Consider the following 124688-nt stretch of genomic DNA (forward strand, 5'->3'; position numbering starts at 1 on the left):
CACGGTAGAAGACATGGTCGACTTGGGCCTGGACGCGGGAAAAATCTCAAGTCTTAACTCACAAGTTTAGATTGTCATCTTGCCTTTCTGCCTTTGGTTTTTATTATTGTTGTATTGTCAGACTTCAGAGCCTCCTGTTTTCATTATTATATCCTCTTCTCGCTGTGTTTTTATATCATCCCACTTCATCTCTTTTTATCACTTATTAAAGTGCATAAGAGCTCCATATTGTTCTAAACATATTGATTGTAGAAGTCTTTCCAACATAGTGTCTTAATAAGTTGTTTAAAGAGGAATCACAGTGTATTGAACTGTTGAACTGTTGGATCACAGTGACCTCTTGTGTTTGAAACCTAACATTGTGACGTGCAGTTGTCGGTAAATATGACTGTTCAGTATGATTCACATGTTGTCCTTTATTAGTATGCTCAGTTTATCGCATCAGTATATCACTGCAGACATGTACTGTAGTGATATTGAACAAATGACAAAATGTCCAAGACGCTGACAGATGACAGATTAACTTCCCGGACTGGCTGATGTTGAAGTGAATAAATAATGCCCTGACACTTCTCTCAACAGTTACCATTGTACTGCCTTTTTAAACAATATCTAACCCTCTGCTATTCCTCTGAGGCTGTTTCTTGCACAACAGTAGACGAAACACATCCAACTGGGGAGCTCCCAGGTGTGAAAGTGTAACTGTGTCAATGTCCAGCAGAGCATAACCAGAAAAGAACATGTGCACATGCTTAATTTCCCCTGGATTAAAAAGATATTACAAAATCTGTGTGTACAGAGCAGAAACAATCCTTCTGACTGCTGCTCTACCAATGTCCTGTCAAGATTTGCAGTATTTCTACCTCTTACATTGATTTGCTGTAGAGACTAGGGCAGCATTTCAGTTTAGCCAGAGACTCTTATATTGATAATTATGATATTGTCTGTGAGCACAAGGACTGTGGTGAAAATAAACTGAAGTACTGTGCAGATCAGCAGGAGTAATGTCATCCTGTGACATATTTTCTGTCAAGAGAATAAGAAAAACTGACCACTTCACTGCCGACCATGTCCTGCTGGGCTCTTTGTACTCTGTGGACTCAATGCTCAATGTGCACAACAGTGAAGAGATACGAACAACTCACTTGACACCACCGCCACCTGTGCCGGGTAGTCAGATGGCCATTGCAAAAGTATGTGATAGATTGATGTGAGTCTGAGCATCCACATAAAACGACTCTGACAAGACTGGCATATCCCTGCAAACCTGTTTCACTGAGGAATAAAACTTTTGGTTTGGCAAAGAAACTGTTTTGTAGCTCCAGAGAGATGTAGATGCACCTTTCGTCTGATTGATTTACTGCTACACTGGATTCTAACTCCTTCAAAAACAATAAACTGTTATCCAAACGGCATGATTTAGATATGTATTCTATGTGTTTGTTTGGTTTCACAGGCAAAGGTGGGATGATGTCAACAATCTAAATATATCCTATTTCGTTACATGATATCTTCAAGTGAGGTGACCTCATTTCATGAAAAAAGTAACACCATTTATAGATTTCAGGGAAAGCGTTATATGGTCCTGGTGTCCTTCCATACCTTTAAACATGCAATACAAAGGCCAGACAAATTGACCTGTCTCTTGACAGATACATTGAAATTTATAAATAAATAATTTAAAAAATGAATAAAACACGCATCACACATTGGATTTAATTGTATTGAACTAGATTGTATTTACTCTTTAAATTATTGTTACTAACATGTATAGAACAGACCACAGTAGGAATGACAATAAACAGAAAGTATGGTGAATATGACTTTTTGAAAATCAATGAAAGCGCATTCAAAACCTTGATATGTATATAGGCAACCTATTTACAGCACACACTCATATATATATGTATATATATATTTATATATATATACACACATATATATATATATACAGTAGTTCAAAGAGATGAGTCATTTTTATGTGCATTACTTTCTTTGTGACATGGGGGTGACCCACGTTAATGATTTGCGTGCAATTCTTCACATCAATCCCTGTCAAGTCCTCTTGCACACCAGCAGCATACCATTACTGAGATGGCTCACATTGTGACCGCATGAGGTAATGATAGCGACTCAGTTGAGTATACTACACGTGTACAAAAAATCTATTCAAGCTGAAACCACAGGTATTGCTGAGTGCATGATGCAGAGGGCTGATAAAGACACAGGTCAGCATCAACTATATGGCCTTACATGTACTCTATCCCGCTGTTTCTGCCAGAGGAGGTCCAGCCTGACCCAGGTAAACTGGCCTGTAAACAACCTTACAGCCTTATATGGATTTCTGTGCAGGATCAGTGATTCAGGGAAACGTTGTTGATCTTATTTACTAAGACAGTAAGTTTGGCACTGAATTACATCGGCTATTGATATATGGGATAATGGCTTCTTCTGATGATGGGGAACCACTTCAAGCAGTCTCACATGGGTATTTCTCAAACTAACTCATGACCTTTGAATATGAGATTAAATGATGAACTGCTACAATATAGTAAATAATTAATAATTTGGGAGTTAAATCATCACGTAAAATCCCCCAAATAAATTCAGCACTACAGAAAAGGACATCATATAACTTGAAAGGGTGCATAATTGTTAAAGGACACTGCAAATACACAGCATATTGTCTGGGAACCTTAATGACAGCAAGATATAGGTCTTTGTGTGGCACCCATTTCTTCAGTCATGGCATAGCCATTCCTTTTCCACATTTAGAAAATGTCTTTCATGGTTACCTAATGCACCTTGTGACACTGTGACAAGGTTATTCACGACCCATACATCATACGACTGCAGTGTTACACGTTCAAAAAGAGTAAGTTAGCTGTATAGTTTTTTTTCAAGCGTCCAGTCAACCCAGTCTTACTGATATCATACGTGAAACTACAGATGGGGCCACTGTAGAAATACACACTTAATTACAAGCCTGCACACAGTCCAACAAGAGTGAATCGTAGAGATGATTTCTTTAGAGGAGTAAATGTGTAGAAATTCAAATTTGGCTCCATTTTTTGCTACCAAACACAAAGTAAAAATGGTGGAATAGACATTAATTTCACATTCACATTTATTAAAATGTGAATAATCAGTTCTTTACATTTGATAAAGACCAGATACCTGTGACAGCTCCACAGCTGATGCAAGTTATAGCAGATGGCAGGTTCTACAGTGGGACTCTGAAAATTTGGAAAGAGTATGAGAAACTTCGAAGAGCAGGTGTAGTCTCTTGATCCTCTGAACATCTTGCACTGAAAAGTAAGGGCTTTCTATTGTGAGATCCTCTCTGGTTAAGAGTAACTACTAGTCAGCACAGGATTGGTCTCTTTGCTTCAGTCCCCTTTGGGCTGGTCCAGTTGCACCCCTTCACGACCTTTAGACGCATACAGTACATGGAATGACCCATAAAATAAATTGCATTTCTAATAAATTAAGCTGACAGTCATTGCCATTTCAAAGAGTATATGTTTTCACTGCAGTCCCAGTGTGTGAGACATATCCAATTAGAGATATCCTGACCAATAAAGATGAGTGTTATAGATATGATACACGTAACGTTAAGTGTTGGCTAAAGTCTCATTATTCAACATGAAGGAATAAGTTCAAAAACAGTGTGAGGAACAGGGCACTTTGCAGAGGTGTTGAAAGATGAGTTAGTAGTGAGTGGTGGTGGAGGTGGTGTCATGCAGATGCCTGTCCCCATCGATGCATTGGAAAAGTGACATCAACATCAACAGTGAAAATGGCTCATTGATGACCAGGGGAGGGCTACACTGTATATAAAGGAGAGAAGCCTTCTCGCACCAAAGACTGATCAACAAGTTTGACTTCAAGTTTGACTCCTCTGTTGCATTGTTACAGTCAATCTATCTCAACAAAACCCATCATTTCTGGATATAAGGACATCAAATCTGGTAAGGATGGCATAATAGTTTAAATTCTCATGTAGCCTATTAGTGGGAATTAGTGACTCAGTATTTGAAAATAACCTTCATACAATGTGTATTGACTGAACAATTAATGAAAAAACAGTTTTCTAACAATATTTTATGTAATTTGTTTCAGTTAATCAACATGCTTTCTCTGAGGTACTTGGAAACAGTGGCTCTGATACTCTTCCTCACCAGTCTTCATATAGAGGCTAAACCACTGAGGTAAATTCAGTTTTCAGTTTGTGTCTTTATGTTGTGAAATATCATGACCTGACAAAGCTACTCATGCCATGCTGTAATTTTCACTCTTTTGGAGATATAATTAATAATCAAGAAACAATAAATAATTCATTGATGATCGAATTCTTCTTTGACTGTTGTGTTTTTAATTTGCATGACAGAAAGAGAACAATCAGTGAGGTACAGCTCATGCACAACGTTCGAGAACACAAACAAGTGGGAGAAAGACAAGTCTGGCTTCAGGAAAAGTTAAAGGATATAATTGTTGCCAGCGCCAAACCAAAACATGGACAGTCAGTGGATATTAAAAACATCTTCCCAAATGAAATGAATGTATAGTACCAAGAAGATGCCCTTTGCAAAAATCTGAGGATCTGACAGTGAAACATTTTGTACTAGCTGTTATTATTTTGTATGTTTGTCTTTAATTTATTAATTTATTTATCATTTTTATTTATTTTGATTATTTATGTTAATGTTTTATTGTTATTTTCTTTTTTTTATTTGTTGCTTGTTTGTTTAATATTAATGATTAATTTTCTTGATTAATCAATGTGTTTACATTCTTTTAGAATGTCTAACAATAGGATTATGACTATCAAGGACAATGATTAATCTCAAGCCATCATATGGAAGCAAAGGTAGAGTAAAGTTTGTAAAACTGTTTAATTGTAAAATTTATATTCTCCTGTTCTTAATACAGGTGTCAAATTCCCTGTTTCTTGTTGATCTGAATTTTGTTAAAGTAAAAGTTGTTTACTGTATATTGTAATGTGGAAAAATGGACCAACTAAACAGCTAGTCTTACATTTATGTATTGTTTCACTTCTGCATTATAGGCATCATTTCATGATAATGGAATGGGAATATAGGAATGATAGTTTGTATTCTATAGTTTTGATTGTGGCAAGATCCATCTTGCTTTTTTTGCTTGTACTTTGCAAATTATGAGTCAAATTGTCATCTTCCCTTCTGCTCTTGATTTCCACCACAAATGTCACTAAATTCTTTCTACAAAACTTGTCTCTGTCAAATATATTCTACAGTACATCACATATAAAACATGCTGCACTATGTTTTACTCTTAGCATAAATCAAAACTGTCTGTGTGGTCCTTCCCTATTAGCTTCAAAGCACTGTAGAGTTTTATATGTCTAATTATAACTCTTGCTTCAATACTCAGTACTTGAATCTCAGCATATTACATCCCTTATCTGAATCCATCTCTCCTTTAGTGTAGTTATAACAAAGGCAAAGTCTTTTGACTGATCAGTAACATTTCTTCCACTTTACCAAATCTGCTGCCTTTTCACCTGGCTGTATTTACAAGAAAATGAATGTAGTAATGCTTGATAAACCAGACAGTGCCATACTGAAAGAAATTAATTGAATAAATACCTGCCTTCCTAGTTAAGTCATCAAAGACTACAAGCTCCCCAGTCAACTTCTAACATATGTGTCTTCAGTCAGAACTTTTTTTGTCTTACTGCAATACATAAAGCACCTTTTTAGCCTACTAGTTAGTTAAGGCCTTCTTGCCATGCTAAAAATAAAGACAAAATACTACGCAGGTGGTACAGCTTTCTCTTTCCGGCCCTCCCTCTCTCTGAATAACCTCTCAGGTGCTGTTAGGGAGGCTGGCTCTCTACACTTAATATCAATGTATTCTCACTGTCCTACAAGTGCCCATAAACTTATTTTGGTGGGATTAAACAAAGTTTATAGTGCAGGCAAATGTTAGTGCACCTTGCGTTTAGTAAATTCAGGCCAGCTGTTTTCTTTATCTTGACTTGAAGTTAATGTTTGTGTGATATGCCTAGATGATGGCACACAGTGTTTAGTTGTTGTAGTAGTTCTCCTGGGTCATTTATAATGGCTGAAACTCTTTCTTTGATATTAGAGCTAACCCTGTTAGACTAACTAACTAATTAACTGTCTTTTTCCTACTCTTAAGGAGTTTTCTTTTAAGATTTGAGCTAAGTTGGACAGTAGTCAAGCCCATTGTAATAGTGTACGTGATATTGGGATATAGACCTACAAATAAATTTGTATTTGTATCTTTTGTAATCAGGTAAGTGTGATTTTTTTCATGTTAATCTCTCATAATATCATCAAACCATATTCCAAAGTAGCTAGCTAGAATTATCAGCACTTTTTTCTCAAACAGTTTCAATTCGTCTTTGATATTTTTTGTGTAAAACATCTTCTCAAAACATGGATGATGATTTTTGGCTTTTTTTTTTTTTTTTGACAATACCTGCAATTATGTGACTCTGTTTTAGCCTACATAATGTATAATAATAATAATAATAATAATAATAATAATAATAATAATAATAATAATCACAATCATAATAATACATTTAATTTGTATGGCATTAATAACATAGAACACACAACATAAAGAAAATAATAAAAATAATAATAATAATATGGGTTAAGATGAAAATGCCTTCCTGAATAGAAACATTTTTAGGTTTTTCCCTATTTGGATTCCATATTTTTCACAGACGTTAAGAAAAGAAATGTAACTTATAATGTGGTTATTAAGTTTGTTTGCCGATTGTAATATAGCTGTTGTTTAAATCTTGTTTTTTTTCCTTTGTGCTTGTGTATGTTCTTACATTTTTGAATGAGTGAGCAAAAAAAAAAAAAAAAAAAAAAAAAAAAAAATCGTCGACGCAACATATCGCGAGACCTGCTGGAGTCAACTCTCGATTCCCTTTTTTGGGAAAAAGTCAAAACCGTTCAACCAGCTGCTGAAAACAGATCGACCACCTTTAAACTAATTTTCACTTTGAATTCACTTTTCAGACAAAGTTTATGTAGTTTAGCAGCGGCTGTAATTTGTAGCTTTGTGTGCGTCAGTGCGTCAAGCCAGTAACGGTCGTCACGTCGGACGTCAGCTGGGTGAGTGTTTTGAACCGACGAGCTGTTGGGATTACACTACAGCGGAAACCGTAGCCAACTTGGTAGCTATTTTTTATATTTTAGCCACACCTGCATAGCATGTGAAAGTCTTTATGTCAGTTCTATTTCGGGACAGCTCCACTAGCCACACCACAGTCTCGAAATATTATGTTAGTGGTGTTGTAACCTACCTAACGCTAGCAACGGTAGCTAATGTTAGCTAGGTCGGTATGCTAACACAGCAAATCGTAGGTTGGTTCAGTCTGACAGAAGCGTTGACGAGATTGTGTACTGAAATGTTTAATATTCATTCAGCTGTTTAACGACATCAGCGATCATCCGCCTTCGTTTATGTTCAAGTCGACGGCACACTAAGCTAGTTTGTGAACTGAGAACAGCTAGCCCGTGGTGTGCTAGGGAGCTGATCAGTGGACCGAGCTGACTTGTTGATTTCGCCATTAACCAGATTATGAACGGTGAAAGATCCAGACCGGACTCCCCCCTGTACGGGTGATGGCAGCGCGTCTGCAGTCATATGACAGTAACTCCAGTGACACCGAAAACTGGGAACGAAACGCAACAAGCCGACCTCGCAAACTCTGCAAGCATTCGAGGTGAGCCAGCTGAGGATCTGTCAGACCTCCTGGGAAAATTTCAGAGCAGTAATTTAGTGTGTCACCTGTGAGAAGGACAGGACTTAGCCGGATTTAAGATTAGTTACTCATGTGTTACTAGAAATGTGAACTGTTAGTGTGGAATTAAAAGTACAATTAATTAGGTTTCAAACGTATCAGAATATAGACATATCTGATAAAACCGTAGTATGAAGTCAGCAAGGCTTGTGCAGGGGTAGGTATCAGAAAGTAACTTCAGAAAGTACCATCATGATTGATTGTCCAAAGGAAAGGCTGGGCAACATGACAATACATACAGTGAGATGATATATATTTGTCGATGGTCAAAGATTTTGCTAAACAGTTTGTACCAAGATAACTATCTAAATGGTTGTATTAAGCCTTTGGTGGTAATGTTTTGAGCTGCAACAATTAATCAATTAGTTGCCAACTATTAAATTAATTGCTAACTATGTTGATAATTCATTCAGAGCAATTTTTTAAAGAAAAAATGTCCAAATTATCTGGTTTAAGCTTCTCAAATGTGAATAGTTTCTGGTTTCTTTGGTCTTCTATGACAGTAAACTGAGTATTTTGAGTTGTGGACTGTTGATGGGGACAAATGAAGACATTTGAAGACCTTGGGCTTTGGGAAAGAGGGATCGACATAATCGATTAATTGAGGAAATAGTCAACAGATTAATGGATGATAATTGTTAGTTGCAGTCCTGTATCTCAGTGGTTGTATTAACCCTCTGTGGTTAATGTTGCAAATCAATTAACAGAAATATCTATGATAATATTTAATGATCAGGATTGTTGCTATCAATGTTTGTGATAAAGTTCCTTAAATGATCCGGTATATTTGATACACTGTATTAGCCAAAATCAAGCATCTATTTCATTTTTTTTTAATCCATAAATTATTTGTCAACTGTGTCTCTGAAAAATGTGTTATATCATATTATGTCTAGTCATATACCAGTGTTATAATATCTGTATAACTGAAAATTGAAACATTTTCCAAACTGGCCGCAACACAAACTGAGTATTTATTTACTGCATTAGGAAGGTTTGTTACGTAAAACACAGTAATCTAGTCTACAAATAAGAACCAACGTGTATCAAAATGTATCAAGACTTTTTTATACACATATACACGTGACATCTTGTGTCAGTCATAACCAGCTATGATCATAACAAAATATCTCAGGCTAGTTGCTGAGTGCCAAGTTTAATTTTGGTTGTGGGGGGTATTTCTCTCCCCTCCCTTTAACTAATGTGATAATCCCGTACTAATTTACCCTGCAAGGTCCTTTTCCTGTAGTGTTTTGCTGCTGAAGGAACAATATAAAGGCGGGGAGGATCACAGCATAGAGTTAACATAAAGAACTGAGACTGGTGTATTTGGTCACAGGCCAAGGGGAGTTTACCTGTGATGTTTACCTGTAGTCAGTGGGTGGGTTTGTATTGAATACACGTTATTCTCCTGCGTCTGTGCCCATCAATTCTTCAATTTCTCCCTTTTGTGAAATGAATAACTGAAACCAATTTGATCAGTCAGAAATTAATCTTAATAGATTTATGTTTCTAACCTATGTCTTCTGGTGGTTTGGCGATATTTTTGCATTTGTCTACTGATACTTCCTTCTGCAGTTGTACTCACAAGCAGTGTGTTGAAGCTCAGGCGTCTCTCATTTTGTTTTATGTGTCTGATTAGACGTCAAACATGACGTCAAAGATGTGATGGCAACATGACTTGACTACATTTTTAGTGCATGTGGCCTACTCTTATTACAACCTTACAGCATGTGTTAGGTCTGGCTGTTGCATACTTGCTAAAGGCCTTTCACGTAACCTTGTTTGAGTGAATGTATATCATGTAATGTTTGGCATGATTTACCTTTACCTGGGAATAGTTGTGTAAACAAGATGATAAAAATAAGTGTGACAGCCCTGTTAAAGTATAAGGGAAGTCCCATGATCTAGTTGTTTTTTATATTTTGTTAACAGGTGCACAGTAGTAGTGTGCCTGCCAGTCATAGGCCCTGTTTACACCTGGCATTAATATGCGTCTCAGGTGATCAGGTGTGAACGCACCCAAGATACATTGAGGATGTATTGAGATCCAGTCACTCAGACCACATTTGGAGGTGGTCTGGGCCGCATGTGGCCACATTCATTTAGTAGTGTAAACACAATATGTCCTGGGCCACATTGAAGGACTGCCAACTCAACTGACATCCTCTATTTTCCGGCAGACTAGGCGCAGGAACTGCATCGCTGCCTCCCGATCTGAGAGCCCTCCGTCCAAAGCTGTGTTCAACTGGTTTGATAACAAGATAAACAAATGCATTGTTTTGTTTTTCTGCTTCCCATTTTTTTCTGTTTATCCCATTCTCCTAACCCGTTTTCCTCTTCAAATCGGCAATTGGATTAGAAATGAAACCAAAACCAGAAAATAGCTTGATTTTTGTTTTTGCTTGTCTGTCTAGGAGGATGGCTGCTTGACAATTTCATAGTATGATCCTGGACTTTGTGTATGTAACAGCTGACCTTTTGGATGTGTAGAAGAACACAGAAAATTAATTAACATAAGATCCTGACCAATCCTATTGGCGTGTCAGGAGATTTATATAATCAATGAAGTTAGGCTGCTGTACCTCATGCGTAAATGCGCACAGCGTCTCTCAAGGGGAAGACACAGCTGTGGGGAGATTACTGCATACAACTCTGTATTTGTTATATATATATTTATTCAGACGCGGCACTAGACCAAATCAATAGGATGGGCACACAATGCATTGTATATTTGTTTACCCTGTTACCAAACAAGTTCAACACAGCTTTGGACTGAGGGTACACGGACCCCCAGTCCTCCCACCGGTTAAAAACAACAACAAATTTGGTCTTTGCAAACAGAAATGATGTAGGCTACGTGTTTATTTGCATATATTGCGGGGAAGTGAGATCTGATCACAAGTGGTCATTCAAGACGTGTGTGGAGGTGCATGTTAATGCCAGATGTGAACAGACATACTTAGAACTGTCCACTTGTGATTGGATCACCCTAGACTCATGTTAATAGCAGGTGTAAACAGGGCTGTAGTAACTCTACAACAATGAAATAAAAATATCCTGCAACCTTGAGAAAGAGAAAGGAATGCTGAGTATGCTTTTGTCTTGAAAAGCAGCAACCAGGCCCGCGCATCTCGAGTGGAGGCAGAACAGAGGAAGATGAGCCTGCATGGTGCCAGTGGGGGCTGTGACCGCTCACGTGACCGCCGCCGCTCCAGCGATCGCTCCAGGGACTCCTCACATGAGAGAGAAGGCCAACTCACGCCCTGCATTCGCAACGTCACCTCACCCACCCGCCAACACAACAGTGGTGAGCATGCATGGAAAGAATAGAGGGCTTATATGGATGTCATGTTAGAGGTCCACAGCTCTTGGCAGCTACTGCTGAGAACAGCTGACTGTATTTATCAACTTACAGCTCAGACGTGGTTTATATCTCTGCTGGTTTTGGCTGTGAATGGATCAAGTCAGCATTAATCCACCTGTTTTTTTGTTTGGACTAAGTCATCTTATAATTAAATTTTCTGGATACATATTTGGACTCAAACTCTGACTAGGGCTCTTTCCAGTATAATTTTTTTAGATTGGATATTACTAGTAATTGGCCTTTACTTGATGGTCAAAGATGGTACCCAGTCTGGTTCCTGGAGGAAGTTTTGCATAAATACAAAAACCTCCAAATCATGCAACCAAATGAGAAATTCAATAATTAGGTAATTGCTTGTTTTTAATAAGATGTTTTTTGAACACTGCCCTTTGCGAGTCATTGTTCTGCCTGTCTGTGTGTAGACCGTGAACGAGATGGTGGCCCATCATCGAGACCCAGCAGTCCTCGGCCTCAGAGAGTCTCTCCCAGCGGCTCCAGCAGTAGCGGGGTGGTGAGCAGTCGCAACAGCAGTCTGTCCAGTACCGAAGGCACCTTCAAAAGCTTGGGAGTTGGAGAAATGGTTTTTGTCTACGAGAATCCCAAGGAGGGAGGAGCGAGCGCCACTGTTGGCAACCGAAACATTAGAACTTCAGAGAGAGTCACTCTGATCGTTGACAACACACGCTTCGTAGTAGACCCTTCCATCTTCACTGCACAACCCAATACAATGTTGGGCAGGTACAGTACACACTGAACATCAGTCTCTGTCCTTACTCAGTATGGCTACAATAATTTAAAGTGTTTTACTAATTAGTAATGTATAAATTACATATATATACTATATGTGTGTGTTTATGTATGTATGTTTATTTATTTATGTAATGTGTGTGTTTATGTATGTAATGTATGTTAAAATTTTCTTTTTTTATTTTCTGTGATTCAAAGAATAAACCAAAACTGCCTTATTTCAGAATGTTTGGATCAGGAAGAGAGCATAATTTCACACGACCCAATGAGAAGGGGGAGTACGAGGTGGCGGAGGGAATCAGCTCAACGGTTTTCCGAGCAATTCTGGTCAGTGTCACTCGAACTTTCTCTCTTTTAATTAATGCTCGGTATTTTTGTTAAATAAGTTTCTTGGTATTAACTGGCTTATGAAATCAACACATGGGCTACAAAAGTGTTGGTCGTTTTTCCTCCAGACTCACGATGTGCAAATGGTGGCAGGAATTTGTTACATTACAAATGGTTAAATGATAATTCCGGTTTATGACAACCTGGGTCTATTTTTGTAGTTTTGGCCATCTTTTCTGTTAGTTATGATAACCGAGTACTCGCCAAACTTATTTCTGAGACCTAGGAACACGGCAACATTGCTGTAAGAAATTGATTGATTCATCCTGGTCCAATACCACAGTATTTAAACTCTGGACTATTTTAACAGACGGGATGTGTTTTAAACCTGTATGATCATTCCAGCTATTCGTGTTTCCTCACCATGTTGCTAATCTAAAACAAGCAACTACTGTACAATATTACCAATACACAAATGCAGTACATTTCATTTCATTGTATTGCTTGATATTTAGTGCCTGACATAGACATGCACATACAGCTGATCTTATGACGGTTTTAACCTTACATTTAAGATCTGCAACCTAACCGACGCTTCAAATCTTGCATTATGGATGCACTTGTATTTTGAATGTATGTTTTATGTTATGAGATAATAGATTGACACAGTGTTTGAAATGACTGTCTTCTTTATGATTTCTGTCTAATTGACAGGATTACTACAAATCTGGGATAATCCGTTGTCCTGATGGAATCTCCATCCCGGAGTTGCGGGAGGCGTGTGACTATCTATGCATCTCCTTTGACTACAGCACCATCAAATGCAGAGACCTTAGTGAGTATTTCCTCTGGGGTGTTTTAGCTGTTAGTGCGATTAAAGGTGGCGGGGTGAGTCAGAGTGAACAAGAGAGAAGCACCAGGCTGCCATGTCACATTCACCCTCTACAACCTTGCACAACACAAAACATGTCTGGCAGCTAATGAAGCATACAATCACAAATCCTCAAGCACTGCTTATTGTAGGTAGAAATGTTTTCCAAAGTGTTCATTTATGGCCTCTAAGGGGCAGCAGGACCCACTGAAGGTTTTACACAGCACAAAATTAAATCAACTAATAAGCCATTGACAAAATAAAAGAGCAAATGAGGGATACGAAACAGGGATGGGGGTTTTTCAGAAGATGGAGCCCACCAAGTATAACCATGGCTGTTCCTCATGTTTTTGCATCATGTTTTGTCTGTTTTTTGATGCTGTTGATGCTAAACAAATAACAGTGCTAGTATGAACTGGTTCACATCTTCTCAATAATATTGTCAATCTTTTTGTTATCAGGTGCCCTGATGCATGAGCTGTCCAATGATGGAGCTCGGCGACAGTTTGAGTTTTACCTGGAAGAAATGGTTCTGCCTTTGATGGTGGCCAGTGCCCAGAGTGGAGAGAGAGAATGTCACATTGTAGTCCTTACCGATGATGATGTGGTAGACTGGGATGAAGAATATCCGCCACAAATGGGAGAAGAGTACTCACAGAGTGAGTACACACTAATACAGAATATGGAGACAGTCTGGTTTGTGCTTATTCAAAAGATAAATATGTGATAGCGAATGTTGTTTTTGGCTTTTCTCTTTGCAGTCATTTACAGCACAAAACTGTACAGATTTTTCAAGTATATTGAGAACCGAGATGTTGCCAAATCAGTTTTAAAGGAGAGGGGATTAAAGAAAATACGACTGGGTATTGAAGGTAAGTTGAACTTTACAAAGATAAATAATGATGTCTTTAATCTCTTGTCAGCGGAGACGGCCTCTGTTGAAATTTACATTTTTTTCAGACAAAACAGAGTTTGAGATGCCAGCAGCAAAATTTTTGGAGACAGAAAAGAAACAAACACAACCATAATAACTCATAGCAGGTGCATTATGTATGAGCTGCACTGACAGTAGTGCTTATTCTGTCCAGCAAGGCTTTTCATCAGACAACCATCATCCAGAAAGTAAGGTTTGTTGAAAGTGCCCAACTCAAACAAATAAAAGGCATTCGGAAGGAATCATTCTAACTAATAGTATAGTGGATGACCGAGGACAATAATTTCAATAATGGATATAACACAGAAGGCTAAAGGTATGAGGCTTGTTATCAAGCAGAAGGGATTATTTTCATATGGTGCGATTGGTTGTAGCATGTTAGTAAACTGGAGTTAACTAGGGACAAAACATTTGTTTAATGTATCACAATAATTTAATATGGGCATTTTTTACCACCTCATTTGTCTGGTTGAGCCTCCTGTCTGTGTCTGTTACATATGGATAAATGGCAGGGAAAAGTTTTGCAACCATTAATATTTATTGGGTTTTCACCTACAGTGCAGTAAGTGATTTCTGCTCTTCACTCAATAAGAGTCGTCCCTTTATTGAGGTTTTGGTGTATTTTTGGTAAACAAAATGTTTTAACTGTTTAACTAATCATTTATCCTTCGGTAGGTTATCCTACATATAAAGAGAAAGTCAAGAAAAGACCAGGAGGTCGTCCAGAGGTCATTTACAACTACGTCCAGAGGCCCTTCATCCGCATGTCCTGGGAAAAGGAAGAGGGTAAAAGCCGCCATGTGGACTTCCAGTGTGTCAAGTCCAAGTCCATCACTAACCTGGCGGCAGCAGCAGCGGACATCCCCCAGGACCAGCTGGTGGTGATGCACCCTGGCCCCCAAGTGGATGAACTGGACATCCTACCTAACCACCCACCTAGTGGGAATCACTACAGCAACAACTACAGTAACGAGCCTGACGCTGATGCACCTTCACCTGCTGTCTGAGGACACACTGGTCCTCTCTCAATGCCTCTGCCCCTCTCCTATTCCTCCAGTCCCTCTCCCAGCATGCTGCAGCATGGAGCGCCAGGGGCACCATAACCATATTGCCTTGACACCTCCTTTGCAGCCTTAGAGCCTCAAGAAACTGGTTGACTGTAGAAAAAGAAACACGACGGACATACGACTGGTGGAAGGAAGTATTCAGTTATTTTCATTTGTTTTTTACTTGACCAAAGGAATTTATTTTTCTGTTTGGAATAAATTCAGCAAAACACTTATTATTATTATAATTATTATTATTATTATTAACATTATTATTTACAATGTTGTTGTACCTTAATTTGATGGTTTTGGCTGAGCACTCTTGTAGTGTCACTGTTTTCTCACTGGTTTTATTTCACTGATGATGATTTTGATTTTCTTGGGAAGCCTAACTACTAAATGTGCTTTGGAGGGAGAGTACAAGACATACCATGGAGAGAATATGACTTCCTGGTCATGCAAAAAAAAAAAAAAAAAATTCAGTTACCACCACTCAGTGTCATGATCTCCAGGTGAACTCCTCTCAGATGTCTTTGAATCTTGTAACGGGGTATGTAGTCATTGGCTGGATCTGATATGTGATGTTACGCTCCTCCCGCAACCAAGATATTAAGCAGAGCACAGGCTGTTGTGGTCAGAATCTTTTTGTGCAAAGCTTGAAATTGTTGTTTAAGAATAAAAGTTAAAATCATGAAATAAAGACATCAAAATAACGTTTGTATATTGAATTCTTGATTGTAAAGCCTGTTTCAGTCAGACAGACTCGATGAAAGTAATAAGTAAGACCAGAATTCTCCCAAATATGACCCCATGTCCAACACTTAGTGTCCTAAACATATAAAATCTTTAAATATACATTAATACCTGATTTATTATTATTTAAAATTGTAAAAAATTATGCCTCTGGATCCCTGTTTCAGTAAAAACTTGTTTACAGGATTGATCGCTGACAGTAGCAGCGGGAGCAGGTCACTGAAGTCCATATGTGTTAAAATTGACCCCTGAGGGACTGAAGAAGTGAGTCAACAGTGATGAGATTTAACTTTTTGTATTTGTAATGGGCTTGACAGTACAGCAACACAATACAATGCTCAAAATGTCTATTAATGTAGCTTGATATTATTATTATTACTACATAATTATTTAAATACAGAAATGATCATCACTGATTTAAACATTTACAATTTAATTTCCTTCTCTCTGGGGCGTCGTCCTTTGCTGCAGGTGTCCTCTGTCATATTATCTATGATGATAACACGCCGGCAGACATACAGGCTACATAATCTATAACATCAGCTTCTAGTAGATCTCGACCTCCCTCAGTCTGTCCTGTAGACTGAGCCTCTTCTGCAGCCCCCAGCGCTCCAAAAACATCCTCCTCTGATGTTTTAACATCCGGTGCAGTTGAATAGTCTCTTGCTGGCTCGTCTCTTTCCTTCTCCGTCCCTTTTGCCATCAGATTTTCCAGAGTTGCAGAGGCCTCAGATACTCTGTGGCTGTTTGAGATCACAGTGGAGATGTCCATCCTTTCATCAGGTGCAGGTAAACAAATAATAACAATAAATAAGGTTTTAGAGTCATCAATTAAACAAATCTACATCTTCAAATGTTTTATTTCTAACGTTTCGTTCATTATGCTGAATTATTAGGCAATGTAAGGCATGCATTTAGTCTCATGTGATACAAAGTGTATTATCAAGTGCCAAGAGGTGGTGAATGATGACATGTTAATATGATGAAGTGAAACTTACTGTAGTTACATAGAAGCTTCAACTCTGGGGGCGACCCAGTAAACCAGTATGAATTCAAAGTCATTTAACATTGAACGTAAAGAGACTAAAAGTTTCCATAATATGACCCCATGCCCAACATTTTAAAATCTTGAAAATTTACATCAATACTTGATTTATTTATCATTTAAAATCGTAAAAAATGTGTTGGCAGATGGTTGTACCTCTGGATCCTCAACAGTTCTTCTGCAATCATTTGCCCAGTCTTCCCAGTGCTTTTCCTCACACCATCAGCAATTCCAGGCACTGTGTGGAGGTCAGGCTCTCCTGCATCTGCAACAAGTAGAAGCAGTAAAATGTGTTACGTGTTGTTTTGCTTTGATGGTTGAGATTAAACACAGATAGCAAAGGATAGGACTTTGTCACTGTCACCTGGCGTTCGTACAGTGATGCTCTTCTGTGGGGAGGAAGCAGGCTGGTGGTAGCTGTTCTCAGCTCCGTAACCTGCAGGACTTATTTGTAAATAAAGAAGTGAAAGAATGAGAAAAGAGGCACGACCACTCATCATTTCACCGATCAAATATTTTACTCAACAGCTTAACCTACAGCAGTCAGACAGTATCTTTGCAGATATCCTGCATCTATTCAGCCGGCAGCCACTAAAAGCAAAACCTTGATTCCTATTCAGGCCTGTCGGGATGATTGGGACTGATCATGTTATTATTTATTTATTTCAAACAACAAAAACATCTGTAAAAATACATATAAAACATATAACATCATATGAAATAATATTACTCTAATTTAACCCTGTGCAGGAATGGTAATGGAAAAAGAAAACACATTAAACACACTTAAAAATATAACAAGAAAAAGCCAAGAAAGAAAAGATCTAGTAGATTAAGACAGCTGCACTTACGTGACTACAGTATTGGTAGAGACAATGTATTCCACCTCTTTCGTCCATGGATTCAAGAAACTGAACCAGTGGCTTCTAAGTGTGATAAATGAGCCGTCTTTTATTTTCAACTTGTAGCAGTTCGTATTGATCCTCTTTCTCATCTGCAGCACTTAGAGCAGACAGCGACAGAGGAGGACAAGGACATGTAATGGATGTACTGTTCAACAGATAAGATGAACTACATGACTATCTGTATTTCTTTTCACATAAACCAATGCAGTTTCTATTGTACTACAGAGATGACTGCTGCAAAGCACTGTAATTCCACCAGAGCACTTTAAAAATCACAGCGCGTGCACAGTAATCTTTGGTTGTGGAGAGCTGTAGATATTTGTAATACCATCATGTTAATATAACGTTGGGAGATGCTTACCTTGCCAGTGACATTCTGCTAAATGAGCAATATCATCTTCGTGAAAGTATTCATAAAATGAAGTTCCCAGCAGCTCTTGAGGGAGATAAGCCAAAATAGCAGTGGCCCTTAAAAAGAACAAAAAACGTTCCTTCTTTTAATATATTTTGGTGATATTGGAGAGTAAAATTTAAGCACAATAAGCACTATCTGAAACTTGAATGATAAGAAGTATTTCACGTTTCTAATGTGGTGTTCAATGTATATTAAATGTCTCACCTTTGATCTACAAAGACAAACTTCCCGTCAATAGCATGACGTGAAACAAACTCCATCGGCTTGACCTTGACCTCACTCTGCATTGGCTGAAAAACAGCGTGTGGATGCAGCCGACCAACAGCCACCAGACAGCTGGAGTTACATCCGTTACTGTCAAGCTCGTTATTTTCATCCAAATCCACCTCAGCAGGAGACCAGCTTTTTAAGTAGCCAGTGCTGTGAATGGTGCAGAAGCCCTTACGCTCTGCTGTGTAGGAAGGAAAAATGTGATGAGAAGCATCAGAATTTAATTAAACGGCACAACACACTATATTAGTTCAAGGGAAGCTGCAGATTCTGTGTAAGTGATGCTACCATTTGTTTTCACGCAGGTGGAGGAAAAGTCCTCATCATCTGTATTTAATAGGGGTCGGTTGCACTTCATCCTGCAGAAAAATGAGCGCCTCACCCCAGAACAAAGTCTCAAAGAACATGGGTTGATGTCAGTTTTCACAGAAAGACTGCCTGTAACAAAATCATTTAGATAAAGTTAACGACGTAGATAATAATTTGTGTAATTTTATTGAACTTACATGATACAAATAAAGTACATTCCAGTACCAAAATGTAGGCAAAAAGACAAAAGCTGAGGTGATATGGGGGTTGCAGTATTGTGTTTAAAATAGATATAGAAATAATTTACACTGAATATTGTTTTTAATTGTTCGGTAGCTATTAAATATTTTGAGGATAGGATCATTACTGTGTAACAAAACAGAAGTATTTAAGATTATGAAGTGGTGAAATTATATACAGTATTTATACTTAAGACTTCAAAAAGATACAATATTGCCATTTAAACTTTATTGATTGTCTTATTGTATTGGATTAGATTATTTGGAATCTATGTGAAACTTAAATATTCACCACCATTTCTATGTTAGACATGTCTTTGGATGAGCCTGCATGCACGCAGCCATACGAAGCAACCACTGAGGATTACTTTTTGCGTTGATGCATCTCTCTCTTGGTATGGTATCAGCTGAGGACAGTTGCTCCTTGACCTTCGCAATGTCTTTAGGATGCAGGTAATCAAACAGGCTCTGGCCAATCAGGTCATTCTGGAGAGAAAAGGCAGGAGTTGTTATTATACGAGACCACATTATACCAATCAGTTAGAAAATGTACTCTTGTAAAGTCATATGTGATTTACTGAAGTAAAGAACAGAACCAGGTCTTAACTTTGTAACATTACAAAACTTCCAAACAGCACTTACCTGGCTATAATTCAGGATATTGTCCACTGATTCAGAAACAAACAGTATTTTCCCTCGATCACAGTCAACGACAAACAGAAAGCCATCAGCTGCCTGTAAAGAGCAGATGAGGGTCAGACAGAGAACAGATCAAGGACAAGAGGGTTTTCACAGGGAATATTACAGGTTATAAGATCTAAAAAATTACTAAATCTGAAAACCACACAGTCAGAGCTGACCCTAGGTTTATAGTTGCACAAAACTAGACTGTATTCTTGTGTATACACTATAACCTCTAATCAATTTATTTTCAGGTTTCAGTTGCAGTGGCAACAGGGGCAACATAGTGCTGCAGAGGCCATTTTCCTTTGAAATTTCCTTCAGGTCCTTCTCAAAGAGATCACCCTGGATTTCCAAGCCAGCAGGGAAGTAATCCCTTCAGCATTTTCTCGAGTCTCCCACTGGTGTCCTCTCTGGCAGTGTGGCCTGGAGCACTTCCAAAGGAAAGTGTCCTCACAGGCAGCAAAAACACTTTAGCTGGCTCCCCGTGGTGTGAACGCATATTGGATCTATACTGCAGTCTTTCCAAATCTGTGAGGACCTCCTATCTGCAATCTTAAACTTTCAGTTTGTACACAAAGTTCATGGCTAAATATGAGTTGCATAAGAGGCTGAGTGGTAAATTGAGACCTTGCTTTACCTCCACAGTTAGATAAAATGAGCCTTTAACTAGCTGTAATCTCACAATCCTTGTCATTTTTACCCTCCAAAACTGCTAAAATACTATAAAGTTATGCTCTGTGATCCAACGTGAACAAAAAGGTCACCCCCTACACCATGACTTTTAATACAATGATGAAGATTTGACAACATAGTGAGAAGAATAAAATTAGGCCTTTAACTTCTCTATCTGGGACAACTGATCCTCCCTTAACTTAACCGACTAATCCTCCTTCTTCCTGGGAGAAAACCACAACCTCAGGTTCAGACACTCAGGCTTAAAGGTGCTGATTCTTATTCCCTACTGACCTTCAAACCGCTTCAATGCACATCTTGGCCACGGTCCAATGAGGGCTCTAAATTTAACCCTCAAATCACTCTGACCATGAAAGAATACATCACAAATAACAATAATAATGTGGCAGTTGTCGCCCCAACTGACAGCACAGTTCAGCACTGTATTAACTGACTGGAAAAGTTACAGCACAATATCAAACAGTATCTGTGAGGATGTCCCAGTCTCACACGCCCGTTCTAAATGTTCGGACATAGCAGTTATCTGCAGGCAAAAGCAGTACTGAGATAAAATCTAATGCACTTGCGCACCACAAAAGACTAAACAGAACATAATGTTTTGAAAGATCTTTTGTGCAAATAATATGTTTACACGAATCAGCTTGTACCAACGCAACAATAAGTGGGCATTATTTATCAAGAGAGGCAAATCATGGAGAGGTTTCGTGTCCTATAATCTCAACTCAAATAGAAGCGACTCAAATTACGAAGGAGATGTAGGCTGTTGGGGTTTTTTTCAAAACTTAAGAATGCAATCTGCTCTTGTAGTTGGCACTAAAGTGGATGTTTACTTCCATGCATAAATTGATGAATACAGTAAAAGTGTTAAAACTTTGCACTCTCAGCAATACCGTGCATACAGTTTTCATTTTGAAATCCACAATGGTAGACCTACCCTTTGTATTAAGTGTTTTAGCTCCTCATTGGAGAAGAACGCAGGTTTGTGGTTCATTTCTGTGTAAAATTTGGCAGTAGAACCTGTTTTTTAGAGAGAAAATATCAATCAGCTCTTTAAATATGAATCAACTTCGATCAGTGCCTGTAAAAAAAAATGATTTCTCTCACTTTGTAAAGTCTTTATGTGTTGGACCGCCATACGCAAGACTGATAGTTTGTCCAGTTTGCAGGTTTTAGTGTTGCATGTAGGCACTAATGACGCCAACTCATCTATGAAGCTGTTCATCTTATCCCTGCGTCTCTTCTCTGTCTGACTATGAGCCTCCCTGTAACACAAACAATAAAGAGATCATTTCCAATCTTGTTTCCAAACTATCATTGTACATGTGAAAAGAAAAGCAGCTGGGGATACCTGGCATTCTTATCATGGCCTTGCTGGTCACCACACTTCCTGTGCAAAAACATAGAGCATGTTATGGTTGATTTTAAAAGACACTTTTCTGACGCTCAGTTCAGATCCGCAAGAGGGATGGATCTGGGTTCCAATGTCTATGACCAAATGCTATCCTCTTTAATAAATTTGGGCTGATAGCGTCCAATAGTCCATCACTTTATCTTATTTTTCACAAAGAACAAAAACATAGTATGTATAGTACTCTGATATTTAACACATATTTTACCCCACAAAAATGTTTTTTTTTCCTTGCATATATCTACATTTTCCTTTAAGAAAGACTCAACATAGTTAGTACAAAGTTTAGTTTCTATTCAGTTATTCCTATTCAGCTTCAAGTGGAGCTGAAGCCTACATGCACAGGTTGAAAGGCAGAGAAACACACTGGTACTGCAGCCTGTTGCAGGACTAATAAATAGACAAACACATTCACATCTTTCATTCACCCACATTAATATCTCTGCATTGTGGGAGGAAAATGACTTTAACATGCAGGCTCCATAGAGAAGAGACCAGAGCAGAGATTTTAACCTAGAATCACATACTTGCATTTATTTCTCTATATTTTGTATTTATTTGTTTGTTTTACTTTGCTACAAGTAGCGTTTAGTTTTTAAGCACCTTCATTGTAACTCCCTTACATTGTGTTGCATTTTCTGTGTTTGTGAAGGATAGCAAATAACAAAATGTCACCTTACACTCACTTTTAAAGAAATAAATTACTGTGAGATCAAGATTTTTTTTATATAAGACACAATATTTTTCTTTCAAAGTATACAAACAATGTCATATCTTCTCAAGAAATGAATGATGATGATGTAAATGACTTACTGGTATACAGCAGAGCTGACTTTCCTTTTGCGAGACTGGCTCATGCTGGTTGTGCCAGTTTAGCCGCTGATCGGGTTGGTTGATCATGAGGATGTGAACCTGCCCACGATCCATAAGGAGATGGCTTTATGGAAGTACTGAGGGTATTACGTAAGCTCAACTTTAGTCTGAATGTGAAAACTGAGCACCATCAATGAAATTTAGATCTAATCATGGACAGTTTCAACAGCTGGTGCTTAAAGCGTATGAGACCCAGAGGATTTCATAGAGGCAGGGGCTCTCCGCACATCTCATTCATCTGCTTCCTGTTAATACACACACCTGAACAAGGTATCTGAGAATCAGATATACAAAGAAAACTGAACCTCAATCAAGATATGGCAAATCCCTTTAAGATAAGCCATCTTAACTTTATAAAATAAGATTAGATAATCAATTGAAAACATGTTTTGAGAGGACATGTACAATATGCATTTCTAAACTAAAGATCAAAATCAGCTTTGCATAAGACGTGAAACATCTAAGACATGTGATAATGAACAGGACCTGATGTAACTGTCCTATTTAAGGGTCCTTGTCAGATGTAATTATGTAAAAAGCTGCTGTTCTGCAGCAAGTTTTATACACTTACAAGAAAATTCTTCTCTTGAAGTAGAAAATGAATTTTAAAAAATTATAGTACGCTTTTGAAAATTGTCAGAAAATTTCAGATTTATCATTGAGGAGCCAGAAAATAGAAGGATGGAGCAAAATCAGTCTGAAAATAAAAGTCAACAGATGGTGGGAGTGATCACACACCTATTTACACATTATCAATGTCAGTTATGTGAGCTTTTTGTCGGCTGTGGGGATTAAAGCATCATTTTCTCCTTGCAGTTTCCAATGCAACATGCTCATATTACTAAACATGATAATCCCTGCTATAATCCCAGTCTTTTTAGTCCCATTACAATATTATTATGAGCCTGTTTTTCAACTTTTACTATTATGTAACAGCATCTCTGGTTTCATCTGATCAAACTGAATTTCTCTATTTTGTTAGTATAATTAGATTGTATGGTATTGCATCAGCATCAGAACGTTAACACTAATAACTAAAATCCATTCAATCAAACATTTATTACAGTGAGAAAGAGCTCGTCAGCTTAAGAGAACACAAGTAAATAAAGAAAGCATCTTCAACACTTTGACAACGCTTTCATCATAATTAAGGATTAAAGCTGCAAATAAATAAAACACAAGCAAATGGACACATACGTGAAATAAAGAAACACACAATTAGTTACTGAAATCTTGCAAGTTGTTACAACACAACATCATTTTGTAGAGGGAATTAAAAACTGAGAGCGTCTTTCTCATTATTGATATACTGTCAACGACTGGGCTGTAAAATGTCAAAATCTCTATGTGAAAACCCAATGAGTCACAGAAGCTAGTAAGGTATATAAAGTATATTGATCATGATCCCTTCTACACTCCAGTGTCCACCCACAGCTCCTGTCCAAAATGGAAAAAAACAGAAATCAACACTTGAAGTTGAAAACAGAATTTTTGGAGAGTTCTGCTAATGGAAGTTTAAATATATGTTTATACATTGTGATTATGACGCTAAAGCAAGGGGACTCAGGTCTGCTGGGTAAGTAGGTAAATGGAGTCAGTGATCCTTATGCACATGTATCAGAGGTCTGTAAAACTAGGACAATAACAGGGACAAACTCTGTATACAGAATAATTAAAGAGGTTACTGAGGTTGATATATCTTGTTCACTGTTTGGTGACTCATCTACTCTGCATTTTGATAAGAGAGACAAGACATGGTTTATTAAAATAGCCTTGATTGATTTTTTTTTTTAAAATGTCCCGGAAGAATGAAGAGTCCCTCTTTCATGTGGCTTGAGGAAATTGCTTCATAAATGCCCTATGATAAAATAAATAAATCTCTACAGAAAACAGTCCCTCTTTGATAAGAATAAGAGTGGGTTATGCTGCTACATGTAGACTCTGGTTAACTGGCCACCATTACAATCTGACTGACTATGTGATTATTATTATTATTGCTTGAAGCACTAACAGCAGTAGACCTTGTAGTAATTGTTGTTTTTGTTGTTGTCGCTGTGAGAAGAAAAAGGGAGAAGAGGTTGAACAAATATTTAGCACCTCGATGATCAAGGACAAAGAAGACAGAGAGCGAAGAAATTGAAAACCTTGTGGTGCCTTTTAAAACATGTATTGTGTCATATGACGTCACGACAAGTCACTTCAGCAGAGACTAGTGGGCCATCACCTCTTCTCACCACATGCTGGCAGCAGAGCGCAACAAACAGATGAAATAAATCTACAACAGGTTTAAAATGTGTCTCAAATCTCCAGTTTTTTTGCTGTTAAATAAATGCAGATTGCCAAATTCATTCATGTGAATTCTAGTATTTTAATGTAAAGTATTTGAAGAAGGATTAATTATAATCGATGTGCTTTCATTTTATAATGACATCAATAAGACTGATGTCTATTTTTTGGTATCTAAAATGTCTATGTATTCTTAAGAAGTGTGTAACAATATATTTAAGGTGTAAACTTCAGGCTTCACATTAACTGTTCTGCGCTGCATCATGTTGCATAAACATTGCTGATAAGATTTTGCCTCACCTCCGAGGTTAGTGACTGAAGTTTTTATGGAAATATTGAGTCCCACTCCAAAACAAACACTTGCCTGCTTCATTCATTTACACTGACAAAATCTTAAGTGTTAGCAGTGTGATATCAGAACATCACACTCTGTTATTTCTTAAAAACTGATACACACACACACACACACACACACAGGGATTTTGTTTGGCTAATCTGGCTTTAGCTGTAAAAAATGTCCACATCGACTGCACAGTTTTTAAATATCCTGTTAGAAACAGAATATTGAGTAGTAAGAATAATTATAATAGAATCCCATTTTAAGCATTAATTAAAGTTAATGAAAAGCTTGGCTAAAAAGATTTGTATTAAGATTAGATATAAAAACAGATATGGAGCTGCTGTCCCCCACAGAGTGTAGCCTGGTGTAAGGCGTGGCAGGGGAGTCCATTGTCTGAGGAGCACAGCGTGCGAGAGCAGGTGTAGATGTGGAGAAGATCACAGAGGTATTCAGGAGCAGGCTTATTAAGACATTTGTAGGTGAGGAGGAGAAAAAAATGAACACAGACCGGTTTGAACCAGTCCATGTTGTCAATGCTTATGTTGCAGTATGTCCATTAGAAGTCTCTGTGCATTATCATAACGGCTCTCACTTGGACCCAGTCCAGGGTCACTCTAGTTTTTACACAGAGGTCATTGAGTTCAGACTAGTATGATCAAATCCCAAATCCAGTAGAGAGTCCCATTTAACTGCTGTGTTTCCCTCAGACACCCGGGACTCCTGGCTTACCTTCTGCTGCCAGAGAGACTTTGTGTGGTCTAATCCAGAAACAAAGAAGCTGTAACAAGCTCCCAGACAGTGTTGTCATTCTTCAACATGTTCAGCAGATGAGAAAGTCTCAGCATTACATTACATTTCATTACATTCATCTGGCAGACACTTGTGCCGAAAGCACTTTACGATAAAGGCATACGATATCCACTCCACATTTGTTACCCCAACCCCACCCGTCTGTTTTACTTTGAAAGATAACGTCTTGTGTGGTACGAGTGTTAAACCACGAAACCACTTTTTAATTTAGCTGAGTCAGAACAACATAAACAGACAACACAGTGCAGACAGTCCAACCTGATATATAGCCGTAAATTTCAACTGCAGTGGTGATGAGACATCAATCAGGTCCAAACTTGAAATGAACACAGATCTGATGCCATTAATACACCAATACAAACAGCTGTACAAAATGTGAAACCATTTCCTATGACTACAGACAGTTGCTTTTTCTGTAATAGGAGAACATAGAGTTGTAGATACAACAGTTGTATCAACATTGACATGCAAAATGAAAAAGGCACAAAGATCTTGGGAAGAGTCAAGCGAACAATGATCTCATTATAGTCATGCAGTGGTCTAAAAGAGCCTAAAAGTCAAAAACATAAAGCTGACTTTAAATAAGAGCAATAGATTCAGAAATGTGTTGTGAAGGTAATCGTTTGGCTTTCTGGCTGCCTTTCATCCTTTCTCGACAGCTGGGGAAAGACGAGCTCTGGTGTCCTCTAATTTAATAAAAATTCGGCCAGATAGATGTGAACATGCAACATTACACCTTATTTAACTGCAGCCCGTTCCAACCATCTGCTCTGTTTACGGGATAACGTGTCAGTGCGCCACATATTGACATGTGTGAAATCAAATGAAAAATGTTCTCAATGCAGCACTTTCTAAAACCTAAAAAAAGTCTTCTCTGTAATTAAATCAAAAGAACTTGAAAAAAAAAACATTCATAGTGTCTTCCTACAACAAATTGCAAGGTAGCTGCACCATTGTTGCTTTTATTTTACAGTTTATATTTGAAGGTTAGGAAGAACGTGCTAAGGCTAGAGATCACTTAAGACTCAGCAGAACAAAAAAAACCCAAATCTACAAATGTGAAAATAACATGAGAGCGATTGACATACAAAAAAAACGAAAAGCCTTGAACAAACTGAAGGGACAAGAATAATAATAAATGTGCTTCAGCTTGAGTCACAGCCCGCAAAACATTACTAAAGTCACACAAAGAAAAGAAGAGTCACACATGATGGGCTGAGAACAACTTTTATCTGAGTTTTCGTTTAAAAGATGAAAACGCCGAGCAGCTTTATTCATGATAACCTTGTGTGTTTCATGCATAACAGTCGAAGCATTGAAGTGAAACTTCTTCACATAACAGTGAAATGCTCTGCACGTAGAAGCTGCCATATCCATCTAAATCAAACACAGAAAACACAATATATTACCATTTTGTAAACAATGTAGAAGTACTATGTCAAAGGCAACACAACTTATCATATTAGTCTTGAAGATTGGCAATAAATTTTGATCTTAAAGCAGTAAATCCATCTGTGTCACGATTCCCAAGTGTGGTCAAAATGCATTTAAAAGAGTCTTAAAAGGGTTTTGATATGAGAGGTTTTATTGAAGATGTGGTGGGTTTTACATTTTTGGAGAATTTTGACAGATAATTGTGACAGATAATTAACACAAGCAGCTTTCCTGCCAAACTACAATAACCAGATCATTGGAAAGAGCAATTTGTATTCTTGCTAGAAAAACAGCAACACAATGTGACACCAGAGAAGAGGCAACAATGTCAAAGGTCAAGTGTCCAAATCAGACCAAAGTAATCTGACGCATACTGTCCCGGTGGGCAGCTTGATTGTAGCACAGCAGAATAGCGATCAACATAAAGTCTCTTCTAGATATGAATATGTCAGAGTTTCAAAGAGTTTTATGACCATTTTCAGAGTGAAGATTCAATTATTGGTTTATAGGTACAAGCAAATTGATTGATCTGTTTCATAAGCTTATCATATCTAGTTTGGGTAGTAAAAATATAATCTTATTTCAAATAATCTTTTGATTTAAATTCCTTGTGCAACCCTGTCAGTCCTGCTTGATTCTTATCATACAATCAATCCATATGTCAGGAGTGAATCATAAGGCAAAGGATCATAAAGAGGATCGTTTTTGGCATATCCAAGGGCATGTTTGGGTTGCGTGCTGAAATTTGGCAAAGAGACTTTCTTTGGCATCTGGGACCAGATGATGACTAAACTGTGTTATTGTCTATCTTAGTTACGCTGGTGAAAGCTGTGGCTGTTGAATTGATTGAATCACATGGTTTATCTGATCCAAAACTAGTCAAAACAAAATCTTATGACTAAAGGATCTTGTCCACAGATGTGTTGAGTCCTCTCATTATTTACTTTCTTATTATCTTACTTGACACATCTTATTTATTCATTCTGTGGAGGCTGTAATTATGATTTGTTCTTTTAAATGTATGTATGTATATTTAATTTATCAGTAGACCTACATATATTTGAAACATGCTGAAACTGGACTGTGCTGGTATTACAAAGCATGATTTCTTCAGTACTTCTACACGAGTGTCTTATCTCTCAGAAGTCTGTCAAACCTACAGCCAACAAGACAGATCCAGCAGCTGATGGCGACTAACAGGTAACAGAAATCACAGCATGCGTGTGCCTGATTTAATCAATTTTAACATCCACTCATCATCTACTACTTTCATCAGGCTAAAGCTGTCAGACAAATTTCAAGCTCCTATTAACGTCTGTTATTGGCTGAAACCGATAATCATTTTTAACTCTTAGGAAAAGTAGAAAAGGCAGAGTCATGTGTAGCTGCAGATGAAGACAGGATTAATTGCATGTGTGTATACCCATAATTATTCTGTCAAAATGCAGGATAATTTTATGTATCATATGCAAGTCTTTCTCCTAGTATTAGGACATATGACTGCCTTAAATTGTACATTTATTACATGGAGTTTGGGTCCAAGAGGGGCCAGTGATAAGCTTGGTCTCCTTTGTGCAGTGGTGGAAGTACTCAGATCCTTTACATAAGTAAAAGTACCAACACAGCAAAGTAAAAATACTCCATTACAAGTAAAAGTCCTGCATGAAAATCCTACTTAAGTAGATGTACATAAGAATTAAAGTAAAAGTACTCATTCTGCAGTAACTGATATATTATTATATATGACATCATTAGATTATTAATACTGAAGCATCAGTGTGTAAGCAGCATGTTACGGTTGTAGCTGCTGGAGGTGGAGCTAGTTTCAACTACTTTATATACAGTTTGCCAGTTTAGTCCAGTGGTTCCCAACCTAGGGGTCGGGCCCTTCTAAAGGGTCACCAGATAAATCTGAGGGGTCATGAGATGATTAATGGGAGAGAAAAGAAGAAAAAACAAAGTTCTGATACACAAATCTGTTTTAAATTTTTGGAGTTTTTCTCTAATATTTGATTTTTGGTGAAATATTGGATCATTTGAACATTTATTAAAATGAAACCCTGTGAGAAGTTTAGAGGGAAACAATCACTATTTGGTGGAGCTGTTAACAACTCATTGACATCTCTTTTTTTCACCTTATCATATTAGGGAGGTTTGCACTTGAGTGTGAAGGATGCTCTCTTATCTGCACATATTAATCTGGCAGAAATTCCTTATTCCTTATTTGCACAATGAGTAGATATATTTCTGAATGAGGAGCTCTCTTCCAGCATATTGTTTCTTCAGGTTTTATCCTGGAAGTAACAATCTTGGACAAAAAAATGTAAGTTTAATGTTTCTGAAAGTGAACCTATGAGGACATAGATCTGTCCTTTTCCCTTATTCCAACTAAAAATGAGGAATGGTCTCAACAAAAAAAGGGGATCTCAGGGATTGGCCGCTGCTCTAGCTGTTGAGTGAGATTTTCTTTTAGAGAGAAAGTACAGTCCTTGAAAGCCTGGACATGTGATCTTTGAAGTGTCTTTGATCAACATCAACTCTGGTGTTATTTGCTGGGTGACCAAAAAGCCCAAAGCCAAACTACTGTATAAGCACGGCTCTGTGTGACTCCCAAGATGAAGTAAAATTATTATTGTGGGTCCTGTTTGCATCTCTATCTTTGGAACAGTGTCTAGTAGTACAAAGCTCTTTTTTACTTAAGGTTTTTACTTTCAGTACCTGCTGCCTGGAAAACATACCAGCACTATAAACCCTGAGATACTGTATACTGAAAATAGGGCCGCATTTAATGGTTATTTTCACCATTGACACTAAGACTAATTGTTGCAGCTCTATAACGCATTTCGCTATAGATGTATATTAATCACATAACAATGAAAAACATTTTCTTTCTTTTCCTTTCTTAAACTATCACATAGAGACACTTCTTAACTTGAATGGTAATCTTTGTTTTTGTGTGTGCTCTCATAATGGAAATGTTCCTGATGTTGGTCTGGCAATGCTCTAAGACTCTATTGTATTGTTTTTTCAAAATGTTTCTCTTGATTGCAAGAATTTAATCAACAAACAAAAGCAAATAATACCTACTCATAGAGCTACAGTACATTTGGTACACTACATACAGTGCACTCCACGATTAAATTCAAGTCAAGTTTAGTTATACCTCAAAAAATTCATTTGTCTCTGAGAGCTATACAATGTGTACAGCAGAACAGACTTTTTACTATCAAAGTTTAATTCTTCAGTAGATTTAACTTGATGCAAACCAGCCAAAAAATCATCAATCTGGGATTTAGAAAATAACACACATATTCAGACTTAGCCTTTTAGAGCGCTGATGAACTGTGCTGTCAGTATGTTGTTGTAAAAAAGACCTTTCAAGGTCAGAAATCTCCAGTCAGCGTCAGGCTGAGTCTGGTCTGTTTTATTCCACTGATAAGTTAAATGTAAATATTCTTCATCCAGCACCATCTCCCACTTCCTCTGTGCAGTTAAAATGACAAAGGAAATATATCATTTTTACTGTGTTATAATGTAAATTTGTCAGATGGGTCAAGAATTATCATTCCAACGTGACTATCTCATCTCATGACAACTTGTAGATGTTTAATTTTTTTTTTTTAAAGTTTTGTTAAGTAAACTCTCATATAAACATTAGTGGTCTTGTGTCTCCAGAGTATTTCTGTTCCATTTAAGAAGCTAATTAAAAATATATTTATTCCTGTAATTAATTTTCCTGTCTCACTACTTCTCGTAGTGCTGACATTTCCTTTCATGACAGCTAATTTCCACTTTAAATGATCTGGATCGAGCTGGTGCAGTTGCACTGAATGATTCATGAGAATATCAAACCCAAATAAATCAAGCTTGTGTAATTTTTTTACAGATGAAAGTGAGCTGTTAATGAGCAGAGAAAATTGCATTGATCCAACATATTCAGACAAATACTAAGATCATGTAACTATATTCTTAATTTGGATTATAAAACTGCCGATACCATAATACTAATAATAATAATGACACTGAGCACACTTGGTGTCAAATGACAGCAATTAATTCTGCTTAACAAGCCTTACATGTCTTTCCAATGAGCAACCCACAGCTCCATCCTCCTGGGCCACATGAATATGAAAAGAGAGAAAGTGCACATGTTCATTATGCCCAGTAATAAAGAACAAGAGGCCTCCCAGACATGCGATGTACAATTTTTGTCGTAACCCTGATGCTGTTAAAGAGCTTTCAGGCCTCTCTCAAAAGATGAAGAGTGTTCCCTGTATGACTGAACTCTTGTTGTGAGCTTGTGTCAGCTGTTTCTAAATGCTAATCAGTATGCCAGTTATTCAGGGCCAGACCATCTGTGGAGTACCACTAAGCTCACAACGTAACAATTGTTGCCTCCTCGGCTGCTTTGCTGAGACAGTGAGCACAATAAAAGATTTTAAAAAGGGAACAAGAATTTAGTCCATTTCCATCCAAGTCAGCAGAGAAATTACTCTGCTACCATCTGTGAGGTTTTACCTTCTCAGGATTGCTCAAATGTTGTATGGACACATGTAGATAAATTAATAGTTTTTGTAGAAAAACTGTGTTTATTAACGGAATTTTCAAACTTGGACTTGAACTTGTAAAATACTCAAATATATGTCAAACAGTTGGATCAAATATACAATTTTGTTGTATCTCCACCAAGTAAAGGACATTAACATCACTGAGAGATGTAAACTGATTATCTACGTCGTCTGGATGAACCATGTGCCCTGCCCTGAGTGACGCCAACCACAAAGATGAGATAAGTAATAAGCAGTGACAGTGACTGACCTGACTGACTTTAACTTTTTTTTCCAGATGATAACTGGTTTTCACTTTCCCAGCAATCTTTACTGACAGATGACTCTGGGTGTATATCAGCATGTGCTTGATAAACAATGTCTCCATACTAGCACATTAAACCCAAACAATGTACTGATAAAAAAAAAAAAAAGTTGTCTGTGTATGACATTATAGGACACAGTGCACAAATTATAGGATCAGTACAGAAAACAGTAAAAAGTCCATAAAACTGTAACAATTAAGAACAAGGATACGATGCAGGAGTGTGCAGGATAAGATAAAGTGGGAGGTTGTGAGGGGAACTAAGAGGCACTTCATGCTAATTGTATATTTATTGTATATTAAATGCATTTATTGTTCGTGGGGTAAGTGAAATTGAGAACACGTCGTAGCTAATTTCCTGTATTCGTATTGGACTAAGATTTTTTTTTTCTGTGTGATTTTTCGGCTTAAATGTTTGATAAAGGAAGGCTGCTGCTCACCAGTGATTTTACTGGCCACCCTGACAATGTTGCTCAATGATGCTTTTTTTGAACTGCTATCAGGATTTCTGTCTCTGTATCTGCTGTCAGATACGTATCTGCTGTCAAGAAGATGAGGACTTGCTGTTTGTGTCACGCAAGTTAACAAAATAGTTTAAACTGTTTCCAAACATGTGGAATGATGTGAGCTTTAATCGTGCACAGAGGTGTGGTTCAGTACACGTCTGACATCTGCAAAGTTCTATATATATTCATACACATCATGGCCTATAGAAAGTCATGTCCTGCACCAACTAATGAAGCAGCAACTCTCACTATATTAATGTAATGTTTAATTAATTTATTTTTGTATTCTGCTTCAGTTTGCTGGTGTGTATGAATAAAGAAAACTTACATATTTGGCTTTTTGGATGTTTTGGAGCCTGTAACATTTCAAAAGCTTGGATTTCCATAAAAGTCTTCTGTGTTTGCCCAATCTATAGTTCAAAAACCGCTGCTCTCTCCAGAGTTTGCAGACAATCAGTGTTCTTTACCTTCTTTTCTGAGACAGATGAGAATGATAAACAGTAAAATGCGTCCAGGTTCATGCGCACAGCAGTGGTTTTGGCCTGATGGTCACAGTCCTGTTTTTAGAAAGAGGAACTTGAGTCCACTGTGGCTCAAAAATCTTCCCAGTAATATATATTTAATATTCTCAAAAGGAACCAGTCATAAGCAGTTAATCTCGCCCCAAAATCTTTACTGACACAGGTGCAAATCATGAATAATTAGTGCTTCTTAAATGATCCGATAAGGTTACCAGTAAGTTGCTGTTAACTTGTTTCTGAGTAGGAAGCATGAAAATGTTGCCAGACATGGAAAGGAATTTGCTCTAAAAAGGTTGTATTTACGTCTTCATTCACTGAGAGAAGTTACTGTGACGTTTGTATATGTGATTCATACTGTAGATATCACCAGTGTAAGGCAGATAAAGTCAGGATTGACTGTTTTGCATTTAGCCTCTTTCCATTTGGTGACACTCACTGTCAGATTTATTTCACAGTATTTGATTTCTATACCTCTTTTTCACTGCAGACATGTTGACTTCTCATTGCAGGAAAAGCACAAGTGGAACTAAAATAATTGTGGTCATTTATTATTTCACTCAAGTGTCCCAGGAAGACATTAGTGAGCCCAGTCCCAGTGAGCCAACATGAGCAATACCAGGACCCTGCAACCGTATCATCAAAATGCAGTGCAACCATTATGTCTGCTGCAAAAAAGATCACTATATAGTAACTTCAAAATGTTCACAAAGGAGCAACAAAGTACTTTCTGCAATGCATTGCATTTTATAGATGCAAAAATTACAGTGGTGTGACAGTATAGCTGTCTGTTTCCAAAATCTCAGTTTACTGCTCACTGTAGAGTAAACTGGCTGGGATTTTGTGATGATTGCACGCACAGATTTGGGACTGCAGTGTTTCAGAAACTCCAGATAAAACTGTAATATTATACTTCAGATTGTTGCATCTTTATAGCTACAAACTCATTTTCTTCACATTTTGTCAAAACTTAGCCAAAGATTTGAAAGCCTTTTTTGATGGATAAAGTGAGTAGAAGTGTGTATAAATGTTCATACAATATAAGTTCAAATGTTAAATGTAATCAGATGAAATGTAAACTCATGAACACATTAACAACCTCTGCTTTCATAAAGTTTAAACACCCGCTGTAGGTAGCAGTTAATTAGAAACCTGCCACATTCACACAGCTTTCAGTCTCCACTGTACACAGTGTGTGTTTTGACCCACAAAGGTATTGCAACACAATCCGTTGCCATTGTATGTGAAACCAAACTTTCCCATTAGATGATAAAGAGGAGGGGGAGTTACAGCAATTGTTCTGCAGCAAGATCTTATGATTTTCGCCTAGAGCAGAATCCATTCGCTTTTATGGAGGGGAAGATAATTCAGTGAATTGCAGAAACACCCAGACATCTTCATGAGTTTTTCTGTAACTGATACACCAAGCACACCCATGAAATCCAGTTTTGAACGATAAGAGAATGTTTGTGTGTTGTTGGAGAAGATAACTGAGCCACCAAGCAGAGCTGTAAAACACTTATAGCTGTTCTTTATTCACTTTTGGGTGTGGTACCTTTTGCCACAAACAACTTGAAGCTGATGATTGAAAGATGTAATGTAGTGTTTCATTCCACTAAACCCTCAAACAGTTCAATTAAACAGTTCAAACAGTTCAATTAAAACTGAACACAGCAGCTCGTTTTCTTGAAGCTGCATTCAGTTTTTGGTGCAGATACAGTATTTTGCTTCCAATTTCAATTTCAAAACTTCCCTTCATATTTTACACAGACATCTCATAGAAAGCATGCTTTACGAAACAGGCATTGTTTAAACAGTAAAACACAAATTTACTTCTTTGTTGTGGCAAACAGCCAACAGGACAGGTGCTAGTATAATTATCCAGTGTCTTATTGACATTAAAAATCTATCATTATATCTTCGCAGTCACTGCAACCAAGCAGCATCCATCTTTCTCCCCATCCCACCCACTATTTTAAAGGCTAATTCCAGTTTATTTCGACTTGACATATTTCCCATAAATGTGACTATTGTGGCTCTATGGATGATGCTAACTTTACACTGGCCAACCCGTTATGCAGATTCAGGGAAACTAAGCTCTATAATAGCTGTTCCAGGTGGCTGGTTACTGTGTTTACTTTTGTTCAGAATCAAAGACAAACATTTGAAATGATTCATGTAAAAATCATGTTTATTTGAAAGCAGTAGGAGGCTCACGCAGCTTGCCCCACTATATGTTATTTCGTGCGAGTCCTCGTTTCCCAGAATCTCTATAACAGATCTGAACTCTACTTGGGTTCTATTTGTGACTGAAAGCAAATGTCTCACCCTGTTCCTCACTGTAATGACTGTAACACTCAGGCATGAGGTTCCTAGTACGGCAGGCGCCACTGCACATGTGTGGAAATGCGGTTCTGTTTACAGAGCTTTGCTAGCTTGTTGTGCTACATATCACAACCTCTTGACTTTGTACTACATTATGAATTTCTCCAAGAACTTCAGAACAAAGTCAAGAGGTTTTGATATGTAGAACAGTTACTATCTTACAGTTGTTTTTACTCTTTGGAGCCGTTTCTAAACAAGCTACAGTAACCACTGTCTTCAGGGACAAAGGAACGTCTCAACCAGCGCAGCGGTGTGACTCACTAATGTGTATTTAATCGTTTTTGGACAATAACGGAGGTCTGCGGCACAGAGGAATACAATAGATCAGCCTTTTTATACACACGCAATATTTATAAGAGACTCCATTGTTTGTTTGGCTCTGCACATGAGATTTATTGACAATAAAAAATATAGAAAATTTCCAGCCAAATCCTTTAAGAAAGAGTTTGTACGAAAGAGTGGTTGTGGCATAAGGCCCAGCATGACTGAGACATAGAGCAATGAGTGATGAGACAATGAGTCATGATAATGTTGACTGAAGGTAATTTATTCCAAAAACCGCTGATTTGTCTACGAGTCATTTTTGAATGGCTCATTCAGAATCCATGCCACCCATTATGATGAGGTTTTATAAGGTTTGGTAAACAAAGAGTTGCAAAAGATCGTCCCACACTCTCTTTCACTCCACCAGTTGTAATTTAGCCTCTCTGAAGAAGGTTATTGGAGGGTAATGAGTCTGTTGGTGACAGATCTGGGCTACGTCTGTCCCTACAGGATGTGACAGGCCTTGAGTGGCTCAGAGAGAGGCTGTACAGTATCCCACAGGCCGGGTCCTGGGGTCACCACCCGGCCTTACAGGATTAACACACCTGCCACCAGCACAATGAGGTCTAATGAGCACACACTGGCAGCCCCAGTCTGTTAGCAGCAGGCCAAGTGCTTTCTGAGTGGCTCACACCTCAGTGCTGGTATTGAAGTCTGGGCTCTCGAGTCAATACCTTCATTAGTGACTTCATGGCAGATCACTCTCTGAGGCCGAACAAAGGCTCCCAGCAACACAAAGTGACACATTCCTGGGATTAGGGAACACTGGCAGGTTGTACCATTAAAAGAAGTTAAACTTTGCCTGATGTGCGAGGAATTTGCTTTGACAACGGGAAAATTAATGTATTTCAATGTAATTAATTTGACAATGTATTTTTCTTCCACTCAGCGGTTTGATGTAGTTTGAAGTTTCATTTTGGCCTTATCAGAGGCTTTTTTGTGCTTGACATATTCGGGACGGTTTCTTTGAGTTGAAGGTTGGAAGTTGTTCACATAAAACTGTCAAAAAAGGCCTCCAACACTGTGATATGTATTTAATTTATTTGATTTGGTTAATGTTGAAATTAAACACATCACACAACTCTTCAGGATATTATGCTTTGTTAATCAAATTTTGTCGTCTGTTTTGCCTTCATCAGGGTGGGGCTGAGGTTGTTTCTGCTTATTTATATATACTGTATATAGTCCATCAATTAGTCATGTGACTAAAATCACCATAAATAATAGCTAAACAAAACAACTTTTCCATTATCTTTTGACAATAAGTTTTACATAAAATGTTATTTACTCTTAATTTAATAAATGGTCACAGATACGAACCATAAAACCTTTGAAAAGACACTTTACTCTTCACGCAACACAGTATTTCATCGTAACCCACTGGACTTGCATTGAAGCTCACAATGGTCTGCATCTCAACGTTTGTGTGTTTTGAACATCGTTGAATTTTAAAGTGTTTGTGACCATTTTCTCCCCATGCAAACAAGTAAATTCAAACAATATTTACATATTGATAACCTGTTAATATGTCTGAAAATGCAGTTAATATTGTGATGTATGCATATATTTATAATACATATACATTGAATTTCACATTGATGAATTTACAGCACATTAGTTAGTTGTAACCATTAGCTGTAACATGATTGCTCTTTAACTCTTGCCCCTAAACATGTTTTTTCAATAACACAAGCTATGCTACTGTTTTTACAAAGAAACAGCTTTAGATCTGATTGCAGTCAGAAATTCAGATATATTTTGCTTCAGATTCATCTATACTGAGTAACTGAGGTCTCTTGATACCACGATTTGATTTTAACATACTGAAGGTCTTTGCAAAAGGTTTTGCGGCAGGCTTGACATGCTCGCTATACATTTGTATTTAATTTGCAATAAATGAGAGAGTTGCCTCAATCAGGTTATAATTAAAATATTAGCATTTATGTAAACACACTATATGCTGACATGTAAAAGTCTCTTCTCATTCTTCAGGATGTCGTTTGCTCATTTAGACGGAGTTGATGCGTACAAAGTGTCTCACAGCTCTTTATGGAGTTAACTAAGGTGACACAATGATTTAGAGGCCACGCAGACACCTCTGATCCCCTTGCTGCCCATGTCCCACCACAGGAAACCCTCTGCTCTGCTCATGAAGAGCTGGAGTCGGGGAGTCCTGCTGCTTAAAGTGTGCTTCCTTTATCAGCTCCTACCTCCCTACTGTTCACCTTCATGACCCCCCAGCAGAGTGAGTCAGATGGCAGTGATGCTTCAGTAACTTTAACCTCTGATAACATGACCTGTGAACCCTGTGGTGACCTCAGAACAAAGACTGTGCCGTTTCCTTTGTCAAGGCCCGACATGTTTTTGTTAGTTTGCATACAGATGTGAGTTGTGTATGTTTATGTACATAGCAGGAAGTTATATTCCATGAGTGAGTGTTTGGTATGCTTGTGTGATAAGACTGTAAAGAAGACAAATAGGTTGTCAGACTGGCGGCAGAATGCTCTGATTACATACCAGAGAGAAAAATATTAAAACTTATGACTGGCATTCCTTAAAACCCTTTGTCTCCTTAATTGGGCCAGCTCAGCGAAAAGCTTTAGAGAAGGACACTCCAGATTCCTGAATTTCCTCTCAAGTGGCTCCAGAGTTCTGGGAACATTCCACATAATCAAAACTTGACATTTATGCAACCTCATTCAGTGATGTGGGAAACACTCAATGCAGACTGCACATCTGAAACAAAAGACAAGGAATGTGCTCATTTCTACCTCAGAGAATAATGTATGTAGTCTTACATGTCACCTGTCACATGTGAGATAAAGGTTTTTTTTTTCAGGTTAATTTATGTTCCTCTGTGTGACAAAGTGGCGAATGAAAAGAAAGTCACATGAGAGAGTCGAGCATAGAGGAAGACTGTATGTCAAGAGGCAGGAAGGCTGCCATTCAAAAGGCCTGTAATACAGTACTTCCCCTTGTCTGATAATGATGCTGGCCTAAATTCAAAGAATAGACACTTAATAAGGTGTGTGTGTGTGTGTGTGTGTGTGTGTGTGTGTGTGTATGTGTGTGTGTGTGTGTTTGTTCAGACCTTCTTCAGACATTTTAGAAAGTGAGTGTTTTTAAATTTAGTTAGTATTGTGGTGATACTGCAAGAAACTTTACTCGTGTGTTGACAGCAGACTGAATTATTTTAATGCTACTCCGTATTTTGGTTGTAACACAACAATGATAATGAAAGTACCATCTGTCAGTGTTGACATTAGTGTTTTATAGTCAAGTTGGAGTGAAGAAATCAAGAAAAGATGTGGTAAAACCACTGTTTTAGGATTAAATTACTAAAATGATAGACAGTATTTTCTCAGCTGGGTCGTTGTTTATCTTTTTTATGGGTCATTTCTCTTCTGAAAGTGATGATTTTAAAGCCATATGGGGAAAAGTTTGTTGCTAATCCAAATCAGTTGCACAGAAACAGAATCCAAAAGTTTTTCCTTTCTCCTTAAGCTGTCTTCCTCTTCAATATTCATTTGAAATACACAGTTAAACTTTTCCCTGTTGACAAAGGTGTTCGGACATCTTCGTCCAGTGGCCAGTAAAACAAGGGGTGCAGATACATTTTTTGAATTACTTGTCAAAAGTGATTAGATTTACCTTTGTGTTTGATATGTGTAGGGCATGAAGTCTCCATTTTGACAGTAGGTGGTTCAAGTCTGCTGACTGGATGAAGAGATGTACATTATGGTAGTTTGAAGGTACAATAGTCGTTGAGTTTCAGTAGGTCAGATTCGCAACTGTGAGGTAACACAGCAGGTTGTTTGGTCTGTGAGTTATAGATAATATCTGTCAGAGTAGGCAGATTTAAAAGCACCCTGCAGAGTTAACCTGTCATAAACAGCAATGGTTGTTAAGTAGTCTGTGATATTTTCAAAATTTATTCATATTAGTAATAGAATAATGTAATATGAGTCATATTCAAACACGAAGCAGAGAATTGGAGAAACGTAAAGTTTTAATATGAAGAGAAACATTGTGTGTTATTCACTATGTAAAATGGATCATGATGTCTATATTTTCCTTTTGTAAAGAATAATTCTCAACCATATTCATGTTTATTGGTTATTAATCCTGTCTGTGATCAACACTAGTGTTGCACTTTCATATGTTGTCTTCTTTTGCATCATGTTTGACTGTCTTAGCCATCAATCAGATGAATGCCACTTATGTTTTATTCTTACTGAGAGGAACTCAGAAGTAGAAAAGTACCACCCAGAAAAGGCCAATAATCCATGTCATGTTTATGTGTGTATCTGTGCACAACTCTTCCCTGCCACTGAGAGCTTGTCTGCACTCAGATTATTTCCTTTTTTGTGCTGCTAGAGAAAGCTCTCTGTAAGACCTCAGCTGCAAAGCAAGACATAACGACTTACTGCACACAGTCACTGAAAAGCAGCAGATGTAGACACATTAGTCAACATGAGCAGCCTTGAGCACTTTCACAAAGTAGATCTCCTCTGCACCTCACACTAAAGATTAACTGATGATTCCCCATAATTTCCCTCAATCAGAAAAAAAAACAGATTCTGCTTTTTCAGCCTTCAATCCTCCTCAGATGTTATTCTCCTACACTGTGTTTATGGCATTTCAATACTTTTTAGGTAGAATATCACAAAGAGATGTCACCTCACTATCATTTTTGCGCCATCACAAACTTTACATCTCACTCTGTCCCATCATTTAAGGAGATATTTGTTGTTGTTGAGCTCTCTTTTAGACCTTGTGGATACAGAATACTTCCTCTCAACCAACCTTTAACCATTTAAAACCTGACTGGTGCAAACTATTACTGCAGTTAATTTATTAGTGACTCTCATACATACTAATTTCCTATAATATGAAACCATGTTGGGACATCAGACATTGTTAAACAAGACAAAGACAAGACAAATGCAGGAGGACATGTTTTGGCACAATATTAAGTATGTTAATATATAATTAAATATTTTAATAAAAGTTAAATTATATGTATTTTAACATTTGCATTTATACATTTTCAGCAGCAATAGAAACAACTGCAATACCTTTGGTCTGCTCACTTTCGTAGCACGTTGCTTCAAAAACATTTTACAATTTCTTTTCATTTAAGAAAGAAATGGCCAGGAATAAATTAAAAACAGAGTTGCAGTTTGTTTTGGCTCCAGGCTGAATTTGTGTTGTCAGCTGTGCATCTGTGTCTTTTTTTAAACTTTGTAACTGTGCCACTTAATGTTTTGTTCTGGTTTTGCTGATAGTTTGCGTAGGAACTTTAAAAAATGTGTCGCTGCACATCATAGTGATTATTAGATGTCTAATTATAGTTAAAAGCGATACAGAGGAAATCTCTAAAGAACTAAACTCCTGAGAGAGTGAAGAATCCAAACCCGCTGAAATTGTTTCTGACAGTAAACAGACTCAGCAGTGAGCAGCAGTAGCATCGTATTTTTCCTCACTCCAGATGGAAGGTGTTTTTCAGTGGCTGCAGGGATGTCTTGTACTATTCTGCACTGTACTGTACATAAACAGAGCATTTTTGTTTATGTAACAGGATATGGAGTACGAGTCGGGGCCAGAAATCAAACTCAGAACTTTGTCATCCTGTGGCCACATGTGTATGTGTGTTTCAGCTCTACAACAGCTACATTGTAAAAGAAAAGTTAGTTCTAAAAGCTTATCAAATGTCAAAATACAAGCCTGAAATCACAATAAACACTTAAGGCGGGATAAAAAAAATAAAAAATATCATATAATATGAGTGTACTGAGAAACATCTTTGGTTACATGCATTTATTATCTGTAACGTATATGCAATACGTCCAGAAATATGGCCAGGATTCAAAGTCACTGATGTCCCTGGAGGCCAACTACTGAATATCCACTTGGCCATGATACGAGTTTCATGACTACTAAAGAATAACAACCATACACGATGCCTGGTTTATTTATATGGACAGCAGTGTGTTTTAGCTGTTAAACACAATCATTAATCTTGCATGAAAGAGGTTAACACAGGGTTGTTCTGAGGTACTGAGGTAGATGAATTATCCAGAGTTTAAGATACTGCAAATATAATATGACACATAATTTATTGGATGTGGTATGTCAGGAGTAAGAGGCAGTGAAGAGTAAAAGGAGAGAAAAACATGTAAGAGAGAGGAAAATCTTCTTCTTGACCTCAAAAAATTACAAAAGTATATCATAAATACACACTGTGTATCATGAATGTAAATATTCCCACAGTAAAATTATTGTGAAGTGATAAAGTGTTCTGATCAAAGCGTCCAAGCACCATTTATAATCTGACATAAAAATTGTCGTTACATAAGTGATGATCCAGACTGTTTGTGGATTTCTGAAGATTTTGTTTGGGGAAGGACAGACAGGCCGCACAGGGATTCATAAGACATCAAAGACCTTAACTGACCTTAATCGTGTTCTGTTTTCATTTATCTTTTTTTTTAGCAGCTGGCAGATAAAATGTGGAGGCTGGGTGTCGCTGTCTTGAAACTTTGAATGATTCATGGAAAATACCCCCAACCAGGTCCAGATTTGAGTTATCTCTTGATATTGTTCAACATGCAGCCACATTGAATTAAAACACATTAACTATCTGGGGAACAAGTCGCTCTGTGTGAGTCTGTCAGACAATTTGTGTGTAAAATGTCACTTCATATTATCTGTGAGAGAGAGGTCATCTGTGCTTACAGTAATGAGTCGACCAGGATGTGAAGCAGACTATTTGAGCTTTGTGTCTCTGTTTTGACTTCAGATATTATTATGACTTTTTGATTCACAGCTTGGAGGGGTTTCTTTTATCTCTTAGTGTCTGGGTCACAGTGAAAGATGACAATAATCCCAAAGACCCTTGACTTTATGTTTTGGCTGCATCACCCTGCTGTCTCTGAGCAGGTATGGCAGGGCGGAGGTTGTGTAAAATGTCTTGCTTTTACCAAATTCACACATTCATGTCATCTTTTAACTTGCAGAACTGCCTCTGACATTCATGACTTCTAGTTTTATTGTGAGTTCTTGGGCCAAAGCAAAGAGAAAAGAGGTTAAATGAATTCATAAGCAAGCTACAAAAACAGTTTCTTTTTATTTTAACATGACAGGTGAGATAACAAAACAAAAAAACTGTAGTAGTTGTTCAGGGAGTTAAAGGATGTTATAAAAATATAAGAATATCATGATTATATTATAGTGATGCAATAAAAGATGCTAAAAAACAAAGTTTACACTCATATCAATCACTAATCCTCTCTTTGGGAATATTGTCCTAAATGTTCGTTTTCTTCTGAGTGAATGTGATCCCTGAGACTGTAAAAGTTCATTTTTTGTTAGAAAAATAAGTCTCTAAGCGTGCCCCGCCGGTAAAATCCTAAACCAGAGACTCCCACACCGGTTGGCTGTCTGAGTCCTGACTGTGCAGAGAACTTAAACCAGTGTCTGAGTCGTCGTCGTTCACACTGTGAGATTTGGACAGACCCCTGGCCTGCTCCACCCACTCGCTTTTCCTCTCCAAAGTGCGCATCATCCCCGTTTTATCATCTGTCCCGTGACTACATCTCCCCTCACTTACTGTCCCTTCCTCTATACCCAAAGTGTTCACTTTCTCCAGCAAATCCCTCATCTCCTTCTCTCTCGCCTCGCAAATCTCCTGGGTGAGCTCTAAATCGCTCCTAATAGCTTCTAAATCCGTGTTGAGGCGCAGGCCGATGTATAAACTCGCATCTAGCTGCGTTTTGATTCTCTCTCTTTCCAAAAGCAGTTGGTTTTCTGATGTTGCGTCTGCGTCGGTGCTGGGGACATACGGTGCGTCCTCGCCGGGCTCTGTGTCTTTGCTCTGCAGCTCCTCTTGCCTCCGGTGCATCCAGCGGTGATTCAGCTCCTCCTGAATCTGCACCGTGATGATGTCCATCAGAGCTTCCTGATCCCACAGCTCCTCTTGTAGTCTCACCACCTCCTCACACTGCCGGACATACTCTTCAAACTTGGCCAGAGTCTCAGCTGAACACAGTTTGTCTCCATCTTGGCTGGAAGTCGCAGCATCATCCAATAAATACGTGTCTTGCACATAATTAATCCCGTGTCTTTTAATTCTGTCAAAATGCACCTTTGCCTCGCACCTTTCAATCTCAGTGTCCAGTTCTGTAATCCTCTGAATCTGCTGGCGGATTGTATGATCCTGAGAAATCACAAGATGCACCAGAGTTTCCATCTTTTCCGCAGAGGACGCGTCTCTGTGCGCCGCCTGCGCCCTCTTTTTATTGATCTTCTCCAACTTTCTGAAAGCTTTCCTGACAATCCGACGCTGCTTTTCAGATGAGATGCCACCCATTGGAGACCGCGCAGCCCCTTTGGAAACACGGGGACTCTGTTTGCTGAGCACCACACGCGCCTCTGCGCTCCGGGCTCCGTGGTTCGCCAAAGACGCTTCGCTTTTCACCAGCACAAACTTCACGTTCCTCTGCTCCTCTCCCCACGCCAGCCAAAGGCGTAAAATCTTGGTTTTGTTCGGCAAAATCCTCTCGAAGCCTCTCCATTTTTCCACGATGCAGTAAGGCTGTGAGCATCCAGAGAGGCCGGGCTGCGTGTTTCGGTCCTCCAGAAGAACTTTGACAACATCAGCGCAGGTTGTCCGCTTTGACAAGCCGAGGACGAGCTTTTCCTCCCGGCAGACCCACACTGATATCTTACTCTCCTCCTGCTCCATCGTCAATTTATGCCAAACTATATTTCTTATAAATACATATATGTTTTTCAAAAAAGAGTCATTCTTAAAATAGATTTAAATCCGCGTCTCCGGAGAAAAGCGCAGTCGTCTCCATCTCTTCTGTGTGCGTGCCTGCTGCGTCCCAGAAACGTCTGAGAAGTTGCTGATGGGGCCGGAGGTTGGGAGGTCCATGTGTCCTTTTGTGCACTTTCCTGAGGCCAAGCCAAGGAAACACTTTTGCGTTTGCCTTCTCGGGGCTGGCTTTGCTGTGATCACATGACTAGTAAGATTTCATATTGTGAAATGTGATTGTGGGCTCAGCTGGAGCCATGATGGTTTCAGTTGTAAATGCACAGTATTGATTACCAGTTACTATTTTCTGTGCCATGTTGTGGCTTTATTCATTGTGTCCATTATTCCAAGAAGAGATGTCATAATGTGGTAAATACTTTAACTAGTGTTTAAACCGATGTGCATCATAGAAATAATACATTTCACATAGTGGAGAATAAAACATAGACTTATAAATTATAATTTATAAAAATGTGAAAACAGCAATACTAACAAGTATCATTTCCTCAAGTGATAGGAGGAGGGACAGTAAATAAGGATGAAATATGAATAGTATATGATTTAAAAAAAAGAAAAATAAAAAGCTGTATACATTTTTCTTTCTACTTGAGTCTTTTTGGTGACTTTTTATGCAATTCAAAGGGAACCTATTGTGCTCATTTCCAGCTCTATATATTTTATTCTGAGGCTTCACTAGAGTAGCTTTGCATGATTCACAGTTAAAAAAAACTCCTTATTTATCTTATTCTGGCCCTTTATGCAGCCCCTCAGTTCAGCTTCTGTCTCTAACAGGCAGTCTTAGCTCCTGTCTCTTTAAGGCCCCCCTCCTGATGAGCTCAGTCTGTTCTGAGTGTTCTCACCGAATTAGCGGTGCTAAAAACCAGTCGACACAACAACATATGGATATATTTGGAGCTCTTTGTTCAAGAGATCAATTAGACATAATGCAGGGAGGAATAGTACAAGCAGAAACAGCTGCAGTGATGATGATGTTTGATGAAGAGCTGCAGACGACAAGCACACCTCCAACAGGTAAACAACTTATTTTACTTTTCCCTGCTGTGTGATGGAAAAACACTCACAGCATGCCAGCTCGACTTAAGTCATGGTTCAGCGTGACTACCCCCCAAAAAACAGACAAAACGCCATAATGTTAGCGGAGCAGAGCAGTGAACTCGTGTGCTGTGCGTGGAGCAGATGACTATATAAAGAAATCAGTCATAAGTTGACATCGGCTCAGCCTGAAACTAGAAAAAAATGTTGGAAACTGAGCATTCAGAGCAGTCTGAAGCCAGTGCTTTTTGCTCACAGGGATTACTTCTACATATGTTCACCTCATTATTTGACACTTTCCAAAACAACCCAACATTGTAACATTATATATATATGACTGAAAATAAGGAAAGCATAATAGGTCCCTTTTTAAAATTGACCTGGCATTAAATCAGAGCCATTTCATGTTTCATATAAGTATTGTATAATGCAGCTTTAAAGATTGAAGTACTTAATTAAGCAGCAGCAGTCTCTCACTCTGAAAGTTTAATTCCTGACTTTTTAAAAAAAAATTTGATTTGCCATTTTGTTGGTGCTGAGAGATTTCCTACCAGCGACAAGTTAGCCTGATAATCAGACTGATTTCCTTCCACATCTTTTGTCTGACATTGTGTTCATGTTAACGGATTCAGAGTCATCTGTCCTGTCAACATAAGTTTTTGTCAAGTTGGAAGCTGCTGCAGTGATTGTACATAAAAAACAAGCTTGTCATTTGCCATTTTTGTGACACATTTTGTGTGCTTTGTTTTCTGACTCTGACACAGGAGGATGTCTTCCTGATTATTAATTACAAAGCTCTGATTGGCCAGGTGTTTTTTACAACTGGAAAAACAAATGAGAGTGACACCAGACATATTTGAAATGCTGAAAAAAAAACTGTGGACAGCAATTCAGAGTCCATAACCAGACTTCCACACTCCACCCAGAAATTTTAGTAAGTAATTTTAGGTTACCCGTTATTGGGTAACCTAAAATAAGAACAGTGAAACACTTTCAAATAAGGAATAACCATCGTATAAATGAGAAAAAAATATTTGACGGCAAAGAGACGAGTGCGAGTATGTCACACTTCCTGCAACCATCAGGGTGAAGCAGCAGAGACACAGCAGAAAACAAAGATACTCATTGTGCAGCAGAGTCAGAAATCTGAGTGGAGTGGTGTTCGGTGATCTGAATATTCAGGGTCAATGTGGTTTTGTTGATATGAGTGAGAGGGCAAAGACTGGACAATGTAAACGACCCCAAGAGGTCAGTGATACTGAAGTTGATGGTGTGGATAGCTGGAGGCTAAAAGGCTTTAGAGGTGACCAACAAGAGGAGCAGCTAACTAGTAAATGTGCTCTGTGAGTCAGGCTGAGCAGCTTTGACTAGTCTGTCCCTGATACTTACTGACAATGTGTTTAAAGTGTTGCATGTTTAAACTTTTTTAAAAATTGAAGAAGACTCTCCCTGTTAGCTAATAGTTCATCTTTTTTTTTTTCTTCTTGTTAACTGTTGCCAGAATTACTTTCAGACTTCACCTTGACTTAAGAGCCTTGATATACAAAGAAAATTGTTGCTCATTTTTGTCAAGCAATTTCCTGTTAAACAGACTTTGCCTCGCTGTGCTGCTGTATGCCTCGCCCAGCAGTCTTAACCTAAGATATTTTAACAAACATCTGTTCCTTTTATCAGAACTTGTGGTTGAAGAAGGCTATTGAGTATTGGCCAGTTAAATGTATAATGTTTGTGTTGTGTCACCTAAAGGTTAAATGCTACACAGTTTTGCAGAATCACTCAGTTTATATGTGCATGTAAAATTGCCTTTCCTGAATCTAAAAAAATGTAAATTTGCTTGTGGGATTCACAGTTCAGGAGTTGATGAGTTATGTGGCCACATGGTGGTGCTATCCACTCCAAAAACTAATCACTTTTTCTTGGCCTGTGGACACAAGCTTTCATTGAAATCTGTTGTCAGATATCCTGCAGAAAGACAAGTTTTTAGCCCTTTCATATGCATAATTTGTACCAGCAGTTGGGTTTGTGTACCCCTCTAGTCCAGAAGTAATAATCAATTCTATCACAGTGTTCAGAGCAACAGTGTCCTGTGTGGACTCCCCTTCGGACAAAGCCTTTACTGCCTCCAGAGTCACTTGACCAAAAAACTCAAAACCAAAATAATCAAGCTGATATAATTTATTCATTTTCATCTTTAATGCTTTTAAAAACAGCAGGAAGACAAGCTACTATTTCCCATTTTAGTTTTATTTATCACCCATCACTCAAACTGTTCATTTATGCGTTACTATACCTACAATTTTAATGGACAAAATGATCACTAGTTGGGCCTTTAAAGTATTTAAATTATATCTGATCACCAAATATTTGCCTTCAAATGTTACTTTAAAGAAACAAATACATTATACTGGTGGTTTAACTCATGACAAACTCAAAGGGACAGAAATCAAAATATAATCACTTTTAAATGAACAATGTCTCCATCTGGTGTTGGATTTTGTTACTACATTGGTTTACATTAAAGTTTCCTGTCATGTGAAATAGTGACAGACTGCAGCTACTGTTGATCTGATGCTTTTGCAGCTCAAGAGTTAATTGGATGGTGAAGATTGATTCACACAGTTTGTCTGAGTGATTAGTCAAATGCACCGTAATTAAGTTAAATGTTTTATTGAAGTGACAACAAAAACGAGCCGATATTTTTCAGATTTATTTAACTTCAATATTGCATACATACAAAGTATCTAGAAAGCTACAAAATATCTACTATTATCAAGAAGGCATCATAATGTTACAGAGCAGAGACAAGACCATATGCAGAACACACAAACATAGCAGAGCTTCTTTTCTCTTTCTTGCTCCAACAACGTTACTGTCATGGATATGAAAAGATATCACACATCTGTACCAAGAAAAGCTAAGATATCATTTTGTACAAAGCACCTTTTTACAAAAAAGTCTGCACACAAAACCCAAATGTGTGTATGACAACTATGTGAGCTATGTGAAAAATCACTTTAAAGCCACCATCTGAAAATGGTCATAAAACAAAAAAAAAAGGTACCAGTACCTACTCTTCAACAAAATTACAAATAACAAGAGCCAAACTGCTGATATGTTTGTAGCATGATTCGTTGACTTAGTTGTTTTATTTTTTTTTGTGTGTCCATTTTATATTCAAATGGTCCACCAGACATTCATGCCATCAAAGGCATCAGTCCTGCTGTTTTAGTGTTGAAACCACATGTCACAATGTACCAGCAGTGCAGCAGTAACATCATTACCATCTTATTGGGCTTGCAATATACAATTCATCACGAAACCAAGTACAACTGTATACAAGTACAATAAGAAAACAGGAACATCTCACTATGTAATCAATAAATGTGAACAGATACACAGGGTAAACATAAGAAAAAGCCTATTAAAACTCCACAGTGTCCACAGGACTGTGGCAAAATACTGAATGATTGAACTTTATCTGCATCCACCAGAGACATTGTCTGCAATTATTTAGAGCTTCTTCGATTAAAATACTTCGATGATTATAATTCTTGTTAGAAACGGTAAATGTTTGAGTAGCTATGGTCCTTATGGTGAAAAGTATTAACCTCGACGGCCTCGTCCACACTAGTAGTTTTAAAATTAGTTCAGTTTATGAAACAGCATCTTTTAGCGCACTTAGGACCCAGTTTTGGAAACAATTTCAGAGTTTTTATGGATACGTTTTCCATTTAAACACATTAAAACATTTTAGAATTAATGTGAATTCATGTATTTATAGCTTACTATTAAATTAACTTTCTGTTCTGAAAGATAATAAATGATACAAGCTTGTTTGGTCCCTGCCTCGTCAACAGCTGCGCCTGCATCAAAGGTAACATTGTGAAAGTTGGATGTTTCTGTGGTTTTCACATCATGCGAGTGTGTTGTCGCAGGAAAGAGGAAACCATAATGTTCCCAAAAACCTTTTTTTAAAAAAAAAAAAAAAAGAAAAAAGAAAAAAACACTTGAACCTGCAAGTGTGCACGAAGCAGACAGCTGCAGTGTTTACGAGTTGACATCCTGCATGCAGTCAGCTGCTGTACATTATCAGCAGGTCTGTCAGTCTTTGACCGCAAGCAAAGAAATAGGTTTTTCTTCAAATACATTATTTCTGAAATCAATTTACAATGTAATAAAAATGAATATATCATTTACTAGTAACCAGCTTCCCCCTGCTATCATTACAATCCTTTAAAAAGGCAAATGTGGTGATTGGTTTCACTTATGTCTCATTTTTGGTCTAGCAACATTAAATTTTTTTTTTTTAATTTCTGTCATTTTGATGTTTTTGAAGCTGTAAATTTTTTTTTTAAACCAAAGGCACTTCCTTGCTACCATGCAGGACATGACAAGAGATCGACTGTATCTGTGTATTTTTGGTCTTTTACAACAGGAAAGGCAGTCAGTCTGTGTTTATAGTACACTCTTAGAAAAAGGCTGATACTTTAGGAACATATTACAGAGTTAGAGAAAAATAGAACCTGTATAATCTTGAAGCTTTGTAACGGTTTCTGAGCTTAAAATTGCAAACTTAATTTAACACAAGTGTACTGCCTCACAAAAAAAACAACAAAAACTGTATTTATAGGAGTGTACCAATTATAAGAAACAATTTCTTAAATGTGGAGATGTACTAGGTGTAACACTGGTGAGTGATTTTAGCCTCTCATCCACAAAACTGATTTTAGTCTTAAAACAAAGCAAAGGGCAATGTTGGGTAATGTTAAAATATACTCTAAGGCACTGTACACTTACACTTTGGCAGATTGTGTTGTGAATTTCTTACACAATGCAAACATATAAAGAGTTTTTTTCTCCCGCATAGAGATCACAGTTTTAGTGGCATCTTCTGGAGTTCACACAGCTATAACATGTTTAAGGCTCGGGATTGGTGTAGGCCACAGAAACATGTGAACGTAGTGTGAACGCAAAGGCAGCGACACTCTGGCTTGGAGTTATAATCACACCGTGATCCCAGAGGGGAATGATATTCTGAGTCTTTCAGGGGCAATGCCGTGGCATACTGAACAAGGCCTGCTCTCTACAAGTGATTTATAGTGTTATGATTTTTTAAACTGTTATCTTAAAAAACACAGATCTTTAAAAGGAACAAAAAAAATAAGAAAGGTAAGCATCACTAAGGCAAGTCCAGGAAGGGGAACAAAGTGCTTTTGGACAAGATGAGAGTCCGGTTAAAGTAATTTTAGCAGTGCTTTCACCTGTCTAAAACCTAAAAATTCTCCTATCAGTTATCACAGAGCAAAGACTCGTTTGCAGCACAGAAATGCTTAACAGGAAGTAGGACCTCCTACATTTTTGGAGCAGATGCAGGCAAAACGTTTGTAGTATTTTCACAGTGCATTCATTCTGTTGTTAGTGTCTAAGACTTGGAGTGCTTAAACAGGGATAAATATACGACTCAAGGCTGATTTTTTTTAAAAAAAAAAGAAATAGCAGTAATTTAGCAATATTCACAACCATGATCACTTGCTTTCAACTACTGTCTATTTAGTGTTGTTAGTTTTGTTTCTTTGGAAAATCTATTGGCTGTGGGTGCATGTCTGTATATCTACAGTATGTATGCTCACAAATTATGAACTACAGACATACGAAACATACTCAAATATATTACACAGACCACATCAGGACACTGGTAGAAAAGGCCAGCATCCTTTTTTCTTTTCTTAGTCCACATAACAAAGCAGAAGAAGACAACACACATATTTCCATTTACCAAATTAATCTAGTAAATTCTTTAGGAACGGCCACATTTATACCCAACAGAGACCAACTCAACATATTTTTAAATGAGAATTCCCGTATTTAAAACATAAAACAACTGTACCGCAATTCACAGCTGCAGTCAAATTACAAACACTTATATTAAAAACATATTCATAACAACGGACTTAACCCGATACCATGACCGAAAAGCATTGTAGGTGTGACTTTCAGGTAGAGGCACTGCCACTTGTTTTGAGGTTGGAAAGTCTATGAAAAGAGGGGATTAAGGGGGCGGGGGGGAGCTCAGAGCTTCTCATTCCTTTACCAGTCTGTAGATATGATGCTGAGCGCCGTGCTCACTGTTTGAAACTTCAAACACACACGCCATACATAACAGCGTCTCCTGGGTGTCCCTGTTCGTCACCACCTGCAAGAGAAGAGACAGAGTCAGTTTCTAGTAGAAAGGACCTTTACAAAACAGAGAGAAAGCTCTTGCTGGTGTAGAATCAAAAGTCCAGAGGCCCACAGGTGATCTGATTAGAGATTAGATTAGATTAGATGGAAAAAATAAATTAGCCAATTTCACTGATTGTGATTTTTTTTTTCTCTACAGAATGATCTATAATATATCCATCAAAGCCGCATTCATGAACTTTCCATTTTCATAGAATTAATAAAAAACTTTTGTGTGATCATTTTTATCCATTTTTTTATTCATACTGGAGGCATCATTTTATTTCCCTCCTGTTTATGACATTTTCATTTTATCCATTATTGGGAAGCATTTCGTAAAGTTTGTAAAACAAAGTGATTGCATTTAATGATGATAATTGAAATCATTACTAGTACATACCCATGTCACAAATTGTGTAACGGTCGTACATAACGACAACTGAACGACAAGTGTTCTGGCAGTCTAGTCTGTGAAACTTCACTACTTCTTTGCCCCTTATTTTTCCCCTGACAGGTCTAAACTCATGTAGCAGACAGAAGTTAAACGTGTTTAAGGGCATGTCTACTTAACTTACTTACTTTTAACTTACTCTATTTGACTACACCAGTGGAAATCAGGCTTGTGCACAGTGTTGTTTGCCAGTGATAAAAATGTATAAAACAATAAGTGCACTAACTTTATAATTTTGAATTTCTGTTTTTTTGCTAACAGATTTGTGGTGAGTTTTATTTTTTTCATGCATAAGACTCACGACTAAACTCTTTTATAAATCTCAAATCACTGAAACTGAGCGTACAAACACGATCCTGATTTCCACTCCCACAGTTAATCATAAGTGGATGTAGAGACGCCCTTAATCACCTCAATTACCATCAATAAATGTCAGAAGAGTGATGAAAGATTTAGCTTATTGGGCTCATATGTAAACAGACTTTACAGATTACTTCACATAATAACAAGATAACATGAGGCCTCCAATCTATCAAAATTTGTAGTTTGTATTGTTGCCTTTGATGGGGCATTTGACAGATTGCTGTGTAGACTACAAAAAAAGATTCACACAATCTGTGAAACTTGCTAAAACCTAAACAAAGCTTTACTGTCACTGTAGATTCCACCTCTCATCTTATTTTTCAATCTCCACTGTATCATATCACCCTCAAATTGCTCTCAAAACCATATGTGCGCATGATCTAAAGTGTGAATGAGGATGTTCTCACAGCCCACTCTGTCTTTGTAAATATCTGTTTATGTGGGAAATGGCATATGCGCGGTATTTTTTGCATATGCATCCTTTATTCATCTGGTCCCAGGTTACTATTTTGAGTGCACACGCCTACATATGGATCTACGCCTCTCACTCTTTATTTATTTTTTGCTTTCTCAGTGGTGGTGAATGACACTTTAAGACCCCGTGTGATGACTAATAACAGGGGTTCCTGCCCCCTCTTATCCTCCCTTTTTCCCTGCAGATAATGAGGCTCCTGACAATGTGTTTCATCCCCTGTGGAATGAAAGGAATGCAAGACCAGAGAGGAACTCATCTCAAGATCCAGTCAACCCCCCCCTCCCCATTTTTTTCAAGCCAGCTGGAGCCACCAACACACCCTGACAGCGAAAAAGAAGAAGAATGAGGGTCCTGGGGAGGGAACTCGCCCACTCAGGTCAGTGAGGTGATTACCAATAAGATAGTGAAGTTCTCCAGCACACTGTTCATCATGTATTTCTCTGGCAGATGTTTTAGCTTATGGATGAAGTTGATCATGTATTCACACATGGGAGACCTGCTTATTCGGTAGACAAAGCGTCCATTCTCAAACCGCGCATATTCAGTCTAAGGAAAAAGAGAAAAGCATATGGGAAATGTATTAATGGGATAAAAAAACAATACATACCAGTAACTTAAAACTTCCACAGTTCATTCATTTTTTAGCCATTGTTCTGATTCACAGGACTGAAAGATTTGAGTCCCTACCTCAACTTTCTCGACCACCTGCTTTCCAAAGGAGCACACCTTTGTTGAACACGTAATGGTCATGTTCTCCGAGCTCTCATACTGACTGGTGACTCCATAGAAAGATCCAGTATCATCTTGAATGTTGCAGTTTAAGTCGGCCTGAGAGGTAGAGAGCATTCAGTGGAAATTAATATTCAGGGTCCAATTTACAGGAATAAGCAATACACACAAAACACTTGGCAAAAAACAGAGAAACACGGTTATTAAAAAATGTCATTCTGTCCTCTAGTGAAATAAAATAATTGGGGTCACTTCAAGTATTCAGAGAAGCGCTAAAGGCACGACAACAAGCCCATAAACATTCCAATACCAAAAGGACAAAAAAGCAGATTGTCATTCTACATTTAGTGTGCATTTTTAATATTATTTCACCACCGTTAATTGAGGTGACTTTAAAATTAATTATGTTTTTATGTTCTTTTTTTTCAAAACAGAAGACGTAAAAAAATATTTAAATCACGTTATTAAAAATGTGTAACATGCAGGAACACCTCAACTAATGACTCATGGTCACCAGTTGTCATAGTAACACAAAACGCAGAGCTCGGCATAAAGGAGGGCGTCTATGACAAAAAATTTCTTATGAAAAGGTGCCTTGCTCTGAGAAAGTTCAGGAACCACTGATGGAGAATAAACCCCAGAAGAGGCGGCAAAGAGAAGAAATACTTTTGAGACCCAGTGAGTTGAAGGAATCAGTAACACCAAATAATAAAAATCATACAGATGAATTATTAAACAAGAATCTGTGTGAAAGGTCAATAAACCCAAAACAAAAAAACAACCATAATACTAAACATCCAGAAACAAGAGGACACTTAATAATTCCATGACATTATTTTGCAAATCTACCCAACAGTGCAAATAATCCCAATGTAAACGTTCACTGGTCAGTTAAAAAGAGCAGAAAAGTCGTGGTGGAGTTGCCTATAATATAGATAAGTCATGAGGACTAAATGATGTTACTCCACTTGACTCTTTCACTGTGTCCCAAATCCAGACTACATTAAGCAGTATGTAGTGTAAGAAGAGTGACAAAATAAAGCATACACAGTCAGTATGCATATTAAAAAACCTGTTGATGGACACTATTATCTGACATGCAATGCACAAAGGAAATGGATGAGCTGCTCACAGCTGGAAAAAATGAAAAAAAAAAAAAGTGGATGGTGGTGGAACAGCTCCAGGGACACCTCAGAAAACAAAAACCTTTTGGAAAAACATTTTGCTGTCTCTTTAAGTGTAACTGGCATTTTAAAAACAGTTTAATAGACATCTGATGGTACAAGTATTATATTATTTCCATTTGGTATAAAACAATTCTGTTGATTTTTTTGCATACCAACGGCAAATAGAGCATATTCTATAGATTAGATTACAGTACATACAGTATACAGTAAGTCTGGAAGTGGGACACAGCAGGTTACTGTACTCGGCCTTTTGGAGGAAATCAGAATGATGTTTTCATGTGGTATCTAAAAGATGTGTTAAATTAAACTCTGTATCAAGAATCCCTTTTTTCAATGTCTGATCACAGAGCTGTCTGGATCATCCATGTGCGTCGCATATAAAATTAGTACATCTTGGCCACATCTGAATAAGCATGATAATGTGTCCTTATTGGAAACAAGATTCTAAAGAGGATTAAACGAAGTTACGTTAAAAGACTGATTTACAAGGTTGAACGGGTCTGCTCCCAGAGGGCAGCCTTTCTATGCCCTGAACATCCTGTTCATTACGGATACAAAAAGAGGAGACATCCTCCTACAACATTCTCCTCCTTCATTAAGCAAAGCAGTTATACATTCATTATTGTGCAGATTCTGTCTTTCATTTGAAATTTAGATTGGTCGGTCACTTCAAAAGGAATTTGAGGGGACTTGGTCCAAGTGCATCATCCCTACTTTGTTGGCTGCCGCTAGTTAGCATTTTGCATCAGGGAGGAAATACATGCAATGTTTCAACAGCCATTAGGAGTGCAACCAGGTCACGCCATTGTTTGGAGATATTACACTGAATTAGCGAGTGCTTTGATCAAAAGCTCTCCTGCTATGCAAGTCCAAATATAGCAGTGCATTCTGCAAACATTACGAGAGCAATCTTCTCCATGTAGACCAATTACACCCAATCACTAAAGACGAACCTGAACACACTGAGTAGGATTCATACATTTAACATTGTGCCACTGCGAGAGGGATTACAATGATATTAAACACATGTATGTAAAACATAATCAAGCTGAAACACAGTCATTTTAGATAATACTTGTGAATCTTATCAATCACACTCACCCAGAATTTTATAAGGAAGAAGGAATTCTGTGGACCCTTCCCATACAGCTCCTTCAGTCCTCCCTTCTTTTCTGGGAATTTGTCATAAATCTGACGAATGTCCACCGACTCCAGCAGGGCGTCGCTGTAGGAATGATTTGTCTGCCCGATATGTACAAATAGGTGCTTGTTGTACTGAAAGAATAAATAAATAAAGTGTTCAGAATATCTTTAAAAAACTGAATGTTTAATGTTAAAAAAAAAGACTTTCAGGTAGAATCCCTTCAATTTAGATTAGTAGTCAGTCTATCCAGTTTGAATTTCACATGATAATCTATTACATAAATCCATCTATTACACATCAGTATTCAGAAACTCGACACAGAAAGGTTTACTGATGTAAAGGAGCCAATTCTGAGCACATGAAGTAGCTTTAGTCCAAACAAACAAGAGGTAGCCAGAATTAGATTGGCAAGAATTCACTGATGATAAATAGGCGTATGCAACATTGCTTTTTATTTGGCTGTCTGCAAGGTTGCAGGCGTCTATTTTATGATGTACAAATTAGGTAATATCACTCTGCTCCAGTAAAGCCAAAAACAAACTGATCCCCTTATTTGTATTAAACTAAGCCTGGAATGCCAGACTGCTTCATCCAAAGTCTATAAACTCAGGTTGTGACTCTGTTAAAGGCAAGAAAGCGGAGAAACCAAATTTCTGTTCAACATAGATTCATCTCTAGCTTGAAATTACGCAAAGCCATACAGTAACATTAGGGATGGGGTTCGACAGCATTTTATCAAATCTCAGGCCTTTCAAATCCTTCATCAAATCTTATGTTCACTAAAAGCTAAAAGAACTACAGCTACAACTTTTTAGTGGCAGCTTTATTAAAGTTCACAACCTGTACCTACAACCTGAAAATGAGATGAGCAGCAAAATTTATGAAATGTTAATTAAACGTATCTGACACTGTAGCCTTCTGTACTTCATCAGATACTTACTCCAAAAACTGAAAGTCCTGATTCAGAACTATAAAAATTGATGAGATCAAAATGCTGATATAAATGAAAGTTTTACTGGCAGAGTCTTCAATTGATGTGAGGTGATCAGCTGATCGTTTCTTTAGAGAAGAGTCGCCACTCTGTTGTTTTGTTTAACTACAAAAACACACAGCACACTCACAATTGTACAGTAGTGTTACAGAGTGATGCGTCTTCGCTCGAACAATCTTTGGCTGAATACAGACGCCGGCTGCAGAGATCACATTAACCACAGAACAGCCAAACTTTTCATTTTAGCCTCACAGAAGTAGCTACAACTGAATCTGCTGCATTTTAACCCACAACAGCAACATCTAAGAATTAGAAGCTTTCCACCTTCATTGCCAAACAAAAAAAAGAGTGAGAAGAGGTGAAAGGTTTGATAAAAGATACGTTAGTGTCTGAGCTTAACAAATCTGGGTTTGCCAGCCAGGAACCGGATCCAAAATGGAACCAGAACCCATCCCTAAGTACAATTATTTATTTTCTCAAAAACAGTAAATTAGCATAATTCAGTCCTCACTCACATTTAAGAAAAAAAAATCTACATCAAAGGCAACTACTAGAAGAAGAAAAAAAGGTGAGTGCTTTGTTTAAAAAAAAACCAAAATAACAACATTCAAGATATGTTTGTTATATTCACTAAAAACTTTTGAACTAATTGGATTGTTTCACAGACACAGTGAATAAGATCTGTGGTCTGTTAAACCTCAAACGTTGCATGTTGCACAGCCAAAAGCAAAAAGAACAGCAGCAAATCAGAGGACAACATTTGATTTTCAGAGGTTTGTTGCCCTCGTTGTGACCGTATGAAACCCGATCATGTGCTGCTGCACTTCAGTTTAAAAACTCACAGAGCAGCCTTGCCAGCATGTAGCCTTTAGGGCACATACAACAATTTCAAGCATTAAGCTGAATTTTAGATTAATGGCTGTTGTCATGCAGTATCGATACCAAAAGAAAATGCACAGAGAAATGTGGAAAAACATTAAAAATAGCTTTCTGCTAAAGCAAACAATAAATGTGAGACGCAGTTTGTGAGATTTGAGGCTGCTGATTTGTCAAATGACACTCAGCGAGTCTGTGGATTGTCTTGCTGAGCTGGGGTCTACAGCTTAAATATAGTTTTGGCGTGCCTTTTGAGGAACTGATTAATATACAATCATTCATTATTTCTGCAGGTTTTCATGCAGTGTGTCCCTACAGGCCAGGCTTCTCCTCTCTCAGCTTGTTTTGGCCTCCTCTCAGCTGACTCTGTGCCTGGGAAAATGTCCCAGTGTATTCATAGAGGAAAGGACTGGGTGATAAGAGATGGGAACGAACACCATGAGATAGTGATATTTCATGCTTTAGTATAATGCTCTACTTACTGAGTCTGGGTCCCTCTGTTGCTCTAGGAAGGCGGAGAACTCCACCAGTCGGAGTTTAGATGTACCAATGGAGCGGCCCTGCCATGCTGGTGCCGTAGGGGCTGGAGCTGCTGTGGACTCGTAGCCTACAGTGACATCAAGAGTTGTTTTACTGTACATTTCAAAAAACACTATAAATAAATAAATAATAAATAAAACAAATAAAATCTAATGTCATGTTAGAGATATACAGTAGTTTGTGATTTTTTTGGGGATATCTGTTGGGAGTCAGGTTTGTATGTCTTCTGGATGTTGTTACTGGTTTCCCTACTGATTACTGAACATCAAAAATGCCCAGTAATTCACAAATTGTACAACCTAAATTAATTAAATATTTATAGGTCAAAGCACCACAACACATTGAGCTTCATTTATGAAACGTTAGTAAGCTCAGATATGATCTAAAATACAACAGTCGTAAAATTATGAATACACAGTAAAATGTGCCAAAAGTTGATAACTGTGCGACTGGCTGGAACCAGTCCAATATGTACACAATAAAGTATGTGACAATTTCTAGGACATGAAATGATAAACAAAACACAATTACATTTGGAAAAAATACCAGTTTTTACCAAAATCTTTCACAGCATTTGTAAAACGGTTTGTTCTAGTGTAATATCAAAAAAAGCCAGATGATTTGTTGACATAAAATGATGGCAGAAGGCCAAAAATTGGTCTCCAACATCTCCACAAGCTTTGTATCCACTGTGTTCATCACTCTCAGATTTTTGGGGAATTATTAAGTCCCAAAGTCCTGTTCGTTAAAATCTTTAACTGCTCCTGATAGCTGATGTTTTTGGTTTCTGAGGTTAAAAAACAAACACTTATTATTTTTACTTTTCACAAAAAAAAAAATCACATTTCATGAATAGGACACTGGATTTTCTTATTTCTATCATTTAATTTTCACTAGCAAGTTTAAGAGAAAACAATGTGTTATAGGACAAGATTTTCCAAGGAGGTTCATTGCTTGCTTAATTCTAATTGATATTATTTTAGGAATAACTGAGTGCTTAAAACCTTACAAGATGTTTTTTAATCTGCAAATCAGAAAAAAAATGTGGAAAAAATAGGAATTGCAGGAACTGATTTGAATTTAATGTTTACCAGATCCACAAATCCCAACATTTACTTTACTCCCTCCCTACTGAAGCTAAACAGTCGATAAGGTGCTCTGGGGGAAATAAAGGTGGGTTCAAAGTATCGAAGCCTGTCTTTATTAGTCTTGTTGCTGCTATCTCCCAAGCATTTCGGACCACTATTAACGTATTTGTGTTACAGCAAGAAAATATGCCATTTCTCACAGTAAGAGTGAAGAAACAGAAGTAACAACTAAGAAGGTTTTGAAATTCCTCATAACAAGCAGAGAAATGCGCATGTGGAAAGGGACTGAGCTTAAAGTGAACTATGTAAAGTTTTCAGATTCAGCAAACAATGACAGTGTGATGTTCATTTGAGATCATCTTAATCAGGTAAATTCTCACTTGAAATGGCTGTTGTGACTGCTGGCTGGATGGGATAGGCTTGCTGGGTGAAAGGCTTGATACTGGAATAGAGTAATAACAGCCCCATTAAAAAAACACTTCCATGGTACGACATACTGAATTTATTGCTTAAAGAAAGGAAAGTCTTTTTAGCCATTTATTTATATGAGACTATAGTCAATTTTAAAAACAAATTTATCTTTCTGACAACAAAGCAAGTACTTACTCTTGTGAGGATCCTGGCTGACCAGTCGATATCATACCCTGCCATAACTAGAGAATGAGATATATATATATATATAGACAACAAAGAACAAACAACAAAGAACATCCAATTGTGAGCAGCTGTTAGCGACAAGATCAAAATGGCTCTTAGTTCAGTGAATGTAGTTATCTTGACTACCACTCCTTTTGATCATGTGCTTATCTGATAGCGGCAGTTGTGCAAAGCCGTGGTGTGTAATGTGATTTGGCCCGGGTGTTGGCGTGGTTGGCCCCATGGCTGCCCTGGGTGAAAGCTGGACAGGATGGATCAATAGTGGGGTGCCGGCAAGGCTCTCTTACCCCTGCTCCAGGGAAGGCTGGGCGCGGGATGCCTGGCAGGCCGAGCTTGTTGTGAATAGCCGTGGCAGAGACGATCTGAGCCGAGGACATGGAGGCCATGCTCTGGAGGGCTTTGTCCTTCACGGCTTGGTCCTTTAACAGCAGTCACAAAAGGCTTAGCACTCGCACAGAAAGGGGAGGTGGGGCATGTTGCATCAACATTGCTATTTAAGTGTAAGCTTTTTTTTTTTTTTGAAAAGAATGTGATAAACAATGACAATTGAATTCCAATATATAATGGTTGGCAGAGGTATGCACTTAGAAGACAGTTTGCTTGTTGACTAATCTACCACTAAAATACTCTCAAAAAACTCATTCAGCAGCATTTCTATCAAGGCTGCATTTGCTTGCATGTCTAAACATTGCAAAGAATTTCTGAAGTAAAACTGAAGGACAACAATCCCACTTGGTTAAGAGTCTTTCTCCTGTTAGTTTCTTTTCTTTAATCTCTGGACAATTCTGTGGTTTTTAAATTATCAGGATATATTTGCATTAATGGTTAATGGCTTGACTAACCGACAGTGAAAGCAGAAGTAGCAAACTACACATTGTTTGTTGTTTTTGACACAGTCCTTTGTTAATGTGCATTTACAAAATTATTTAAAGTCAAACTGGCCCTTATAAATTTAATAGGAATATTGCAGCAGAGAGCACACTTTGGCAACCAAAACAGCACTAGCAAACCCATGCAGACTCACTGGTGGCAGAAGCTAAAGGTAAGCATGCTGGCAACAGATGCTGGTGGAGCAGAGTCAAGCTACAGTATGATAATAGTATGATGACACACAGACACGCCAATAAACTGGGAAAACATTGGGCAGCAGCTATTGTGTCACTATGGCAGGAGCACAAATGCAAAACTAGCAGCTGAAGGACGAGGCAGGCCCTAATTAAAGCAGAAACAGCATCACAGACAGAAAATAAATACTTACCATACTTGTAACCTAAATGCAAACAAACAAGGTTACATTGTAAATTTGCAGTTCATTTATTGTGCAACATTTTTAAACTGTAAAAGTCTGTGCTAAGCATAAAAAAGTCTAAGTGTTGCAGCTCCAAATATCAGTTTAAAAACCCTCTAGTTGAATTTGAGAATGTCTTCACACACTACAGCAAACATGTGTGTAATGAACACTTAATAACAAAAGGATTATGAAATTTGTATTTACAAATGATCCTGAGTCTCTGTGGCGAATGTCTTGCTCTCTATAATTTTCACAATCTGATCACTAGTCATCACTCGAGACAAAACAACAGAACAGTAACGTAATGATTGTAATTTCACTGAAATGCCACAGACAAGACCAGAAACAGCAGGTTTTCATTGATGCCCCCTAAAATGAAGGGCACACTTGTATTTTTCTTTGCCACTGAACTCTAATTTGCTTTAAATGAGAAAAGACAGGGATTCATACAAAAGCTGTCTGTTTTTCCTCAGACAGCCGCCTGCGCCCCTGAAAGACCAGGCATTCATGTGGCCAGCGGCCTGTCTGACTCTTTCTGTCTCTCTCAACACAGACACACTGACACACACACACACACACACACACACACACATACACACACACACTCACAGATTAATGAGGGGTCATTAATTCTCGTTGAATACTGGGAGTGGAGCAAAGTGTGAAAGTCAAAATGTATAGTCTGCTCCCCAAGAAAAGAAGAAAATGGCAAATGGGTGGAGTGTCCTTTGATATACAAGCATTACTTCATAAAATACATTAAATTGCAGGTTAGTATTATTCAAGATTACTTCTTTCACAATGCTTCTCTCCCATTTTAATCTGCCATTCTGAAAAGCTTTCTTCAGTGGTTTTAACAGATTTCACTATTGCTGAAATAACTGACAAGAGCGCTCTGAAATGACGACATCTGAACTGGAAGGAAGGAAAGCAACTGATAGCCACGGCATTGTGAGAGCCCGGAGTTATCAACAGATTGAAGGGAGAATAAGAAAGCAGAAAGGGCATTTCAGAAACAGCCAGCTTCACGGCCATTCTCCGCTCTGAATGTGCACCACTGAGCCTTTGACAGCGGGGAAAAGTTGGGTTACATTGTCAAAGGATGAAGAGGTGTAATCTCCTCTTCATTTTTTAAACACAGACCCCCTTTGCCATGCCCCTTTATTTATAAAGTCTGCTTAATAAGAGATGTAAGCAGACTGATTTCCTCAGAGCTTCAGCTCTCAGCCACTCGCCCACAGCCAATGCCAGCATGCTTCCAACATCTGCACAATTTTGGTTTACTTTATTATTAAATGTGTATAAAATTCAAATTAGAGCCTGACCGATGAATAAAACGGGCCAATATATTGGCCGGTGTTAACTTATTCTTACCAGTATGCCAATAACAATTACTTATCAGTATCAGTGTTTAAGTCAGCTGATATCACAATATTGCAGAGGAGAAATGCGAAAACTATTTTTGAGGGTATTTAGAAACAGTATCCTCCTTATATCTTATAAGTTTTTCAACTTAAACTAGCTGTACTGCTCTTGGGATGGCAATATTGGTCAGTCAGTTCACCACTTTGGTCCAGACTGAAACATCTCAACTATTCAAGGAACTGCCATGAAATTTTGTACAGACATTTGTGGTCCCCAGAGGATAAATCCTACTGACTTTGTTCATCCCCTGATGTTTTCTCTAGCACCATCATGAGGTTGACATTTGTGGTTTTGAGTGAATCTCAATAATTTTTGCATAGATTGCCATACTTTGGTGACCTCCTGACTTTACATTTAGCGCCATCAAAAATGTCTGTTTTACTTTATTGTTCTTTGCTAATTAGCAAGCTAACATACTAAACTAAGGCAGTGAACATGCAAAACATTATGCCTGATAAACATCAGCATGTTAGCATTGTCTGTGAGCATATTAGCATACTGACGTTAGCGTTTAGCCAAAAGAACGACTCTGCCTAATTACAACCTAACAGAGCCACCAGTATGGCTGTAGACTCTTAGTCTCGCTCAGTACATACCTTCGTATCTTGGTCAGAATTCTTAAAGAAACAAATTTAAGGTATGCTTGCCAACATTATTTGTACATTGTGTGTTAAATAAAATAGTGAGTATCTGCCATTATATGGTTAATTTAAATTTTTTTACTCTCTTATACCAATATCAGTATCGGCCCCAAAAAATCCAGTATTGGTCAGGCTCCAGTACAATTAAAACAAATGTATAAGCTACCAGTACCTTTTGCTTTGGAGCATTTGATATGAACTAATTTTATTATTTTTTAGTAATGGATATAAAAAACAAAATGTGTTCACTATTTTTTTTACACTACATCATATTTATAATGTACAGCTGTTCTCAAAGCAAAGGCACATGATGACAAATGAATAAATGTAGATGAAATAAAGAGGACAGTGACAGCAGGTCTGATTATGGGTGAGAGATGGACTGAGAAGATGGAGGGGGTTAGAAAATGTAAACAGACTACAGTCAGCAGAAGATTTGGGTTAGGGGGGAATCAGAGCACCAGGCATTCACTCTGTCACCACGGGAAACAGGAAGTTAAGACGCACAGCAACCACAAGCCCAAAAGCAGAAAAGCGCATACCTTTAGCTTGGAATGAAACTCACGAGATTTCCTTCTGGCAAGAACCTGAATGTGACTAGACACCTGCGGGGTAGGGGAGGGGAGGAAAACAAAGGAAGAGCCTGTAACCATGGCAATGAAAAGCCCCCTGCAACTGGGCAAAGCCAGACGTACCTTAATGGCAGCTTGGATTTCTCGAACTTTCTTTCTTGCTAAGACCTGTATGTGACTAGACACCTCCATTAAGAAGAGAAAAGGGACAATAAAAAAAACAAGAAAAACAAAAAAAAGTGGATTACACATTTCTTTGTTTTAAAACACTTGAGCGAGGTAAGGTGCATAACAGAGGCATCTCCAAACCACACACCAAGCCAACAGCCAATAAAGTGTTATGCTGTGTGTTGTCGTCACTTAAGTGAACTGATTAAGGAGGATGCAGGCCCCTTTAGCACACATTAAGAGCACACAGATGTGATCTGCTGTGTACTGAATGTCAATTGGCTGGTCTAGTATTCTTATGGGAGCTGGGCGAGGCATTTCATCGGCCAAGTTTACTTCCAATGTTAACACAGTTCAAAATTATTTAATATTCTCACATGAAATATTCAGCAGTGCAAAAAACAGTTTGAAAGAGAGGTGATGTGTGCTGATGACAGGTCTGCAGGGTGGATTTCCGTTCTCCTCTGGCACTATTAACAGAAATCACACCCAAGGTGAGTGTTCAAACAGGGATTGAGTGATTTAACATGATAGCACTTTCCATAAAGCTGAAACGATTAGATTCTTAATTGATTAGCCTATGTAGATAACTGACTAATAATTTCAGTCATTCAATGTGAGGATTTTCTGATTTTCTCTGCTTTCAATCACTATAAACTGAATATCTTTGGGTTTTGGAAAGTTGGTCACATAAAACAAGACATCTTGGGCTCTGAGAAATTGCAACAGGCATTTTTCAGGCATTTACTAACATTTAATAGACAAAAACATAATTTGATTAATCAAGAAAATAATCTTTAGATTAACAGATAGTGACAAAAATAGTGGCAGCTCTAACATAAATAACACAGCAATTACATAAATGTCATGCATTTTTAAAGTAACCACAACAATAAAAATAGACTTTCTTGCTATAGCTGCAAGTAAACGACACTCTTCTCCTCTTTTTCTCATTCTGATTCTGTGTTGAGGAGAAGAGTCACAGAGAGAGAAACCACACAGCCTTTCTGGTCCAGACTGATCAATTCACATGTAGTGATCGAATGTCACTTTAGACACCAGCTTGTTTATCATTGTCTTTCAAGTCAGTGGTCATACAATGAATTTCCTACTCAAAGGAACAATCAGTGGGCTTCAAACTGTTACTAAAGCACCATCAGAGCTGCTCGTTATCAAGTGATTTGAATACAAGAATCAAAGTCTATTCTTTGATTTATTTTAAAAGCCCTGAATTGTATATTATGTATATTACATTTATAGGGATGAATCAGGGCATCTACAGGTGTAACAGCACAGAGTAAGTAATTCATCAATTTGTTTCAGAAATATGAGCTCAACTCTGTGGTTAAGAGTTGTGTGTGCAGTGCAAAGAGTGTGCTGCAGAAGACAGGATGCACTCTCCAACACTGACTAGAGTAAAAACTCTCTGCTGTCTCTTTGATCAGAGATGGTACCAATCTATTAAGGCTTCCACCTTCCCATTAATAAAGGCTTCTACTGCAGCCAAGTGCATGACCTCCATGATTTAGTCATGAGGAGGAATACTTGCACTGCTTCCAGCCACTGTGGCTACTCTTTTTTTTTCAAGGATATCTCAACAATGCTTATATATTTTTTGTATGCGACTGTCTTATTGTGGAAAAAGAAAGGCTGCATTTTAAGTAAAATGTTGTCATAATGTAAAAGCTTTTTAAAAAGAGGATATCAAAGCATTGTAAAGGCAAACAACAAACAGTTTTTCTTCTACAAACTGACTCCAGCTATAGCTCTTATGTGTGCTTTTAAGTGAGACTAAGAGTGACAATGTTGAGAATGTCAATCAAGGGACATCTGTTCATGCAACACAGCAGTGACGGGGGATTTGTCAGCTTCAGAAGTCCCCTCGACAGCTTAGCATTGTGTTATTCTATGTCTAGCTTTGTTTCTCTCCTGCACATACAAAGGCAACAGTCTGCACACATTCAGATTTGGCTGCCCTCTGACATTCGCGCAATGGAGACGCTCCCTCTCTTGTCTTACCTGCTTCCGAGTCCTCGTTTTCCCGGTCCGAAGCTTTATGTATCTGGCAATCAGCTCATTTCGACCTGCAGGAAGACGAAAATGGAAATAAATTAGTTTATTTTAAAACAGGAAAAAAAATACAATAAAAGTGGGGGTCATTGGGGAAAAAATAACTGAATAAAATCAGAAAAAATATAAAAATCATATCATGGCATCAGGTTTGTAGCTGTGTGTGTAAATGTGGAAATGATTCTCCGGTCTGAACACTGAGCCATGGTCGTGCAGTGATATGTAGACTTTAGTTGCTCATGGTTTAGATTTTTTAACATTGAAACACAAATCACACAAACACAAATGAATTCCTTGGCGGGGAGCATTAGAGAATTTTATACCTTTTAATAGTTATTGATTGACTGAATTTAAGCTGTAGGGCGCAATTAATATTTAATTTATGTTGTTAACCTCTAGAAAAAAAAAGTCAAGTGTTGTTAAAAAAAATATTGTTACATGGTTCATGTAGGCTAGATATTTTTAGTCAACTGACACTTTTAAACTTTGGGAATTTAAATAGTGAATTATGTAGATTTTGAGCTGCCTGATTAATGTATTATCAATGCATTCCCAATTGATAATTACGTTTCTCAGTAGTTGTAGAATCACATACAAAGCTAAAATGTAAAGCTTAAGCTCTATAAGCAATTTCAAGTGGATGCAAATCGCCAGATATGTGCATCTCCAAAACAAACTAGATCCAGTTTCTCTATGAAAACACCATATGACATTAGCATGAAAAAAAAATCGCAGCAGCACAGCCTTTCAAATTAATCTAATTCAATCTCATTCTCTTCAAAGCCCAACACTTTGAAAGGAAACAGACCTAGCTGTTCATACTATTACAGAAAATAATGGCAACTGAATATATTGGGTTTAAAACAGTGCAGCTCTGACTAAATTATAATTAAAGCATAGCTTTGTAGAGATTTCTAATTAACAACGGCTCCAAACATTCTTCTGCCCTCAGCTCTGCTCTAATTGCTGCAGCAATGCACATGACCCCTGCTTAGCCCTTTCATATGGTAATAACATGCCGCCAACCAAAACTATTACACAAATTATAGGTAAGGAGGCACTCTAATTATGTGTCCAGCTGTAGCCAACCAATGCTATGGATCTACTCTACTCCTCCATGAAATGCACCAAACCCCAAACACAATGAAGCATTTTTCTACATTCACTTCATTATCAATTAAAGGTCTTATGTTCATTAGGACACAATGGGAGCACAACGTACCACACATGTGCTAATAAGCCGTATCTTAGGTATCAGAGGGAAAGGCATTTTTTTTTATCAATGGCAACACATCACAGATCACAAAATGTGATAGAGCACAAGAGTAAATCTCGGAGGAATAAAGGAGCAGAACACGTTGGATAGATAAGAGAATACATGGTGTGATTTCTGCTTGTTGTTTGCATGATGGAAACATAGAAAGATAGCTAGCATGAAAGTGTCGTCCTGTGTGGCTTCAATGCTCTTGTATGCAAAATGAAAAACATGGCTGCTTTTGGTAAAGCAGCTTGAATTAAATCCACCTCAACACCCACCATGATTACATGTTTCCTTATTTCATTTTTTTGAAGCTATCAGTCTTTGGATGCAAGTTTAAGTTTACAAAAGAATCCATATTAAAATATGCTCATTTTAATAGAAAATTATTATAATTTTCTTTTTGCAGTCTGATTTAGCATTTTATACTAAAGGCTCTTTACCAATAAATTGCAAATCTTAGCTTTCATCAAAGTTCCTTGAGTTTAAACTCAGTTGCCCGTTTATTAGGTACACCAAGCTAAAAGACAGAATGCAGTCTAATTCAACAGCCCCACAATAAATTTATATCTTTTAATTTTTTTATTTATTTTTACACTGATGCTAGTTGTTAAAAACGAAAGGGGTTTATAAATGAAATGATGAAAGGACTTATGGGTCACAGATTTCTAATGAAATCTTCAATGATATTTTACTTTGGCCATGAAACTGTCCTTGTACTTGGGTATTCTGATGTGGGCGTTAGTATTTTTTATTTAAATTTGGGTGATGTGTTTTTGGATTTCAGGATTTTATTATTGTTTAGTTTTATGTTGAAGGTCTGTGTTTCTTTATGTTTCTTTGTCTTTTAACATGTTCAATGTTGTTTTGTGTTTGTAATCCATAAATAAATCATATATTAGTAAGTGTAGACTAAATATTAGAAACACCTCTCAGCATAACACAGTGTAACAGCACTACTGAACACAGCCTCCAAATGACCATACAGTTGAATTAACAGTTTAAACAATAACTGAACATCATAACTTTAATAAAAACAGGATTCATTGCACGTTCGTTGTATTAGGCTTCATTATTTTTGTTACATGTACAAAATCACCTGGTAACTGAGATACACATGAAAACAACATGAGATCTTTGATACCTGCAGCACCTGGCTGCATGCCACACCTACATGTTTGTTGTTGTTGAGGGGGGAGGGGAGACAAGGGATTTGACGTTGAGCTTATTAAAGGTTGACCCTGACGCTCTTTTCACACTGAACCTTTAGGCGAGGCCAGTCTGACTGAACCAGGTCACATGAGCTCCCTGGACAAATAAACATCATCTAGGGATTTACAATCGCAGTTTGCCTATCCAGTGCGCCTGCAGTGTAAACTTTACCAGATGGGTAAAGATTTCAATAATTCACACACTGTGGAAACATAACATGACAATACAGGCACTCATGCAAACTCCTGATTCCTAGATCAAAGCACACAAATGGCCAGCTGAAAGCTCGCTTACTGTTGAATAATTCATTCTTTTCACCAGGCTGGAAAAAAGCTCAGTGGGTCCTGGCTAGCCTGCATTCTCTTCTTCTTGCCTGTGTTTGCACAGCAAAACAATTGCTGAAAAAAATATGACTGTCCACATTCAGGACTGAAACTGCTTTAGACATAACTCTGCTTTTCCCACCTGAATCTATAAGGTCTAACATTGTTCCACAAACGGATACAGTAATATATTCCACAAATAATATACATTTTTTCCCCCATAGTAGCAAATAAAAAGGTAGCCCTGTTTAGGTTGAGCTTTTTTTATTATTTTTTCTTTAATGCCATCGTTTAATTAAAGGCCAATTTTGCAATAAAAATAAACATCAGAACTCTTCTGAGTAAATACTTATATTGTCAGGTCAAAATTATAAGTAAGGCAAAATGACAATAATGGTTGAGTTAAAGAACATTTGTCCAAACATGTTTTATTTTTGCAAAAAAATATATATATATATATTTGTTCTTGATGATATTAATCACTACAGTTGTCTTACAGTCAGAGTCTGAAATGAGGCTATATCAAGGTAGAATGCCAATTTCTATGCTGAAAGTCATTTAGACCCCTGCATTATTATAGTGGTTCTCTGTTTTATATTATACATAGCTTTTAAACAAATAGATATATGCCATCCTGTCTCATTTAGCCTACAGACAGTCTGTTGTCAAATGAATCTAGTCAACTTCCTCATGTAGATTGGACTGATGATTGCTCCACTTTTTTCAGCTCGCCTTTTGCCCAAATATTGGTGGAGTTGGACAAATATTTACCCGGCAATGTTTCCTACACATTACTTTTTACACATTACTAGCCAATATCGTTCCTCGTATTTATATTCTGAATAGAGAATGTGCGAGGGACTGCGTGATGCAAATCACCGGTTCGAGTTGATGGGTGGACATGAATGAGACTTGCTCTGAAATACTGGAGATTAACGGCTAAACAGAAGTACTGGAGAAAAGGTTAAAATTATGTAGAAAGTAAACCCACAGAAACTGGAGTGTTTACAGGTTAGCCAACCAGCTAGCTCCTCCATACCATCAAGACAGACAAAGTTTGCAAACACGAATAACAAAAACCAAAGACTTTAACAGGATAAAAGAGGCATTCGAATGCAATTCTTGTTGATTTCGCCAAAGATTAAATGTACAGTGCAGCTCTGACTGGAGTGAATTTTAGAACATGTTTACAGCATTCAATAAGTAAATGTTGAGTACCTTCAAAACAGAATTTAAAACTATTTAATACTTTTTAAGGCATTTTATTAGTGAATGTGAATTTAAGACATTTTAAGACTCTTTGAGGACCCGCGGCCACACTGCTGTAGATGAGCTAACCTTTTAAGTTACAATTTGAGTTAGTGTTTAAGATTTCAATCAGATTTAAAACTTCTCAGACAGTTTGCAGAAAAAAAGATCAAATTTTAACAATTTTACTCTGACAAGTTTGACATTTATCATTTGGTTTGAAGCAGTACGATGCCAGTGCATTTCAGATTCTGACATATTTGTGTGGATTAAATTCTCTTGTGTTTATTCCATTTACTGCGAGTTCATGTGCATGTGTATTTAAGAAAGCTTGTGCACTTTTTCTGCATTTTATCAAATCCCCATTTTACAGAACCAGTAGCACATACAGCAGCTGTAAATAGTTCATGAAGATGCTGTCAATAAATCCACTCTAGCAGGACTCAACATTACTGACGTTCAAAATTAATTTCACATCTCACAGTATGTTTGTTGGCTGATCATTAGCAGGCGATTTCAGTGAATTTGGAGTATTATCCCAGAAAGATTCCTGAACCTGCAGTCAAGTGGAGCCATAAAAACCATCAGTGCATCCTGAGCTGGGTAAAGAGGGATTGCACACTAATGCGATACAAAAAGTAGTCTTGTGTCATCTTATAGTGCATGACTCCACCACGATATTAGCCTCTGACATTTGACCGAAATATATCTACAGCTTAAGTTACAGACCTTTTAAGTGTCTCTAAATCAAAGCAATAAATACATGCGTGTATCAAAGAATACAGTGAAAACTGGCATAACAGTAATATTAACAAAGCAGTGCACTTACAAGTTAAAAATACTGCTTTTGGGTGATTTCAGTATCTCAGTTGTTTCTAACATGAGACCAATAAGGGAATCAGTCACTGAAGTCATTCTGAGGATTCTGTACATGAGAAAAGGTGGGAGATTTCCATCCATCTCAAATGAATTTAAAAGATACATAACTTAATGTGTTTTGACAGCTTAACACCACAAGAGATCATATTTATTTAATGTCATATTCTTTGATTCATAATGTGAAAGATGGGCTTTTACAGTGAGTCAACTAAAACATTAATAAAATTGTATTAAATTGTGTAACATTTTCATAGACTAAAACTAGATAAATTGTCTGTATATTTTGTCAACATAACTTTGACTAAAACTGACATATTGAATGACTACGTTAATATATTTTACACTTTATATATTGGTTTAAAAATGATACTTTCAGGACTAATCTGTCCAACCATGAATACATATGAAATACAGCTGAAATGCAGTGTGTCATTGATATGATTTTAATGGGGTTTACAAGAATTTTGGAGTTAACTTTAAGTCAGTCCTGTCTGCTTTTTGCCTTGGTGGCTTTTTCTACTTTCTGTGTTTAAAATGTTTTCTTATATTAGTTTTGAAAGATCTACGCTGCTACAACAGTCAGTTCCCAGGGGTTGAGTAAAGTCCTGCAGTTGCAGCACAGCCTGGAGTGGGGTGAGAAAATTAACTCTTTATGGGGTGTTCTTGTCACTCAAAGCAGCACGAAAAGGATTAAATATTTATTGTGTGACCGCCGAGCAGATTTGTGCTGTTCAACAGCTAGAGGAGCCCTCCATCTGGCCAGAGTGAACTCTCCTCTGAACCTCAATGACTCTGGAGGATCTGGGACATATGAATGGCACTCCAGCAGCAGCCCCACAAAGAGATGGTGGCTCAACTTTCCCTAGACCGTCCCCAAGTAGCTGATTCCTCATTCAGTCAGAAATCCAATTTGGCCCTCAGCATCCTTCCTCCAAGGAACCTGTGACAGGCTCCCTCTGTTGTGAATAACAATGAAGTGTATTGTCACAGTCCGCTGTGGATCAACCTCAGAGATTCCACACCCAGAAATAACTTCCCATAACCCACCATAAGACCAGTGGTGTCTAAATTAATTTTATGAACTAAACTCTACATAACACATGAAGCAGTGACTTGATTGAAAATGTGTCTTCAGATATACTTTTTGTACCGCTGCTGTCTTCTTGCCTTTTCTATTCTGCCACCCACAGCCACACCTCATCTTCCAACCTGCACCCTGATCCACCCTCCAACTAACAAAGTGAAAATTTAAATATTCATTTGCAAGAGGGCAACTATTTATTTACATTCTCAATTAAGCTGCCGATTATTTTCCTGATTAATCAATTTATTATTTTCTCTATAAAATGTCAGGAAATAGTGAAAAATGCGCATCACAAGTTTCCAAATCCCACGGTGATGTCTTTAAATTGCTTGCTTTAGCTAAATTGTGCTGACAGGGCAGGTACCATAATCAATATTGCAACAATAGTCCAAATAGTTTGAGTCCGGAGCCGGGGAGAGCAGCAGGTGAGCGAACTGTCAATCACAGCTGTCAATCAACACCCACAGACATCAAAGCTACAATAAGTCTTCAAATCTTATTAATGAAGCAATAATTTCCAAAATGACTGACAGCACATTTATTAGAGGGCATGAGTTTAGCAATTGAGACCATAACGACACATTGAAAAAAATGATTTACTTAGTATTTCTACAGAGAAGTTGACGCTTTTTGAATGGGAGTCAATTGGAGCCAACATCTAGCGGCTGTCAGTGGCATTCCACTTTAAGGTACTTCTGCAGTTACTTCAGCCTCAAGCCGTAGTAGTTGCCACTTGCTTTCTACACTTTGACTGTGTGTTATGTCAATTATACTTCACAATGAAACACTCAAAAATCTGGCAAAATCCAAGGATATCTGAGCTGCCAATGATAACAAACTTTGACATTTATGGAGTTGGTCCTCAATGAACACAGCCACCCAAAACAGAAAAAAAGTGAGGTCCATCCTTGACTTCTTTTCTTCTTCACTACCACCTTGAGCTAAAACCAGTAGGGAAAAAGACAGCATATTATCTTCTCCTCTGATAAAGGTATGCTTCAGTGTAGTTATTTGTAAAATACATTTACACCCTCAAATTCTGGAATAACTGTGTTCAAGCATTTGTCAGTTCAACTATAAGAGCTCTTGGAGCCAAGATAGGGCATCTGTTACTTTTTTTTTTTTTTTTTTTAATTAGTTCCTTCCATCATCCTGTTGATGTTGAGCCTCGCAGTGGCACAAAAATGTACAAGAGAGTAAGAATTTCCAAAAGAAGAAAAGTGATGATGTTTGCCCTGAACATGACATATTCTGGGCTGACACTGAATTCTGCTCTATTAAGGCTGTTTTATCCTGACTATTTTACAATGAATTACACCTTGTATGACCATTGAACATCAGTTTAAAATGGTGAGTGCAGATAGAAGTCTTTGCTCTTCAATTCTGAGGGACTGACACAAAAACCTGACCTTTACAGCTGATGATATAGATAGCTGGGAACTATGGTGTTATCAAACTCTATTGTAGCTGCACTGGAAATATTTTAAAGTCATATGGTGTGAAACTACACCACCAGACAATAAGATGTACAGAAATACAAAGTATATTTGTAGGGTTTGATGGATTATTTTAACGTTGTATTACAATTTAATCTAAATACAATTTTCAAAACATCTTTTGATTCTTACCCATCTCAAATGTGCTAAAGGACTGATTTAGTAATCATTAACATTATCACGATCAGATACACTGAAGGTTAAGCTAAAACATCCAGATTTTATTTTAATCCATAGCAGAAAGACCTGTGATGGTCCAACTATTTCATTTGTGCATTTAAATATTTTTTTTTTTAAATCAATATAGAAGAAAAGGATTATCAGACAAATCCATACCGCAAATTAATTTTTCATGGCTTGTTTTTCCTTCATATGATTAAATTTGCTCGAAACCTGTACAGATAAAGTGAGAGAGTAAAGCAGATGAGTAAAGCAGTGTTGGATCTCCACTGGCATGCAAATACAAAGGCTTGTCTCTGAATTCAGTATCAAAGCCTGTGTGCACCTGTGTAACATAAAAACAGAGGCTAATTTAAGTAATGACATATTAAACATTTTAACTGTCTTGGTTATGTCCTTTGAGCGGCAAGAATACTTTACTGCTCTGCTCCAGTTTTTTTCTTGTCCTCCTTTTAAAAGCATCCATTTCCTGTAACAGCACTTTTTTTTCTAATGCAGGCACAACCACAGTCACATCTGGCCCAGCACTCTGCCATGAGACAGCGCAGGGCCTGGCTGAGAATCAGCCGGCAGATTGCCTGCAAGTGTGTGGCTTCTACCACTCTGCTCGCTCTCTCTCTGCAGGGCCCGAGACAGCAGCCTCACAGCACAGAGAGCACACAGCCGGGCCAGTAAGGACAGATCTATTACTAACTTTTGTTCAATTCTCCATTCTTTACATGGCGCTTATCACAAAAAAGTGAGAAAAATGGTGAAAAATGTTGTCATGTGTTTCCCCAAGGCCAAGATGCAACCTAAAATGTCTTGTTTTATCCTGACCAATAGTACAAAGACTTTATTATTATAGAAGACTAAAGAAACCAGAAAATAATCACATTTCAGAAGCTAGAAAGAAAGATTTTTTTCTTTTAAAAAATCAATTATCAAAATAGTTGCCATATATGAATAACAATATAATATATATTATATATATAATCATTAAAATTGTTTATTTGGTTTCTTCCAATTTAAAGTTATGTACACCAGTCTGCCCAGTATGTGTTTGTGTGTGTTTGCGTGTGTGTGTGTGTGTGTGTTTGTGTGTGCAGTGAGCCAACACAATGGCCCCAGCTTTCCTGTCATCCGTGATAGATGACTCAAGGGTCCCAGGCAGACATTAGCATCACAATGGACTAAACCAACAATATGAAGGCATTCGTCCCAGGTTTTGGGAATAGCAGGCAGGGGCAGGAAGCCTTTTACTTGCAGTATCAATGGGAAACCACTGCTTGCCAAGTGGAGGAAAACCTATGACTTGTGGCTTGAAAGAAAATTGACAGTGCCCTTTTTGGAGGGAAAACGCCATGATATCAGTTCAGCATTATGTTAGCCCAGGCTGAGAAAGGCCAAAGACTATGCTGACAACTAGGTTCCTGTGTGATGAATAAAATCACAGGAATAAATCATCCACAACCGCTGTGGTAAGAACACAATGTGTCAGTTATGCAAGCTAAATATAAAAAGGTCTGCAGCTGGCCAGACCCTGCAGGTGTTTCCCGAGGAAGGTGTAGCACCAGCATTTAGAAGTCTTTTTTTCTCCATTCGATAATAATAATACAGGTCAGAGTTACTCAGCAGTGAGATCTCTTGTGGTAGTCAGAGGATAAAGTCTGCTGATATAACATCTGACTCCAACCCACCAGCTGCCTCTCACAAGTGCTTTAACTTCCCATATTGTTAGCCTCTCGCATTAGAAGCATGGCTCTATAAGAAAGACTTCAAGGCCAGACATCGCATGCGTGACGCCACAATGATCACAAACACCAAAGCTATTCTCTGGAACACAATAGTAATCCCTCCTCCTACTCGTACACACAAACACGCACACACACACACACACACACACACACACAGCCTGCTTGCTAAAACGGAAAAGTTCAAGCCCATTTATCTCCTCATTAAACTGGCTCTGCATTTATGTATCAGTCCCTAGTTTTGTAAATATAATAACCAGGATGTACACATGAATATAACTTTTTGTTGTTGTAGTATGTGTGGTGATATACTTTTAATGTATTTTGGCTGTTAACTTGTTAGAACGTCACACATTTTTAATTTGTTGGAAGGTGATTATTATGGTAATCTTTTCAGTGTAATTAACACAGAGCAGTCTCTTTAATGTCTCATAAAATTCTCATTGGCTCTTTCATTTCTGGCCTCAAATGTACATGGGTGTTCCTTGCCATATCCACAGGAAACAACTCTATTCAGTCCTCATTTAGACAAGAAAAGCATAAACAAAAGCATACAATTAAGAGTAGTTTATTACTTTCAAAGCCGGGGAATTTCAGAGACAAGATACTAGGTGGGCGTTCTGTTTCATGAGAATATATTTTGTACATTTGATAAAAAAGAGGAAGTTTTCAATTTGTCTTTTTTAGACCATGACAGCACCGCACAGAGGTTTTATTCTCATATGTGCTTTTATTTGCACAGAAGGCCACTGCTTTTTTGTCTCATAGTAGGGCTGTGTGATAAAACGATCGAGAATTTTCACAATAACATCTTAAACGATAATGATAAATTCATGGGATCTCTTTTCAATACATTAATTTTGAATCCGTTTCCCTCTACCAACAAAAACACTACATGAATGCATTTGGTTGACATATGTTTCCGGCCCCTCCTATTCACAACAACTCAGAATGACGAACAGTGTCAGTGTCAAACAGTCTACTCAGACAAAAATGAGCGACTATGGGAGCGAAACCGAGTGCGAGGAAACTCGCTAAAGACAAAGAAATTGTACCAAAGAGGTAATGAGGGACCTCTAGAATCTTAGTTTAAAACCCGCTCTGCACTAACCAGCCAGACTGTTCATTATGACCAAAGACAGCGGTAGGAGGAGACTATCGTTTGTTCAGGAGGCCGGCAAGTTCCTAACCAAACACTGGCATGGCTGAGGATGTGGGGGAGGGTGAGTGACAATGCCAGGCCAACAAGCCTGTGGCTAGCATGCTAATCTGCTAGCTCGCACCAACAACGGACAACCTATGCAAAATTTACCTCGACAAACTTTTCGAAGGCAGGACTGTACCCCGGTTTACCTCATGAGGTTAGCTACTTACATTAATAATGCCCCAATTTTTTTTTTTTTTCCAATCTATTATGAAAAAAAAACACAAGCCTGAGACAGTTGACAGATCAGTCTTTCTTGCAAGAAACACTTGTAAAATCGCCAAGAATGTGCAATATTCAGAGAATTCACAATCAATGTTCAGTATACTACCTTTTAAACTATTTGAGATGTTTGAAACAAGGCATTTGATGTGATGGGACTCATACCAGTTGTTTATATATTTATCATTTTATGTTACTTCTTCAGTGTTTAACGTAAAGCCATATTGGTTCTGTTGAAAGTTTGTCATCTATTCTTTCTGATAATAAATATGTGCAATATTATCATTATTATTAAATATATATTGTGATAATGAATGACACTGATCAATATAAAAAACATATCGTGATAACATTTTCATCCAGTCCTATCTCTATAGTGCATTACTGGTTAACAAAGCAGTACAGCTTTCTGGTGAGCAGGGAGCTTTTTTCCATTGTGTTAGCTTACAGAGCTACAGAACTAGCACCAATCTGATCAGCTGTAATAACTGCAAGTTTATTCACCAAGTCCTGTTGTTGCACTGTGAGCCCCAGAGTTAGTATGCTGCCTCACTTGAATGAAGCTCTGCTTTAAGGTAATTGACAATTGTGAATTTCACTGAGGGTTTAAAAATCCAGCCGTGGCAAAATTAAGTTCTCTTTATAATGGTGTGTGCAACTGTAATTAACAGCTCTTTAAAAATCCATTTTTTCTCTGGACACCAAAAGAAATCAATACTTAACTTCAAATGACCTTATTGAGCTGGATAAAAGGCTTTATTGCAGGGGCTGGGTCAGGAGCGGTTGAGCTAATGTGTTAGTTGAACAGTGGGGGATTAAAGGTGAGGTGTTGTCTCAAAATCTTACAAGACATCACAAAGCAGCAGGTCACTAACCTGAGCCTTCCTGGAGACACTGAGAGGATTACAGCAGCCAACCTCTGCTGAACTGTGCCTGTTTTCAGACGGGGCTGAGCAGGCAAAGACAGCCTCTTTATCACCCAGCAGGTCCAGCCCATTCTATTTCCTCTCTCCCCGCTCTGCGCCTCGCAAACGAGGCCAGAGCTGAAACCTGCTAGTCCCAACTCTGTGCAATATACTCACAGGGGACCAATTTGCACAGCCAGCCCTTGTCTGAATCACTCTATCAATTAGGAGCCACTGTGTTTATCATCACATACATTATTGTAGGGGATGGCCTGGTCATTGTGTTGAGGTGTGCCTCTCAGGAGAGGGAAAGGGATGAAATAAATGACCAGGGAGTGAAGCCACAGTTGGACAGGCTGCTGGACTAATCTGAAAGGACGGCTGTAATTATGGGTCTCCCGAGGAACTGGCTGTGTGGCAAGTCCAATGTGTGAACATGGCGCTAACAGTCAGGAAGGTGCACTGTCCCCCCCCCCCCCTACCCTCCCCCTTTTCCACAACAAAGTAAGGAACTGAGTCAAATCAATATTTTCAATCTCTTGGGATCAATTCAGCATCTGAGCACAAAGGAAGACATGTTGGCTGTGACCAATATCTATAAATGAAAAGTCAAACTTTGTGGTCATGATGGGCTGCATGTCTCACGTTCTTTTGTAATCATGAGCACAAGCTGTCTGAAAGTTGTAACTGAGTCCAACTTTAAAGAGAGGAGAGGTCCCAAACAGTTAATGCCTCTCAACCGTGGAAACACCCCTGCTAGTCACGACATAATAAACAAGCACTTAATGTTATTATATATTACAATGAAATAGGATTGGTCATATAGGAAATAAGGGTCAGACCATAACACAGCATTGAGTATGATCATTTTACGACTGTGGCTACAGTTCCTTTGTTTCCAGGGATGCTGTTCAGTGTCAAGAGACCTTTCTCTATTCCACAAACAGCAAAGAAAGAGATGACAGTCTCTGTTCGCACTAGAGTGTAGTCCCTGTGCTCTGGATGAGAGAATAACACTGGCATTCAGATTCCATTCATATGTTGATTACACAAAATGGTCCCATCAGTGTGAGATGATCTCATCAGAATAAAAGAGTTTCATCAATGGAATATGATGTAATCAGCATGAAACAGATGATTTCTTGAAGAGAGCATGAAAGTGACACTGCATCTTTAAGAAGCCCAGTGTCTCACTGTGTTTTAGTCAAACAAAAGCAGCCAATTGGGAACATGCAACCTGAAACCAGAAGCCTGGCTCAGAGGGCCTCACACAGACCTCAGAGCTGGGACACACCCCATGTACTCCTGATTCAGGCAGGCAGGCAGAGAGCCGAGGCCTGCTATCCAACCGTTCAGTACAAACACTTCCACTCAGACAGTCAGAAAATCACAATTACAGTCTCAGACTGATCATTTGGTCTGGGTTCTTTCCATAGTACTTCTGTAAATGTGTAAAAATCAGACATCTACTAGGATTTAATTTCTATAACAATTGAAATAAAATCAAAAACATGCAATACATTTGATTTGGCTACATTTTAAGGTGATACAGTACACCATTTGATTGTGAAAGAGTTCAGTGGTGTGAGCCAAAAAAAGAAAATTTGATTCGTTGCATTTCAAAGTGTAAAAGGATGCCATTTCAACCCTTTCAGATAATCATGCTTTTCAAGTTTTGTTCATTTGATAATCATGAATACAGAATACCCAAAATACAAAGAAAAATTCACAACCTCTGCCTCAGAACATCAACTCTCCCTCTTCTAGTGATGTCACCTTACAGCCTGGTCAGCATCAGTACTGCTTACACTTTGAGCCGCTTGCTCCACCCTGTGAGGCATGAACCCCCAACAACATGAGGCTGTGGGCAGACTGGAGCCTGAAATCTCACACAAGTCACAACATGTTATGGTTGGTCACCACAACATGGACACGAGTTAAGAGCTGAAATCTGTCCTCTGAACAGACTTCTATGAATAAATATGTGCCAGCTATCTGCTATTCTGTGACATCTCTTCAACCTGAGGCTGAACCAGGAGAAGATACCAGTGCTGTGGAAGACATCCTGCCTGGTTCCTGTTCCCAAGAAGATGATTCCATCTTGCCTCAACGACTATTGACCAGTTGCCCACATATCTCATGTGATGAAGGTGCTGGAGAGGCTGGCATTCAACACCATCCAGCCACTGCTACTGAGGGAGAAGCTCCTGGATTGCCGACTACTTGACAGGCAGACCGCAGTTTTTCCAACTCTGGCAGTGTTCTGTCTGAAATGGTGAAGCAACACACGGGACTGTGCTGTCTCCCTTCCTTTTCAACGTATACATCTCAGACTTTCAATACAACTCCGGGTCATACTACTTGAAGAAGTTCTCCCACAACCCTGCAGTGGTTGGGTGTATAAGTGATGGGGGGGAGGAGGAGCACAGAGCACTGGTAGAAGATTTTGTGGGGTGGTCTGGAAGAAATCATCTGCTTCTGACCGTGGCCAAGATCAGGGAGATGGTGATCGACTTCAGAAGGAAGAGGATGGCTACAAAACCCCTGTGTATTCTGGAGGGAAGATGTTGGCATGGTGGAGGACTACAAGTACCTGAGCATCCACATTGACAACAGATTGAACTGGAACACCAACATTGAGGCTGTATATAAGAAGGGGATGAGCAGACTCTATTTCCTGAGGAAGCTGAGATCCTTCAACGTTTGCAGCAAAATGTTGGAAATCTTCTTGTGGCCAGTGCACTGTATTTTGCTGTAATGCAGCTCCCCCTGCTCTAGCTGGAGGAACAGCATTGGAGCCGGTGACACCAACAGACTTATTAAACCGATTAAGAAGGCCAGCTCCGTAATTGGCTGCAAACTAGACACCTTTGAAGTTGCGGTGTAGAGGATCCATTATAGATAATCTTGACCACCCTCTCCACCACCTACTGGACAGACTGGAGCACTTTCTCTAACAGACTGGTTCAGCTTTGCTGTCACAAGGACCAATACAGGAAATCTTTCCTGCCCAGAGCAATAACTCTCTATAACACCTCACGTCTGTCTAACAGAGAACTCTCAGAACTCTCAGCTTTATAGTTTCTGTTTCAGCCAAACTCAACTCTGTTTTGCTCCTTCAGTAACTTTGCTCATGGTGAATTTGTACAACTTTATACTCCTACTCTACTTCATTGCATTTTTAAAACTTCAACAACTTTGCACATATATATAGTATGTTATCCTATGTTTATATATCCTGGTTATATTTTATTATATTTATAGCTTATGTTACCGTTTTTTCTTATATCCTTTTATTGAGCTATTTTATTTTATTGTTATTTGTTGTGTTTATTTTTCTGTAGATATATATTTCTCTCTTATAGTGGTGATATGTTTATTTACTGTGTATTTACCGTTTCTGTGCAAAGCATGGATAATCTGCTACTGTAACACAAGAATTCCCCAATTTGGGATCAATAAAGTACATCCTTCCATCCATCTATCTAAATTTTACTCTAAATGTAGATCCATTTTGTGGCAGAGCTTCATTAAGTGCATGTTCTTGGAGCCACAGAAACACATATGGTTGATAAACCAAAGATAGGAAGAAATTGAATCCAGCAAAACAAGAACAGTGAAATCAGGTAGACCTCAAATTATCTATCATCTGGATGTTTCCATCACCTGTTGTCCAAACACTGACTAGTGGCTACTAGGCACCTCATTCGTCCTCTTCTCTCGCAAAACAACAGAAGTAGCAGATGGACTGTCAGCAAAAGGTTTGTAAAAAGAGAAAAGATCACATTAAAGTTAATGATTAGTTGATTAATAAATTAGTCAACTGGCAGAAAATTAATTGGCAACTTTTTTATAATAAATCCTTTTGAGTAATTTTTTTATGAAAAAAAAAGTTCATTCTGACTTTAGCTTCTCAAATGTGAATATTTTCTGGTTTTATTAGTCTTCTAAGATAGGAAACTGAATATCTTCAGGTTGTGGGGTTGGTCGGGACAAAAGAACTTTATAGACCAAACAATTGATTAATCAAGAAAATAATCATCAGATTAATTGATGATGAAAACAATCATTAGTGGCAGCCCTAGATCACATGAAAAAAATGTAAAATATGAATTACACAGGTCAGCTGATGTGTGTGCCTTTGAGCCCTGAATAATACATCAGTCCAAATTAACAAGTGTTTCATACCGCTGGAGAGACAAGAAGACACAAACTGATACACCTTTCATACCTCGTGAATGACGCTCTATCTTGAAAATCACCTGCTAAACTGAAGCATTTCAAAGAATAACATTATATAAAACTGAGTGTCAGTTTCTGTTAAGTTTCTCACGCTCATAGATTCTTTCCTATACTCTCTTGTTCTCTTTTTTTAATATGAGCTGGGTAGTCAGTTACTGTACATAAAAACTGTCATTAATGTCATTAACAGATACACCTTTGAAGCAGAGTATTGTCTGACATGTGTTCCACCTTAGTCACGAGGAGGGACATAAAACCAGGTCACCTCGTGCTTGTTGACCCATTTGGATAAACCAAAGACATGTTTGATCCTTGTCACTGTGTCAGGTTGAAAGAAGTATAAGAGATCTCCATAGCGACCCGCAATGAATAAATTACCAGTTTGTCACAACCCAACCTTAAAATCTTGATTCCTTATTCACAATGACTTCTTCCTCCCCTCATCATACCTGCATCGATACTATTTACACTTTCGACAGTTACTCCTTTTGAGATAGAAATACAATAATTGGACTTTTTTCACTACCGTGTGTGAAAACACGGTAGTCTTACACTGACAATGGCAGGGGAACAAATGAGGGATTATTCTGGAGGTGTGTGATGCCTCTCCTGCAATGAAGTTCCTCACACTCCATTCTGAGTGAATGCAGGTGACTCGGGGAGCCTGAGCTGATCCCAGAATTCCTCATTATCCGCTCAGCAGGGAGGATCAGGTCCGCTCGCTCTGTCTCAGAGCATGCTCGGCCCGGTGAGACGAGCCCCAGAGGAGCACAGTGCTGGGCCATCGGGGGCAAGCCAGGTCTGCTCATTATATCTAACTCATCCTTGGCATCTCTGCAAACCAAGTGCCACTTAGTTCCCACAGGAGGGGTCTGGGCTGGATCACTGACGAGATGGCAGAGCAAAACAGCAGAGCAGTAATAGGAAAAGCTTTACATCAAAAGACACGTGAGGACGGAAGCATCGTGTCCAGCAGTCCGTCTACAAGGTGAACATTACAACATGTAGGGATTTGACTGGATTTTTCATTTTTAAGATAAATATGTGCATTTAATGGTATGATTGCTGCTGCTGTTTAGAGCTGCAATGATTAATCAATTAGTCAATTGAAAGAAAATGAATCTGCAACTATTCTAATAATCAAATAATCATCATTTGCTGGTTCAAGGGTCTCAAATTTGAGAATTTGTTGCTTTTACATTACTGTAAATTTAATATTTTGGGGTTTGGGACTTTTGGATGGATAAAGTAAGACACCTGAGGATGTCACCTTGAACTCCATGATGTTATGATGCATTTTTTCAACATTTTCTGATGTTTTATTGACCAAATTATTAGTCGATTAATCGTAAACATAAAACGGCAGGTTAATCAATTATAAAAATACTCCTTAGTTGCAGCCCTACTGCCGTTTATCTGAACAAGATAAGACACAATGAAATAGGCATAAAAAGTACTTTGAAATTCCCATGAAAAGTGGCCATGTCTCCATCATAATCATCAGAAAGGACTTTCAAGCTCATGCATCAAATACAAATGGTGGCCTTGCCTCTTCAGAAGCAAAACAAGAAAAACACTGTGTGGTATAGCCTACAAGTAGAGTATGTATTTACATATTTATTTGTCAGTAGATGGAATAGAAATCAGTTCTTGCCTTTTTTTCCAACAGTAACTGAGAAAAATTTCCCAATGTCATTTAGCTTGCGGGGCAAGTGCAAATACATAACTCAATGAATAAACATACAATTTGAGTGAAGCGTGTTGTTTCATTTATCAACTCTATTTCTGGGATAAATGAATGCAGCCTAGCACAGCAGGTGAATTATACAAGTGCAGAGTCTTAGGCCTTTGGCTAGGGGCCAGTGCCCCCTATTTCCCTTTTCCTAAAATATTCTCCTAAGTAAACTCTGAGGCCATGGCAAGTGCCCGGGTGATGCAGTAGACTATGCAGATGTAATGTCTTCCATCGCAGTTACAATTAGCCTCAGAGAATGGGCACAGGGCCAGTCAACACTGGTCTCAGCACATCCAAAACACTTCAGGTAAACACCACAATAAGCTAAGAAGCAGAAATTAGAAATTGTTTTATACCACAACACAGTTGCTATAGAGACTGTTGCTAATTAACTGCACTCTAGCCCAGGATAACAAAGGGCTTAAGGGCACTCAGGGCAGCTCCTCTTGTGATGAGCTCTGTGTATGGAACACTATGCCATCCCCTGAGTCTCTCAACTACAAAATACCAGTCTCCTTGTAGCCAACTTTCATCTCAGATGCCATGAGAGGTTTTATTCGTCGTCTGTTTGCGGCTGTTATAAACCCTATAGACCAGGATTAAAGTGCCATATCAGCCTCACCACGGTTAGCAGAGCCCTTCACCTCTTAAAAGACAAATCACTAGATGTTTTAAACAAATCAATCCCTTCTAGCTGTATGGAGGACCACTTAATTGGTTACTTATCATCTCTGATGGCATTCCAAAGAAGTGCACAGCATACATAGCTAAGGAGCGTCTTATAGATGGAAATCTGAGGCATCCAACAAAAACAAACACATTCGCATGGCAAAGAAAGCATCTTGGTTTTTATAGGGACACGCACCCAGGGTACGATTCTCATGTGTAAAATTATTATATCTGAGGTCTTTAAATAGTAAAGCCATCTCTATACATTACTGATTTTTGTTTTTAATTTCTAACAGATTTTATACTTAAGGTCTTATATTAAGCAGAGTAGGTGTGAGACTGGGTTCGCCTGTCAGACATGGTGGTTCTGAAAAGGCAAAAATACTCTAAGAGCATTAAGATTTTTCCCTAGACCATAATTGCGTTACAAAACAAACCATATATTTATTTTGGCAACTGATAACTGAAAGTTTCTATTCATATGAATGTTTTCACACCAAGTCATTAGTGTGGTGAGAATGAGAAAAATGTTACAGGTTTAATCATTACAGGGAGGCAGGGGTTAAAAATGAAAAAAATCTTACATTGTCAATACTGCATACTGCAGATAGCAGGCGTGTAGGAACATTTATTTTTTATTTGCTTATGTTGACACACAGAATAGTAAGAAAATGAGCCCCTGAGTCAAATGCACCTTTAGAGAACATTTTGTAAGATCACAAAAAACTTAACAGTAAAGGGAAAAAAGGAGTTGACTCACATTCCAAACATTCCTCAATGGATTAAAAAAAACTGAGTTGAATGTGATTTTCAACACTGAGGTAATTTAACTGGCCATTGCCTTCAGCTTTGGCTTTATTGTGATTGTCTATGATTTATAGGATTTGGCTGAAATAAATTCAAATTGAGTATGAGCATTAACGCCATACTGCTGGATGCTCCTGATGCCTCTAAATGTCACTTTGCCACAAAACAACATTTTACAGCGCCACATTTCTAGTTGTAAAATGACCAAGTGCCCTACTATTTACATGTGTGACTGTGCATACATACACATGCTCTAATAAGCAATCACACCAAGGTTCACTGTGCTGTTCCTGTTCTAATTATATATTTCTTAAACAGTGTGTTCTAATAATGCACTGACACTGTCTATTTGAAATTAAACACGGCTGCTTTTTTCTCAAAGAAAGACCCGTGGAACCATTAATGCCTTCCTGATTTTTGGGGAATTGTCAGTTCATGGCATGATGGGATTGGCACTGGCCTGCAGCAACAGTTGCGAGGCTGAACAACAAGCCCCAGAAAAAGCACCCATACATCAGACTGATTTCAATCTGTTCCCTGTTACATGGTCCCAACAAACTGATATGATAGGAAAGAGGACTGCATCCACAAATCTGCCTTTAATCTCCAAAAATTAAATAAATAAAATGCAACTCTCCTGTCTTTCTACAGCTCTTTCCACAGGAAACACAGGCATTCTGCCACAATCTTACAACATGCAACCATGCATTACAGTATCCTCTCAGTTTCCACACCTTAAGATGTAAGAAAATCATTTCACTGTTGTGTCTAACAGTTCTCACTCAGTAACAGTAAGAGATACAGTCCAAGGATACTGATGAGACACACATCTGGGAGGATGAACCTCTGTTGAAACCTGCAGTTGTCTCTTCAGCAGATTTGAAGACAGATTACACACCACAGAAACAAAACTTTTTTGTTGGTTTTGTTATTGTGGGTTTGAAACTACAGTGTCTTACACAATCAAGAATTACAGTATTATGTGTTTTTTTCTTTTATAGCCCAGAGAAAGAAAACATGTTTCACTTTGAGTTATATTTTTCAAGTCTGTCAGCCATTTTCATGAGGTATATTGTGTATGTTAATGCCTGTTAAAAGGAGTTTTATCTATTTATCTACCTAATTGATTAGTCAGAAGAACTTACAACCTACATAAGTTTTTATATTTTTGTCTTTGATACAGTAAATGTAAATCAACAAGTCACGCTTAATATCTACTTGGTCCAGAAACTGACAAAAATAATATATTTGAAAGAGTATTTAAAATTTCAATGTCTCAGGCTATCAGAAAGCTGAACATTTGCATCATACTGAAGATGTTTACTGAATAACAGCGAGGCCTGCACTCAGCACTGCTCATTTATAACTATAAAAAAAAGAATTGTCATGCTTCTCTGGCAGTCTTGTTCCAAATGTGGACAGGGGGAATTGGAGGAAGAGACATTGGGGAGGGTCCTGTTGTCTGAGCCCACATCTTTGTAGTGGCAGCTGAGGGGTTTTCACTGCAACTCCTAGAATTTACATTTTGTTTGGCCGGAGGGGTCACATGACAGCTGCAAGCGAATGCTCTGAGGGGCTTTCTGCTTTCACTTGACACTGACAGGCTGTGAGACAGTCCAACACCACAGAGAGAAAATATTCCCTCTTTCCATGACATCACCCAGCCAGGAATGGGGGAAGTGGAGGGAGGAGAGGGGGCACAGCTGGTGGCAGCCGCAGTACCATCTGCTACTGACTAATAGTTCATGCTGCTTTACTTATAAACTTGCACTTCTGTGAACCAGAGTGGCGTCTGTATGGCCACCATCAGAGAACACATCACAGGTTAATCTGAGATTGAGTCTTGTATTACATTACTCATGTACTGATGCATTTCCCTTTTAAGCTCCTTCCGGTTTCAGCTTTAACAAAAACATACAAATACACAGATGAAGACTAGGTTTAAACTTGCACATGCACGCACCACATCTGTACTCACCATACATCTTTCCCTCATCAGACAGGATGATCTTCCTGCGTCCACAAGGAGGATAGATGGCCAGGGCCTCCTGGAAGCTCTGTTCAATGTCAGGGCTCCACACCCCCTCGGCATCATTGTCCACAGGCTTGTCTGCCGAGTCGCTCATCCTCTCCATGTCCTCGGCAGGGCTCTCGCTGCCGCTCCAGCTGCTGGGATCAATCGTGGCGGTTGGGCTCTCCAAGCTGAAGCCTGGAGCAGATTAGGGAGAGACCTGGAATTCCCAATAAACAAACCAAACCATCACTCTGTGACAGTGGACATCTGCTTCCAAAAAAAAAAAAAAAGAAATACACACTGCGTGTTGAGAGCAACAATATGGAGCAGAAGCAGCCAAACAAGCATAAACATTGCCAAGAATGTTGTTGACTTGATTTACAATGGATGTTATGGGTTTAAACAATTGAGCAATTTTCTCTCATGGACTTGTGGAACTTCTAATTAAATGACAACACATGCAGTAAGTGGTTACATCTAAAACTTATTTATAGAGCGGACAAATGCCTCCTATGATGGGAAATGCACCCATTGTGTGAGGTGAGTCTAGATTTAGCAGCAGTTCTCCATCAGTGGGTCTAAATATAAGTGGGTCATGGAGTGATTAACAGATTGTCCACTGAACTTTTATGTAAATGTTTTATATAGCTTATACTGCTACAAGAGTTTTATTTTTAAAAATCAGGTTTTTACCGTAATTCAGCAACTAAGTAATTGCTTTTAGCTTTGTACCTTTCTACAAACTGTATCAAAAAACACATCAGAATTGTGATCATAAAATGACAGTTTGATTCCTGGAGCGGCAGACTACATCTGAGGGAGAAATGAAAGAAGCACTTGCCCTTGAGCAAAGGCACTCCACCCCAAACTCTTCAACAGCCAACAGGTTAGACTGTGGTTGTACTTGGAAACTTCTGGGTATAAATGTGTTTAACTGTGATTGTGAGGCAAGACGTTTCCTCAAAAATCATTCATGTTCTACAAGACTATGCTGTATAAATAAAAAAAACAGTGCTGCTACTAATCTGTAGTGCTAACCTCACCAGTCAGCCACAGTCGTCACACTATGACAGCATTTAAATCAGAATCAGAAACTCAAGCCCCCACAGAGAAGCCAAAGAGGCTGGAGACCTACAGGCACAACAAGAAGACCACCGCTTACAGAGAATGGCACAATCCAAGGACCAGCCTTCTTTGTGTATCTTACCAAGTTGGTCACACAGCAGGAGAGAGTCTCATCTCACCAACAGCTATTGACAAGACCAACTAGCTCCTGGGTAAATCTGCAGCTAATAAACTGTGGACTGGTATAAAGAGCAGAATACATTGCATGTCCAGGAACATAAAACAGCGATCCCACATATTATGGGAAATTACTATTACACGCTACAACTTCATGAATGTACAAATGTGAGCAAACATGGCAATGTGTGTGGTAAAATGAGATTCAGCAGGGCTGTGGTCACCATAGACTGTGAGAAAACTGAAGACTGAAAGCATTCTGCACAATGTGGCGTTAGCAGCCACAGAGTCAGACCCAGAACTTCAAAAGGCTGAAAGAGTTTATTACGGTTAAATGACATGAGAAACAGACATCACATATGGTTCTTTGTTGAGATGTCCAGTAAGAACCTGGACCACCTATTATGTAGGGGTTGATTGAGTTTATACTTATGATTTTAAAGGCGGAGATGGTTTCCAAGGGAAGTGTTATCATACTATTAAAAAATAAGAACTCATTATGAAGTTTTCTCTCAAAACTTGCCTGCAAAAGTGGTTTAGTCTTGTAAATGCTAATGAACAGCTTAACACTTTGAATGTGTCGCAGCAAGGAAGACAGACACAGCTCGAGCAAACAGGTAAACTCAAAGCTTGTAAGACAAAACTGTCTCAATAATGAGTAAATAAATAATGTATGCAACAGGAGACAAACTTAACCCAGCACAGCAACAAAAAAAACAAAAAGGAAAAAAGGAAAAAGCATGAAGCACACTGACTAAAATTGCACAGAATAGATGATTTAATCATTTAATCTTTTCCTCTTGAAGAGGAAAGTCTCTGGCTACAGTAGCTGTAAACACCAAACTTGTGTCTCTTGCACTTATCTGCTGATTTATGCAAAACTTGTACCTGTCTATACATAACAGCTCTTGCACATTGGGTGTGCAATCGCGTCCTGAAGCATAGATTTATGTTTAAGAGGAGTTTTTGACCACTAGTGGTGCTATGGAGCTATGTCAAAAAAGTGACTGCACGAGGACGGCCGTTACACAGTCCTGCCGTGTCCACTAATTACACTAATTACTATTGGTGGTGGTAACGTGCCAATACATGTAGCCAATAAAAGCAAAAGAAGATGACTGCTAGCGGGGAAATGTGGATGTAAATAATGTAGATGTCAAAATAGTCCAAATATCATCTCTGCAAATGGTTTATTAGGAAGGAAATGCATTCAGGACATTTATTAGGTCTCGAAAATACACACAATGGTGAGAAAAAACTGAATGTAAACAGAACTTTGTTTTACAGACAAAAACTCCACAGGGTAACTTTAAGTACATGACTGTATCTAAGTGCACAACACTACTGTAGTTGAACAGATTTAGCACGCATACAAACGGGAAATGCAGCTGTTGTTGTGTTTGTGGTGTGTTGCTTTGGCTGCACAGCCAGTGTAGACGAGGTGTGAGGTGAAACTACCACACTGCCCTCCACTTTATCCCCACGCAATCACAGTCAATTTACTTCTGACTTTTACTCTACAGTCCTGCTAAAGACAAAGCACATAAAAAAAGAGACTGGATTTTCAATATGCAGCAATCACAGAGTTTGTGTTAACTGTCAAACTGTTACTGTCCTTACCCTTAATTCACCATTAAAAATACTTTCATGTTTTGCTTCCTTCACTAACAGTTCATTGAGGTTTTCTTTATACTTAATCTCTCTCCCTCTTTCCAGACAACTGCTTCCTCCCTGAGCAAGATCCTATTCAAGCAGCACAAGCTGTCAGGAAGTGGGAATAGTAGCATATGTTTCTTCCAGCATGTCAGTTCATGAGGGGGAAAGGGGGGATGGGAGCAAGCTGTTGGGGGAAAAAAAATCCCAGAGAGCAGAGAGAGCTTTTACTGAATTCCGTTTTTGTGTGCTGACTGCTGACACTGCAAAACTAACTCACAAACTGATGAGGGAGGGGGAAAAATTCCCATTTCAACCACTAAAAGGCCGGGACTCTTTCTAGATGTGCTCCTCTCATCCCAACCGAATGATGAACTACACTGGTAATCACTTCCAGCTTACATTTTCATAGCAACATGGGCTTCTGAAGAAAATATTTGTTTCTCTCCTCATCAAGACCAAACAATTGAATTACAGCAGTGTTTGTAAAAGCTTAAGTACTCTTGAAAACGTCACAACTTTTTTCTCTAGTGTTGCAGCCAGTATATTTCAATAAAGCTTTACAATGCCAAGTCTACTAAAACATTATATTAAACTTTTTAAAAGCACAAAATTGCACCCATAACTTTATCAAAGAGACCCAAGAAAAAAACAAATAATACAACAACACTTTTACATCTTATGAAAAAGCATATTGGTTCTCTATTTTATAATCAGAGCAGGTTAAAGTTGTTCCCTTGAACTTCTGTGACGTTTTAAACATTTAGTGACTTTGTGGCTCTGGCAATCACACCAACTTGATTCCTACACTCTGTTATTTCTCTTCTCTTTCCCAGGTCCTCCAACATCACACCAGGAAATAAAAATACACTCAAGAGATTCCCCTTAACTCCACTTTATATGCTATCTGACAACAAAGTGCACACGTAAGAAATGATGTCAACACTAAAGTACAGTTGATGAAGTGTTATTTTACAAAAATATGAGGATATTGAACAACTAATGTAATGCATATAAAATGTAAAGCTCTAAAGTGCATTGTATTCATCTTGTCAAAACCAAAATCTGTTTCAGGGAGAATCAAGTTCATTTAATTACAGACTCCTGAAAAGATGTAAAAGGATAAAGTGCTCTCCTCTTTACTATTAGTAAAGTCAAAGCTGACTGTGGTTGTTATTAGTGAGAGAGGGAAAAAAACAAGACAAGAATCTTGAAGCAGCAAGATCACTGAGCATGTTTCAAATCACACTGAACTCTTCTACCCTGCAACAAACATTGATACTTCTCCTCAACAGAAATGATTTTATAAACAATGTTTCTCCAAAGAGCTTTTCTCTAATAAGAGATCAAATGTGTCTTCAGGATGCTGATCGTTATCTGAGGGAATATGAAACAAGTCAACTAATAACACAAACCTCACAACACTGGATCAACTGACTTTCAACTTCCATCCCACAACAAATGTTAGGGGGGTTTATCATCATATAATTTCCCAATGTGTAATAATAATTTATCACATTGTTGGGGGCAGCTATGCAAGTGTTCCCAATAGGGTGTCAATGCAAGGCAACAATCCCAAAGACCAAGGACATTCAAGCTTTGCAGATACTTTTGAAGATAAATTTCAGCCACAACTGACACAGTAAAAGCTATACACAGTTGTTCTATAACAATCATTTTTACATCTTAGCCAACAAATATCTTCCTGTGTGCAGCATTGGAAATTAGCGGGGGGCAAGGGCAAAAATGCCCTAAGAAATCTCAGAATGCCCCTAAAAACCATGATCGAGGGGCAGAAATTGCCCCCAAAAATTCGAAAAAAATTAATTTTATCTTTACCAGTTTAGGTCAATATCCTAATTCTACATGATGCCATCATTTTATTTTCATCAAATTCATTTAATTTCAATTTCAACACACAAACACAAACAGCGCTGTTGTTCACACTATGCACTACGATTCCTGACAGAGGTGTTGCACTCCTGCTGCACCTGCAGTGAAGTTCGCTGCCAGGATGGACCGCTACCTCCTTACAAAAACTCTAACTGCTCCACCCAATGAAAGCAACCTAAGTCCCGGGCCGTCACCAACACCACCACCAGCAAGCAAAATAAAGACGAATAAGACGGCAATGAAAGTTGCGGCTTCAACTATTGAAAAATGGAAAATAGACTGGCTTGGTGTCGAATAAATGAAGAAGACGACTCTCCTCTACTGCAAGGCATGCAGGGCTCACCAACCCAAAAATAGCCTGGAACCGCTAAAAAGTAATCACGACTTTATCAAAGGAAGCGAACAGGTCAAAAAAGTGTTCGGCTCATCGTAATTGATTCGCTTATGATAAGTAATATTAACGCTAAAGCTAGTGTCTTTTGTCTGGCACGTTAGCCAAAATAGTGTTAGTAATTTGGCTAACTAATGTTAATGTTAATACATATACGTGGGTCTTGCCGACCGGTGGGGTGCAGTTTTAAAGAGGCTGTTTTATGCTCTCATCTCATATATTCTCACTTTTTTATACAGATATACCGCATTATAGCTGTAAAGGAGATCCGTCACTAAGCCACCTTCGCTTTTTTTTTTTTTCACTGAACCAAACAAAACCGGCATAATGCCACCGTGTGTGCTTTTACATAGCATCCCCGCATGATGTGTAACACAATAGCGTCAGCTCCCTGTCCAGCCATGCCAGCTATCCCAAAGCTTCACAGACGTCCATTTGGCTGTGACTACCTCCGTAGCCAGCTTATTGGAGGAGCAACTCTGCTCCCCACTGCGTGTCCATACCTTTTATACAGAACAGCGAGGCGGAATAAAGGCGCAGCATTCCCGCCTTGAACAGGCTGTGTAAAAAGGGCAGCAACTAACATTAATGGGCTCAGTGTACCGAGTGAAATTAGCTTTTATTCCCAAATCTAGAACATATTTTTTACTAACCAATGAGGCAGTGCTGGATAATCGAGTCTATTATGTTATTTTCATTATGTCATCCTGGTCAAAACCTAAGCAAGGATAAATTTGGAGATGAAATAAAGAATGCTAAAAAAAACTTTAGAGAAGAACTGCATCAATAAAGAAGGAATATTATACTCGTTTAGGCTCTTTTGACAGTACTTGTAGCTACTAGTCTGTGATAATGTAAAACTGTGGCATACAACGCATCAGACCCACAATGACAACGGTAGACTGGCTTTGACTTGTAGGAGGTCTGAATATGATATTGTAGTTAGAACATGTAGACAATTATTACAAATGAGACGGAGTTTACTGAGGAGGTTTTGGTTACACAAGGTGATGATTACTGTATTTATTTTAATCTGTGCTCATTTCACATTAAAAGCAGCAACTTTATGCACTAATTACTATTTTTGCCCACAAAATTTAGTAAATGCCCCAATTTTTCGGACAGTGGAGGCAAAAGTTGCCCCCCCCCCAATTTTTTTTTAATTTCCTACACTGCCTATGTGTCATACACTACAAACCTTGTATCAACACATTCCTTTCAGGCCATCCAGAACAACCGGCATACACCACACCCTTCTTTGTTAATTTACATTTTTGAGCAACTATATTCGCAAACTAGTCCTTACTTTTTCTATCCAAGTGGTGATTAGTAGCCTCAATATCAGATAAGTCTAGCCTCTGATATCAAAGTATGCTTTTGGTGTACTTTTTTCCCCTCACAGACAGGATGATTTTGCCTTTTTCCGTCTGTTTGTTTGTCATCTGAGTAATATTTACTGTCTTGAATTAATGTTGAATATGGCGGACTTGCGAAAAAGCAAATTGTCCAACTGCAATTTGTTCAACAGTCAACAAGTCAAAAATTGTTAGCAATGCTAACTCTTAATTCAACTTTAGCTAACAGACGTTTAGAGAATGTACTAACACATTGTTTATATGAACATGAATAAAACATGAGTACCGACTAATGCAACAATTTAACATTCATAAATAATGTATTGAAAGATTTAAGCATTACTTATTAATGATCAACAAATATATATAATTATACATTATTAACAATATCTATGGGTTTTTGCAAACGGTTATGTCAAGCTACATGTGTTATTAGATTAGATGATGTTCAAATTAATGCTGTTCTTCAATTATGGAACAATTGACCCACCATATTTTGTACTGCGGTATCGGTTCTTATTATGCAGGTCCAAGATATTTTATTGTTTGGATGACTTAAGTAAGTATCCCCCCTGCGTTCATTCCTTTTCCACCTGTTGAAAACTACAATGTTGTTTTTTAAAATAAAAAATTATAACCAATATAATATGGGATGTGGTGGAATAATAAATAAGGAAATTAGTGCTTGCATCGATAGAGGAAAAGGATGTGGGGTGGGGTTATTCATGTGTGCACAGTAGATGGTGGGTGCACACATTTTCCTCTTAAATATCAGTATCAGTAAACATAACATCAACCTATATATTGATTTATTAAACTGATTAACATGTTATCTATGCCCTCTGATTTTAACTGATTGGGTTTGTTGATTTGTGCTCATACACAAAGAAATACTTCTGACTGAAAGTCAGACCCATCCTCAGTAGATTAGTTTCTTTGCATCCATTGACATCAACTGGATGCTTTTGCCATGTGCAACGTGTGAATAACCTAGCAGAGTTGTCAATGACGGCAGTCTCTTAGTGCCGCAGAATCTGTGGACTAATTATGTCTGCCAGAAGAAGGTATGAATGTCACCCATAGAAACACTTGTGGCTTACAGATAATTGCATACTTCTGTCTTTGCAGGGTGTACACCATAGAAATGGTCTTATTTGTGAGATGCAGGGTGGAGATGGCCTGCAATGCAATAAGTGAATGTGGTAGCTAAGCAGAGTAGTAGCTGTGACATGGCATTATGGGAAATTACACTTACTGTGAGATTACATAAACCACTCACCAAGCTGGAATCCAGCTCCTTAAATTAAGAGAACCCATTTCACCCATCAGACAGAGCAAGGTAATGAAATAGCAGATGAGAGGTCTCAAATGTAATTTTCCATGTGGAGTTCTTTTGTGCCGTTATCTCAGAGGGTGCAATAATGATTCTGTGAATGACTTTTGTGCACCCCATAATGGCCCACAGTAGTTAAGGCCACAGTGTGTAAAACTATAATTACCATGTGATTTCAAAACTCAACATTTTCAGCATGTTGTAAAGACTATCCTGGCCTTTGCATAATTATAATAGCAATGTCAAAAGTATTCCATTTTGAGCAACACGTAACCAACTATGAACATTTACAATAACAGACGTTACTGAAATTCCATTTAGCTTTTGTCATTAAAACAAATTAATTGCCTCTGGAAAAGCGCGTTTATGGAATAAAGTCTTTGACAGAAAGTCTTTGAGGACCTTGAGACGCAGTTATAGGACAGAGGGAATGCACAAAAATAAAATTAACCAAAAATCTATGGAAATACCTTTTGAATAGGGATGTCAACGGTAAAATTTTAATCGCTGAGAATATTTTTGACCGGTTACACATGTCGGTCTATAGTTTAATTTGCATGAACACTCCACTAACGGCCAGACAATTACGTGTTCACAACATCAGATATTCTTTTTGAATGGATAAAGTAGACGGTGTACACGGAGCGTTGCATTATGGGTTGTTTGTAGCCTTAATGTTGCTAGGCTAGCGAGTGTCTTAAAGTCTGTTTATAGCGAGTGTGTTAGAGTCAGTCAGGAAATAAATTCATGACGAGTGAAAACAAGTCTCCCGACATCTCTCGCAGCCAAAGATCACATTGCTGCTAGCCAGAGGGAGAAAGTGTGATGCGTGCCAGTCCGGGGCACCAGTTGGTGTGCTGAATGATTGAGACCGATATGCTGCCAATCAGTGTGGTAGAGGGCAAGGGATTGAACAAGCTAGTTCCGTACCCTGACCGCGAGTACGTTATGCCATTGAGAGCTACTGTGACTAAAGACATTGAAAACACTTTGAGGAGAAGAAGGATGAGCTAAAAGTCAAGATAACCGGGGCAGACAAGCTAGCTCTGACCACCAACTGCTAGACAGCTCACAAACAAAATCTAAAGCTTTTCTCAAAAATTAACCGATTAGTTATCAGTTAATTGGTGTCGTTCTGTCGAAAGCAAAATTAACTGAAACTGATATCCCTACTTTTGAATTAAATTTATTTAGAAATATTTTCCACTCAAGGTAAAGTTCAGGCATGCAGCCACTGTTTAAAATAAATTAAAATATGAGTCCCTACTTTCAATTTAAAAAAAATGTTTTTGGAGATTACACTTGACTTACTGCAATTTCATTCAAGACAAGAAAATTGGTTGGATGGCAGAGAATATTTTAATTACCACGGTCATATTGGAAGCATTTCCAAATGGACTACAGTATTTTATCTAACTATGCAAGAATTTCAGGACAAAACTATTGATTCTGTATTGGATTTTCCTTTAGGTTTCATGAATAAATCTACAGCTTTGGAGTACAGATGAATGAATAAACAAGGTTTTCAATACCAATTTCCGAAGGTCCACTGGAGAGGCTAGAAAGCGTACTTATGCTGCCTCTGTTATTGGCAATGGCCTAGTGTTTATTTCATGCCTCTTTGAACCGACAGGCTTAGGTGCCGTGAATCTGTCTGATATCATCCCACTCAAATCTGAGGCCTGGATCCCACCGCTCAGCAACCATCAGGCCACTGTGGGATCAATCTTTGTTTGCCAGAGAATGGGATTGATTTACAGGTTCTGTCAAAGCAGCCCTCTCTCTACCCGCCTCAGACTGAGAAACAGGTAGCAACAACATGACCTGGACAACATCAGATATGTCAGCAGCCCAGAAAAGAGACATAGCTAAAGGTCCTCCACTCTGAACAACAGAGGGAAAATTGACTGTAAATCTAAGAGACAAAAATCTCTCCTTCTGAGGATACATCTCTGTCCTTCCAGTAATACCAAAACATATAAAAAAAAAAATACAATTTACCACTCAAACATGAAATGTAATGAAAGCTCAGAGGACATTTGCCTATCAAAAATTTGCAGTGCATTCCAGACAGCATACGCCCATGTCACAGTGGTGTGGAGTGCGAGCGGAACACATAAAGCTCAGGAAATTAAAGCTGTAAATAAAGGTCCGTCAGATAAAGGATCTCCTGACAGTTATGAGAGCAGAGCAGGCCGAGGGCTGGCCGCTGGCTCATTCAGGACGCGTGCGGATGGGCATGAAAAAACAAATCACAGTGATGAGCATGAAGGCCACCATTTGCATTTGGCTCTGCCAATTCACACTGACTTCCATCTCTTTTCTTCGTCTCTAGCCATCATTTCTCCCCTTATGTACTTATTTCTTTTTTCTCATTCTTATTTTCCTCTCCTTTCTTTTTTTTTCTTGGCAACTACTGCATATCACACTGGAATCATCATACGAAAGCCTCTTCAGAGGTGCTGATAGAGCCAGGTAAAATTTACAAAACATAATGCAATTACTCTCTTTTTACTGCTCACCAATTACCAATAAAGTGACTATATTTTGGGGATGACATTGGTCCAGATGTCATCACAAGTAACGCAGATATGACAACCCAACAGGTAAAAGGCATTTATTGTTAATTTGACTTTTTACTAACATAAAGCCCAGTTTTGGGTTGTTGAGCAAGAAAGTTGAGCATAGTTCATTTTTTTAAATTAATTAGCTTTTTATGATGCAGAAGGTCTTCTTTAATCATATCCGTTACTATGTACCTATAGGGCAGACTGGATCAAAACATGACGCTTTACCAAAAAAGTTCAATGGATGTTATTGAAAAAATTCTTTGTAAATCAACTGTACAAGGTAGAGACAGAGTCACAGCACATTATAAACACCATAAGTGTTTCTCAAGCGACACTTCAGCTTAAAATGCTTCACATTAAAATGTTTTCATCTTAAGACAATGTATGTATTTATTTTGTAAACAATGTATGTATTTAGCATAAACATAGGACTTATAATAATTGAAGAAATTTTACAAAAAAATATGCATGTTTGTCTAAATGTCTAAATTTAAGTTATAGTATGTATTTGAGAAATTATGTGAGCACACAGTAAAATAATAATTCTGTGCTCAAACAATTTAACAGGGGCTTAAGAGCTGCCACCCATTATTCAAGAATACTACACCTCTATGACATAGAGATCCATTGTTGTCCAAAAAACTATTAAAAACACAAAAAGTTACACCATTGCGCTGGGTGACATGTTCTTTCTTTATAATAAACATGGGCAGCGTAAGTTATTTTGAGTCGATCCCCCATACACTGTCCTGTTGCTGTTAATGTCAGCTTATGCGCCAAATCCACAAATGGAAATAGCCACCAACAAATAAACTACTTAGTCCTGTTTGAGTAACATCGGCTAAAAATTACAGTGTCCAGCTGTTTAGGAAATTATTTAGCCTTTGTGACCCGTTGGGAAGTTGGAAACTATGGTGATGCAGACCAACAAACCTTTGGCTTTGGTTTTTTTATGCTATTTGTTGACAAAAATATAGAATATCACCAGCCTTATCCTTTAATTTGGTACATATGCTCTGGGTAATGAAAGATGAATTCTTTGTTGACAGAACAGCTAACCCTTGTTGATGATGTAATTATATAACCAACAGGACTCCTTGTTGAAAATGCCTGCTATGGGCCTATTAAACAGACTAAACAGAGTACTAAGTTCGTACAATACAGCGCTCCATTGCTGAGTCCCAACTAGGATTCCAAACTAATTTACCGGGCACAGCCTGCATATTAATTTTGGGAGCTTACCCTCCAGTCTATCTGTGCCTCCACTGAATCCAGGGCACCTTCAGGGCAGAGAGAGCCTGCCTGATCTGTGTCAGCCATGATAACAATACAGCAACCATTGATGAAAGGTCTTGTGGGAATTTGTTACAAGCAATGACTGGATAATACAGTGCCAGAGAGACTGAATAACCCACATTTGAATACAAGCCACAAATTATAACACAGTTTCAGTAAATGAAGTGACTGTGTGCCTTTGTTCCATGGATCTCCTTTCACTAGTGGGAAGCTGAACACCACCACCACTACTATGTCCGGCACTGAGAAAGGAAGTTGTTGAAGACTAGATTTCCTGCTTTCATTGTGGTTAAGAACTCAAAATGTTTATAGTGGTTTCAAAAACTGACTCATCTAATGATTCATGGGAGTATATATTGCTTTTCATCTGCGTCTGAGGCAGCTCATTTATTTGTCTTTTTTATACAAATAAGAATATGCAGCAAAAAGGAAGATGATGTCCCAGCGTCCTAATAACGTTTGAGGAACTACACTTCAATAATGAGTGGTTAAGGCATTAAGTTGTCTAAGTGTTCTTTTTCCCAGCACAAATGACTGAGATTTCCATGTGGTAAAGATTATAAGGCTGTATTATTAAAGTGGTATGACTTCAAAGGGTCAGTAGAGGCTCAATCATTGGGTGCTTTGTGTAAAACTGGAAAGGCTCAAACATCAGTTGTTCCTTTTGAGTGAATAGGCAAAATCTGATATTACTCAAGGAAAGTGGGAGTAGACTTAAACATAGCCTGGCTTCTATAAGTATGTATGCATGAGGAGGAAAAAAAAAAGAACTGTGTTGCACTAACCAAGGTGGTTGACAGGGCCAAAGTGCATTCGGTAGCTGGCAGTCATTTTATGGCTGCAGTACTGAAGCAGATTTACTTAGATGACGTCAGTGGCTTTGAGCCAGCTTTTCCTTTTTGGTGGCACTCTCCACTGGCCTCAATGGGCCCTGCTCAAACTGCTGAGCAGCAGCGCATACTCTAAAATTCCCTTTCTAGACCAGGGTTTACCTCAGGGCACACACAGTCTGGAAGTCTGCGGGAGTGTCCTCTTTTTAAAAAACGTGCTTTGACCGTGGTGAACACTGATGTTTTGATGTGATTCTACCCCTGCCACACATCACATCTAATTACACAATTAATGACTCTGTGTCCAGATTCAATTACAGATCACAGATCTTTTTCTAGCACTGAATTTTCATAACAAAAAATAATACTGCATATTATCATTTCAATTAAAATGTGGGACACATAATGTGTTCACATTCCCATGAGGAATGTCACTGGCCCTTACAACAAATAGAAAATATGCCTTGATGCATGTACATGTAGTCTCTAACATCGGTTTTCTGCCTATAAATCTACTGTATGGACTCCTGTCCAGAAACAACGTAAACACAGTAAACTACCAATGCTTTTAGCTGTTGACAGCAATAAAATTAATCTGAGCATTGACTACATCTATCTATTAGGCATGTTTTCTATTTAATCTGTATAACATATCTCTTCTTCTGAGCACACAAGCAACAATGACAAACAAAAAGGCGACAGCTAAAATTATAATTACATTTTGGTGCTAAAAAAAAATACTGCTCAATATTACAGTTCAACCAATCTATTGTAAACCTTAATTTACCCCTGCCACACATCACTTCCTTAAATGCCATTTCCTTAAATGCAATTTTTGACTATTTAATGATTAACTTTGTATAAAATTTATATCTACATATCACCAACACCTTAAGGCCTGCAAACCTGCAAGCTTAAAGATTTGTTAAAATTAAAACTCAAGCAGGACTCAGAAATAATCTATTTCAAACTAATACTAGTGGAATTAAAATGCCATTTTTCAAAATTCATGAGAAAAGAAATACATCACTGCTCTATTGCACCTGTTGCATGGAGCACCGAGTACACAGATGCTTCTCATTTATGGTATTCTCATATTCTCATTTAGACTCACACAGACTGTATCTCCTGACGTGCTGTGAATCAAAATGGTCAGGAGGTGTCCACAGAGGTTAAAATTAAAACTAATTATCTTAATATGAATGGGTAAAGGGTTTGGGTTCCCTCTTTGGTATTAAGACACATTATTCTAAGATTTACGCTCATAATAGTATCATAGTATCATTATGAGTCCAGGTAAGTGTGGTTATATGTTCCAAAATATATATGGGTTTCAGCCTTTATCCCTACATTACACTACATTATACATCTGGTAAGTAAATCTCCAAGTGATCAAGTAAACATGGTCATACTCTGTCATTGCACAAATTAATTAACTTCACTGCACCGACACCACAAGGGATTTAAAGAATTTTAAATGCAAAGAAATCAATATGGTAAGAAGATTGATATACACATGATGCCAGGCTCACAAAAAACCCATTAATGGCAGGTGAAATCAAATCTTTGTTTCCTTATGATGCAGAAAATGAGCAATAGTTTGGCCTAAATACTGTTTCCAGCAATTCGCCAAACCCTTAAACAATTTCAGTATGGACAACAGAAGAAAAGTGTCTTACTTTGTTCCAAGAAGTAACACAGTCCACCAAGTGTCTCACAAAAGCACATTATTCTGTCCACACTTCAAAGAGAGAGACTATATTCACTACACTCCTGCTCTCAAGACAGACCTCGACAAGACAGCGTAAAAGAATAAAACCTGACAAAACATTATCTATGTAGCCTATGAGAGTATATATATATATATATATACATATATATATATATATATATATATATACATATATATATACGTATATACATATATATGTATGTGTGTATGTATGTATGTATACACATACACACACACACACACACACACACACACACACACAATAGCAAAATCCTCTCTTGTTCTGGTGTTTATCAGGATCTGCTTTAATTTCACTTGTGTACATAATAACAAAATCATTTTCACAGCTCATTTCATAAGTCAATTCAAACAATTGTGTTACTTTTTTCCCCAGGAGTAATTCCAAATTATATATATAAAATATAGACTAATAATAATATAAAGAGATAAAGATAGGGTAAAAGATAGAAGTGTAATCATATCTGTAAACAAGTCTTCTTCTTATGTCATCTTAGTCTCTTAACAAACTTCAGGTAATGTATATTGCTCTGCTTTAAGCTGCTTCAAAACATAGCGGGTGTTTTGGAACTCCTAGTTTCAAAAGTAAAGTCTTGTATGGCCAAAGAAAGACAACATCCTATTCTTGCACAAATGTTATGCAGGCTCCCGTCCAACAGGTCCACTGGTTGCATAAGCTGAAAACAAAGCATCTATTTCTACCCCTAATTTTTTTTTCTTCTTCCCGGCAAGCAGATTTACAGTGTGACATGTCTGCGGTTACGCCTGACTGAATTCAAACTGTTTCCTGGAAATAATAACAGCCACTTTCCACGTTAATTAAATGAAAAGCGTTGTGTCTTTCTTGTGTATTTTTGTCTCTTTATTTTGCACAGAGTTTCATAACATGTCAAACAAGTTATTAACTGTAAAAAAAAGCATATTTTACATCATGACAGCAGAGAACTTGTACAATTGCCATAACCAGCAGCTCTCCCATTAAAAATATTAAAGAGGTGGGACGCTGTAGTTGCTGCAGCCAACAACTTGTAGTAGTAGTGGGAGTGGGGGAAAGCTTCTGCAAGTCTGTTTTGACCCTATTGCCCAGTTGCATCACCTCTTCTCATGAGCTTATTAAAACTCATGAAGCAAAATCACTTAACATTAGTTACTCCCCTGTACTGCACAACTGATGATGAAACACTATCAAAGCAATGAGATGTCAAGTGTGGCCAGACAGCTGACTGAGCTTGAAAACATACTGAAAAAGCACAAGTGAAGAGTGCGAATGAATGAGGTGAGATTCATTTTTTACAACCCTCTGCTAAATTAATGAAGTTAAGACACTCTGATTGAATCACAGCAGCATATCTGAGCTGTGTAAACTGTGACCCCATGACCTGACTGGGCTGTTTGTTCCAAGCAAACCAAATCTGACAACTTGAAACAGCAAAGTCTGGCACAAAGGGGAGATCTTTCTGATGTTTGTTGCAACACCCACTTTTCAAGCTAACTTACTTGTTGCTAATGAAAGCTTTTTTGGCCTTTGCAATTTTCCAAGAGTCCACACACACACACACACACACAAAAAGTTATAGGGATGAAACCACTGTAAGGAGTAAAACTTTGTGACACACAGATGGCTGCCACAGCTGGCCTATGATTGGGGGGTTTTTAGCTGAGCAGGCATTTCCCAAACTAGAGGAAGGAAAAACAATGAAGGAAACAGCAAATAGGAGCTCCATAAACTCCACTGAGCAGCTCTAAATTCATACAATCATCTTATTGTCTTTTAGATTATGTGTTATAGCTTCAATTATCGTTTTATAAACCAATGGCAAACTCACAAATTTAAGCTAGTTTTCCTCCTCAAACCCCTGGGGTCGATACCCAAAAGACTTCAGCTTTCTAATATTGTGGGGTTTTTTTTTTAAAAAACCCAAAGCAATACAAGCACCCTTATAAATGCAGTTTACTACATTGTTTTTGCCAAACTGGTAGTTTTTGGGATGTAAGTTATTCGTGAAAGGGGACACAGAAGAGCTTTAATCCACCCCGCAACATGAAACAATAAAAAGGAGTTTAAGCTAACCTTTCCCTCTCCAGTTCAGCCGTTGGAGTTACAGTAACAACATGGAGAGCAGCTCGCAGCCTGGTGGGAGAAGTGAGAAACAAAACAAAACACACACACACACACATAAAAAAAATAGAAATACTTACTCAAAACTTCGCTGACGATTAAAAAAGCAACGTCCAACGTGTTGAAGCAACAAGTCTCTCCGCTGTGTTTTCTTCGAGCTGGTGCGAAAATGCTCCGGTGAAATCTCCCAACAACTCCCGGCTGAGCCAACTACGGAGAGGAAAACAGCAACGTTTTCAACCGTCATCTTGTCCAAAAAATTGTTATTCGTGCTGTATATTTTTTAGTTCATCCTCAATCCCGCGGGGAGTTTCTGAGGCTTCTGACACAGAGCACACGGCATCTGAGGCTTTTTATAGGGGCGTATGAGCAGGCTTCTTTTCAAAAAATGTAAAAAATGTCAAAGATTTTCGCCGCTATGTCAAAGCCATAGGCTAGTTACACCAGCCGAGTGTTCAAAGTGAGCACCCTGTTGCAAAGCAGCGACCAGAATCGGCCATCTACCTCAGCGATGGAAACAAGACGACCTAACGTTACTTCACGCCATGGGATAAATAATAAGCCAGCATTTTTAATAAATTGTCCAGCATTTGCAAAGACGTCAACTAAACCCCCACAAACAGAAGTCTACAACCAGCTTGAATACCTGCAACTACCATTGAAACTTACCTCGTTATTGATATCTCATATAAAAATGTCCTTTTTTTAGGTAATGTGATGTTACTGGGTATTTTTAATACTATGTCAAGTTATTCTGGTGTTTCTGGGCCAGCCAGGAAGGTGTAGGTGAATCGCTTCGCGCACTGACAGAGATGCGAAGAATGCTCGGAATGAGAAGAGGAATGAAATGAACGCAAAGAGCGAGTTTGCGCCGGGGCGGAGCGAGAGGTGGCGTCATCCCGAGCCCGGCAGCCAGCCTGGGCAGCGGGCAGCAGGCAGCAGCAGCAGGGACAGGCAGGGTAAAAAAAAAAAAAAAAAAAAACATCCCGGGAACTGTGGCCTTCAGGGACACGCCGAAAGTCAGACTTCACAGCTCTCAGCACCTAATTCCCCACCTGTATTGATTTATAAGTATAGTTATCAATAGAGATAAAGCCCCTCCCAAATTCAACAGTTACCCCCACAGTTAAGCAAGAGAGTGTTAATAATGAGAGTGTTTTTTATTATTATAATAATAGAAAATTATCATAACATTCCACCAAATTCCTTAAAGGATGGGTTCACTATTTTTCATGTCTTAAAACAACAGTCAGGTTCTCATATGAACATTGAAATAGGTTTTTCTCGTCATAATCATTCCTCCTGTTCTTCCTGGCCATTAGAAGATTCCTTCATAATGCACTTGCAATAGAAGTGATGAGTGGTGAAATCCACAGTCCTCCTTCTGCAAAAATGTATTGAAAAGTTTATCTGAAGCTAATATGAAGCTTCAGCTGCCCAAATTAGTCAAATCAAGTAGATATCTTCCAATGTTACAGTCTTTTTAGTGCCAAAGTCCCTGTTTTTGTTACTATAATTTCTACTATAACTATAATTTCACCGCAGCTCAACATGGAAACACAAAGAGGGAATTTGATGCTAAAAAGACTGTAAATGTGGCAGATATCCACTTGATATGACTAACTCAGACTGCTGAAGACTCATATAAGCTTCACATAAACTTTTAAATGCATTTATGTATAAAATGACTGTGTGGACACACTGCGGATTTTGGCTCCCATCACTTACATTGAAAGCACATTTGAAGGGAATCCTTTAACAGCCAGTATGAACAGGAGGAATGATTACAGCAAGGAAAACTTATTTCAGTGTTCATATGGACACCTGACTGTTGTTTTAAGACAGACTAAAAAAAATTGTGAACCTATCCTTTAAAGTTCTCCACTCAAAAGTGTGTTGTTTCTTCAGTTGGATGTTGGAACTTCACTGTGCAGAATGATGTACGTGCAGAGTTTTAATTTAGTGGGCTGTTTTTACATTCATCTGCTGAGGGAGCTCTCCTTAAATATGAGTTTAAGATGTGTACTGTGGTGTAATTTTATAAAGACTCATGAGTTGCTAAACGGATAAGAACCTAATGGCACAGAATGATTATGACAAGTATCATAAGTAATAAGTAGTGGTGTGTTGAATTGTCATTATAATGAATATATAACCTCTCAGACCACATATAATCAATGAAAGGGCACAAAAATTTTTTAAAAGAATCTCACTTAATGCACTGGATAAACTGGAGGGTGTGTTTGTGTTAAACTTCACTTTAAATGTGTGTTAAACTTCACTTTGACATGTGTTTGTATCAAACTCAGTGTTTCCAAAAAAAAAGGGGAAAAAAAAGAGTGGCTGTGGGAAAGGAGCGAGAAAAAGGGGGGTGTGAGGAGAAGTATTGCAGTGGAGAGAGAGCCAGGGGAAGCTCTGAAAATAATGGTATAATATGATCCTTAGCTGGATGGAAGTCGTCATGCTAGATATGACCAGCTCGGGCCAAAACCTATTTCAGAGATTTTGGGCCAACAACAGGTGACGTAAAAAAAAATAATATTGGTGTGTTTGGCCAAGTACGAAGAGGATGGACACAAGGCGTGACATATGCTGACCCTAGGGTATATAAGACAACGCCCTGAGTTGCGAAACTCAGAGCAATGGGGTGGTCTATTATGAACACTGTATTGCTCTCTTTTATTGCCTGGCATTAAAGTACATTTTTGCTGCTCAGAAACTCTGACTCCTGATTTTTGAACAACAAAGAGAAGTTTGGCCTTGACTTTTTTCAACAGAGACCCAGCAGAACTGATACGACAGTACCTGCGAGCATCATTTGTGACATCACAACTAGCTTGGAGCCAACTGTGGTCCAGTATGAAACTTATCACAAGAGTGATATGGAAACTTGAGGCCTCCTGTGCACATATACCAGAGGAATGACTCAGTGAAGTAGGAGACATCTTGTGTCCAACTGAAAAATATTTGCATGGAAATATTCTGGATTTTTTATAAATAGAAGGAGCAGAAGTCATTTTAAGAATTAATGGGGAAAGTGAATGTCTTTTTTTGGGAAAACATATTTGACACAAATTATTAAGCCAAGCAGTGCATTTTTATGTCTGGAAGCGACCTTTAAAATCTGATCTGAGATATTTATAATATGACACAAAAAATAACAAATACATCAAAGGTAATTTATAAAGATGTACCATAAAAGCACAACATAAAGACATAAAAAGTCAACAATTTATCATATGTGATAAATTCACATATAGGCACATGTGAGTTTAAAATATTTCACATGTAATTAATTTATATTGGCACATGTAGTTTTGGAACATTTCCCAGTAAAAGAAAACTCACATGATACTGGGACATGTGGGTTTTTGACATGTGAATTTCACATGTTGCAACAACACATTTCACTGGCTCTTTTTATCACAGACCAACCAGTTTTATTTTCTAAATAACATACTATTGCTGCATTTGCATCATGTGTGATGGAAAGTGGTAATTTGAAGGATTGCCGTGGCTACATTAGTGTTCATGCCACCTCTAGACATTCTTACCAATTATGAACATAATTTACACACTACATGAATTTTCTACCACTGAGATACACAGTTGTATGATATGGGCAGAGTCGGTCATGTGTGGTTAAAAGAAAAGTGTGCATTTAACAAATTAGCTTCAAACTACAGTTACACTGAATAATGAGCTTTGGCAGACTTAAGGCTTCTCAATCTATTTGCTAAACATTGTGTATTACCAACTTGTATATAATGAAGGTAGATTACAAGACTCCCAGTCATGATTACCACTTGAATGTTGAGAAGAACTGTACTTAAAGTTTTAAACTGGTATATATGATAACTTCCATATGACCTGTTGCTGATGAAAAAAGATTAACGTTTCATTTAAATTCCTAAAGAATACCAAACACGTTGCTGACATGGTTCTTCTGTCGTCTGTCATTTTCCCTCAAGATACCTTCCACAAAGTCACTTCTTCAGTATGAAAAAGGGAATTCTTTATTTTCCGATCACGTTCACTTCTTCATAAGCGTATGCACTCAATTCAGGAATGTAATATTTCTGACAGCACTTAAAGGCAGCAGCTGACGGGCCAAATTCAAACAGGAGAGGAGTGGAGCGTTGAGAGCAGGCCTACACGCAGATTGGGTGTGGAGAAACTAAAAGTAAAGAGTCATTTTATAGTCACGAGTATAAACAAACTCCAACTGGGTATAATTGTCAGCATATAAACCAATCATAGATTCTTAAAAGTGCATTAATTTTTGTTTTTCTCTAATAAGCCCCTCTCTTCAGCACTATGATATATTTATTATGTGCCATGCTATGGATTAATGGCAAATTTTATCTTATATGTCATTTTAAAATCTATTAAAACTCTAATCTGTAAACAAAAAGTTAGTTAATTTTAGGTCTCACCTGCCACGTCATACCTGAAAGAAATAGGTGTTATCATATTTTACTACGTATTTACTACTACTACGTGCTCAAAATGTACACAGATTCAGAGAATTTGTAGAAAGGTAGAGTCGGGCAGATTTACAAGTGAGAGTTCAAACAGTTATAGACAGAAATCCCAGTCAAAGACACAACTGCAGTCCTGTCTGAACAAGTCATCCATTAGAAGCCAGTGTTTTGACACCAATCCTTCAAAAGAAAGGGATCTATGAAGATGAACGACTGCCCCTCTGAGGACATCCATCAGCACCTTTTAACACCTGTCTGTGCACGTTTGGCTGGGAGAGAAGCACGGGGAGGTGTGTGATTTAAATGCTCTTCATACAGGATTGTCTGTCAATACATTTTCATGTCACTGTGTTCATTTTACTGTCTGACTTTTTAGTACAGTCTGTTGGATATGTACTTCCTGGTATAGCTTAGTAGCCACTTATCTTAGCAGTTGTTGTTATATGACCGTCTCTATTCTCCTGGGTGTTGGCCGTTCCCTCAAAAACAAATTATTAATCATCAATAGGCAGCTGTATCTAAGACCTCTAAAGTGAGAGAGAGCCTGTCTTTTTTCTGCAGCAGTATGTAACAACAGTACCTCAGCTGTAATAGTGGTTATTCATCAGCTGACAGTGTTTGAAAGCTACATGTTGACCACAAGATTTGAATATCCTGAAAGGTCTCCAGTGGGTCTGTGTAAATACTAAGCTGTGAAATATCTCAATTCATTCATAGCAGAGCTTCACACGTGTGTCAAAATTTAGAAAATTCCCTCATATGAGAAAACTTCAGGGTCAGAGCACCCAGAGGAGACAGTATTTTGTAGATGACATAGCCAAATGATTACAACTACATTATGGATATATTATTTCTGATGTTCTTATCTTGTGCAGCTGTCATATTGCATCATTCCTGGAGAAAACCACTGTTCAAAGTCACTGAACTGCTCACTCTGTGACAACCCTGTTCATTCACAATCGCTCAACTGTTGTGTAACAGGGTGTGGCCACATGAGTGGTGCAGTCATATAAGCTGTATAGGTAGCAAATGAGACAAGACAGATAAATGTGTCAGCAGAGAATAAACGAAAAAGCGGGAGCGTCACATGTTCAAATGCATGCTCCACTTATTAGAGACAGGTGGTTCAGGTCCACACGTCTATAAATACACACATATCTGCCAGTCTGCACAAGAAAAGTCCTTTTCTTATTTGTTTTTACTGAACATTTAAAAGCAAAATATACTGCGTCACTTGAGTACAATGAAACCATATTACCTACATATTAAATTACCTATAACATATTACCTGTGCTACTGTGTGTAAGTTATTTCATTATTTATTTATCATTTTAGGATGTTTATTTTGAATAAATCAAGCATCTTCGGTGTTGAGTAGTGTCCTGTTGACAACAACATATGTTTGTTATTGTAAATAACATTTTAGCTGTCATTTGTATGCAAACAAGTTGTGATGACATAACTGAATACCAAACTGAATTAATGAGGGTCTTAAAACTAGATTTTAACACAGGGACTCCTTCAAGTCATAATAACAAATTACTGTTGCACTCTATGAATGCTTGCACTGTGTTTTTATCTCTATGCTCATTGTACTGGACTCATTTGTCAACATTACATTATATTATTGCATCTTTGCATATCATGTACATATGACCTATCACACAAAACCTAACTTCCCTCCAAAACTTACAAAGTGTTTGCATATTATCATATGCCGTCTATAAATGTTTACAATTGTTTCACTATGGGTTTTTTTTATATTTCTGTTCTTTAGGTATATAATCCTTCTTTTTTTTATCTTATTGCAATCCTGATTCTTCATTTTTGCTGTTCTGACACCTGCACCAAAACAAATTCCTTGTACACATATACTTGGTGAATAAAGTCTAATTCTGATAAAGCAGAGCCCACTTTAAGGCCAATATCTAGTCAGTCAACATTGTGCTATAGTGATGATAATTCTCAAACACATTTTAAATTAAATTAGCAAAAACCAGTTGGCACACAGTAAACCTGGAACTGTCGAGGCCCCTGGAGTTCAAGGGCCCCTGGGGGACTGTCCAATTGGTAATCCATTATAGGAGTGACCAATCAAAGGACTTGTCTTCATGCACAGTAGGCTATTACAGAACCTTTTCTTTTATAAAAGAAAGAAAGAAAGAAAGAAAGAAAGAAAGAAAGAAAGAAAGAAAGAAAGAAAGAAAGAAGAAAGAAAGAAAGAAAGAAAGAAAGAAAGAAAGAAAATATCATCCAGTCTGTTTTTATGAAACCGTTTCTGATGGGCGTATAATGTCATTAATATGCAGCTGAAAAATGACAAATATGATATGGCTGTAAACACATTTTTGGCTGGTGCCAGTTCTTCCCACCAGAGCAAGTCAAAGCCCAGATTTTACGTCTGCATTACTCAGACCTGCACTCACCAGCACTGCACTTATATTGCACTATGTGTACACTTTGCCCACAAATGGTCAATTTTTTCCCCCAAAACTGAACAAAAACTGGCTAATGGGCCTGACCCTGCTTTTAAACAGTCTCATAGTTGTTCAGGAATAACACTGTAATTATAAACCATTTCTGTTTGCACGGCAGGCTGCTGTTTTCAGGTGCCCCTGTACCAATTAGATTTCTTAATAGTATCCTTACTATAAATAATGTGTATAATGGGCCCAACAGGTCATGACTTAGGATGGTGCTTTCTCAAGTAATGACAGCCTGCAGTAAATACTGTATCTCCTTATATTTCCCACCATTCTTCACCATGAACCTGCAAAGGTTTAGATTAGTTTTCAATACTTTGTTTTTCTATTCACAGTAAAATTTGTAAATTATTACGAGTAAAGAAATAAAGAACTGACTTTAGTTCACATGCTTTTAATTACTGCTTCCAGGCACTTTTGGCATCCAAATGTGTCAACCATAGCAACCTGTGCATTAAACAAGATGTGTAAATGATGGCAGCATGCTGTACATTACACTAATTTTGAATCTAATTCTTTTTGCCAACCAAGATTCTTCTTTACACTTTTGCACATTTTTCATTGTGACGACCCAAAGGAGGTGCAAGCATCTCTATGCTGTATGAACAATATATGTATATGTGGTCCATCTTGTTTGGACCTTCCTTTCATTTTGTCTTGAAATCTGAAAATCATTCTTCCTGAAAAACTTCAAATAGATAAAAGCAGAAGACACTCCAAACCTTTTTGTAATCCTTATCTTTTTGTGCTCACTAATGCCTTCACTCTGCTGTGTCGCTCTCAACATTCATGTGTTTTTCAACTGAGATAAAAATATGTCAGAGGACTCTTTTTCATAAACCTATTTGGGACACCACATAGATAATAACAGTTTAATCATTAAATACATGCTTCAGAGAACACAAATCAGCTGTTCCAAGCCGGTGAAGCTATAGTTTCTCAAGCGCTTAAGTCCTCATTTGTGACTCCAGGGTTGATAAGAGACTGTTGGTCTGTGCTATGGTATTGCTTTGATTTGAACCTGCTGCTCACAGCCTCTAAGGGAGGCCGTGGTGCAATAGAATTAGCCTGGTTTAGTTCATTTTACTCCAGATCTGCCCTGCCGCTGCCACTGCCTGCTCTGGTCCAGCCTGGCCTGCAACCTCCTCTAATCAGATAGCCGTGTAAGGCCAGGTGCTTCCCTGGCTCTCTGCTTTGACAGTCAGCCACACTGATTTGCTTTATTCAGAGATAAGAGAAGGACTAGTGAGGGCCACTTACTAGCTAAATGAATAGGATTGGGGGAGCCCACATCCCATTTACCAAAGCTTCTGATTATTTCATACACTTTGTGTATAAGTGCTCATGTGTTTGTTTTTTGTATATTGAGTATATATTTTAAAAGTTTTAGTTAGTGTGATTCAGTTTGAAATGTGTTTAAACCACAAATAAAATAAACAACTCTGGTCTGAATTTTCTGTATGTTGCACATTTAATATGTGCCTCATCATTTTGGCATAATTTAATAAAAAGTTATTAATTGTTGAACTGTCTCAAACCAGGTTGTTTGGAAATGCCCCCTTGTGGCAGATCAGAAATTTGCTCAATTTGCTGCACTAATCTCAAAACACACATATTCCTTGTATTCTGCATGTTTTCCTACACCATCTTTAATGCTTTTGTTTATGTAGGGGCCACAAAAGCTTTAATAATTATTAATAATTACAAGGATCTTCCTGTTGTCCTCGTGTTGCAAGACATTAGATTCTTTATGATGCATGCAGCAATCAAGTACAAACAAGTAATATCAACATTATTTCCAAAAGAGAAAGGTACTAATACTCAAAAGCTAACAGCCCACACCCATTTTTAACTCTGTGCAATATGAATGTCAGGGTAAGATGTAGGATTTTGAAAATACACACAAAAGGAAAAAGGAAAATCATTGCTTAACTAAAATTGTAAAAGCCAATAGACTGTAAAACACTATGTTTCATGTAGCCAAGAGACAACTATTTTGATAAGAAACTTGTGTACAGTAAATTATAGAAAATGTGAAGCTCAAGTTGCTAAGTGTGGTTTTCTCATGAAGAACAAACCATTACAAAACATAAGTAGGCCCACAGATCATTGTAAGAAGTGTCAAAGTTAAACATTTATATACTCTAAACTTTATTTATTTATTTTGGTCTGCACTTCACATATACAGTGCTTCAAGTGAGCAGATTATCTTCTTTTTTTGGATTAAAAAGATTATTATCCTATGAAAAAATGTCCAATGTACAATTAATATGCAACAGAAAATTTAAATCAGTACAAATAACTATAGTCAGCTAATTATCTGCCAGTTTTAGTGAGCATTTGGTGCAAAACTTTTCTGGAAGATAAAGTGATTTTATAGGTCTGTGACCACAGTTGTCGTTTAACGTGAATTCAGCTTTTCTGCTGTGGAACAGGTTAGCCACACAGCCTGTGTCACCATGGTGATCTACGCAGCTTCTGAAATTTACAGTATCCCACTAAGTGAACTTATTGGAACTTAACCATTACATACTGTTCAAGTCAAACGGACCAATTTTTACATTTGAGAATGATAAATTAGACCAGTTTTTATTCAAAAATTGCTTTCAAAACTGATGTTGCATTCCTTACATTCAGTAGAAATTCATTGAAATCATTATGGCCTTTATATTATCTTGTTTTATGTAACCATAATGTAGGGTTATCGTTTTTCTTTATTTACAAATAGTGTAAAACCTAAAGAATACACTTTCTCTGCTCTCTGAAAGCTTCATTAAGGATTGATCACCCATTTTTTTAATGGATGATGAGGTATTTATGAATGAAAAATAGATTTGTGATTCAAAAGTTTGGAATAGAGACTAATTATGAGGGGATACTGTGAAGGGTCAGGATATGAACAGTATGTAAGGGTTAACTTTTTTTATTGTGCTTCATCAATCAGACAGTAAGGAGCACAGTAAACATACATTTGAACATAAAGTTCAAAAGTGAGTTAACTTTGAAGCTTCCCAGTTTCACAAAGCTGCATCACTTTGATCACCATGGTAACCCATACTGTGCTTGTACCAGGTTAACAAGTTTGTTGTAAAATAAATAAACAGGCAACATAGTGAGCCGTCCACTCTGGAAATATTGAGTGACCATTCCTTCAAGGCTTGAATATGAACAAAAATACGGCATTCAAATCAAAGCAACAACTAATAAACTGGATTCTAGTGAGCTATAATTGCCTTAACAGATATAAAAGCCATCGGCAGGGTGCCATGCTTTCCATAATGGTTTATTATAAGCAAGATGTAATAAATGTATGTAGCACAGCCACCACTCTGGTCATTAAACAGGACTCCATTAAATATAAGGTATTCTGTAGTTGACCAACAGGTCTAATGAACAAAAATTACTGCTGCATGCAGTGCAGAAATATCCAATAGTGATTGGTTCACTGCAGCCGATATTCAATATTCCATCACTGTGGCACTTGTGGAATATGAGGCAACTTAGTGGAAAAAAATACACTTTTAAAAATTGTTTATTGGATTTTTTATTATACAGTAGAGAGATGACAGGGAACGAAGGAGAGAAAGTTGTAGTCTATGGTCAGTGTTTCAACCCAATGATAAGCCATGGGGGCATCCGAAAATACACTGTTGTACTGCCAACATGTTCTTGTAGAGTTTTTCATCCAAATATCAGTAATCAGTTTCTTCTTGACTAAAATGTCAAAATGTCTTTTTACATTCTGTAAAATTGACCCTGTTACTTCATTTTACTTTGCATTGCTTTCATTATTTTATGTTTATACCTTATCTAATTTTAAATGTGCTGCACTTAATGTGCTGATATTGCATCTAATTGGTTAGTTTTTACAAATGCCACAGCTCATGACATAGAGTAATAACTCACCTCATGAGGAGACATCTGTTTGGGATTACTTTAGTCTAAAAATTGAAATGGTACACTGTATCAAACAGCATTCTGCCTGACATTATGCATAATGAAAGCTACATCTATTTAATACATTTTACTTTTAGTACCCGTTGCAATGTGAAACTGTGTCCCTTTCAATTAGAAGGATAGAGTAAAGCTTGAATCTGTTCTACAGACAGTTCCAGCTGCTGCTATATTCACACACACACACACACACACACACACACACACACACACACACACACACACACACACACACACACACACAACATATTCTACTAACTACAGTACTGTACTGTATATCCAATGTAGCTTTTGTACTAAGAGCTATTAAACTGGGAAGATTTAGCTCACTTTTATGCTCTGCCATGCTGCTGTTGCTCAAAAACAACATAGTACATCTAATGGGGGTTATATATAATACATTTGAACAAATTTGAACTTGCTGCTGCTGCAACTGCTGCTATTACAAAATTTCATGCTCAAACTTACATGACAACAGTCCAATAATGCTGCTTCAGAGCTGATGCTTCAGGAGATAAATTGCTACTAATCAGCATCATCTTTATATGTATATTCTAATGATTATCGGCTGCATTGCTACATAAACCTACACATCCACACATGCAGGCAATATGCAGTAGTTTATGGTTAAAAAACAAATATGACAAGGACACAGGTAAAAACATACAGTATTGTTACAAGTACCCAAACATCCACATAAACTATATATCATACAGTATATCTACACAAACATACAGTATGTGAAAGGGTGTAAGAGAAGCTGTGTAAAATATATCGTTTGATGAAATTAAGTTCATACAAAACCTTCACAGATGAAGCTTCACATCTAATATGCTGGTGCACCCATTTGTGTGTTTTTATCACAGTTTTAAACAGTTTGCATACTTGCCTCCAAATCTCTTTATCTCTGTGGCAGCTCAGTTGCCTGTTCAATAGAAGGTACTGCCAGTGGGACACAGACATTAAAGACAGATTATTGCATAACCTATGTTTAAAATGTGATTATGACCAGATGTGCATGCAGATTGCATCTGCGGCAGAGGATTTTGTGATATCACACAGATACATGTTTTTAGAACAAGGCTTTATGTGCGGCCATCAAAAATAATCAGAGCACCGTCAAAGTTTTGCCATCTGGCAAAAAAATAGTTGGACCTACAATATGATGCAAAATATTTCAGAAGGAATAATATTCCTGCTGCGCCAATTGTTTCAGCCACTACTTTACAATAGAATAAGACTTTCAAAGGATTGTCAAATACAAATTTACTGTACAAATTCATAGTGCTGCACATCTTTGAAAGCCTGAACATTATGTGTCTCAAATGTGGCTGCTCAAATGCAGAAAGAGCAGCCATCATAGTGAAGAATATAGATAGCATTTGATAGATTCTCCTGTTTTGAGGTCCCAGCATAAATCAATAACAAACACAAGTTCCTGGACCTCTAATAGATATAAACTACTCATCCTCAGTGTCAGTCCCGCCAAGCTCACCTTTTTTGAGGTATTTTTCTTAACTGCTGTGAGAATAACCATTGTCCTATATAAAGGACAGAAAGGACAATGATCTTAGCATGTGTGGACAGGCTTATTTGATATGAATACAGTGGTATATAAAGGCAGATACAGGAGTGTAATTACACCTAATGGCTGGAAAAGCTCCTGTTCAAGACATCTTGGCGTATGATGTCTGATTATGGGTGATCATTTTCTGCTTTTTGGTGAAAAAGCACATCTCCCAGGTCCTAGGCTTTACTGATGATAGTGGTTCAGAACAATGGGCTATTGAAATGCATTGTCACTATCCCAGCTTAAATGTCAGAGGATGAGGCTGGCAAGAAATCCAGGGCTCAATTTATAGTAGCATGCTCAACCAAAACTAAGAGCATCTATGATGCTATGAACTGGAACAAACCTTGAGCAGCATTTTACCATCGACTCCAACATAAAAACATACCGTACATTTTTCTTGAGGAGACTGATTTCCTTTTATCACTGCAGTGTTTTAAAAAGTCAAATACGGTGTATCAATTCAAAGTAATAAGCTCAACACTTAATGATTATTTTAAAGTATACACAAACATAAAAAGGTACCTGTATTGATCAAAGTGAATGTATAGGGGGGGAAAGTCTAAATAGGTTTTCAACAATGCACTACCATGTTAGAAGAAAGTACAGAGTAGTAAAAATAACCCGACTACCACTACTTCTTGTATCAATTGTTACACACATTTGAGTGGAGGACTTTGATTATAACATGAAAGCTGAACTATATTTGAACATTTTGAGGAAAAGGATGCTTGCAGGTTTCCGCCACATCAAAATCACTGATACTGACAGACGTCTGAGTTACTGATACTGATACAGATACTGCCTTAAATAAACTATGAAGTAATGGAGAAGTTACTTGAGAGTAATCAGGAAGATGCAAAACAGATGGGTCTGTGCATGAAATCACTGATTTACTCCGGAGTCAGATTTTGAACCTTTGTAGATCACCATCATCTATTAATGCCCACTTGAGATCTGATTATCCCTCTCCCTTGCCAAAGATGTATTAAAACAAAAAACATGTCTTTCCCATGACACAATCTTTCTAGTCAACACACATGTTTTTCTTGCTGTAATCATTCCTTCTGTTCATACTGGCTATTATAATATACCTTCCTAATGAGCTGTCAGTGCATGTGTATATAGAATGTATTTAAAGTTTATCTGATGTTAATATGAGGCTTCAGAAAATGGTTTGGTTGCATTCAAGTCTCTCTCAAAACTTCTTCCCATCTAAAAATGCAGTTTGGTGACTGGTAACCGGTATACAACTGTTAATACTTTAAATGGGATAGATTTATGAATTAATGTTATTATCCCTCTTGCATTAGATGGATATGATGCTGAATACACCTAACCTGGCCGTCTTCTTTGTATTTTCTGTTGTTAACTAGTTAGTAGGTGGGTTTCTTGTAAAAAAGACAATAGATGCTTTAAGCTGTTTAAGTCTGTGCATGACCAAGCAGGTAGCTCCAGGTCTGAAAAGTGGAGTCAATGCGGGAGTGACTTAAACCTGCATTCTTTCTATTGGCCAGCAGGGGGCGACTCCATTGGTTCCAAAAAGAAGTCCAGTTGCAATAAGTCTATGAGAAAATGACCCTATTTCTCACTTGATTTATTACCTCAGTAAACAGTTTCCTCATGAGGTTGTGGTCTCAATCGCTAGTTTCAAATCTTCTTCAATACAGCATGATGTTAATTTTGTACTTATCTTATCCTGGTCCCATTTAGAGTAAAATAGTGACGAGACAATATAGTAGGATGTGCTTTAGGTTGTGTCTACATTGTGATTGACAAGTCGCTACCAAGGCGAAAACATTGGTCACGTAACGTAACCATGGCATAACCCCAGATTCACAGAGTATAGGAGTAGCCTTAGCCTTTGCTATTTCAGTGTGTTTTCAGTTCATGATTGTAACATAATAATTCTAACATTTTGGTCACCTAAAAAAGCCTTGTTCCGCATTTGGTTGTATTAAAAGACTGTCTAAGGAGTCGGATGTTCAGTTTTCCGGCAAGTACATTTTGTTTTAATGGTTTTAATCCTGTTTTTCTCTAGCGAAAATGAGCATTAGCATTAGCATTATCACAGTTAACCATAGACTGTAAATGCACTGTGCTAACCAAGCTAGCAGCTAGCTAGAAATATGGTCCTTCTGGCAGAGAGAAGGGGAGGAATCTTAACAGAGGGATAGTGTTCAATCATCCTCAATCAGGAGAATGGGAGCACCAGTGTGTGTCAACGTTTGTGTCACCTTCAACTCTATTGAGCCCATAACAGGGATCGAACTCACAACTTTGGGATCTAAAAGAGGCACTGCTGAAGCATTAACTTAAAGCACTAGACTACATGGATATACTACTCTCTGAAGGCAAAAGATTACTTTTTTTCATGAGAAATTTGTTCACCTCAGCGCCAGCGATGAGGTCAGAGAGCAAGGAATGGAATGGCTGATCCTAAATGCCTTCTGGATGGACTGGCCGGGTGCACCCAGTTGCATTATTTGAATCTCCGTCTACCTGCACCTAAAGGGAGAAACAAACACAGCAGCCCAAGGCAAGACACAAACCTAAGCCAGAGGGCCGTCACAGATGCTACATAATAAGCATGTGAACCAACTTAGTTTATAAGAGCAGGGTAATGATGAGTACTGCCATGCACCTATATCAAACTTAACATCCCTGAAACACAGAGGACAAATTTTGTTGAGGAAAAATTGATTTACCTAAAACAAAGCTTCTAGCTCAGAGATTTGAACATTATTAGTGACAGAGGAACTTGAGGAGCCTGATCACATGGCACACTGGTGAGAGCTGAAAACTGCTGTAAAAGCCCTCACTTTGGACTTAAATTGCTCCAAAGGAACGAAATATATCACAACACAAAATACAACTTTGAGACTTCAAAGTTTTGTGAACATTTTAAAGTTGGAATGGGGTCTGTAGGATAAAGGACGTCCAAGTAGTTGAGTTTCAAAGTGACAAAGGTTCTAACTCAGTTAGATAATTCATCCCATAGACTGCCATTATAAATGTTGATGTTTAAAAATTAATATAAAATCACTGGAATATGCTAGAAAACAGAAAAGCACACATCTGCTGAATGAACTGCACAGTTTGACATTTTAATGGGTTTTTTTTTCTAGCACAAACTATGCAGCCATTGAAAAGGTCCGAAAACATAGGGACTGTGGAATAAGTGGCAGAATAATAAAGAGTGCAAAGAACAAGAGTGAGAGGAAGCAAGTATCGCAACTAGAATGTGCATTTCCTGAAGAAAATGCATGTGATTGCTGCTAGCTGATCAGACTGGTAGCGACAAGGAGGGTTGTTTGTATATGTCTTTGTGCACGCCAGTATGTTAGTGTGTCTTTGTGTGTATTGTTTTGGTGTGTGTGTGTGTGACAGAGAGAGGGGCTGAAGCAGTTTTGAATTGTGAATGAAACCTGAAGCCATTGAAGGTTTGCGTTTACTAATAGCTGTGTGTCTCTGTGTCTGTCTGTGTTTGCTCAGTTAATATTTTGTTAGCAGCAAACTGTATATGTAGCATTTATTTTTAGTTAATTTTAGTTATTGTGTTTTGCCCCCCCTTGTGTCTGTCAGATTGTTTGGCCAGCCAGTATATATGTTCCCCTCCTGTCATTAGTCAGGTCAGTTTTGTCTCTGATATGTAGTTCAGTTTGCTGTCTTTTGAGTTCAGTTCTGTTTTGTTGACCTGTTTTAGGGCCCAATACATTATTAATCATGATTACTTTGTTCTTTTGCATTTTCGCGGGTAAATAATAACTCACCTTCTGAAACTACAAAAACCTGTGTCCTGTGCCTTGCTGTTCAGTCCCTAACAATGGAGTAAAAATCGAGCACTGTCCCTCCTCATCATTAACATAGTAGATGATCTTATATCTTTGTTGTGAATAGAATCAGAAATATAAAACATTTTGTAAAAAAACAAAATTACCCAAAAACATAGACTGAGTAACAATAGAGAATTTTTAATTCCTGTTATGATTATTTCCTGCATGCACTTGTGGCATTTTATTATGTTGTGTGATGGTTTTTAAATTTGGTACAGAAAGCAACTGGTAGTTTTTTTTAATAAAAGATGATGACTGTCTTTGACTTTCTAAATCCATGAGTTACCATTATTTGAGAGGCTAAGTAATAATCTCTGACATTTTCATCTGAGCTGTTTTCTGTTTGTCTGTTTCCAGTTCATTTACCAGAGTAGTGATTTAAGCATTTACACGTTATGTACAGCTGTTCTATGGTGTAGATTGTTTTTACAACAAATTCTCTGAACTGATTTTACATTAAAGGAAGAAGCAAATGTCATGTGAGCAACAAAAACTATTCTTCACTGTAGAGCTTTTCACAGTTTTATTCAGTTGCAGTTTTCAGGCCTCTGCCTTCTCCCTCACTGGTTGTTGGTTTCACTGTCGAATTGTTAAACATTGCCAGACCTATTTCCTCACTATATTAGAGATGCCTGGCCAAACTCACTGTCACTCTGAGACGGCTGAAAGAAACAGTGGATTGTTTGAATCAGAATTATCAATGGTATACTTATTGATCTCATTAAAATGTCTGTTCACAAAAAATAAAACAATGGAGGCGAGTTGAATTCATAAATGCAAATTCTAAACATAAAACTGACTTTAAAAAAGACACTATAATGAAACATAAGAAGTTATAACACAATATAGAAATTACTTTGTATGAAAGTAACCTTTACAAAATGTTTTGTCATTGAACTTGTCACTGACAATCAGAGGCAACGTCACAGCCAGAACATCCAAATTAGCGAAAGCATATTTAACATTAATGGACTGAGTGAGCAGGTTTGATGGAATTTTTGGGTCCAGATAAAAACAGAAAAATGTGAAGGAATCTGGTTGTGTTGAAGGCTGTGCTTTGAGCTCCCTGATTTACTTTAAAATATGGTGTTACAAGTATTTGTATTATGCTCCGAGCACCAGTTAGATTCAGAGGAGGCAGCGCGCAATTTGCTCAAGGATCTTTAATAACATTCTTTCTTTCAATAAAATGCACAGTGATTAGTGAATAATGTGTGGCATTTTTACATGTATGCAACACTGAGAGGGATGAAATTTTAAATAATAAGAAAGGCATAAGAGGATTACTACATATCTATATAGTATGCAGCTGTGGAGCCCCAAAACCAACAAAAGCCAGTAAAAGACTAGTAGACAAAGGAAACATATAGCTGATTACGTCAATAAATAATACTCTTAATAAATACTTAAAATGGAGTTTAAAAACAAGCATAAAGCTTTCTATTTTTCTTTTGGCATTCAATCAGTTGATAAAATAAATTTAAACTTAATTTATTAAACTCTTATTGTATTTTTAAACTCTGTGGTTCTCCTATTTTATGGCACATATTAATAAAATCCCTGTTCTCCCCAAACAAAATTTACATAATTTTTTTTTAAATTGAAGGTTGAAGGAAAATTATATAGCTTTATATGTCTTTTTACACTTCATTTTAGGTATTTAGCTATTTGTTGATGTAATCAGTTAAGGTTTTTGACTCTTCTAATATTCTTTTAATGCATACCTTATATATTGAAATTTAGAAATCCTCTGTTTTTATTTTGTGTTTTGGTGGTGTATTTCAATTTTGATGATGCATCAGTGCAAATAAAGGATTAAGTCATTATTTTGTATAACTTTTGTTCAGAGATTAATGGAGAATTGTATGTGTTCTTAGTGATTTTATCTTCTTAGTCATTTTCAGTTGAATTAATATTTATATCACCTTTATATTTTATCATTTGGCAGATGCTTTTATCCAAAGTGACTTACAAGCGAGGCAAGACAATCAAGCTGTAGAGGACAACGATTCCAGCCGTGGTATAAAAAGTAGCTGACTACTAGGGATGTGCAGAGAGCCCAGTATTTGTATTTGTATCTGTATTTGTTGAGGCAGCAAAATTATTTGTATTTGTATTTGAATAAAAGTGGAAAGAGGCTTAAAAATCCTGTACGCTGTACGCTTTTAAATTTAGAAAATCAAAGTGTTACAATAAGTGTTCAGGAATAAACTACCTTACGAAGGAGGTCCACATACCGGGTCTTGAACTAGAGTCTCCCAGATCATAGACGACTGTGCTAACTACTGAAACTTTATTCATCACCTCATTGCAGACAGACCTCTATCTATTTATGCACCCATAACACGGAGACAGCACACCATGTAACATGTAGAAGAACTTCAAAGGCAATTCTTGCTTTGCACTTTTCATTTATTGCCTATTTTTTACAACCTAACTTTGTGGAAAGGAGAAGGGGAACAACAGGTTATGGAGAGTCCCTTGGGACTTACCCCTGATAGATGTAACAGCAGAGAAGAGGAGAGAGACTGAGATAACGACGTAACTGACCTGCGAACTGGTATTTGACATGGGTTTTTTTTCTTCCCAAAAACAAATAATTTTAAAAATATTTGTATGAAACAAATATTCGTATATAACCCACTATTTGTGCTTTGCCGAATAATGTATTTACATGTATTTATTTATTCCTACTAGGTACAAGTGCATGTATGAAAGTGCTTTACAAATTTAAGTCTGAAGTGCAATGAGAGAGAGTGCTCGGCTTTTTTTTCATCATTAAAGTAAGAAACAGCTGGAAGTAGACAAGTGTACGAGAAACAACAAGAAAGTAGCGCAACAATCAACAAAGTGCTAAAGGTTGAAGGGGCACAGCCTATGTACAGCCTTCAGGTGATATGAGTAGTATAACAGGGTCCCACACTCTGAAAAACAATATACACTGAAGGACTTTTCTTGCCTTGTGAATTGTGATTAAAGACATTTTCAAAAAGACATTTCCTATGTTGTCTCTGTTAAAGCAGGAGCTTGATACAGACAGAGAGGAGCCTCTGTGGCCAGCAGCATCACCAGACATCTTCACTGTCCAGCACTGTTCCTCTCATCAACCAGCAGGGCCTTAAATGTATCTTTCAGTGTCCTGTTATGTTGGAGGAGATAGTCAGATAGGCTTTGAGTGGCTTGTTATCTGAGGATTACATGTTATAGAATGACATTGGCTGCCATTAGTCCTTTTCTTTCATTTGTCAGTTTGAAGCAGAGAGCTCGTTTATCAGAGCATCAGTTTGTCTGTGATGCTCTGTTATGTATTTCCACTGGCATTTCTACCATGTTTGTGGTTTTACCTTATACAGCAGCATCGGTTTGTTCTAAATTAACTGATTACGTTTACTGTTTTACGTCATTATGCCTCATTATGTCTTCTTAATAGCCGCACTACAAAATGTTGTAAGAAAAATCTGCTTAAATTACAGCTGTTTATTCTACTTTCTGTTGAGTATAATTTTTATCCTCTCAGGAAATGTAGATGTTCAAACAGAATACAGATTATTTACTGTGGCTGCCCCTTGTGTGTCTTCTCCTTTTGGAGGTTTGTGTTTGACTGTTTAAAAGGATGATTTGCGTGAAAGTGCTAAAATAATGACATTATATTTTTAGATTCATCTCGTCCCAGCTTTTCTATTTTTTTCATCAACTTTCATGGCTTTTGTAATTTCAGTGCAATTTCAGGCTCTGATTGCTCTGTTGCTTGAATGCTAATCTTTGTCA

General features: G+C 37.9%; 4 protein-coding genes across 23 annotated transcripts; 1 reads left to right on the plus strand and 3 right to left on the minus strand.

Moving 5' to 3' along the window:
- Positions 1–6942: 6942 nt before the first annotated feature.
- Positions 6943–15836, plus strand: btbd10b (BTB (POZ) domain containing 10b). 7 transcript variants are annotated; one of them, XM_067588727.1, is made up of 9 exons: positions 6943–7139; positions 7606–7753; positions 10945–11141; positions 11621–11936; positions 12170–12272; positions 12987–13107; positions 13605–13802; positions 13905–14015; positions 14753–15836. In XM_067588727.1, the coding sequence occupies exons 2-9, from the start codon at positions 7653–7655 to the stop codon at positions 15082–15084; spliced, it is 1479 nt and encodes a 492-aa protein (XP_067444828.1). In that variant the 5' UTR covers positions 6943–7139; positions 7606–7652; the 3' UTR covers positions 15085–15836. The 7 variants fall into 7 exon arrangements, with proteins under 7 accessions (XP_067444828.1, XP_067444851.1, XP_067444870.1 ...); XM_067588723.1 differs by having other exon boundaries at positions 7130–7201; XM_067588736.1 differs by having other exon boundaries at positions 7130–7201; positions 10948–11141.
- A 1388-nt stretch (positions 15837–17224) lies between these two features.
- Positions 17225–21664, minus strand: bmal1b (basic helix-loop-helix ARNT like 1b). The gene is made up of 9 exons (XM_067599251.1): positions 21541–21664; positions 21371–21453; positions 19702–19794; positions 19428–19545; positions 18800–18949; positions 18446–18692; positions 18188–18294; positions 17773–17923; positions 17225–17365 (listed from the first exon to the last, which is right to left on the minus strand). Exons 1-9 carry the CDS (start codon positions 21656–21658, stop codon positions 17245–17247), a joined length of 1188 nt encoding a protein of 395 aa, XP_067455352.1. The 5' UTR covers positions 21659–21664; the 3' UTR covers positions 17225–17244.
- Positions 21665–42163: 20499 nt separating this feature from the next.
- Positions 42164–46108, minus strand: rassf10b (Ras association domain family member 10b). The gene has a single exon (XM_067588910.1). The coding sequence runs from the start codon at positions 44936–44938 to the stop codon at positions 43604–43606; it is 1335 nt and encodes a 444-aa protein (XP_067445011.1). The 5' UTR covers positions 44939–46108; the 3' UTR covers positions 42164–43603.
- Positions 46109–48757: 2649 nt separating this feature from the next.
- Positions 48758–105648, minus strand: tead1b (TEA domain family member 1b). 14 transcript variants are annotated; one of them, XM_067588817.1, is made up of 15 exons: positions 105263–105646; positions 104674–104803; positions 88126–88378; positions 66900–66964; positions 64836–64898; positions 64683–64745; positions 62042–62053; positions 61071–61202; positions 60733–60779; positions 60507–60568; positions 58981–59105; positions 56589–56762; positions 54259–54399; positions 53965–54117; positions 48758–52256 (listed from the first exon to the last, which is right to left on the minus strand). In XM_067588817.1, exons 3-15 carry the CDS (start codon positions 88280–88282, stop codon positions 52143–52145), a joined length of 1308 nt encoding a protein of 435 aa, XP_067444918.1. In that variant the 5' UTR covers positions 88283–88378; positions 104674–104803; positions 105263–105646; the 3' UTR covers positions 48758–52142. The 14 variants fall into 14 exon arrangements, with proteins under 14 accessions (XP_067444918.1, XP_067444894.1, XP_067444884.1 ...); XM_067588793.1 differs by having other exon boundaries at positions 64683–64898; positions 88126–88356; positions 105263–105648; XM_067588783.1 differs by having other exon boundaries at positions 64683–64898; positions 105263–105648.
- Between the last annotated feature and the right edge of the window lie 19040 nt (positions 105649–124688).

The sequence above is a fragment of the Thunnus thynnus genome, chromosome 1 (assembly GCF_963924715.1).
Source record: "Thunnus thynnus chromosome 1, fThuThy2.1, whole genome shotgun sequence".
NCBI lineage: Eukaryota > Metazoa > Chordata > Actinopteri > Scombriformes > Scombridae > Thunnus > Thunnus thynnus.

Coding starts and splice junctions, on each gene's coding strand:
- btbd10b (XM_067588727.1), top strand. CDS start 7,653: ATGGCAGCGCGTCTGCAGTCATATGACAGTAACTCCAGTGACACCGAA. Junction 13,108..13,604: donor CATCAAATGCAGAGACCTTA/GTGAGTATTTCC, acceptor TTTTGTTATCAG/GTGCCCTGATGCATGAGCTG. Junction 13,803..13,904: donor GGGAGAAGAGTACTCACAGA/GTGAGTACACAC, acceptor TTCTCTTTGCAG/TCATTTACAGCACAAAACTG.
- bmal1b (XM_067599251.1), bottom strand. CDS start 21,658: ATGAACAGCTTCATAGATGAGTTGGCGTCATTAGTGCCTACATGCAAC. Junction 18,693..18,799: donor CACCTGCGTGAAAACAAATG/GTAGCATCACTT, acceptor CTTCCTACACAG/CAGAGCGTAAGGGCTTCTGC. Junction 17,366..17,772: donor TCTACCAATACTGTAGTCAC/GTAAGTGCAGCT, acceptor TTTACAAATAAG/TCCTGCAGGTTACGGAGCTG.
- rassf10b (XM_067588910.1), bottom strand. CDS start 44,938: ATGGAGCAGGAGGAGAGTAAGATATCAGTGTGGGTCTGCCGGGAGGAA.
- tead1b (XM_067588793.1), bottom strand. CDS start 88,282: ATGGAGAGGATGAGCGACTCGGCAGACAAGCCTGTGGACAATGATGCC. Junction 56,763..58,980: donor AACAGAGGGACCCAGACTCA/GTAAGTAGAGCA, acceptor TTATTCTTTCAG/TACAACAAGCACCTATTTGT. Junction 52,257..53,964: donor AGAACTTCACTATCTTATTG/GTAATCACCTCA, acceptor CTTCTCTTGCAG/GTGGTGACGAACAGGGACAC.